The sequence below is a fragment of the Pezoporus occidentalis genome, unplaced genomic scaffold, assembly GCF_034315485.1.
Source record: "Pezoporus occidentalis ecotype Australia unplaced genomic scaffold, CSIRO_AGI_Poc_V1 ctg31, whole genome shotgun sequence".
NCBI classification, from domain to species: Eukaryota; Metazoa; Chordata; class Aves; order Psittaciformes; family Psittacidae; genus Pezoporus; species Pezoporus occidentalis.
The window spans coordinates 3,599,083-3,702,494 of record NW_026915052.1 but is presented as its reverse complement, the minus strand read 5'-3'; the positions used below and the strand labels follow the sequence as shown (position 1 = coordinate 3,702,494).

Here is a 103,412-nt window from a genome sequence, read left to right as displayed (position 1 = left end):
CCAATATAAAGGCACTTAGAACAGCATGTGGAGATGTTGTCCTAAGAAAGTTTCCTGTGTTCCCTCAAGCTCCTGCCCATAACACAGCTCTGAGGGTGGTGTGTCTGTAAGAGGGATCCAGCACTTCTGGGCTTGTTTCAGGAGCCACAGGGAGAAACGATGCACTGAAGGAGAAGAGGCAGGCTCAGTGAATCCAAGCTTTCCCTGCAGAAAATGAAGGCCTGGGGGCTCATGTGGTAAGAGGGGCACACACCTAAAGGGACTGCTCAAAAGCACATGCAGGAGGCTCCTCACATGGCAGCAGCAATAAGAAACACTGAGTGCAGATACCTCGTCCTTGAGTAACCCAACCAGGCTGCAGTAAATTGAGCAGATCTTTGGCCCTAATTACCCCCAGGAGCTGGAGAAATATGGGGTAGTGCTCCAGAAGAAAGCTGGCATCAGCCCAGCTATTTCTCTTCACAATAATACTGTTGCAAAAGTAAAATGAAGCATGATTACAAAAGCCAATAGCGTTTCTAAAAATAAAGGAAATACCAGTAAGTGCCTACATATGAAATGCAGCATTTTATCTAACATTACCAATTGAACTCAACGCTGCACTGCTCGCTGTGCCATTCCTAGCATAAGCACAGTGCATCTCCAATTGATTTACCCTTATTATTCATTTTGTACTGGGGTTTGAAAATTCCTCTTCCAGCACAGAACATAACTTTTCTCGGTTTCTGATGGACAGCAGCAGGCTGACTGAGATAAATCCCACTTGGTCAAATCAAGTGTCTCCATAGTCATTCTTCCTGAGTGGCTCAAACACTGGCGGTACTGTGTTAGTGGGAGGCAGTTTCACTAGTTGTATTTATTCTTTCTTTAGTATCTTCCACAGATCCCAGAGCTTTCCCATTATCTCAGAACACTGGAGATGCTTTCTTTAACTTAGATGCAAAGCAATCTTCTCCACGAGGAGAAGAGATTAGATTGCCATCACCGCTGAGTGGAAAATTGCCTTTAGGAAGGCTCAGCCCAGAACCATCAGCTTCCAAAGGGAAGCAAACATCCCACTTCCCTTATCCTACTTCAGCCAATGGCACTGAGCTGGAATCTAACAGACCCTATGGTCAGGGTAAGATTCATGAGCAGTTCTTTTGCAGTCAGTTACTACGGTTACTACACACTGACAAATGCCCTTAATGTGACCCTGGGCTCTCTTCTGGGGTTGGCATTTCCTGACCAGCAAGTCTACCCATGGGCTCTTATTAATCCCCAGGCATCCTCAACATTTGCTGATGGGACCCTCACCAGGGCTCTGAGCTCCCTTTTCCGATGCATGGAGAACCTCATCTCCCCCTTTTTGGTTTGATCACACTAGCAACACATGGGTACCAGAGCTGAACAGGAGAGGATGAGGAAGGTGACAAGTCAAATGCAGAAGCTGACCTGCCCAGCGTGCTAACGAGGCTCCTTGGTGCGCTGCCGCTCACCAGCAGCAAACCATTTCCCTGTCCCTCCCTGCAGCGGGGGGGGGTGTGGGGGTGGCATGGGGGAGCACTACAGGGAATGCAAACCCTTTTGTGCTGCCGCTAAGTTGAAGGATGCATCTTGAAAGCTCCTCACTGCAGGAAGGAGGCACCACCCCTGGCCCACTGTGTCCCTCTGTATCCTTGGGAAGGGACATAGGGACTGGAGACTTCTGCATGCCCTTCCCAGAGGAGCCTAAACCCAGCTCCCTGACCACAGGTCAGTTCTTACCCTGGTGCCCACCAGGCCTCTATAAGAAAACACATCTCTTTCCTCAGGGACATCTTTTAGCACCTGAGGCCTCTTGTCTGGACTCCATCAATTAGAGACAGAGTTGCAGACACTGCAGAACTGCTCTCATTTTGTATTTCATTTTTTCAGATTAGTTCAGGGATCAGCAAATGAATGAGCTTAGCTTGAGTCCCACCAGCCGGCTTTTTCCACAGGCAACCAAACACACTGCTCTGCTTGCTAGACAGTTAATCACTTTCTGCACTCAGCATCCTCCGTCATGCTGGGAGATGGGCTCTGGCCAGGTTCTTCAAACACAGAAAGCAGCCACACACATAGATTTATTTCCCATGTAAGTTGTGGCTGACACACACAGGGACAAGATATAAAAAGAGGAAACCACTATTTGTAAAAGAGAAGCCTTGTAAATAGGATCAGGTTAGACAGGCTCCCTGGTTTCAAAAGCATCTTCATTGCAACTGTAAAACTGGAACCTTGTAACATACTATCAGACAATTTATGCCAGGAAAAGATAGAGGAAGGAAGATTCACTTTCACATGTTACCAGGGCCAGATGCCATGGGTTTGAGCGGAGGGCATTTCCTGTTCTGTCAAGTCTGCATTTCCATGAGCAGAAAACACATACTCCTCAGTTTATCCAAAATAAGACTAAGACGTAGCTGCCTTTTCATCTACAAGTACCAGGCTGGGAAAAAGTGTCTGCTAACAGTCTTTAACCTAGCAGGAGGAGATGCAATGAGACATACCAAGCTGAAAAAAAAAGGAAAGGATGCTGGGCAAATTAAGGCAGCAAAGGTAACTTACAGTTGAAACAACTTGCTTATGGACCTTGTGGATTCATCTTTGCTTGAAGTCAAACCTAGGCATCTTTCCAAGAGCTATGTTACAGCTTGAGAATAAATTACAGGTGTGACAGAGCTGATGTTCTGGAAGCACGGAGATATAATAAAGGCCGTGGAAGCAGTCACATCAAGCAGAAGTCATTATGAATAAATTGGTATTCCTTACCTAGTGGGAACTGCTGAAGTGCTGAAGGGGAGAAAGGGATAATTGGGTCAAGCTCCCACAACTGCCTGCATAGACGGCTTGTCCTCTTGACACATCACCTCCCAAAGAAAACAGCATTGCTTGGCTCAGGGGGCTGGACTTGAGCTAAACACCAGCAGCGCTGGACTCAGGGGAACAGCCTTCACTCCTGTACCAAATGCCAAACACGTGCTTCACAAGCATCATCTGCCCCCACTGCTGTCCTGCTAACCTGAACAAACATAAACTTGCTTTGCAGGAGCCTCTGCACAGCTACTGCCCCAGTAGAACTGGGGAGGTCAAGCTGACATCCAACACGTAGAAACTACCACGGTACATCAGAAGGCAGCTGTAGGTTTAAACCCCATCCCTGGGGAGACAGGAGTATGGGACAGAGGCATCAAAAGACCTAGAGAAGTTGCCAAGGAGCTGCAGAAGAGCTACAAGTACAGCCAGCCTGCAGGTCTGAACAGGGTTCTCAGTGCAGAGGTCATTAGACAGGTTCTGAGATGTTTCAGGGCTATTAAGGTCTGAGAGGTGGGATAAGCCACACAAAACATAGCTGTGGACCTTTCTGGCCTTCAAAACCTACAAGATCATTTAGCCCTAGACATGTGGGTCCTTCACGCATCCCATCACAGTTCATGCCTCCCTCTCAAATTATATTTATTGAGACTTCTCTTCAGAGAAAACCCCCAAGTAAATCATTCATGATTCATAATTTTTTCAAGCAGTTCCAAATCCTTTGGACTAGGTATCACTTGGGTTGTCATCTGACAAGATTAATCACTTTTCATAGCCACTGGGAACACCTTGACTACCCTCTCTTCCACAGCTTCACCAACTCTGACACAGTACAGGCTGGAGACGCCACTTGGCATGCCTGCATTGAACACAGGCTGTCGAGAAATAGTTTGTACTCAAAGTTTAGCAGCAACAGAGGATGAGGCACATCTGTCACTCAGCTCTACTGATGATTAATTCCTTTTTCTACCTCATTTCCAGGACTTTGTCGAGAGCTCATTTCTAGCCCTGCCACACAGCCTGTTCTGAAGCAGTCACCTGTCAACATCCCTGGCCAGAATCCACCCCTGCAGAAATATAGTTTAGGGCTTCGAGTTGTTCCTTTCATCTGTGGCACAGCCTACACTCAGTTCCTCCCTTCCATCCCTCAGGGACTTGCACCACTTTCCTCCGGCCCTTTGCCATTACTGTCATTGCCCTTCTGCAACCTTGGCTTGATCTCTGGGAGGGAGGTGGATGTTTTAACAGTAGATATCAGTTTATGAGTAGATATCCAGATTACTCTGGCCTTTGAAAGGCCAGAGTAATCTGGATTTAGGTCAAGATTCTCATGTGAAAAACCTTCTTGTAAAGGGGTAGGAAGGAGTGAAGAGAAAATGTGAGGACACATCCATGCCCCTTCCTCTTGTATGATCTACAGTTTCTTCCCCCACTTCTGCTGTAGGCAATGTTAAAGACAGCAGCATACATGCATTGCCCAGCTTCCAGCCACAAACACATGGCTTCCAAAGGCTTCTGCAAGCATTAATCAAACACTTCAGGACACAATTTTCACATACTAATTTACTTAAATGACACATTACTTTGTCTTTACAGCTGAGACACCTAAATAGCTAAACAGAAATCACGAACTGCATCTCATGGGAATAATTAGTACTTGAAAAATAAACCAAGCCAAGCTACAGCCACCCAGCAAGTGGCCCTTGGGGTCTGCCTACAAAACAACTCACTTAGAATCAAAGTAGTCACACGCTGAAGAAATTTGGACAGTGTTCTCCAAAGCTCTGGCTATTCTAGGATAGCAACCTGCTGTAAAAGGCTGCTGTGAAAAACAAATCTTGTGATGTGCAGCAGACCCAGCATGGAAAACAGAACAAACTGTTCATCCTTTACTCAGGACTGATCTGAGAGGTGAGACCATGGCAGAGGTCCCAAGCCCCAACTCCCCCACAGTCTGTGATGACGCTTCCACTACTCCCAGCATAGGTTCAAGGTATGTTTTGATTTCTTGACGCCCACACTAGCCTGTAGCTGGAGTACAGCCCAGCAATCTTGTTGATGTGCATAATACCAAGACATTCTTCTGTGCTCTCCAACTTCCCTCTGTACTTTGGTTATCCCTGCTTAGGAGTTTTCAGAAAAGCCTGCTATAAAGACCATCACTGATAAGGAGCAAGACAAACACCAAGGGTAACACCCTTCTAACATCAGGGAGCTTTGCCTTCAGAAACAAGCCCACATTGACACCTCTCTCCAGAAACTGAATCCAAAGGAGAACCCATCCCTCCAACCTGTTACTCAGACACACAACCTCAGCCTCTGCAGTGTTCCTCCAACAGGGCCAAATTCACAACCATGTGTAGCTTCTCAAGTCAGCCCCCTTCCAACCAGCAGTGATTTTCAGAGGGCTTGTTTTGTACAAGTCAAAAATAACCCTTTGTTATTAGACAATGCCCACCCCAAATCTCTTGTATGACATCTTGAGTGCACTGCCTAAAATGACATTCTAGGGCCTTTGGTAGCCGTGTATCACAAGGATTAGGAACAGCCTTCTTCCTTAGGTACATAATTGCTCCTCTACAACTGTGCAACATTAAGTAAGGGGTTTACCTCCCAACACCCACAGGTTGGCAACCCAAGCTTAAACTGAGCATTATTCTAGGACTTACTTATCCATAGGGAGGACATATTCTAACACTTCCCATCTACAGACATCAGCACTTTCACACTGACATTAGAACTCTCTACCCTGAGCTCACAGGTGAGTTAACATTGACTTTGTTTCGGCAGAAATTGGCAGAAATTATAGTTTCCCTCCTCCTCCAGGAGTACATCAGTGACTCTGAGCAGTGCTACAAAGTCTCACCAGATGACCAGCAGTTGTTTGAAACCTTTAGTAGGTTCTGAATTTTTAAACAAAGATGGATTCTCCTGAGTGCTTACAGGGCATTAAGGACACATTAAACTTTTTAGTTAAATGTAAAAACATTGAAAACCATCTCAATTACTAGGCTTTCATTTAGACAGCACTGTGACCTTTCCATCCCAGGAGGCTGTAGAAACAAGACTGAGTTACTAAATGAAAAAATGCACCTTTACAAGAAAAACAGAGAGTACTCCACTGCCTCTTGGCAACCTCCAAATGCAAGAACAGCAACAAAAATTATGGAAGCCCTCTTTGCTTCATTTTGCAGGTTACATTTTCTTGTCAAAGAATTGGTTGGAAGGGACCTTAAAGATCATCCAGTTTCAATCCCCCTGCCATGGCCTTCCACTAGACCAGGTTGCTTCAACCCCCATCCAGCCTGGCCTTGAACACTTCTAGAGATAGGGCAGCCACAACTTCTTTGGACAGCTTCCATACTTAACTGCCACATTAAGGGGGAACTTTACCAAGTACGGGGTTTAACACCACCCCCTGTAAGTTTGACAGCTCTGTTACCATCCCAGGAAAGACAAGACCCTTGCGCCTGATGAGCCAGTTGAAGCCATCTGCAGGCGCTCCACCAGACAGTATCGGAGGGTGATTCTCCTATCCTGTTCAGGGTACAAGGTACCAGATTCACCCATCAAGATGAAAATTTTTAAGTGAGTCTTTAAGCCAGCTCAAAGCCAATTTATATCTCTGGAAACTCACACAAGATAGATCTTAACTGAAGATTTTTATCATATAATTTCATGACACTGAATTTCATGGCTGACAAAGATTGCCAGTGACAATGTAATGTACTGTGAGAACAAGTGAGAAAATAATATATAAAGCCAACTAAAAATCAATCATTACATGCACATGAAGTATAGCTCTTACCCAACAGGCATCCCTATGTGGGGGGAGAAGTTTCAGCTGGTCAACAGATCCCAGCAATTATGAGGAGTCTGCCCCCTCATTCCTGGCTCTCTCCCTCCAACTCCCAAATTTCACATACTTGTATGATATAATTTGATTTAGTAACTCCCCACACCCCCCCCACCTTTTACTGATTAGACAACTACTTTGCATAATGATTACATAACCAAATGCCTAATTACATATGCTCGTAATTAGGGGAGGGTCTCCCGACCTGGGGTCTTTAGACCTCAGGATGTGATTTTTAGTATTAAAATGAGATTAAAATGAGGATAGTCCACCAAAAAGATACCTAGCCACGTCTTTCCTCACTCATGAAAAAACATACTCTGACAATTGTCCAGGTGTTGTCTGGATGTAACAGACTTCAGGGATAGACTTCCTTGATTTGTTAGTCTTGTTTTTCTCAGTCTGCCTACAAGGCCAAAGCCTCTCCGGCTCTCAGTCCTCATTGTGAATCACTGTTGTTTCTCAGGTATTCTGACCCTTTAAGAGGCTCTTGTATCTGTTCAGCCTCTTTCACAGTAGTACAATTCCTTAACTTAATACCCATGGAATTTTAACTATATACAATTATGGAGCTTAAACATATAATTACAGAGTTTAAACACCTATGGAGCTTCAGTTGCCCTTGTCATACACATTTGATGTGAAATACTCACTTTACAACCCTTGTTTGTAGCTGCAAGGTGGTTCATCAGTACATGGTGCCTCCATATTCCTGCCCCTGCAGGGAGTAGAACAGACCCTGGCCATGGTGCCTTCACTCTGCTCCACCCTGGTAAGTTTATCTCAGCATACTCTAAGTTCACAGGGCTGCCTGGAGAGCTGTTGTAGGGTGGGTTCTGTGCACGTTAACCACATTCCATCCCAGAAGTAGCAGCTGCATTTTACCCTATTTATTTTAATATTGTAACACGACTTTGAGGATGTTTATGGGGTGGTGTCTCTAATTTCCCCCAGTATTCCACACAGAGTGAAGGCAAAACATGGCAGGAGGACAGAAGACAGGCTCACATCCAGGTCTGAAGGCACTGCCCTCCTGTTAACACATACTACTGGTGAAATCCTTGAGATTAACCAGGTTGGATCCAGGAAATTACCATCTCCAGGGGACAAAGTCCTGAACACAACATAATTCCCTCCTCTAAGTCCTCAAAACAGGATCACTGACCAACAAGGAAGCAATTCAGAGGTGCAAGATGCTCTCCCAAGTCAAAAAAGCATTGCTGAAACCTTGCCGCTACTCAGTGTGCTGATGCGTTCCTTTGTTAGCAAGGCACATCTTTCCTTGTCAGGTTTCTGCTTGGCCCTGGACACTAATCAGAGCCTGACAGGTAATCATTTAAAACTGCATTTGCTCTAACACTATGAAGTTATTTACTATTCACCTGCTCCAAATCTTACTGCAGACTATGTAAAACCTCCTAACAAGGCTTGGATTAGGCTCCCTGCTGTTTATTCAATGCTTATAGCAGGGGCATCTTTGTGTGGGTGACTTGCAGTTTAAAGCATTAATGCAAAAATGTCTTGGGAAATCCAGCAGGAGTTAAGGAGTCATGAGTAATTTATATATGTAAATTTACATCTATAAAAGTCAAGTGTTGTCCTGTTATGGAAAGTGATTTTTTCCACACCTTGAGAAAACAGGGTAGACAGGGTGGCAGAAGAAGACTTAGTGTATTTCACATTACAGAGGCCTTGTGCAGCACACATTTGAAGGCAGTGAAGATGCAAGCCAGTTTATAGTTATTTATTCTGGATCTTTTTTCTTGACACTGGATTCTGAGCCCCAGATCTGGAGCCCTGGGTAGATCCCAGCACTCACTGCTAACAATGCATGAAAATACAACCAGGAGGAAGAGAAGCTGCCCATCCATGTGTTGAGCTAACGACATTGTTTGTAACAAATTCCTTGACTAGTTTATCTTCCTCTTGTGCACAGCACAGTTCTCTTAAATCATTTTTCTGCTGCTAAATCCCATTGTGGTTCTGGTCACTCATTGAAAGTCAAAGCGAGAGGCTGCTTGTGATGATGGAGCACAGACATGGGTAGTGTTTGCTTCCCTCATATGGCATGGCGTTGAACACAGGGTCTCCCATGTTTAATTGTAGAAACTGGAATCTTTATGCAAATACTTTTAAAGGAGACTTTGATTAAGATTAAAATTTATCTTCTCAGAATATTTGTACCAGTGAGACTCGACCATGCAGGGAGGAGAGAATCAGCCATGCAGCAAAAGGGAATTAGCCTAAAGGAGTACATCCAATTAACTGCTTTTGGGTTTGGTTTTGTGTTTCAATAGCTGTTTTTTTTTGTTTAAGCGAGAACATTATCAGCACAACACACTGATCAGAAATGCAAAGCTACTTTGGGCATTAGAAAACTTGTTTCTAAAGTTGTACTGGAAAAGCTAAAAATGATGGAAAATATATAAGAACATTTTTACCATTAGCAAATGCTGACACTTCTTCCCTGCCTCTTCAAGAGAGGTGGGACACAGTGCCCAAAAGAATGGAAAGTGGATCCAATGACTGCCTGTGTCGCTCCCCCCTCCCCCCCCCCTTCAGGTACATTTCTAGAGTACCTGGTACCTATTAAAAGGCACCAAAGGGCAGGGTAGATAGTTCTGTCGTCAGAGGGATATTTCAACAAGCAACAAAAATTTGGGACCTTCAGGAGACATACTTGTCCTGAAGCTGCAGAAGTTTCCAGGCCTGCAACCAGATCCCCCACTACATCCTGCACCAGGAAGCAGACTTAACCCTCCTTCATAAAAAAAGAGCACAGGACCCTTCCTACAGGAAAGCAGGACAAGCAGTTCCATTATGCGATGGAGACAAGCCTCCAGGGCATACTGTGCTGCAGCTTTGGGAAACTCAACATCCAGTAGCTACTGAAATTAAAACATGCAGAGTATTTGAAGCCAATCTTTCCTATAGGGAACTTCATTCATCTTACGTAAGGAAAAAGAAAGCATAAGCCAATTCAAAATCCCCAAATCAAAACAGCAGGAATCTTTAGGAATCTGCTGGTGCTCCTATGAATGCCCTCCCAAGCCTTCACATAGAGGAGCAAGGTCCTGGGTCTGGCACAGGGAGAGCAAACAGTTACTGCATCCCAATGACAAGTGGCCCAGCTGGTGTGGGCTGCCGTCCAAGGCTTCTCCGAACCAGCTTTTTCATCCAGAACACTAAGTGCAAAATCAAGACTGGAATGCCACAACATAACTTTCATTTGGCCAAGGGCATCTTTTTTAGTATCCCCCTATCCCAAGGGCCTTTATCTCACCCTGCAGGCAGGATGCAGAGCATAGCCATGGAGCTGACAGCTCCAGGGAGCCCTGACACAGCTGTCAGACAGCAGCTTCATCCCAGTGCAAGCTTGGACATGAAATCCACAGCCAGCACACTCTTCCATGCTCATTGCACCTCTCCTCAACTTTCATACCAGAGAGCTGCTTGGCCTCTGCAATATGCTGGTCAGCTGCAGGCAGCCAGGTGTCCACAACAGGGGAAGGCTACAGATACAATCAGAGGTAGGTACGTCTCCTGGAGCACCCTTCGTCAGAAGCTGTGGCCCTACCAACAGGACAAACCACTGTGATTCAACACCATTACTGCTGCTGGAGGAAGAAAACCAGCTGGCAGCAAGGGTGGACCCAACTGACAAACCAGAGCTTGCCCAATATATTCTGTACCAAGAAGAGAGCTATGAAGAATCTTCTGCCATGTGGAGTTCAGCTCAGTAACCATGGCACCTCCTTCACATATTTTAAGAACTTAGATTTAATGGAGAGATTTGCCCCCAGACCTGGAAGAATCGCCCCACTAAGGTTCTGGCAAGACTAAAATCCAACCTGGCCTTTCTTCCATCAGTGCTGCCTTTATCTTTACCTGCAAGCCCCAGGGTGATATTTATGGAGACCAGACACAGCCCCCCAGCCTTTATTCTACCACCTAAGCAAGCCAAGCTCACTGGGTGACTTCCTTCCTTTTCCATCTGCTCAGGCAGACCTGTCTTCCAGAGTTTGAGCCAGGTTTGTACACAAAAGAAGCTTTTAAAAGCATTGATATGGCATCAACATTTCTTCATCTAGCTAGAAGCGCAATGCCCAGCACTGCAGTGAGGGGTTTAAGTCCTTGCCCCTTCTGGGGTTAAGCCCAGGCAGCCATGGCACTGGTGTGGTTAATGCCTAGCTTCCACATCTGAGACAGAGCCCCAGGCTCTACATATAATCTGTCATAAGGAGAGAAATAAGCACGTTCAGGATGTAATACATTAGATCAGTTTTCATCATCTAATTTAGGATTAAGTTAATTATACCCTTGAAAAGCTTATTTCTCTCCGAGGGATTCTGGACAGCAAGCTCAGGCAGCGATATCCATATCCATTGATGGATCCTGCACCTTGTGATTGACTAGTCAGGCACAAGTCTTTGTCTTGCAAAACCACTGCATCCATTCTTCTATTTTATTAATTCACCTAATTCTTCTTTCCAGCATGACTTACTCTAAACCTTGAATACACAAGGCAGTATCAAGAAATCTGCAGCTGCCTAGATCTACTATTCATCTTTCTCTTTCAAAAAACAGTTCAGTTTGTCAGTCACGAAGTATCATCTTAAATTTTAAAAGCTTATTCAGGTCTTGCTGAGCCACACACAGTTCCGTATGCCGGGTGTCAGGAAAATTATGCGCTGCCCCAAAGCATGCAGATGGAGGAAAGCTCCTCTCAGTTCACATGTACATGTTTTCTTTGCATCGTCACACACATCTTCTCCTTTTCCAAACTACCTTGGTGAAAGCTAAGGTTCCATCCAGAATCAGAGCATTGACCTCTCCCTCACCATTGTCTCTGGCTGGAAACACGTGGCAGTCAGAAATGACACGTGTCATGCTTACTCCCATTCCCTGATCTCCCCAGTGTAAACACCTTGCCTAATCACTGTTTGCCCCCATCTTACAAGGTCCTGCCCCGGCTAAGCTAGGCCTGCAGCCTTCTTCCACACAAGCTTCTTCCATTGAAGGAAGGGAAACTTCCAGGTGATTTCTTCATCTTAGATCAAAGTTCAGACCTCCTATATGCTCTCCTCCTCAAGAATTGCCTTCTTGATGACTTCAGGACCTAGTCCCCCTAATGTTTTGCAGTAACTCTCTCCCGGTCCCTTCCACAGTGAAAGCGAACAATTCCTCTGCCACTTTGCAGAGTTTTGAGTTTTTTGTTTGGTTGGTTTTGGTTGGTTGGTGTTTTTTGTTTGTTTCTGCATCCACACATGGACATTTTGTTTACTGCTTACTAAAAGCAAGACCTGGAATTACATTTGCTTCTCTTCGTTCAAAGAGGATTTGGGTGGATAAGCCAGAGCACAGTTTAGAGGGGAATGAGATGTTAGGTTTGACACCCAGCTCTCTCAATCGTCACACAGTATCTTTCAGATTGGAAGTCTGTTTATGAAATAAAATCCATGCTTATACTGTTATTTCATAAATCTGGTATTTGGGGATTAGATTCAGATCTCAGCACACAAACAGCACCAACACTGAACCCTTTCAGTTCAGCCCTTTCAGCCTAGCCCTTTCAGCCTGAACTCCAGCTCCTACCATGTGGTGTGAAGCAGCTCCTATCCTAAGGGAGAAGCGCTCTGTGCTGTCGTGTTGTTCTTACTCCATAGCTTGCAGAGGTAGGAAAGGCCTAGAAGTCACATACATGTGTTCTGGAAACTACAGTTTCTTTATATATACATATTCCCATTCTTAGTTAAGGTCCAAAGCTTAAATAAGTTCAGACTTTAAATCACAGAGGGCTGATGCCTTAAGACTTCAACACTGAAAGTTATCAGGTATCAATTTACGTAGGAAACAGGCTATTAGGAATACAGCACTTGAATGCCATTCAGCATAAATTCAACATTGCATTTCCATTTACAAATACATACCATCATTAGGTAGGAACATAGGCCCTCTGGTTTTAAATAGAGTAGCATTTGCACTACTCACCTTTGCATCTGGACTCCTCAGGAGATCCCTCAGGTATGTATTTGGGCAGAGGAAGTTGCGGTTTCCTCACCTGCTTATGTTTCCTGATTGAAAGGAGGGAGAAACTCCTGTGTGTTTCTCTCTGTTCCATTTTTGTGCTGGGGACGCATGGGCAGGAAGGGCTGAAAGGTATTTGAGTCAGATGACTCCACTAAAAAGGTGGATGACTACCTTACAACATTGTTTCCATATTCACTGCCACCAGAAAAATTAATTTCCAGTAAGGAAACACACCTAAAAATGCTGTCTGTGCTTCCAAAAACCCAAGCACATCTCCCTCCCAACCCCACCTGCTTTACACTGTAGAAAGGCATGACTTAATTCCGGCCCTCCATACACTATGGCACTGCAAACCACCACAGTATCTTGCGGGATTAGTTCTGCTGCATTTAACACACGTGAGCAAAGCAGAAAATACCTTGTCATCTGCCCTGTGCTAGCTCCCCGGCTTACAAAGCACCACTGGTACCCTGCCCGGTAAATGCAATAGGACACCACCAGTTTCCCCCAAACTGCCCTTTAACATCCTGTCCATGCTTCTGCATTTGGTGCGTATTGCACCCAGCATGTGAAGACAGAAGATCCCTGAAAATCCCAACGTTAACCCCTGTGCAAAATTTCCTGTTTTTCTGAGCACCTGTGATAGCAACATCTATGTACACACTGTTAAGCTTCAAGGGTAAGAATTTCCTTTTCCTGTATATTTTAAATGCTTTTTCATCATGGCTGGACAAAGATGCTGATGATGTTAACTTGTCCAGCCAAGTTCTAGCTCTTTGCAATTAGCACACAGCAGTTTATTCTTCAGGTGTCCATCCATACACTAACAAGCTGGATGCCAACTCTACCCCTCTATCGCAGTATCCCAGTCACACTTCTTCTCAAACATGAGAGCTGCCTCGTGACAGCACTGCCCATGCACTGGAGGCGATGCCCAAGCCAGCAGGACTGCAGAGCGCACAAGCTGGGGAAGGAATATGCTGTGCCATCAAGAAAGGAGCTGCAGTATCTCCAGGGCCACCAGCATGAACTGCAGGAGTTAGCTCCAGCTGAGAGCACTGCACCAGAGGCCACTCAAACTTCCCCAAAGAGCAGGACTCTGCCCATCAACACCAGAAGCAGTTCACCTGTACTCCAACAACACCTATGCACAGAACGATGAAACACAGGAACCTGGCTGGTTCTCCTGACCAACATTTGAAAGGTAGGGGACCAATTATGTACCAGAACCACATTTTACATCAGTAACATTTTACTACATATTTTATTACATCAATGGCTTGAAAAAATTTTATTTCATGTCAGCAAACATTGGAAATCATAGAAAAATGAATTATGTAGAATTTCACAAAGGAATTTACCCCACTACAATTCCTCATACAGTAAAATAATTCAAAACCAAATGTTACTTTTCAGTGGCTAAGCAATTTTATAATGCTATGAACATTCATCACAGTAAGTGTGCTGAATAATAGAAAACAGGCAAAAAAGACATTTAAAATCTTACAACAGCATTATGACAACATACTTTCTTTAAAATCCCAACGAGTATTTTATCACTTCAAAAGCTATACAGCATTTCCATTATATTTGCAAACTTAACCTTATACATCTTTTAAAATCTTGAAAAAACTTCTTTTAAGCAATCTATAAGCAGTTAACAAAATTGATAAAATCTACATAATGGAATACTATACACTCCAGTATAAATTTTATTTTAGGAGAATATGAATGTAAACACTCATTATTATACAACATGCATAGACTATACTGACCTTCCATTTTCTGAACGGTAACTTTCACTGCAATTGTGCTTTACTATCAACAGGAAAAGCTGCATTAATCCAGGGAGTGGCAGAAAGTATTTGCTTTAGGGGCATTGCACAAGATCACTAGATTTTGACTTGCTGAAGACAAGCTGGAGCTAATAAAAATATTTTTTCTTTTGCTTTCTTTCAGTTTTTGGTGAAGAGTAAATATCAGCCACTCATCGTGGAATGGGCTATGCATAATTTTATACAGACTTGAAAAAACGCATTATCAGGGGAACCTCCTATGATACTTTTGCGCTTCATTGACTTGGAGATTTATGGTCAGAAATCCAGTGGTCAAGTTAGTGTAATGCACTGTTTGGCTCATATTTGGTGTGCAAGAATACCAACAGCATGTTAGCAATTAAAACTGAAGTTTAAAGTGACAATGAGAATATTTTAATACATAATGTTTCAGATGTATTTGTGCAGGAAAGAAAAATGTCAGGACATCGCTTTAAGAGAGTAAGAGTTTCGCTCTTACATTAACTATTAAAAAAGTGTTCTAGTGGATGTTTATGGGGTCTTCCTGGTTGCAAATTTTAAAAATATATATTATGAATTCATTATCCCCATTGGTATTAAATATATCAAGACAACCATTGTGGTTGCACTACCAGTTATGGCTACTATGGTCTTACGCATCTGATTGTACATTGTTGCTATACTGTTAAGCACAACTGAGGCATGTATTTTTTTCCCTTGGTTATCAGAAATTGATCACTGTTTCAAACCAGTTAAACACGAATATTCAAGTAACAAGGTCATTTTTATGGATAAGCAAAAAGAGAAGTTACCTAGCACTTTGCACAACTACATAAAAATTAAATAGAACAAATGAAATTTGTTTATGCATATGCAATACACTTTTATATCTTTAAGATCTCTAAAACTAAAACTTAAACTATCATTTTCTTTGACGATACCATATTTTGCACAATAACTTATACTTAGGAGAAATAATTTCCCATTTTCCACAATATATATAATTATGACATTCACATTGATAGTTTAAGAAACAAAATTTAAGTGAATATTCTATCTTATGCAGTTATCTTTGTGGACCCTTCTAATCAGAATGCAACCAGTTGATGTATCTAATGCTTGACCCATTTGAAAAAAGGAGAGGGTCTTCACCAAAAAAAGACCAAACCATTTAAACTTTCAAAGCTAAAATGATTTTATTGCATTTAAAAACATAAAGAGAATTTAGAAAACTAAAGGTTTAAAATAGTGCTATTATATTGTACGTATTAACTACAATAAGATAGCAGTCAACTGAAAGGTAATTAACGACTTTTTTCTTCCTAATATCATGAATGACGCATGTTTCTCCCTACCCCTTAGGGATAAAGGCAAAACACAACTTTTCTGATTATAAAACGGACAGATTTGAGGGTAAAACTCAATGGAAAGTCCTCACGGGTGGCTTTATTCACCAGCAGAAGTTTCTCCTGAGGAATTTCATCAGCTGGGATGCAATCTCACAGAACCCTCTCACACTGGCAAGGACCTATCTCCACGCACTGGTACCAGCAGGAGGCTGAACACCACAGTATTTCTAACGAGCGGCATTGCTTTACACCAGAACTGTCAGCAGAATTCACAGTGCTATTTGCCTGGTCTTTAATTCTAATTCACACTGGCTAACAACTAGTGTCCTTTCCCACAAGAGACTCCCAACTCCAACTGACACCGGACTGAAGGAACATCTACAAAGCCACCAGAGCTGCCAGTTCACATCAACAGCTGTAGAGACACTGACAGAAGCTTGGGATTACAGGTTTCCAAAACAGAGGATAGGGAAGAGCTCCTTTCCCTCCTCCCATCACCTCACAGGATCTCTCTGGAGCTACCAGAATGAAATGGCTCAGAAAAAGCTGCAAAGTGGCTGAAACAGGCCCTTTTAGGGCTCCACACTCTAGCTTGCCCTAGCAAACGCCTATCTGCTCCTTCACCTGTGTACTGTCGCTCCATTTCTGATGCTGAATTACTTCCCTCACACAAGACCTGGGGAGGAGACCATCTCACTGGTACATGAGGCTCCCCTCTCCTGCCTTTCCTTCGGTTGCATCTGCATTACAGGAGGTACAGTCACATCTGGCTGTTAGCCAGCTGGCATTAGCATACCTCATTTAGGTACAGAGAACAGAGCCACCACAGCACACAACATGGCCCAGCCCAGCAGCTCAAACATCAGCACCAAGTTCAGGGCTAGACTCCAAGCTGCAGCATCTCAGCTGCAGGCCAGGATATGGACTAGCTCATTTCAGGTTGTGTTAAGAGAAACTGGTGCCATGCGTTACTGTGTGCCATCTTGGCTTGAACCCTCTGTAGAGGAAGGGAGGCAAAGAAGGTCCTTTTTTTCCACCTGAAAAGACAACAGGTGGTTTCTTCCAACATAATTAACCATTTTTAAATGCTTTGTGACTAGTGTTATTTTGCAGCTTTCCACTGGACAAGAAGTAATACTGCTGTTTCTAGCTTCTCTGAACACTATCTGCTCGGCAGTCAGCAACCACCTTGTTCAAGGTGTGAAGTCCTCAGGCAGGACTTCCAAGAATGGCTCCAGTTCAAGCCAGTTAGACCACAGCATAGCACAACTGAGCAGAGGGCTGGGAATTTGAAAGCTGCATGCACCAAGTATTTGGAAAAGCACCTCTTAGATTTTTAAATTGCATATTTTGGTTCAGAACATGAAAGCAATGTGTGCTTCAGAAGGGTTAAAATGGCCAATGAAATTAAGCCAGTTCTTCTCCACTAAACTTAGAGAGACCAAAAAACTATCTGAAGGTTGAATTTTGTGCTCCAACCCTTATCCAGACTTCCAGTGGGAGAAGTAGTTTGATGTCTTTGGCAAACAGCGCTCCAAAGAGGAGTGAGACACTGGGACAGGAAGTGACCTATGATAGCCAAATGGAAAAAGGCACGTATTCCAAAAGGAGAGGCACCAGAGAAAGTTGTTTTGACTTAATCCCGCAGAGGATCAGGAAAAAGAAAGTTGTGTAGCACTCATTGAACAGGTTACAATGCAAATGCTGAATGCCAGGGGTTAAATAGCGTATCAAATGTTTTCAGGTTATTTATTCCCTTTTGCACTAAATAAAAGCCATTAAAATATACAGGAATAAAATGCTCAATTAGGGAGCTTTCTATTAAGTGAGAACACACAAGTATAGTGGAAAGAATTGCACAAACCAGAAGCGTAATGATTTACATCTACAACCTTGGACTGACCAAACCTTCAAAAAGACATTTCCTATCACTTCTGCATTATTCAAAATTGCTTGCTAACATGCCTTGTCAGTTCAGAACAAACCTGACACTACTGGCATGTGCACAGGCCTCTCTCCTTTATAGAAAGCTCGCTAAGAATAGTGTCATCATAAGAATGCACAGGAAGCAGAGACCACAGGGCCATGCAGCAATACGCACTTATACCCTATGGACCAAGTGTTATAAGAACTCCTAATGTGTAGAGTTACAGTGGGGCTGCCAAGGAGTTCCTTGTTCTGCAGGTTGGTCAAGATTTACAGACAGGTGTTACTGGTTCTAGAAATCCCCATGCTTACACAGGATGTTGATGAAATGAAGAGCTGAGCTACCTGGGTGCCTTTGAAAGAAAGTGGAGGCAGTATGGAGGAACGAGGGGAGATTAAGGCAGATGTAGCACAGAACTGGAAGCATTTGCCTTTTTTTGGTAATAGCTGCTTGTCCATAGATATGATGCAGATGGCTGTCTGAGGTTTGCTAATACCTGATATCCTGGATAACACAGTAGTCAACACAAATTGTTCTAGGCTACAGCACCTTCTCACGAAGCAGATGCATATCTGACATCAAGAACAGAAGTAGCCTGGAGGGAAGGGGGAGGGGGGAGAAAAAGGACACGTTTAGTTTAAAAATGATTACACATAGGCCTTGCAGCTCCAAACTTCACCCCAGGTCCACAGTACTGAAAGCAACAAAGAGGACAACCTGGCAAAAATGGGAAGAATCTCAACAACTTCCCCTATTCTGAGCCACACTGGGATTTGTTGGGAGTGTAAATATAAAAAATGAAGACTGGAGTTGAGGCTGCTTTATAATGAGCAGTCTCGCCTCCCCCCTTCAAAAACAAACAATAAAAAGGAACTGTGACCACCTGCTATGAAAACACACTGAAGGGGAAAACCCAGAGCAGTCAGAGGGCTGACAAAGCTTTTACTAAGCTGGCAGCCAGGCAAGCAAGGCATGCCAGGGGAGAAAGCACCAGAGAGGTTTCGGTGATAGTCCAGCAAAAGTCTTCTCCTGGCTACTGCTGACTTGAGTCCACCTGACTTGACCAGCTTGAGCACCACGCAAATGCTCTCCAGAGCAGGCACCAGCCACACAGTACTGCACAGCTCAGGAGGGGCCAGGCACACCCTCCTAGACCACACAGATCACTGATGTGATAATTCCAATAGCATTTCACTTTGTCCCCAGAACAACTCAAGACAGGCACCCAGTCAGCACTGTGCTTATGTTATCTCTGAAGGCAGCAACATCACTTTTATAGCCAGCCTGAGCAGCAATATCCGACATGCTCAGAGCATCGTGGCCATTAGACATCCACTGTGCAACACCCTTGTGTCCCTTCCTTGTGCATCTTTTTAAAACCCTGCAGACCTGGTAGTTACAATCCCCTTCATGCTGCCAGCACCTTCCTTCTCCCAGCCATGACACATCAGTTCCTACTGTTCAGAATAGGCTTCATCAAAACCACAAGCCACATGGTGCTAGTCTATGTCATACATGATATGTCACAGCTGGCAGCTTACTGCCAACCCTGCCTGGCCCCTGCCTGTGTCAGCATAGTGCAAGCAGGCTCTGCCCTCATTTAGTGCACTGCAGGGCACAGAGAAGCGTCTCACTCCTGCAATAGCTGCCTTTTCTCTAGGCTTTGCAACTATTCCCAGCAGCCTATTGTTTCAGTCCCCTTTCCACCACTCAGCACTTGCTCAGCTCCAGCCTGGGCACTTTTCATTACTGGTTTGGGGAACGCAGCTGCTGCTCCACCAGTCATGTCACCAGATCTTGCTGTCTTGCCTCCACTCCCCCCTCTCCTCTGCTAACTTGCCTGGGATTCTCATTGCTCCAGTATCCAGACACTTGGCCACATCACCACGCTTCAGTTACTGCTGCAACCATTTTCTTCCTGTCTCAAGCAAGACTCCCCTTTTTTGACTGCACCTTTCAGGAGCAAGGGGGTATTTGAAGCCAGGAAGAATCTCAGAGGGCTCAGAGAAGAAAAGCTCTGCCCTGCCAATAGACACAACTCCACTGGTCACAGGAAAAGACAGTGACACAGGCCATCTGTCTTTCAAATGGATAGCTACATATTAAGACCACAGCTGCTTTGCTCCACCTCTCAATTCTGGAAGACTGTGACAATTTCACTCATACTGTTCTCAGAAGGAAAGTTTTTTGAGTTTGGTTTTGTTCAGCTATCATACCTCTGGATCTAGTCCCCAGATATAAGCATCTCTGAATAACACATTATTCAGATTTGTGAAGCAATGAAGCTCTGCTCCCTGAATGTTTGAACAGTAACATATGGGTGAGCCAACCATAATCAGGGCAAAAAAATATACAGTACACTGAGAAATCTTTAGTCCATGTGAGACCAAAATTCACCTTACGCTGTTGACTGTGCTTACAATTAGCAGATACGGCTTTTGTGCCAAGCCATCTTGTAAAATTCAGCCAAAGGGATTCCTAGATCAGACATCTTTTAACACGCAAACCGCTAGAGGGGTTTACTTTTGCAAGACTGTTGTAATGTTACATTTTTGTAAATAACTTCCATATTTAGACACTCTACAGTCCTTAGATAACTTCAAACACAAATTGTCTTTGGAGAAGCGTTAACTCCATGCAGCGCCATCAAGGAGAGGCTGTTTCTAGAATCTGTCTTCATAGAAACTTGTAAAATCAAGGAAACTTTGCCTCTACATCATTCCAGAGTGAAGTTTCACACACTCGCCTTTTTTACAGCTTTCTTCCCTTCCCCCGAGTGAAATCACTCCACGTCAAAACTGAAAGGTTGAGCTTTGTCTCAGAAGACTGTACGGTCCCACAAAGCCAAACCTAAAACAGCTTGGAGAACTGAGCGCAGGGAAAACATCCAAGTGAGATAAAGATGTATGGGGTTTCAGCAGCAAGAGGCATTAAAATGTCCATGTGCTGAAGAGACGCATACACTTTCAGAGGGCTGCAAATAAATTGTTCTCTTTCCACCTTCGTACATGTTTGGAATTCCCAATTCCAAAAATCTGTACTGAAATCTGTATATCCAGCTGAAGCAAAATATGCTCAGATTGAAGATTGTCAAAAATGGCTTTTGCAAAGAGTGTGTATATATATACACACAGCCCTATCCGAAAGGAGCTCAGACTGGGAATTTTAGGTGACTTAAATAGGATTTACCTCATCTTCCTCTTCAGACATTTTAGTGGAATTATCAGGGGATTTTACAGGCTTCTGGCTGTTGGCTCCATTTGTCTCCTCTTTGCCATGCTCTGCCTCCCATTCCTGCAGAACTTCATCTATGTTGAAACGACGTCGATAATTTACAAAAAAGTTTTTCACTTGCACCACAGATTTGTTTCCAATCACATCAGAGATTGCCTGAAAGTCTCGTCCGTATTTCCTGATTGCTAAAAACAACAAAAAGAAGCAAAAAAACCAACACGTTATTTCCACAAGGACCACAGATCAGGCTCAAGTGACACAATAAGAAACCAAAGGTGAACTTCTGTCAAGGTCTCAATCCTTTCTCATATTAATCCAGGAAAAAAAAAAATTGCACATGAGACAGTTAAGCCCTGGAGAAGAGAAGAAAATAGATGTGCAATAAAGACAGGTAGAGCCAAATCTAAAAGACCTGTGTAAATCTGCCTGTAGTACCTGAGAAGTCACACAGGCAAAGAGCATAGCAGTGACTTCCAGTACAGTTTCACTTTCTGAAGGCTTGGACAAGCAGATTATTTGTAAATATTCATATGGAGCAATTTATACTGCCCAGGGAGTGGAAGAGGGGCTATTGCTTCCTTGTTCAATTCTGTTCTTTGGGCACTAATACACAGCAATGTCAAAATGCTTTATTACCCACTGAAGTGGAACATCTCTGAAACACAGTTTTGATTATTAGCAACTGAAATAAAGAAAAAAAAAAAAGAAAATCGCCATGTAGTGCTATACCTTGCACAGCAAGAAGCTGCTCATCCGTGGTCCAGCGTGCATTAAATTTCTGAGCAACCTAGACAAAAAAAAATACAAAAACACATAGGTAACTTCATTTATATAAGCAACAACTTTCAGTTGTATCCGAGCTTATAAAAACCTCATAACAAGGAATTAATTGTTAGTCAAAACTCTATCATTCCTTTTCATATCAACGTCTTCAACAAAGAACTTCATACGGCATCCATTCATCATTTAGCTGTGACATACACTGACCAGTAAGTCATGGTAATACAAAATGATACAGAATGGTCTCAACAGATAACCAAGAGCCACACTCTTCCAAAGCAGCTACTTGTTTTTATCACAGACACTCTCTGTAATCTTGGTCAAATTATTTCCAGCATGACGTGGAAGAAACCAGCAAAAGCACCAAGTGCCAAGAAAAGATGGGCCATTAACTTCCTCTCCTATATTTTCCAGTATTTAGAGCAAAGCACTACTTGTCTCACAGGGCATACGGATACAAAACTGTTATATATATATATATATATATATATGCACACACACAAAACGTGGTATATGCAAAACGTCCATACTTCATTAGAAACCACTTTCACATATTAATCACTGCTCTTTCTTCTCATCTGTCATTTCCATTTCACAACAACAATGAATACAATAGCGGTCTTGGTTCACACTAGCAACTAATAGGACACTGGTAGTAGCTTATTAGCAACCCCAATAGCATTGATATGTAAACACATATCAGCATTTATCTTCACAATAAACAAGGGTCAGAAAATGATCCTACCTCTGAAAGTCTGTATTGTTCTATACCGCCTTCAAGTTTTTCTTTGAGTGCACTGTTTGTCTGCTTGATATTCTGTATCTGAAAAGAAAGTTTAATCCCTTTAACAAGGATTTAAAAACAAAAATCTTCAGACAAGCCTTCTTCCAGCAGCCGCAGCGGGAACCACACAAGCTCAGCATTCCTGTGCTTCTCACCACCTCTCTTTTCCAAGAAGAAAGTCTGTTATATTGGAATAAAACAATGCAGAAGCATACCAGGAGATCCCATTTATTCTATCCTGTCTGCAAGTTATTTGGAGCAAGAACTGCCCCAACTTCCAGGTCTGTATAAAGCTCAGCATAAGAAGAAAGGCCCTGATCAGAGTACATAATGAATCAAAGACTGCTAGAGAGCTCCGCTTCTCCCAGAGTGCCAAGAAAAAGGCTTCAGGCCAAAATACCAATTCTATTAAGTTTAATAAAGAGCTTGAGCCAGATCTCTGCTTTAAAAAGTAAAAATGTTCAGCTCTAGGAAACAGACTCATGTATTAAACCTGTCTTTACTAACAGGTATTTGAAAAACATATGTTTACAAGGCAGATCCATCAGGGAAGCAAAAGCTACATATGGAAGTTTGTCTTATTCTCTCAGACAGGTATCATACAAACATGCCTGTTCAAAAGTAACATATGAGAAGGCAAAGGAAAACTGCTGCAGATGGAAATCAGATACTGCTGAAATGAATGTCACAGTCCATAGTTAAAAAATAAGGGACCCTGAACTGCAAGAAAAACGAAGCACCAGCACACGTTCCTTCAAGTCAGTGCTATGGGCTTTTCCTTGCTTCACTTCACATACAAACTAGTTTTGGCCATAGAACTAAAACGTAAGAGATACAGAACACAGGGCTGCATTAGTTTATAGCACAAGGCTAGCAGTTTATGAATTAAGCCACATGAAGTGCAGCAAAACTGTCCAGCTTTTTGTGACAGCAGAACTGTCAAGCTACACAATCCTGTGAACTTTCCAGACTCTGACAGGCACTACCACCAAACCCAGCAGTTATTCTTGAACTATCCCATCCGTACCTGTCGTTTGATTGAGACTAATTCCATGTCCAGCTGTCTGAGTACAGTGGTAGCAGCTGTCGCATTGGCAGAAACAGCCTCCACATCTTCTTGGGAAAGGAACATTCCTTTGGGAGGTTTCCTCTTTGCTCTGTTCTTTGCCTGTGTACTGTGCTTCTCCTTCTTCACCTGAGGAACGGTTTCAGCGGGCGGCACCTGGCAAACAGCAGCCACTTTACAAAACTAGATCTTTAAAGATCTCTTCCAAAGCAAACCATTCTGTGACTCTTTTAGCCATTGTCACAGGTTGGAGAATTAAAAAGCTTGCAGACGTTTTTTGCTTTAGGCGGCATGTCATGAAAACACCGTCTTGTATAAATGTCTCCTTTCTTCTAGGCAGCTTTCAGTGTTAACAGAGATACTAGTTGTCTTCTCTGCACATTCTCATTTTGGGAGACAAAATGCCCAATTTTCCAGCAGTTAAATATTCTGGTTATTTTCAAACACTCCAAAACCTCTTTTCTTGCTTTTGTCACCAGGCCTGCACACACCAGTTTAACTGAACACCAGAAGGAAACAAAGTGGAGCTTGGAGACAGGGGAAGAATGCAACTGGAAGAGTTTACAGAGCCTTGTTTTTCTACATGTCAGACAGGAGAAGGAATAAGCCAGTTTATTTAAAGGCTATATATAAAGAAGAGAGATGACTACAAAGTAATTCTTAGATTGTTAGGCAGTTTCTTAGAAGCCAAGTTTTCTTCCACAGTACTGATACATCAACTGTTCCATTAAAATGATGCAGTTCTGACCACAAATAAAATTTAAGTCTCTTTTGGAAAAGGGAATATTTCACACATCACTCATTATTTTTACACTTTCTGTCTCAAGCAAAGAATTAGGCCCACACCTGTAACAGGAAGATTAGCTAGGATGTTATACTACAGATCCTTCAAGAGCACATCCAATTCTTTAATACCAAAACCATTTCTTGCAGAAGTCATTTTCAACAAGCACATCATACCCAAGATTTATTACCCAGTGGCTGGAGCCTGGCCAAGAACACTGAGAAGGGTGACAGGGAAAGAAAAAGCAGAGGAGAGGCCACACGTCTGAAATCCTCTACTTGATAACTACCAGCTTTAAACACATTGGCTTCACTTGGCACTATTGTTTCCCTGCTAATTTGCAGCTACATGTAGTTTCTACACAGCTTGCAGCATTTGCTCATCAGTGAGCATTAAAATACTCACCACTAAAATCCACATAAAGCAGAGCACAAAGCCACCACACAATCATGAGGCTCTGCCTCCTGAAGACTAGCAGGCCCCAGCACAGCTGCCATTAGATAAAAGCTTGCACCCTCTTCATGGGCTCAACAGCCAGAGCCACACAGGAACACTAATGTGGACAATTGCCTATTCTCAACTTTTTTATTCCCTCCTTTAGTGCAAAGGACTCCATGAGAGACAATGCCTAAGGAAAGCCCAGGAGCAAAAGGTAACTATTGCTGTTGCAGGACTTATACCACCCTCAAAGAGAAGGGAGTGATAAGCAGGAAAAAAACAGACTGGTTTAGCTATGAACAAGTGACGTAAGCTCTGCACTCCGCTTCAGAAACTAGCACTTCGATAACTGAGCCAGGTAAATTATTCAACATGGATAGACATTTCAGATGTATTCATATTTCATCTACATACAAAATTTCACAGGGTCTTGCAGTAATGCCTCACAACAGGTTCAGGCTGTAGGCTGACCAACACACAATGCCTGCAGTGCAGATATCCCAGAAGCCTCAACATTAAAGAAAAATGAAAGCAGTTTTAAAAGGTTGCTTTACATGGTTCAAAGAACGTGAAGCTCTTGTGTTGTGGACAAGAAGCCAGAGCTCCAGCAGAATGGGTTTTGACAGCTCCAAATGCCTCCAGGTCCCAGTGATACTGCACAGGCTCAGAAAATTTGAACATCTACCCTGTCTTGGAAACTCTTGCTTTCCTGGCCACACACATCTCTGTAGAATTAAAGCAATTCATGAAAAAACATAAAGAATTAAAATACAGGGAATTATCAGTGCTATTTATTTAGACGTTGCCACTACTAACCACTACACTTCTGTCTTACAAACCCCTTAATACAAACAAGGTCCCCTTCCTCAGATTTCACTGTGTAAAAAAGGAAGACCAATCTATCTCAAGCCATGTAAAAGCAGGGAGGTGTTTTCAGGAACAGGGAAGAGGTGGAGAAAGCAACTCCAGTTCATGACCTCAGTATTATGGAACCACTACCTGTAAGAAACCTGAACAGTTGCACTAACACTGAATGTACTAAAAAAAAAGAGAAAAAGGGAAGATTCGTCCCTCCGGTGATACCCAAAAGAAGAAACAAATGAGAGATTTCAGGTACTCTGAGAAATCCCAGTATTACTCGGCAAGTCATACAGTAACCGACATGTCTCAGAGCTGGAAAAAAACATCTCTATGGGGTTGGGACAGAGAGATTCTTTACGGTAAGAGTCCCGGGCTAATAGCACATGACCAGGCCTGCATGTCTGACCATGTCATTAAAAGAAATCTAACAATTAAGAAAGAACACATCATCCTCCTGGATACCTGCTCTCTCTCAAAGGCATTTTCAATCAGCCCCAGGTTCAGGCACTGCAAAATCAAATCACATTATCTCTGAATAGGCTATGCAGGTTCTCAGCTTCATTTTAGCACCCAGTACTATCCCCTGTCCAGAAGAGTCCCCACAAGGCTGCCTACCATCACACACTCGGCCAGACTGCACATGCTCCATGAGTTCTGGTGATCTCTTTCAGAGCACTATGGCCTGTACTGGTGTGGCAGGGAGGGCAGACAGCCTCCTCCCATGCAAGACTTTCCACAAAAATGCCTTGATGGTAGCTATCAGACATATGTGATCTGGTTTGGCCTTACAACAGAGGCAGCCAAGTTGGCAAAGAAATACCTTTATGTCTTTCTGCAGCAACTTCAGAGCATGCCAGCATTGGTAGAGAAGGAAATAATAGTAAAGGGGACTGAAGGGAGCTTTCTTACAGATGCAAGCATTCAAAGAGCCTGCAGAGAAATCTAAACTTGAAAACTTACTAAAATAATGGGAAATGAGATTATAGCCTTAATTATTTACAAGACACAATGGAGTACTGAGATTTGCAGTTTAGCTAAGTGAGGGCCCTTCAAGCTTGGGTATTGCTGAGGCTTTTGAGAACTGTCTTTTGTAAGGGTGAATATGAATGGATTCATGTCCACTCTGCTCCTAGGAAGTCATCAAGGATGCCAGCTCCATCAGAAGCAAAAGGCTTTTCCAGAAAGTCTAGAGAGCACCCTGGCATGGGTGAAGAACAGACAAGAATGCTGTGATTTTTTTCAGTTATTTCCATTCAAAATAATTAATTAGAGAAATTAATCTCACTGACAGTGACTGACAAAACAGCTACTCTAAGATTTCCATTCTGCCTGTGTGCAACCATGTTTCTAAATATTTCTAGTGTGTTCCTTTTTTCTCCACATACACCCTTTTAAAAACAACCTTAAAAAACTGAAAGAAAATGACAGTGGGAGAGAAATCATTCTATGAGAAAACAGGAAAGGGAATTACTTCAAGGAGAGAAGGCCTTAGGGTAAATGTCTTCCTATAACACTCACACATACAACCCACACTGCTGCTGAACAGCAAGGCTTTTTTTTTTTTAGTAACAACTAGTAGGCTATATGCATGAAAATGAAGTATACACTTTCCTGGTAAGCATCACAGACTAGGTTTTCAAAACTGTTACATTTGTGTGGCTATTTTCATCCAGAACTCTATGCTCACTTAAAATGAAGTATTTTAAGTGAGTTGCAAGGAGTCCATTTCAAGTAGACCAAATATTCCGTGTGTATAATAGCAGGCTAAGGCCCCCCTCCCAGACAAAATGAACTGGCCACACAAAAGATTTCTCCTTTACTGTTCATCACTGTAGTTGCAATCCTCAGAATTATTATGAAGGATTTCAGTACATCAGGATAGTCTAAAGTGTAAATAACCATGCCTTTGCTAGTCTACCTAGAACAAATTAATGGAAATAGCTCCCCTCCACCAAGCCATCTCAGCAGAGATGTAAGTGCTTCCACTCCATCTCCACATAGTTAGGTTGATTAAACCATCACTGCATGTGGTTGAAGCTAACACAGTCAAAGACAGAATCAAAAAGACCAGAAACATTCACATAGTACATTATCATGGGATGGCAAAGTCTTAAATTTTCCCAGCTCCATCTGTAACAACTTATTTGTCTATACTTGCCTTGATCTAAGAATAATTCTTAAGACAATTCTTTTCTTGTATGACAACTATACAAAGCACAAATAAAGAAAATTAGATACTGTCAGCTTCTACATGAAGTAGCTAGTAAGTAAACACTTTTCTTTGTACAGTAGTAAGAAAAGATTTATACCTCCTTTTTGCTCTCCTTGTTTTGTTCAACTTCCATATCAATAGGGTTATTTCCATTTGCTTCCTCCATTTCATCCTCACTGGAAGACAAAAGCAAACAGTATTGTATTAGTTTGTGAGGCTCTTTTTCTACAAATAGCATGCTAGAAGAAATGCATGGATGCACTAGCAAGTCCAAGAGCTTTCCTTCCTTTTAGTGCCAGTGTGGTTTTTTTAGGGGCTGGGATGTGCTTTTTCATTTGGGGTTTTATTTGGTTTTGGTTTAAATCAAGAGATTCTTAACTGTAAAGATGAGGACCATGTTTTGTAAAAGAAGACTTCTCTGTACTGTACTTGACTAAAATACACCTGCTCAGATGAAGATACACTGAATTGATTACACATGTTATCTTTTAAAGAACATGGGACACGCAGCATTTTATCTTCACACAACCTAAGACAAAGAAACAAAGATTTAGAGTTACAGCAAGTAGCTAACACAGGGATTTCATACATCTCCTTAACATTTAGCAAAATAGACATGCACAAGCTGAACTCCCTCAAGAACAAGCATAATGAAATGGTGGTGGTTTGAACTCCCTCAAGAACAAGCACAAAGAAATGTTGTTGTTTTATCATCCCCCCCAGTGACAGCCTCACATTTCATTCTCCCCAGAAAAGAAAAAGAGGTTATCAGTTACAGAATAGGAGCAAGCACAAAACTTGGGCCTTATTGAAAGAGATCTTGGCACACCTGGCCAGTTTGGCTTCATCGGAATTTCAATCAGACATTAAATCGTATCTATTTTCACAATTTAGAATTTTTGTACTGTACACAACTAAAGTTAATTGCACCATTTGGGATGATGCCCCCAAACAGAAGAAATAAGCTGATGTAATCAAAGTGGTTTATTGTTTGGGTATTTTTTTATTAATCAAAAAATAAACCTATTTTGTCATGCCAAACTTTCCAGCCTGGGACAAGGAACTTAAGCTAGTGCAGGTATGTAACATCACCATGAAAGACAGGGCTGTGCAGGAAAACCACAGCAGAAGTTGTGCTGGGGTGCTGCAGCCAGCAAGGGTGTGCTCACACTGGAGCAGGGACAGAAGGCATACCAGGTGCTAGGTGAGCACGGCTGCTGCCTCCTTGCTGCAGCGACATCCTGTGCAACTTAAGGAAGAATGTACTGCCAGGTGGCTTAAGCTGGTATTCATCCCCACAAGAGCAGTCACTTGTGCAACACATGCAAGCTCTTCGAAACTGCCTGGCTCACCAGCTCATCCACAAGAATACTTAGCTTGTGCAATCACAAGCACTCCCTCCCAGAGCTACATACACAAAGTCCCTCACACACAACTAAGTACAGCTACTGAAAACCTGGTCCCAAATGCACTGGGAGCTATTTTAGTGACAATGTGAGGGGTTGGGGAATTTCCCTGCCTAGCCACCAAAGAGATAGAGCAGTATCTGAGTGAGATACTTCAGACTGCCTCTTCTCTTAACCCCATCTTCAAAAGTGCTTCCTTGTGTTCTCACCTTGGTTGAGATTTCAGCCTTCCTGCAAAGTCCGAAACCCCCATGGCTTTACTGTGCTCTGTTCCAGCAAGTTCCCTAGACATGAGCTAGATCACCCCCCCCCCCTTTTCTGCAGTTTTAGACATTGTTATTAACTGAAGAACATTTCTGAAGTTTTGCCAACACCCAATGGCACAATGCAACCTCAAAATCTAGCAACCCCGAGCTTCTCACACAGCTTTGCTTCCACCCCCTGCATGGCTGCACTGACAAATATTTAGGGGTCTAGGGCTTTGACTATTTTACATGATGGAGGGGAAGATGGGAAAATCAAACCAAGCTGATGGCCTGGTGCTTAGCTTGCTGCAGATGTAAATCAAATTACACATCTCCAATCCAGCTGCCTTCCTGAAAGGTTACAAGATTACAGCACATGGCAGCCTATACAGTTCTTTTCCAATCACCAGATGGTCTGAGGTGCTGCTTTTCCCAGCGAACAGGCATTGGTATCAAAGAGGTGTATTTCCAAATTGCAGTAACTTCATTTATAAGCACAAAACAAAAATAGAGGTAGGATTAAAAGATCCTAAACTAGACAGTATGAGACAAACATTCCTTATAAAAGATACTTCCCCCTTCTTAAATTAGTGGGAACATTTTAAAAAGCAGAATGGGGAGAAGAAAAAAACCAAACCAAAACATGAAAACCAAAAACCATCAAGTCAGCCTTTGCAGAGAAGGGAAAACAAGAGAAGGGGAAAAGAGACCCAGGTCAGAGAAAGCCAGCCAAATACTGGACAAGTTTGCTGGTAGTATTGTCCCTGGCCCTGCCTGTTAAGCAAGTATTGTTGATCTCATGGAGAGATGAGAGAGGTTGAGTGAGTCACTGGTACAGTACAGCTCATCCCTGGAAATGTTTGTTTCCCCTTCCCAAACAGGACTCAACTCATACACACTGGAACCAGTAAACAGCTCCCTGGGAAAAGCTTTCACAGAATTTTGCCCAATTATATTAGGAAATTTCCAAAGCCAGGCACACCTCAACTTTGGTCTGCAAAGACATGAACTGCATTTTAGAGCAAGTTGAGAAGGCACCTGCATAAAGCAGATAGAGCTGGTGCTATTCAGAGGTGGAGCTCACCACTACCACCACCACCACATACGTAAGGCCACTGCATTTCTGAGGTTCTGTCAGCTCCAGAACTAGGAGAAGTCACCAAGCGGCAGCTCTAACTGTACAGATACTTCTAGCAATACACACAATGCCACTGGCTGACATACCTCCAAGGGCTTTCATAGGTATATAGGAAGACGAACTTGCAGACAAAACTGCACAAGCAGGAGCCAAGCTCATCTGCTTAAGCTCAGTGGCTAGCAGCGTGAACACCACCACCCTTCACCCAAAATCCTAATGCACCCAGCAGTCCTTAGGACACCTCTGCCAGAAATCACCCTAAATTCTCCTGTGCTACCCTCTTCTCAGTCACTAAAAACCACCATCTTAACTTCACCTTTCCCAGGAAGTAACACTTAGCCTGACAGCCTAAAGGTTTTCTAAGTGAAAGGTGGGGGAAAGGCCTGTGTGTACATATGTACAGGCTGACAGGTGCTGCACTAGAACCTGTTCCCCATGAGGTGCACGTTCTCACTCTACTAAGCATCACATGGAGGAAACAAAGGCAGATTTCTAGCTGTTTCATTACTTCCTTTTAGTGTCCTGCTTATCAGCTTTTCTGGCTCTGCTGACAACAGTGCCAATCAGCTTGTACATAGTTTCAATTTCATTTTCTCCACACTCAAGCAGTATTAGAGAAAAAGCCTCTGGAGTGATGAGACACTGACCACTGCACTAGAGGACACTCGGAAATTGCACAGTGTTGAAAAGGGAGTGCACCTATTTGCTGACAGATATCTTTTGGCTTTAAACAAAGCAAAAAGATGCATAGCAGGGAAGAGGCGGGGGGGGAAAGAAGGTGTGGTATGAGGAAACATTTTGGGGAAAATCCTACATCTAGTTTCTTACAGACCTCTGAGATAGTCTAAAGAAATCAGCGTGCGTCAATACACAGCCTTTCTGCTTGCAAACCTACCTTTCCTCACGTTCCCTTTTTTGTTTACGAGCATGACGGTCCATCACGCTAGTTTTAGTCCTTGTCTTCTTCCAGGAGTAGTAAAATTTCACCAGGCTGGCTATTGATTTGTCAGGAAGCTGTAAATTAAACATGTATCCTTTTATATGCTTATATGTAAAGCATCCCCAGGAGGTCATATACAATCGGGTCTGGTTTTGTCAAGCAACATCTGATCCCTCTACTTTGGGGTCTCTTAAAGGCTCAAGGCAAGGCAGGTCTGCAGCCTTTCAAAAAGGATCTATGGGAGAGTGTTCTAGGTTAGTGCTACTATTTAGAACATCAAAATCTCTAAAGAGCATCTCAGCAAGCCTCCACTCACCAGCCAGGTAGCTGGGTTCCCTTCAGAATAAAGGAAAGTATCAAAAGCAAATCCAAAACGGGGCCTTGAAACTGAGATAACAGTTTTAAAAGCCAACAAAGGCATGTGTAAGCAACCACAGGAACTGCTGAATTGCAGGCTATACCCCAAGCATATCTTTGATGTTTGGTTTAAAAAGACTTATTCACACAATTCAAATGATGAAGTCTATTCACAGGTCTCAACAAAAGACGTTTTCAAAAGGTGAAACTTTACTGTATGGTGAACTGAAGATACAGAAAAACACGAGTCTCCCTCTTTTTTGTTTTGTCCTCTCACAGTAATGTAATTTCCTCGTAGCTATGAAACACCTGCCTCCAAAAAGCATGAAACTGCATTAAGACTAATTCTCTCCTGAGGTACTCTGCATGAATGTACTTATACAGGACTTTTACTTTCTAGAAGTCCAGCCTTTCTTGCTGAATAAAACATGCTGCCTGATTCAGCTTGGAGGGCAGGATGGGTGGGGAGGTAAACAAAACTGTGAGCAAGAGCCAGAACTCTCATTCAGATAAAACTGCAGTTTAAGTCTTCACTTGAGATAAGCCTGGTTCTCAGACTGCAGATTGACTTCTGGTCCTAAAAGCAGATCCCACCAGAACTACCATCCTGGCCCACAGCTGTACAGTGGCATACACCCATCTACAGTAGCAAAACATAGGTGCTATGTCAATATTATGCTGCCAATAGCCATGTAGCAGGCTGGTATGCTGGAATTAAAGAGTTCCACAAAACAAACTTGGGGACAAGGCTGCTCATGACAAACATCCACTTGGCTACAAACACATGCTAAGAGTGCCAAAATATCAGAACCAGCTCCGGTAAATAACATAACCCAATTCTTACTCTCTGGCTCCAATGACTTCTCCCCTTAGTTCTAAGCTGCACTAGTGCTAATGGGGCAGCATATATAAACTAACTACTAACATGCTCCCAAGCCATTGATTCCTGTCCCCAGCTAAACACAAAGCTTCATGCCATTTAATTCCTTTCATGCAGGATGGCTTTTCTGGGAGCAACAGTAAAAAAATATCTTTACCTAGGGAACAGTGCATGAGCTTGGCCTCCCTGTATAGGAATGCACTTCACTCAGGGACAGAGTCGTGCTTCTGCACATAAAACAAATTGAGAATTTCCTGCTTTGGCATTTCACCAAGCAATAGGCCAGGCTTTATCTTCTTGGTTTTCCCAGGACATTCCCCTTTCTTCCCTTTTCCCCCTCTTCCCCCTGCTATATAAGAACAAAGGAATAAAGGAAACAGCTTCACCCTTCAGGAGTACAGAACTCTCCAGACTGTGTTAGCTGTCTATAATATGCACAAGCCCTGTCATCTGACCCAAGGGAGTGGGAGACCCTATGACTCAAGAACATTTGGAAATGAACACCAGTGAAGGAATATTCAAGGAGGACACGAGAAGAGCCCCTTCCTGCCGCCCTTTTGAAAAGGGACCTGGTAGTTTTCCTTCTTACTTGGAGGCAAGTCATCTTTCACTTTTCAGTGGCATCAGCAACACAGACCCTCACGTGTGCTTTAAAGAGGCTGAACAGACTGCAGCAGGCTAGGCTCACTTCAAAGGGTCACAACCAACATAACTGGGTCCTGCTGGAACACTCAAGAGGCACTTTACTGAAGGAGAGTAAAGAACAAAGTCTGGTTCCCACACAGGTGATGAACTACTTGAAGAAACACTCGATATATAATTAATCAGAATAATTTTTCAACCCATCCTGTCCATCTTTCAAAAGAAAATTGCACATACCCCTTTCAGACAGAAACCTACCCTTGAAGTTTTCAATCACAGTTTAAAAATAATCACTGCTAACCAAAAGCAAAGGACTGAATGCTTCCAATAAACCTCTACCACAACATCCACGGACAGTTCCAAATCATATTAAACACAGACCTCACTGTCAAATAAAATGAATTCCTAAAAAGCATGCTGTAAGAAAGGAAATCAACTTGGCACACAGATGATCTTTGTGTGTGGGTGGGCACATACGTACACACCATGCCTGAACTCCAGCTGAGACAAACACTCATAGCATGCAGGAGACTGAAAACTGTCATTTCCCACCAAAAAACATTGCACAGTCAAAGTTTATCCTGAGCCAGAAAAGCACTTCAGGAAAACACTTCCACAGAGACTCTGCAGACAAGGTTGGTTGCTTCTATTAATGGTAATGCTTTCCCTTTAACATCCCCTTTGTCTTGTTCTGCCCTGACAGGAGGTCAGTACAGTCCGCACTGAAGACAACAGTCAGACCGCCTTTTCCATTCCTGTGACTCCACTTACCATCTGCTGGATTCTGTGAAAGGTTTTCCCATGGAAACTAAAGGCCTGTTCAAACAAGACCTTGTCTTCCACTGTCCACTCATCTGGAAATGGAGTGAAGTTTGGCAGATCTGCCAAAGACTTCTCGATGTTGTGCTTGTGCCAAAACAGCATCCCGAGGGCCTAGAAATAAAGCCACCAAGAGGACAACTGTAATCACAAGGAACATTATTATATGCATGCAAAGGGAGAGCTACAGCATTTTCCTAAGGTGGCATGTTAAACTATTTTAATGCTCAGCTATATCAGACACTTTTTCATGTGCAAGAAACCTGGAGTTTGACCTCCACCCCGCTAGGACTGTGAAGACCAACTTGAAGTTTTTCCAAACCACACAGGTAGCAATGTAATATGAGAGTAGCAACAGAAAAGGGGGAGAAGAAAATTGAAGAAATTACTCCAACTTTACTGATCCTGGTATGCACATTAAGCAGACTTCGTGAGACTACCTAAGAAACAGGCTAGACTAAATGAAGCTTCTTGCCAGTGCTAAACTCCATTTCCTGTGCAATTAGGAAGTCAGTTTAGTTGATGGGAGTTTTACAGTTGTTCAGCAGTCTCTTTCTGAGGGGAAGGAAGAAAAGGAGGAGACAATGAGGGAGGAACTGGAAGAAGGAAAGGCAGAGAGCATGCACAACCTTGACTTGCTGCTAAGATGTCCCTGGCCTGAAGAAGGAACAAATCTCATTTTGGGGGCTGCTCACTTGCTCCCTTGAGAGATGCCTCATTTCACTATCACAGTCTCTGGTTCTCAGTTCCAATGACAAAGTGCACGCAGTGTGCTTCACAACCTGCAAATCGTCATCCTCCTGCCATTTCCAAGACCCTAGCTCACAGCCACTCCTCTCGCATGCAGCCACTTAGCGTTATGACGCATCACTACATCTGGCATGCCAGCGACCACCACAAGTCATTTTGGGAAGGCCTGACTCTGCAGAGCTAGAAACCAGCCCTTTTGCAATGGCAGTAAAGTGAAAACAATCCCTAATATGCTGAGTAAAACATCAGAGTAAGCTGCTCAGCATATGCAGACTCAGCTCAGGTTTCGCTGCTACAGTTACCCTCATCTATTAGTTTCACCCTGGCTGCTCAGAGCTACAAAATCCCTCCAAGTTTGGGGTTTCCCCATTACACTTCGCTATGCAAAAAGCAGTTTCTTTATGGGATCTTGATCCCCTGAGATTCAGCAGACAGCATAAATATTAGTGTTATCCAAGGTCTTGTCCTGACCCTACTGGCCTCTCAGTGCTGTCCAGGCATCCTCTACCCCCTTTTGCCACCATGCAGAACAAGAAGTAGTCTTGGCTGCACAGTCACCCACTGTGGAGATGTCACAGGGGCCACACAGCCACCAACCCCCATCCACTCTGGCAAGCATGGAGCCAACATAAAAGCCCTGTTTTGCAGTTACAAAGAATTGAGTTCTCTCCCCTGCCATTCCTTCAGCTTCAGATCTGTATCAAATATCACTGCGAGAAAGCAAGGGGAAAACAAGGAGATAGACATTTCAGGAGGACAGGGTAGCATTAAATTCTGGTAAGCTGCTAGCCATGGCTGAGAGGACAGCTGCTCACACAAAGCAAAAGGTAAACAAAAAGGTTTTCCTCATAGGTTTAACAAGAAAGCAGCATTCCTCTTCCATCCTATGCTATCCCAGAGGATAGCACTCGGGTGAGTACACAGCTTTTCCAGCCTCCTTTGTCCCAAAGTGCCTGACACGCCGGCAGGAGGGCACAGCTTAAGGCCAGACTTGCTGTAGTACTCCCAAAAGCCTGTGGCTGCTATGGCTCAGCACAACCACCTACCGCCATTTACAACACCAGCTGAAGTGGGCTTACCCTGTAGAAGCTCACTTGCCTGCCAAAGGCTGCTCTTTGCCTGCCCTGGAGCTTGTGAGGGTGCAGGGACTCCCACCAGCACAATCCTGAGCCTCCAGCCATCACCCAACAGCAGCAGAGCCAACAACCATGCACTTTGGCATAAGGCAAGGGGAGAGAAAGAACAGAGATATGGGAGCTGCACATGGCACTGATCAGCCAGATGGATGGAAAGGCACTGGGCAGGGGAGCACCAGCACATGCCCCAGTCACCCTGCCAGGCAGTTCACCATATCCCGCAACAAACTGGCACATCTTCATCTGCAAAGGCAGGTCTTGGGCAGGGCCACACAGAGAAGAATGGGAACCTCTGTGTGATGACTGTCAGCCGAGCCACCTGCACAGAGGTCCAAAGAGACCAGCTGTCAGGGGGATGCATGTGTGGGAAAGGGCTGTCTTGGCCAGCAAAGCCCAGAGGCAGTGGCCAAACTCTAAAGTGAGCTCTGACTGGCTTCCAGGGAGGCCATATCAGCTTGTCCATAACTACCCTGCCAACAGCAACTCTGATAATACCTGCTAAAGAGAGTGCCCCTTGGTGATACAACAAATCATCCTGACTGGAAAGCCTTGACACTTGTCCTTAAAATACAAAATGAACACATGGCTTCCAGAGTGATACAAGCTAGATCCTCTCCACTTATATCCTGGAAGTGCCTAGCATAGCTGTCTAGGAAATCCCAAAGGGCCTGGGAAACACGTTTAACTCCAGAGTGTTATGAGAGACTGCTAGGGAAGGAATGAGAAAATTTTTAGGAGGGACATTTTTATAAATTGATCAGTCACTTCACATCCTGGTGTGGCGAGTCCCATAACTCCTACTTCTATACACAGAAGGAGAAAAACAGGGAGAAAGACTCCAAAGAATAAGTGGGAGGCCTGCAATTCCAACATTAAAATTAATGCAAATCTCCATTAGCCAAACTGAAGTTCTAAAAACAAAAATATTCTGTGGTTGCCTAAGACCATCTCTTTTGGCAAATATTATCCACAATACCCAATACTAGGATATACCTATCTCAACTGAAATAAGCTATCTTATTTTCATTTAAGTTCACAGCCTTTTGGTGCCTTCATGTTCCTTTTATTGCTGTTTTCTGCTCTTAGAAACTATAATTACCAAGTCTCATCATTCCTGGCTTTGCTGAAAAATTTGGTGGCTTTCTCAACTTCAATGTTCCTGTTCCACAAGAAGTCTTTTTGAGCATGAGAATCAACCACTGGAAGTCTGACTCAAAGATTATAGCAGTCATTTAAATAGAAACCCTTTTCCATCCAAATCATGTACTTCTGTGCTCATGGCCTTTGCCTGAAAAATTTCATAAACTCTCATTTTCTTAGAATCCCTTTGTAGAGAAAGTACGTAATTTGCCAATACAGTAACTCACTCAGATTCCCCACCTTCCCTTTCCAGGGAAGTATTAGCGCATAAAGAAACTCCACACAGAAAAGGGGTTCTGAAAGTGTTCAAGAAGTAGCCGCCATAGGAAGGATAACACCCATGGCCAAATTCTGTTACAAATTACAATGGTTTTGGTTTTCTTCTGAGTCTGGATGTAAAACCAGGGGTGAAATCCATATTCCCCAGAGCACCATTTACTTTTAGGAACTGTCGGTTTTGGGAGAAGCAAGAGGGGAGGAAACACAGTACAGAAGGGAAGAAGCAGTGCTAGGCAGTCAGTGTAAGTCATGTTTTAATACCTGCTGAAAAACATTTTAAAATAAAGTAAGTATTCAAAAAGTTGTTACCTGTTCCATATTGTATCCATGCTTCTCTTTAGCAATGGCAATATATTCATCCACTGAAAAACAAAAAGAAGGGGTAAGAATATTTCATATAATAATCTCCTCTCCTCTTCCCCCTTCTAGTCTAAAACCCAGTTCTGTAGCTCTGACTCCAGCCACAGTCACTGCATTCTCCACAGATAACTCAGGAATAGCTGCTGTTTTCAACAATTCAGGAAAAGAAGGAAAAAAAAACACCAAACAAACAAAAAAAAACACAAAAACAAACAAACAAAAACAAAACAAAACAAAACAAAAAAAAAAACACAAAAGCAACAAACCAACAAACCAGTCAAACTACTACATTTTTTCCTTAACAAGCCTATGTGATGCATGATATCCAATACAGTTCCAATACTGCTGAAACACAGAATATAGTATTTCAAAACTATAGACATGACTGTCTCAACCACTTTTTGTTGTTTTGGTATTTTGGGGGGCAGGGGTGGTTGGCTGGTTGGGTTTTATTGTTTCACTTTTTGTTGTTGCTTGGGTTTTGTTGCTGGGGGGGGGGAGGAGGGGAGGGTTTAAATCCCCAAAACAGTTGCTTTTTCTTAAGAACAAAAATCCCCAGACACAATCCATACCTTCCAGTACTGCCAGACTCCTAGTGTTGCACAACCACTGCAGATATCTTGATGAATTTTTCAGCCCTTATGCTTCAGCAGTTTTCATCTTGGACTAAACCCCACTTCTAAGTATTATTAGGCCCTCATGAGCTTTTAACCTTTGCAACGTGAAGATGCCCTGAGGAGTTATACTTTGTATAGATGGGACTAAACCCCAAATGTCTCTTTCAGTATGAGTGACTGAGATTGTATTATATCCAACACCACACATTTGAGAAGACTGGATCAAAGTCTGTATCAGTGGTGGAGTTCTGAAGTCTGTGCCCTTGTGCTTGGTCATTATTAAATGATATTAAAGAATAGCATCACCCTTGGAGAAAAAAATTAAATGTACAAGCTAAAAGGTGGGACTCCTACTTCACCTAATGGACTGGAAGATGCTGGAAGCACTGTTTGTCTGTAGGATCATCAACATGCTATACCCTGCTACACTTACCACAACAGAACTGATACACAAAGGTAGAATTGTCCAACACTGGGATAAGAATGACTTCCAAGATAAGTCACGCAGTAATAAACTCAAATATTATTCCTGCTTCCTTCTCTGCAGATACCCAGGGCAGGATGCAAGCAAATTCCTGGGCTAAGCAACTTCAGAAGAAAATTATTCTGTGCACACTGCAGCTAAGGAAGCCACATCTCCCATGGGTTGGGCCTCACAAATAACTTCAGCTTTCAAACGTGCTTCTCCCATGTTTTCTGCCTTTATGGACCCTAGCATGGGGTCTCTGGTCTCTAATAGTATGGCATTTCTTAAAGCCTTTCCTTCAAGCTGGGACTTTCCCCAAGTTTTCCTTCACCCTTCAAATTAAGCAATAAAATCAAAAGGTATTGGGAAAACAAAGAGGACAGATCAGAAAATGCACAACAGGAGAACACCAGCCTCTTACTTTCATCTTGTTATCAGCTGAAAGAAATTAAATCTAGGTACTTGAAGTAGATGTCCCATCTTACTAGACAATATGACATGTGATACCAATATCAGCCCTTCATTTGGAAAGGAGATGTATGCGTTAATTTTTACAAAAAGGTGTTGCAAAAAAAGTGCTGTGTTAAGTGCCCTGCAAAAGTGCATGAGAATGTTCACACAGGCACACATGGCAGGAGAAAATCATGCACTAAATACAAGCACAGTTCCACTTTAGCAAGGGCACTCCATGAGGTTCTTGCTCTTCCAAGCTCCCACCTGCATATAACTGGGACTCCAAAGGGGCAGACAAGCCTGCTTGGTGTACCACATTCTGGATACATTCAATAGAAGTTTTATTAGCCCTTTGGAGAAAGATGTAATCACCACCATTCATTTGCACCCTGCAGCACAGACACATCTACCTGTAAGTAAGCAAATTGTTTCTAATGACCATGCTGAACTGGGACAAAAACCACCCCTTCTTGCAAACGACCTGTTCTTGCACAAGGCAAGCAAAATGGCTGCACAGACAGTGGAGGTGACTGCGATAGCAACAGAAACTTCTTTGGCTGAAATCACTGCATTGCTTAATAAAACATCCTAGGGTTACCGAAGCGTAGGAACCTCAGAAATCAGCTTTGCCATGGAAAAAAACAAAACAAAACCACCACACATATAAAAAAAAAAAAAACAACCAACCCCATACAACTTGCAAAACCACACTCCAAGGAAAGAACAAATTAACATGATGCAGAATGACCATATGGGGGAAATGAGACAGAGAATGGAAGTACCTTCTCCCTACACACCATACCTCCCCCCACAAAGGCCAAAGAGGGCAGGGAACATCAGTAGGATATGGGAAGAAGAGCAACTTCAGATGCTTCCAGACTTTATAACCACACCAAAACCAAAGGCTGATGTGGAACCCTAACTGCAACATTTCCCTGTACTTCAACTAAATGCTCTCAGCTTCCTTCAGACAGGTATTGCACATGCAGTGTTATCTATTTTGTCTAATAGTGAGGTGAAGGAAGGGGGAGGGAAAGGAGTTGAATTCTCCTAAGTCCAAGGCTGAATCAAGCTCCTGAATGCTAAGTACTGCTGCATTAATTACCTTGCTTTCACTGTATAAAGATCTACCGTTCCTGATTTGACTTCAGCATCTTATCCTTTAATATATACAGGGAAGAGATGAAGCTGTTCTCCTTTCCAGCATGTTTCTTATACCAGATGCTATATGAAAATGTATTTCCTTACCCTTGTTCCCCAACACCCAACCCTCCCCACCCATCAAAAAAAAGAAATCATTACAGCATTTTCTCATCTGAGCAAGAACATTAGCAAGGTCCCCACATTATCAGTACCAATAAAATTTCTCTTGACTCAAGTCAATACCCCACAAACCCAAACAGTAGACTGTAATTGATCAGACCATGAAAGGAGGCAGGATGCTTTTCTTGTCATGGTGGGGTAACACAATGGTTACAGTGGAGAAAGAGAAAAGAAAAATAAGAAAAAGGCAGTAAGGCAATAAACCGACCATGACCACACAGCAATGCTCCTTCTATATACTAAAAGAGTATTTGTAGATGAAGGACAAGGAGTACACTCTTGTACTCTACTCCTGGCTTGTTCCCTACCTGCTTACTGAATCTAGCCCATTCTGCTTGTCATTTCTTGACTAATTGCAGGTTTCCTCACTTTGATGCTTGCACCATCAGAGAGGTATGACAGTCTCTTGAGCAATCCTTCTGACTGCTCTCTTTACCATCCCCCTCCATATGAAGCAAGCAAGAAAGAGCATGGCACCAGCTGAGTCACAGAATCCCTTTAGTCTCCCATACCATTAGAGCCTGGAACTGCCATAAGCTTAATGCTTCACATACCACACCAGATAAAAGCATGCCCTCCTCCATCTCTGCCTTCCCCATGCACTTCACACAAGCCCAGCATACTGGGCATGCGAAATTCTGCTCCACTGCATTTCAGTGCCATTCAGTCACGCTCAGCATGTAACCCAGCAATCTGTTTAGACATCAGAGTTCAGAGCCAGAAGAGCCTGGGGCAGAGCCCTTCTTACACCAGAAGAGACAGGTTGCCAGCACAGCTCTTAGCTGCTTTCCACAAGAGAACAAGCAAGAGCAGCAAAGCAATCCCATACCATTTCCCTCAGCATTAACTACACCACCATTCACTTTTTCTACCAGCATAACTTTTCCCCAAACAGGGCAGACAGGAGCATCTTCTGCTTCCATCCAACTCATTCCTCTATGCTGGAAAGATACTTCTGCACAGAGCAGGCCAAAAAGACAATCAATAACACTTGAATTGAGACAGTCGTGTGACATAGGAGATGCATTGCTTCTGTGAAGGCTCTTGTTGCTACTAGAAACCAGATGGGAGGAAGGGACATGAAAGAGAATCATAAACTGATATTTCTTCACCTGTTTGGCTACATTTCTTCTCTTGCATGCATTTTAGCTACATGGAGGTGAGCAGGATCCTCTGTCTGCCCCACACCCAAAATGGAGTGAGCACTAGCCCAAAGAGCCCCTTCCTACAGCCAGTCATGCTCAGGAATGCAGAAGTAGCACAAAAGGTGGGGATGCAAAGGGAACAGAGACCCACAAACACACTATCACCAGCAAAGAGGAGTGCAGAGGGCTCAGATGCTAAAAAAACCTCTTCCTAATACAAGAAGTGAGGTCTACTATGAGATGACCAAGAGACCCCAGATGTAGCGCACACACACCAAAAGAGACAAGGGAAATGGAAAGGAATGGGAGAGGAAGCACAGAAAGATGCATCACCCTTGCCATCTAGAGAGGAGTTTCTGACCAAAATGGTGTCATCAACCCCCCTAAATTTTGTGGTATTGCTTCCAGTAATCTTTCTCATACACCCTTTTCTTCTGCTAACCATCTTCCTGCAAGAATTCCTCACCAGAAGCAAAAAAAAAAAGGGAACCCTCTCGGCTGACAGAGAGGAGGAGGGACAAGAGCAAACAACTGCATTGCTGATTTTCAGTCCCGCATCCTAGAACACCGAGTTGAGACATATAAAACAGGAACATTAATTTCAAGAGGGGGTGGGAGAACTCTGAAAAGAGAAAAATGCCTTAAAGCAATTGCTCCCCTCATCACCATTTGATTAAACGATCTCTGTAAGTGGGTCTTTTGGGAAAACTGCCCCCCCCCCCAATTGCTTATGACCCCACAAGCATTGCAACATGTTTACTGGACTCAGCGACCCCAAGGAAGGTTTGCAGCAGAAGTGTGCTAAAGTCTATAGAAAGCAACAGGAATGCAGAGGTAGAGCTGTTGCTGCAACCTCAGTTCACCCCTATTACTGGGGTACTGCAGGAGCTCTGAAGACTTTGCATATTACGTGATGCAAAAGCCTGACAGAATGGGGTGAAATGAGGACAAAAGCAGCATTCTTCACAGCCTCAGTAATGCGCTTCACAGGGTTTGATCAGTGCTGGAACCTGTGAGGAATTCTGGATGTTGCTATACATCTCCCCCTCCCCTCCCTCATCCTTGAGAACAAAAACAAAAGAAAACCAAAATAAAAGTCAAAGCACAGAAAAAAACCAACGTTGCATGAAGTAAATAAGGAGCATGGATTAGACACATACATGTGAAATTCTCCCAATTTCAAAACACAATTACGATGGTACATAAACAAGTAAGCACAGTTTTTGCCTCGGCTAGAAAACCGAGCAGCTGCATTGCTGTCCCACCGCCCTCGCAGCATCGGTGGAACAATCCTGCCACCTCGTGGTCCCAGCATGGGAGAGGAAGCTGCTAAAAGCAAAAAAGTGTGCACAAGCGTCTCACTAAAATACCTGTAACAGGAGGCAAGGGGAGCAGAGAGAGATCAAAGCAACATGGCTTGACCACTTTTTCTGGGCAAAAATCACTTAAAAGAAAATTAAACCCTCCTATTTAAAAAGAGTCTTCCACCTTGGAAAAGCTATTCCCTCTTCTTGGAAAGACACTATGTGTGTCACAGGCAGAAGAGTGGAGAACCAGAGCACAGCCACATGCAGCACCCACCTAGGCAGGCATGCAGCCTCCTTTTACACTGTTTCTAGGGACAGAGTGCTAGTTACACAGATAGAAAAGCTACGTTAAAAAAAAAATTTAAAAAAATCACTTCATGCAACTGAAGGCATGAGAGGATTTAGGCCTCAACTCCACTGCACCTGCAGCAGGTGAGGGAAAATTCTCTATGCAACTACAAGGCAAAGGAAAGCCAACCTTATGAGGAGAAGCTTACTGAATAGGAGCAAGAGAAAATACCCTGCAGCAGGGTAGGGTACCTTGAGTCACAGGACTCCACAGTGTATCTCAACCTCCCATCCACTTACCTCCCTGTACCTCAGATTTTACTTGTATATCGTCTCTTGCCCACATATCAAGGACTGTTGCGTTCCACTGCACTAGAAGTCTCCTTTGGCAGCACAGCTAGGTTAAGCACCCACAGCCACCAGACACCTCTTCCCATCTAGAAGCACAAACATTTGCCTCGACCCGCAGGGAACTGGACTGGGAAACTGTTTCACCTGAAAAACACCCCTCACCCAAGTGGCAGTGGAGCCATACAAGCACTGAGATGTGGTTGAAAGTACGGAGATGCTCTCACCTACGAGGAGGGGCAGTCCCAGACCCTCCTATCCCCAGGCCTGGCTACACAGGCTGCCCCTTCTCTTGCACTAGCTCTGGAGCCAGAGACAAGCGAGCAGGCAGGTACGAACAGGCATGGCTATGTCAACTAGCACTGGTGAGGAAAGAGCTGCTCATGGAACCACACCTGGGGCCTGGAAATTGCAGCCTCAGAGAACATAAAACAAGGAATAAAATGGAGTGACCCACTGCCTGGAGATTTATCCTTTTAAGAGCCCTAATACCTACCAAAAGCTTCCTTTCCCACTCAAAGGCAACCAGTCCCCACCCAAGCAGTACACACGAATAAGATAGAAAAGAAACACTGTATTTCTACCTCCCCCTTTTATTATCTTTAATACTGTTCTTTGCATGGCCTGTATCTGAGGGCAAGTCCAAAGTCGAAACACCAGCGATGCTTAAAGACCTGACTCATCTGCCTTTAAATTTTGCTCTGCCAGCAAGAAGGCTGTACTGCAGACACAGGTGTACTGACAAATCTAGCACAGTTTTTGCAGCTTGCCAAAACTATTTTAAAGTGTTTACCAGGAAAGGCCTTTTGCTAGTGGACACATTACTTTTAAGGCTTTTACCAACATATGCTCATTCCTAAAGTTGCACCCTCAGCTGACACTATCACATCAAGAGGTTCAACACTGCGTACATCTGTGGATGTTGCTTTCCCTTTACTATAGGGGAAACCAACCAGCTGATGCTTGCTTGCTCTCTGCCCCTGCTGTTCTTCTCCCTCAAAGGCTATGTGGATGCCCTTTGTAAAGGCATTCATGGAAGGCCTTATGGGAAGAAAGACTGTTTCTTATACGTCCATCACATTTAACCTTCAGCCAGAAATTTGCTCTGCCATATCACCAAATGCCAATTTTTTATGGAGGAGGGACACAGGCTTCTGCATCTACAGAAGTAGATACAGAACCTGGGTACCACAAGCCCAGATGTCTTTATAAGTAGCACAGAAAAGAACAAGGGAGATCTGACAGGACAGTAGCAAAGAGGAAACACTATCTCTGGGACATAGCACAGAATAGAAAGAGCCACATTTGATCACCCAGGGACCTAATCCGTGACCATACAGGATCTGAGCATGGCCATCATTCAGCAGTGAAAATCTGATCCTAAATCAGACATAGGCACTGGATTGTATTAAACATACTCAGCCAGAGCATTTGATATTGGGTTTGGAGCCCATGTAAGAACATACAACCAGTACACATTAGCTTCTGGCAGGGAAGGAATACCCATTCGAGAGTATGGCCTTCCAAGACATACGAAGCTACAGACAGGACAAATGCACAGAGTACATGCCCGAACAACAAAGTGAGTTTATAGCAGAATGGTTCTTTGCATTATTCAGCACAGTGCTCTCAATTTAGCCTGAGATGCCCTAAAGCCAGATTTATGCTGCTGTCAAACCATGGCTAGAGTTAACTCTACTGAGAGGTTACAACCTTGGGTTATATATACTTCAACTACATGTCCAAGCAATGCAAGTAGCAACATTATTGATAGTTGTGACAAGGAGAAGAATACCTATATATATATATATATATATATTTGATCTGATGGCTCAATGCAGAAGATAACTTGGATTAGAAGAAACCTGCCTCGTGCAATTTTCTTCTGGAGATTATTATTTCTTGCCATCCTTGAGAATACATGATCCAGTGCATCCTTTCCAAAAGGAAAATACACCGATTTGAAAAAAATACCATTTGACACAAACTGATGACAGAACCAGTGTGGGAGACCACAGATTCAGGCTAACAGCAGTTTGATACAAGGCTCCACTACCCTACCTAGGAACATTCTCAGTTCTTCATCCACATCATGCCATACATTGCTAAAATTCTAAGCCTGCAAAATAGCATAGACTACCATAAAGTTTGGTTAAGGAACCTGCTCTCAACCAGCTCCAGAAGCCATCAAGGAATATGCAGACTCAAAACCCTCTAAAGAGGGCAAAACCTTCACCAAGGTCAATTTTCCGCCCTCCAAAACATTTTAAAAACTCATTTCTAAATCAGAACTATTCTATTCCCTGTTGTAGTAGAAATGCAAACTAACAGAAGAACCGTATCAGAGACAGGTTTCCTAAACGGCATAGATAACTTCACTTCCCCATGACACAAAGTCTTTGTGCAGCATGAGGACAGGCACACAAGGGGTGTGTGGGAGCAGAATAGCCATCGGGTTAAATTACAGCTCATTATTATTGTTACTGATAATAAAGCCTGTGACAAAAGATCAGAAGCCATGCTGACCCCTTTTATAATGGACACAAAAGCAAAAGAAGTGATCAATTTGTCCCCAAGCTACCTCCTTGAAGGAGGTCACTTGGACCGAAAGGAAGCATCAGGCAAGCCAGCAGGCAGTGAAAGGAAGGAGACAAGTCAGAGACACGGAGGAGCTGCCCTTCACAGATGCACTGAGAGCCAGGAGCTGCTCCTGGCAGGGAATGAGCCTCCAGGTGTAACTGCCCACATCCAGCTCCTCAGCAGCTAGAACAGGAGAATGCTCTGATCCTGAACGGAGAGTGGTCAGGTCACACAAGCACCACTTACTATTTCAGTATTTTTTTGCAGCCAGCGCCTCACTTCCAAACTGAGCTATATGAATAACATAATAATAGTCTCAGCAATGCACATGACCTCTGCACTCTTTAACAAATTGCATGAAACTTGCTTCCAGCAAAATTAATAAAGAATGATACGGACTAAGTGAAGGCAGCTTGATGTTGGAGTAAAACTAATCCTTCAGTTACATTTTCTGAAGTATTACTGAGATGCTTTTGTTCCTTCCACACGCAGTTAAAAACTTATTTTCAGATGTCTGGGCCTGGCCCCTTCTGAGAAGGCAAGGGCCTTCCCACAACTCCACTTCATTGCACTACTACATCTGGGCGCCAAGAATGAAAATATTAGGTCTAGAACTTGTTTTGAAGAGACTTCCAATGCACACAGTGATGCACAACCTGAAGAACACAACCTATCTCAAGAGCAGTTGTGGCTCTGTCCCCCAGCTGTCTGTTCAGTCCCTCTCCTGCAAGTTTCTATTCCTGCTTCCTGCAAGAACAGTTTGGCTGCATGATAATCAGCTGCTTGATCACTTAATAAAGCAGGCTATGAACTAAGGCAACATAAATAAGCACCTACTACAGGTTAAGGTACAGTGGTTCATGAAATTCCTGATGCCTTACCTCACACAACATGAGAACCTGGGCAACAAGGTCTAGATGAAGAGCCTTTTCTCCACTGAAAATCAGAAGCTACTTTCAGTCAAACTCACATGGATTGCTCTGTTGTAGGCAGGCCAGCCTTTAGGAGACGTTAACACACAATACATCCATTCTTGCACTTGATTGCTTCCTAGAAACCTACTCTGGTTTGAAACCAAAGAGGTACAAAGCAATGTTTTTGATCCTTCCAAGAAGTCCATATAAAGACAACAAGCTGACACAGCCAGATCTTGGACACCATGTTCTTTAATAGCTGCTAAACCAAGTACCGGTATTATGTTAATGGATACAAATTAAATCAATTAAGGAAAAAAGAAAAATCAAGTTACAGATTCATAAAGCACATCCTGAAATATGGATTACATACAGGACTTCAGGCTTCAAGGATGATCCTGTTCTGAGACAGAAAAAAGTCACCAATACCAGTAACTAGTTCCTGGGGTATCAGTGGTAGGTGGTCACAGCTTTTAGCCAGGATTTAGAAGCCCAATCCTTACTGATAATTTATTAACTACTAATCCTTCCAGTGCTAGAAAATTTGCTACCAGCCTGCCATAACATGAATCTGCATGAGAAGCACATGATTGGGAAAGTAATTTAAAATGAAGTGCAAAAATAAGAGTACATGGAAAATAATCAGTGGGAGTGGTTCCTAATTAGAACACATAATGCCACCACAAACACATCAGGGTGAGGGAAGCTCTGACACATGTCCTTGAGAAAACCTAGCTACTCTGCCTCCTGCACTAACACCTCTGTAAAGGTCACACTCAGCAGTATGCAAACTCACCACAGTGAGCTGTTACAGCCATGACCCCCCCAAGGATTCCTCAGGGGAGGACATATCCCATAAGCGCTCCTCCCTGCCGGTACACAGCTCCCATCACATCCTTATAAACATGCACTTGTTGGTTGCATTTGCTGACTAGCCTTGCTCTACAGAAAAATAAAAATAAATAAAAAAAAAATAATAAAAAAGTTATCCTCCAGTTCCTTGATCTTTCTTATTTTCCCTCACAGCTACAGTAAGATGGAACAGGAACAACGACCTAGTCCTCTGAAATGCTCCAAGCCTGCCATTCCCACCAGGACCAGCAAGACTGGAGCACACTGTGCCCATCCCAGGCCTGGGTTCAAGCAGCAAGTAACTGCAGCCTGATAGTTCTCGTCATACTGGTCCTACAACTCACACAGCGCCTACCAGGCTGGCTAAGACTGCTCCCAGACCTATTTCAGATCAAGGCTCACTGCCAAGGTAACTCTTAACACAGCTATTATCACTCCATTACATCCACCCCATCTTGTCTCTAAACTTCTGTCAGGAAAAAAGGTTCTTCTAGCCCCAGCTCTAGTTCAATCCCTGCAGCAGCAACAGTCATGGCAGCCGACGTGTTCAAACTGGGTCATCTCGACACAGTCGGAGAAGGCCCGTTTCACACTGCAGTAAAAAGGAGGAACAAACAGGTGGCAGGAGAGAACAAGGCACATGAAGAAACTGGTGACTGCACCACCCCCACCACCCCCCCAGCACAGCAGCAAAAATTCCTTCAGGATAATGCAGCCGCCTTAGATAAGGCATTCTTTCCCTGGATACTCTTCAACACATTCTCTCCTTTGGGCTTTTTTGTTTGCGGGCTCTTTTTGAAAAGGAAAAAAACCCCAACAACAACAAAAATAAATACAAAAAAAAAACCCTACACCAAAAAAAGTACCAAAATAAAAACCCCCACCAAACCAAGAAACAAGCCACAATCCACTGAAATCCATCCCAAACACATACACCCTAGACCTTTCAACCTAATATGTTTTCTTGGCTCCAATACAAACCACTGCTGTGAAAGGGTTAAAAACCTGAATTTACATATGCATTCAGGATCCAGAAATATCAATCTGCAGCAATAATGATGAAAGAACTGCTCCAAGGTTTTCACACAGCATTGCAATAGCAACTAGCACAGCAGATGACAAACAAAGGAGAAACTGCAGCTAAGTTTGAGACTACTCAGCCATTTCTGCTCCCTCATTCCCATCCCTGACAAGGTGGCTGCATGCTCGCTGAGCGCCAACACAACCCTTTTGTGGGGTTGCCTTATAAAGCAGTTCACAGAAACAACAGGGGAAGGAAGTGAGAGGGGACCAAAAATAAAACTATAATTCCAACTGTTTCAAGTATACTGTTTGCAGGAGAATGAGGAGGAGGTACTTAAAAAGCAGCTTTGCTGAAGCTGAATACAGACAACACTACATCCTCTCCCTCACTGCTGCTGCCTGGGGAAGGGTGGCTCTCGGGTACTGCTGAAGCACTAATCCCTTCCATTTTAAATGTACCCTGTTAAATAGGGGCTTCATTTTCTAAAATGGAGATTTTAAGATCAACATTTATCCCCAGCCTACTCTCTCCCATTTGTGGTTTTCCACTCACATTTATTTATTCCTAGGGCACCCTGCACTCCAAGGAAAATGAGCACTGATGACGACAGTTAATGGAGTCATATGTCCACAGAATTCACAGGCCAAAATAAGTGAGCCAAGGGTGAAAGACTAAAACTAAGCAGAAGACCTTCTTAAAACAGTTATGACTCAGCCACATACTCGAAACAGAGACTTGCCACACAAAGCATGATCAAACACACTCAGCAACCTGAGAAGCCAAACGTTTTCCTCTCCTCTACTCTGGTAGAGATTTTAAGGTGGAAAAAAGTCAGACAAAGGAAATTTCCAAGCTGGTTTCACATCCCCTTTAAAAGGGAAACCGAAAAATAATCATAGCCTGTTCAATGTATAATTACCCCTTGAATTACAGCTGTGGAGACAGACTCCGGCCACTTAAACCTGCTCCCCAAAATTTTGGGACTTACTTCACCTTCACAACAGAGGACAGCTACCAAAACTCACTCTCACCCAAAGAAGGCTGTTGAGACACTAATGACCAGGACACACAGACTTGGTTGGGACATTGGCTTTTGAGATCCTGAATGCCAGCTTGTAGCTTCTTAGAGTGGAGCACCACTGCTATAAGCTTCCAAACCATTACCTAGCCTGCGGTACAGTTAACTAAACCCTGTCCATCCAGACATCACAGGGTTAATATCCTTAGTAACCATAGCAACCAGCACTTCTTCCTCCATAAGAGCCTCAGCTGGCACACTGCTGCCTTCCCAGCATCAGGTTTAGCAGCACATTTAGGGACCTTCTTTTTCCCCCCAGGCCATGGGGTTTGGCCAAGCACATCATGAATTTTGGCATTCCTTTATCTCTGTCCCCTGGCACTTCTACCTCCCCTTGGTACAGGGAAGGAAGCCGTCTAAATTCTAAGTGCACCAAGTCAGACATAATGTAAAGCAGGGAGCCAGCTCCAGCCTCACAGGAAGAGATGCCACAGGGTAATGGGAAGAGGGACTGATGAAAAGTTGGTATGCTGATCAACCATCAGGTCAAACAAACAGCAGTGCAAGACCAGTGGACCCAGCCCATGGTTACAAGGGACAGTACCATCAAATTCACTGGAGACACCTACCAAGACATCAGTAAGAAACCAAAACTCCTACCTAGTGGCACACAGTCTGTCAGGGAGAGAGCAGAAAAATTACTTTCAAAACAGAGCTTATCATTAGCAAAACAATACATGTTTCTCCTCTTGTAATTCACCTTTGAGCTGCAGATGCATAAAAGCAATCATCACATCCTATCCCCTCGCTTGGTTTCCATCCCTCGTTCCTGGGCAGCTGCAGCATGCCAGCACTTGCTCATTTCTAAACCAACCCAATGTCATTTTTATGGTTCCACCCATTGGCGTACTTGGCACAGAGAGAGGCACTGCTGTTTTATTAATAGCTTCATGCTGGCCCAACTCTATCCTGTGCAGGGTTTCCACAGCATCATTACAATGCATTTTTCACTATTTCCCCCCCTCCTTCCTCATGTGCCACTCAAAGAGAGCACATGCTGTCTTCTACCTAGCTGATTCTGCTTCTCAAGGTCACCTTGCTCAAGACCTCATTCTTCCTCCTCACTCCCCATTTCCTTCGTCACTCTCCATTACAGAGTCCCAGCACAGCCAGTAGAGTTGTCCTCTGTGGCATCAAGCCCTCAGAGAGCCTCTCAGGAGTCTCATTTTGTAGAGCAATCTCTTTGGAAGAGAGGTGCACCACCAGTCACAGCACACAGGGTACACGTGTGCTGGAAGAGGAGCACAGTTATTTCAAATCCAAATGTTTAGTTACTGCACAGTGACATTTACTTTTTTCTTCTTCAAAAGAGACAGGACAAGCTTCTACCTTTGGGTTAACTTTGTGAAATACTCCCTAATGGTGGCAACTGCTATGCAGGCAACCCCTCAGAGGCAGAACTCTAGCAGCTGATATGGAACATGCTGGCAGCATTCAACTTTGATATTAATATGGGCAAGGCAGTAAGTGGTTCGTACCCAGGATTAATGGTTAACAAAGCACGGGATAGAAAGTGATCAATGTGCCACACATACTTTTGTTTGTTTTTATCTTCTCTACCACATCCCTCATTTCATGGCGTCCAGGCAAAAGGTCTCTCCAACATGATTAAAGCATTGCTCCTGCATATGGGGTACACAGGACCCAAACAAGCTTTAACTAATTGTATGAGCCTGGAACATCAAGCATGCAGATACCCAACAGGTCTTGGCTGACACACTGGTCTTTCCAGGATTCATTTCAGCAGCCTACAGAGGACCCTCCCACAACCTCCACCAGTTTGGCCAGCCCTCTGCCAAACACATCAGCGTGCATTCCTCTAAGCATTGCCACAGATCTGCTCAGCGTTTTGTAGCACAGATTCACCTTTAATGGAGGTGGCTTCCAAGAGTTTCACTGACTGCACGGAACTTTTGTGCTCATGAGAGCTAGCAGTTCACTTTGAGTGGAGAGCTAACTTGTGCTACACTAATGTCCACCTTCCCATTGAGCCCCAGCCACAGGAACAGAGAGAAGTCCTGTGATTTAAGCAGTTCGCCACAAGAACAGGCACAGGATGGATTAAAGGTTTTGAAGGACAAATGGAAGCAACTAGACACAGGTAGCAACTGACTGGAAAGCTGGAAAGGATGCTGCTGATTGGAAAGATTTGATCACCTACACTTCAACCTTAACAACAATATTAAGAATGGACGTGCTAGCTAGAATTCACAATACTTACAAAACAAGGGGCTACACCAACCTTGTGCACTACAGCTCCTAGCACTTGCTATTTCACACTGCCAATTATTTCCCCCACCAAGGACAACATACACATCACAAAAAGGCATCAAGAAATAGAGAATCCATCACTTCCCTGGGTAACTTCCAACAGTCAATCACACCAAAAAAAAAAAAATAACCCACACTCAGGCATTTCATTTAAATTAATGTGGACTTAGTTTGCAGCCATCTATTTGTATTATGCATGTCTCTTACTATGTCAAAATTTCCCTTTGAGAAAATAATTGACAGTAGTACCCTTTGAGTCTTTTCAGTAAGCTAAACAGATGGAGTTTGCTTCACTTCAGTAGCTTCTATCTCCATCCTTTTCTCAGTTGTTCAACACTAAAGCCACTATCCTGAGGTTCATTTTCCTGAATGCTGCTGGGTGCAGAGGCAGCAAACAGTTCTAGTGACTACCTCACTCTTTACACAACATCATCCATTGGGTCAAGCAAGACACAGGTAACCATTCTTGAATTACTTACCCACTGTGCCTCCCAAATTGCTCTACAAGCCATTTTTTTCTTAACATCAGCCTTGATGCAGAAGGCCTGAGCCTTAAGTACTGTGATTCATAATCCTGCAGTTGGGTCATTAAAAGCCCATTGCATTGCATCAGCCCAAGTTAGGAAAAGACCCTAAGCACTCCACAAGACTACCAGTAGCATTCATTTATTTACCATCCTGTCAGTCTATGGCTCATCCTCAATTTCTCTCCACAGCAATTCCATATCAATTCCCCTATCACTGGTGGAAATGTTGACTGATCATTATCGGTCCTCTTACATAGCCCTATGGACACCCATTTAACTAGGATTCACTATCAGCAATGCCAAGACTTGTCAGTGAAGCAAAGAGTAGCTGAAGAGACCTCCTGTCCCCTGATGTTCTTTCATCATAAGCCATAAAAAAAAAAATTAGGGAACTCTGCTTGTAATATATTTAATAAGCGCTCTACACCCATTGCAGAGCACTGGTATTTTGGAGGACGTTTCCTTCTTTTGAAAGGGAGGGGGACTGAATCAGGCTCATGCAATCAATGCCTAACAGCTGGTTGAATACAGTAAAGCTATAATGTTATTTCTACAGATCATTTCTAGTCTCCAAAAGAACAAAAGCAGCTACCTTCAGCAGGATTTGTTTTTCACAGTTCGTTTTTAAGTAACACCAGAGACAGACAGGAGTAACCAGTACCTTTCGGTAGTGTCAGCTCAACCTGACACAAGACAAAGCAAGGACCAACCAGCACACTCTTACCCTGCTCTCTCATTCCCTGCACAGCTGCCCTCTCCCCATCTGCTGGAGTTTTCCTGCCACTCCAAGGTCCCCTCAACCACTTCTCCCAATGCTCCTTTTATTTTTTTCACTACTACTAGATGCCAAATTTCACAACTCCATCCTTCTGTATCAATTAGGCACCTAGGAAATATTGTGTGTCATGTATGACACAAAAGTGTATTTCTTTCTCCTAAGCACCATCTGAAGCATTTTCTTTGCATCTTTTTTGTAAGGGGAAGTCACTGAGGAGTCCACACTCTTAACTAAAATTGAGTCTTTCAAGAAATTTCTTCTTGCCCCCTCTTCCTATATTCATTTTGTTTTCCCCAATGTTTTTACTATACCAGCAACAGTCAATTTCCACCTAGTTTTTATTCATCCGTGTCATACTACATTTTTAATTACCTCTTAGGTTCATGACATCTTCTTAGCAGATCCTATATCCTTTTTATACTCTATAATATTCTTGCATATTTCTGTGCCAATTGCCACAGCACATTCAGTCACAGATTATTTTACTTAGCTCTGCATATCTTCTTTTCCTCCTCCATTCTTTCTTCCCTCTCAAAGAAATCCATTTCCTATCAAGCAGGAGTTAAATGTTCCAAACCCGAGCTGAGACTCAAAAGACTCTCGAAGACTTGAGGGGCAGCTACAGGAATCCTCTGCATCAGAAGAAACCCATGAGCAGTAGTTCCTTTTGGTGGAAGCAAAAGTTTCTTGCTCTTAAACTTTTTTATACATTTCTAGCTGTAGATAACTCCCAAATATATCCATGTCCTCATCAGTCTTATTTAGGTCAGCATCCAGTAGCCAGCAGGGAGCAGCCAAGGCACCACTGGCAAGAGAGAAGGCAGACATGATCCTTGCAAAGCCCTTTTTACCTATACATCACAGTACCATCACCCTTCTATAATTTAAGGGGCAACTTGATCAGTGGAACAAATGCACCAGGGCAGAGCCCAGACCCCTTCACAGCAGAGCCAGTTTGTGCACCATCTCTGCTGACAATTTGCCAGTACATCTTCAGAAGTGTCTTGTCACGCAGTTTAGCCCTTGGGCCTAGGGGAAAACCAGGTATCAACCTAACAGTGCCACCACAAACAATGCAAGATTCTTATAGGTCCCAGAATCACAAATGGAAAAAAAAGAAAAAAAAAAGAGTATGAGGACAAAGTCAAAAATAGCTCCTTTCAGCTCCCTCCCAAAAAAGCACTTCGGTTTAGTTACTGCATTCAAACAGCAGCCCTTTAATCAAGGAGTCCTTGATCAAGGAGTCATGAGGAAAACTGTAGCTAGACAAACCTTTCAAACACTAGTTCTGCCATCTGGCAGCAGCACTGAGGCTTGTTCCCAGACACACGCAGAGCACTGGTAATTGCCCTCACATGGAATTCCAAGGCACTACAATTGTTCTGGCATTTAAACCTCTATGGGCTCCAGATGTGGATTTTATTTGTGTCATTATGAGAAAAAGGTAGTACTAATTACCGTATATCTCTTCCCCACCTGCTCCCCCCACAAATACTTTTCATTTTGTTCTCTCCAGTTATTTCTGGCACATTCGGGGGGGGGTGATGGATGGATCAGATCATGTAGGCCTATGGGTAAGTATCTTAAAGAATTCACAGCAAAGAAGAAAGTGTGTCGTATTTTTCCAGCTTTCCGTGGATTTGATGCTTTAAGCAGCTGCCCAGTGGGGAACAAAACTCTTCTGGGGGATTGCTTTGTAGGCTTTCCTTTTTTCAAATTAATTTCATAATGTAAAGGTCACAGACATAACCCTGGTACTGAAAGTGGCAACTTTGCATTTTTGAAGCAATATATGTAAGAAAAGAGGTGAATAAAAGTATTTGAAGAGACTTACATTTTGCTTCAGACAGATTCTGGTTAGGTGACCACACCAGCATGCCCAGATTCTCCCTCTCTTGACTTCGCCTTGCAAGTTTGGCTTAAGAGAAAACAGATAAAAACCAAGTTACAGACAAAGCCTTTTCAGATGCAAAATGGATACAAAAGCAACTTATCACACATCAGCAGCTTTTAATCAAGATAAAAAACCATCCACACAGTTAAAGCCCCATCTTTTCATGCAGACCTGAGGCTTTTCCTTGTTTCTTCAATGCATCACCCCCTATATAACATGACAGATACCACACACTCACTTTCATGCAGTATACCAAGAGGCATACGTTAGAACTAAATTACAAGTTAATTAATGCTTCTCTTCCAGCATGCTTATTTTTCCTTCAGCCATCTTTAAATGAAAGAGGGAGGAGCTAGGCTGAGGCAGCAGCTCCAAGTCTTCGACATCATGTGACTGTACTGTTCAGCTAGATGGCTAACATGCTTGTGTCTACCCCAGATAAGTAACACTTCAGGGTTGACACAAGCATGAACCTCCCAGATTTCACTTCTGAACACCTCCTCTTTTGCCCCAGCAGCCCTCCTATGCCTCCATCCCCCAGACAGACAGGAATGCCCAGCCAGATGACACGGGTCCCCCAGGTCAGAATCAGGTCCTCTGTTCAACTGCTCCAGAGAAATGACATGCACACTGCATACACACGCCCACACTCAGAAAGCAAGTCCGTTTTTAACCAGCCTAACACCTGGCAGGCACAAGACCTCTGAAAATCTCAAGTGGAGAGTCCCTGCTGCATGTAGCTTGAAAAAGCAACCTCAGGGTACATTTCAACAGCAAGTTCTAGTGAATCTGCTGCTGTTTGGTTGCAAGCAAAAGAGGAGGATGACGAGAAGAGAAAGACACTCGCTCCACTGAGTCAGCACACATGCAGTCAGCTCAACTACCCACCCTGGGCGAGAGCAACTTGCAGGTCTTGTTATGAACAAATGCCTACAGTACTACGAAACATCACATAACATTGAAGTTTTATGTGATATTTCAACACAGCGCTAGTTTCTCCGCACTGTGCAATTAGACACATCACCATTTCATGATGATTTAAACAAACAGGCCAAGAAAGATAGAGTAACACAAAATTACATTACAGTGCTATGAACGCTCATGGTTTGACTACTGTTTTTAACCTGAAACCTGCTCAGCTAACAACAGTCAGGGTTTAGATGACAAAAATATTTTAACATTAAATTTAAAGCTCAAATAGCATGTATTAAAAATAACCAGTTGTCAGCAAAGCACATTAAACTAACAATTACTTTGTTTCATTACAAACCCCATGATTATCTTTCACACAGTTTGGTGTGTTGTTTCTTGTGGAGGTTTTTTGAGGTTTTCTTTATCAGGTTAGTAACTGCACATACAAGATATTCTGTGTACTGTTCATGTTCATTAGTTTCTACACTAGGCAGAAAAAGAGGGATGAGAAGAGACAGCCTCTGGTGATGAGAGACAGGTGTGAAGACCATGTCTATACACAGAACACAAAGGGTGCCTGCATTTCAAACTACAACCTCAAAACAAAAGATCCCATGACATTCCCAGTAACCCACTGCAGTTCAGGAGCCTGACACCCGAATTATGCCAGCAAGGATTAACACTAGGCAAATTGTCAGCCTGTCTTTACCACAGTCTCGCTTGCTGAACCGGCAAAACCCACCTAACCTGGGAAAAGAGAAACATTTCCTCCTAGTTTTACAGGCTGAGCCTTCTCCCCACCCCGGCTGCGCCTTCCACAAGCTCAGCTCACTTACAGCAAGATGGGTGAAGTTTCACCTCCCACGGTTAAAACCCCAAGTTACACTTTGGGGAATTGCAGAGGGAGCACCACAGCATTCCTGGCTGTGAACTGCAGCAAGCCCTGGGAGGTGACGACCAGTGCAGGGAGGTACTGTGAGAGCTCATGACACCCAAGCAGGGTGGGTGAAATGTGTTCCTTGTCCTCCATCACAGCTCCCCTCTCAGGCACCCAGGACCTCTCTTTACAAAGGGAGTATCTTGGGTTAGGAGCTACCTCCTTCCAGCCCCAAATCCCCTCCCTATGAACCAAGGCCATCCACTCTCATGGGCCTCACACTCAGAACAAGAACTACCTGCAGATAACAGGCTCTGCACACAATCCTCAGGACCGACTTCTGCCTAGCTCCCACAGCCCAGCTTCTTCCCCTCTGCCTCCCTCCACCCTCTTGGTAACAATCACAAGCCAAGTTACACTGCACTTGTAAATGGGTGTGAAGCAGCACCTCTGGTATCCCCACAACATCTCTCCTGCTCTGCCTCTCCAACCCAGCCCACCTGTCCACCCTCAACCCTTGCTGCTTAACAGAGGTAGAGGCCAGTGAAAAACATGCAGTAGGATTAAGTTAAAACTCGTGCTTCTCTGCAAAGAACAGAACCACCTATAGGCCAACACACAGAAGAGTAGGGGGTGTGGGCAGGTTTGTTCCTCAAACATCCACAGAGGCCAAGACTCGTCCCCCTAAAGCCAAGATGTAGCCTGCCACCCAGCTCCTCCACCTTCAAGCACCGCCTCCTCCCCATTGCTGCTTCTCAAGTCCACAGGCCCCACATTTACCATCTTCCACATGCAAGGCAGACACAACATGCATTCTTCAGAGTCCAGTACTGACCGCATCATAGTATCATAGAATAGTTAGGGTTGAAAAGGACCTTAAGATCATCTAGTTCCAAACCCCCTGCCATGAGCAGGGACACCTCACACTAAACCATCTCACCCAAGGCTCTGTCCAACCTGGCCTTGAACACCGCCAGGGATGGAGCATTCACAACTTCCCTGGGCAACCCATTCCAGTGCCTCACCACACTTACAGTAAAGAACTTCTTCCTTATATCCAATCTAAACTTCCCCTCTTTAAGTTTGAACCCGTTACCCCTTGTCCTATCACTACAGTCCCTAATGAAGAGTCCCTCTCCAGCATCCCTATAGGCCCCCTTCAGATACTGGAAGGCTGCTACGAGGTCTCCACGCAGCCTTCTCTTCTCCAGGCTGAACAGCCCCAACTTTCTCAGCCTATCTTAACACTGGAGGTGCTCCAGTCCCCTGATCATCCTTGTGGCCCTCCTCTGGACTTGTTCCAACAGTTCTGTGCCCTTTTTATGTTGAGGACACCAGAACTGTACACAATACTCCAAATGAGGTCTCACAAGTACATGACATAGTAAGAAAAAGCTTAAGAGCTTGCTCAGAAACTGGAAATACATGGAAATCGTTATTTCAGAGCAACAGCCACAAGAGAAGAGGGGGCTTAGAGAACAAGAGTTATTACACCCCTTTCCTGCATCTTTTCAAGCACAGCTGCCAGCCTTCCAACAGGGCGGAATCCCCTCTCCTGTCCCCTGCTTCTGGATGAAGGATACCAGGGTGAATTCACATAGTCCACACTTCAGTGACAAAGATAAAAGCTAATTAAATTTAATCCATTTTATATATCATATAAAAGAGCCATACAAACAGGGCAAAGATTACTCTTTTTCAGGGGGAGAGATGAAATTAGGATCAAGGGGGCTTGCTTGTCTAAGCAGCTGCAGTTAAATCAGTACAACCTGTGTCCTGAGAAGCTGTATATTGGCAGACAAGATGATCTGACATTTCAGTTAATCCTGCACTTTCATCTAGGCTACCCACCAGGTATTTGTAAAGTCTGTGCCATAGCCATTAGCTCCTTATCACAGCTGTTACATAAGCTTACACTGTATAATCACTTTCTCACTGCTGGCTTTCCCATTTGTCCCATGGAAGAATCCCAAAGAGGAAGATCTCCTACTACAAGCAGCACAGATGTACAACCCTAACCAGGCACAGAATTGTGCTCTTCCCTCATCCCCAGACCATACCCTTACCCCATGGACTACACACTGAACCACAGGAAGGAACTGACCCAGGTTAAAACTCACGTTATAAAGAAAACAGTACTTTTAAAACCAGTCTCATTTATGCATGTGGTTTATTTCACAATCCCAAACAGTTCAGCTGTGCAAGGCAGGAGATGAGGCAGGGCACAATACCCATGTATCCCATCAACATTATTCTAAAAAGAAGTTGTGAAGGCTTCCCCTTCTCTGCCCCCTTCCCCACCCCCAAACTGTGGGGACACGTATCACCACCAGCATGCCACTGACCACATAGTGTGCAGGAACGCGTTGATTCGCACAGGAGAGAGCAACACTGGAGTTCCTATCATTTCTGCCTGTAGGCTGAGGCTCTCCAACCCTGGGCTGCCCATACTAAGGTACAGGCCTAGCACGCGCTAAAGCAACACACTGCAAGACATGAAACTCAGCCTGGAACAGCTATGGCTCCTCCCCAACTTCTGGAAAGCTGTCACATGACTGCCCCATATTAAAACAAGACAGAGGTTTCAACCAGCAGCAGTGCTCAGCTCAGACTCCAAGATGCATTAGGCTGATTAAAAAAGAAATAAAATCTGTAGTGTGTCTTTAAGGCATGTCTTCTCCCTGCTATGAAGGTTACTATATGCAACAGCCTCACTCCAAGCCAATTGTCTGTCCCATTTTCACTTGCATACAAGATGTCAGTCCTGCTCTCCCACTACCACAAAAGCCTCAGGGGTAAATTCACCTTAGACCCCATACCCAAATGATTTCCAGCTCACACACAAGAGCAAAGAGTAAAGTGAGAGCAAAGAGATTTAACAAAAACAAAACAAAACAAACCCCCCCAAAAAACCAAAAACTCAAAGCAAAATAGAAAACCCACAAAAAAAAAAACACACCAAAAAAAACAAACCACCAAACAAAAAACTCCCACTTTTAAAAACCATTCTACTCCTCCAGAGGCACACTCCTCTACTGCACTTAGTCCAAGTTAGGGAGTGGAGGGTCAACTCTGCCAGGATACTGCAGAAACAGAGACAAAAAGTAGAACTTGCAAGGAAGTTCTTAAAAGACACCAAAGCCCTAAATACCCTTGCAAGTCCTCTGATGCATCTATTAGCTTAAACCCTGGGCCTGCACCCTCTTCCCTACACCAAGAAATAGGCATGTATCTCCTCACATCTGAGGGGTTCTTTTGCACATACTGTAACTTTGTATTTTCTCTTATGCAAAGCAAGGTTACACAGGTGCTGGAATGAGGACTGTAAAATAAGCTCAGTGTTGAACTTGCTGAAGAGTTTGTCATCATGAATACATTTGTGCTTACATGAAACCACAGATCTTTGTTCAGGCTCTGTCCAGCACATTGCAAGAGCCAGTACATAACACACGTGTCCTGCAGGCTCCTCAGCCATCATGCTCAGCAGAGTTGCTGCAAATGGACAACAAAGCCAAGCTGAAAGCAGTAAGTGTGCTTCTGCCACCATCTCTATCAGGCTGCTGTGAAGTCAGGACACCTGATAGAGAAAGTGAAATGGGCATGTCTCCAAACAGAAACTACCAATGGCCACTGTATCACATACATGAAGTACCTTCCCCATCCTTCTGAGCTCCCTCCCCAGTTTCAAGTTAGCCATGGAGCAGCTGGGATCAGTACAGAAGGTAAGCCATGCCTGGCACTCCCTTCATCCCTCCTGAATCTCCTTCTGGTGTGATGAACTAAGACCCTCTGAAGAGCTCTGTCAAAAGGCCAAAGGGTGAAGCTTGCACTTCGTAGCTTGAATCTGACCAACCCCTCACCATTTCTGAAAGGCAGGCAGGTCCTGCTCAGCCAGCAGTTTCTCTGCTCTCCTGACACATGCTCACTGCCTTTCCCTCCATCCTGTGTTGACTCTGGCATTTACCCCTCCAATCCAGGAATACTCCCCTAAAAGTAACCTGGCAAAATAGAAAGCAAACAGCATTTCCCCCAGTCATTAAATCGAATCAGTGGGCTGCAAAATGAGACAAGCAGCTGAGGGGGTGGAACAGGGAGCCGCAGGCCCATGTGAACAGAGGCTTTTCTGCCTTCACCCCAATGCAATGGTTCAGCAGCCCCACTGCAGAAGACAGAGAAGGAAGGAGGCTGTTTCCCCTTCCACCAGCACCTTGACAAATCAAAACAGGGGATCTACCCAAGCTTAAGAAAGAAAAACGTAAAAAAAAAAAGCTGTTAGCTTTAACTTGTACCAATTCTTATTCTACACATATCCTAAGGGACAAGGAAGAGGTATAAAGAAGCAGGAATAGGCAGGACACTCCTCTCATCACAGCACCAGCTTAGGCTGTCTTAAAGACTGCTGCTGGAACGACAGAGTGCATGAAGAGCAAGAAGGATGGCAATGGAGCTCACCAGTGAGCACGAGCCCAGCACTGTACAGCTCCAGATGACACATCCCATTTTATTTTTCTTCTCCAAGTTAAAGAAATGTGCCAGAACAAACTCAGTGGGAGTCGAGGCCTCTCAAAGAGTCACCAATCACTCTGTTGCCTATTTTGCTTCTGTGCAAGGCAGCAGTGCCAGCTCCCACTTGAGTTCCTGCACTTGAGAGCTGCTCTGTCTCACAGCTCTCCCTAAAGATGCTGCATATTCCAGCTGCAGCTGTAAGCCATTCAAGAGTGCTTCACGCTTTGTTTTTGGCACCTATACTGACCCCTCAGAGAGACAATCCTCACCTCCAGCTGAAGCCAAGATACACTTTGCTCCCAGCTCTATCCTGCCCAAATCACTGCGAAGCTCTGCCCAACAGCTTCCAGCATTCTTCCCTCTCGATAGTCTCTGATGTTTTTGCTGTTTGCACAAGGCATTTCAGAGCTACTGAAGCCCTCTGAATTTCAAAGCAAAACACACTAACATGACTATGCAAGAGCACAGCAACACACCATGAAGAGTGGGAACCTGCTGCTAGTCAGTACTTCTGTTATTTAGACAGCAAAAGGCAACTTGGCAAAGTATATCCACTGTCAGGTACTTGCTACTGATAGACGCTTCTGTCTACCTTCTCTGGAAGGCAAACATGCAAATCCAAGTTTAAAAAGTACTTTACATAGAAGTACACAAAATTCTTCAGGTACTAGTCTTTTGCAAGGCAACAGGCAAGAGAAGATTTCCAGTTCTAAATAACATATTTCACAAAGTTATTAAAGTTTACACAACTGAAAACCCCAAGCTACAGGATGGCAAAGATTCCCACCTACAAAGGCTAACGTTACTAACAGCACTTACCAATACCCCCATAACTGGTACTAGCTCAATTTTAAATCACATATTACAGGTTTAAAAATACTAAGAAACACCTTCCTTTTAATATGTAACCCCCAGACTATATATTAAACATGCACTGTATAATACCCGAAGTAGAACAGATACTGTTGGAAAGAGCTGGAGCTGACACACAACAATTTAGCTGCTGAATGCTGCTTAAAGCAGTTTTGGACCAAGTCTAAGTGTATTTACTTCTAATGAAGTGAGATTAAACAAGTGCTTACATTCCCCACCCTGCTTTATTATTATTATTATTTTTAATCAATGCAGACCTTGTATTTATTGCATAAAGTAAAATCCCCTGTCTACAGTACCCATGATGACTGTTAAGCAAAGTAAGACAAGGGAGGCACTGGCTCCCATTGTTTAAAAAACTTTACTCTCACTGGTCCATTGATATTACTCAGGCTCACAATATAATTGTAAATACATAACAGCGATACAACAAAATACCTATTTGGCACAAGAGGATTCAAACAAAATTAAGAGTTGGAAGAACAACTTTTTCCACCTTCTTTCTCCACTGCTGGCACTGGTATCCCAAGCAGCAACTCAAAGACCTTTGAAAAACTTCGCTGCCCATCTCCACTTCCTTCTGCATGTGACTTCACCCTGAGTCAGCAGGACTGCCTAGATATAGTAGCTGGTACCTCATACAAATGCCATCTTTGTACACACTATAGTAGCATGAAATGCAGCCGAACATTTTAAACTGGAATCTTGCATGAGGAATGTTTTTTTAATTAAGAAGTTATAAATTAAGCTGCTAACTGCTGCTCTTCCTATACATGACTACACCCGGCTGGCACTATAATCTATATGCAAAGAAAGTTCTAAGGGCATTTCTGTATCTGCCAAAGGAAACAAAGGTGACTATTTGGGTTTCTGTACAGAGCAGCAGCACTGGAAACACAGGCTGAAGGGCCTTACTGCCTCAGAATAACTGTGGGTGCTATGCCACAAAACCTCACGGTATCACACATTACAATAATGTGAAAAATACTGCTTTAAAAATTACCCAGTTAAAGATTAATCATCCAGCAATGATTACAAAGGTCACTTTGCAGTGATAAAAATTATTACCATTAGAAGAACTGGAAAAGAAAATGAGAAAAACCACAGCTAGCAATACAGTTTCATTTTCTTAAGGTAATCAAGTTCAATCCATCTTAAGTTTGAACTTCACATCTTTGCATTTTTTAATTTTAAACTTTAAGAACCTATCTGATCCAAGATGCCTTTCCAGTTTAAGAACTAGCAGAAAAGCGAAAGCAGTGTCCTTTTTGCCCACAGCCCACACCAAACAATAAAGCCAGAACAGATGTTGAGGCCTCGCCTTGGATTTTTTTTTCTGGAATAATAGGGGAGTCCACTCATTCCTTCCTGCAAGCAGGTGGCACCAATGTGCAGCCATAGATGAGGTCTGCATAACCATGCAAGCAAACAGCCTTTCAATATAAACTCAAAGTCTGTAAAATTATTTCTTCTACATGCATGCAATTCCAATCTGAGATCTGCATATAGAAGCCCCGCAACCCATACAGGAGCAGGAAACACATTAACATATCAGAAGCATGAATATACCCCTACTAACACTCAGTATTGAGAAGCACACCTCTGCTAATCACAACAGGCTTTTGTCTAGACAAGGCCAGGGTTTTGTACTGAAATGTGAAAGGGTTGGAGTTTGTTTAAAGAGAGAATTAAGTATAAAATTAAGAAGAGAAAATGCACATCTGATAAAGATTTTACCATAAATCTCTTGCATGGCTTTTTAAGAAAGTAAAAATTTGTACAGCCACCTTTTTTTTTTTCCTCTTTCTGAAGGAGGAGGACTAGTAACTCTGCTGCAGCGATCCTGAATGCACAGCCAAAAAGCAGGCAACCAGAACAAAGCAGAAGCCTGCCACACACGCATAGGGTTGGCCCTGCAAGGCCTACCTGCTCTCCCAAGCACTTCTCCCCGCTCAGCATCCCAGAGAACATCCTTGGCTGCAGTTCAGAGACACAGCAGTTCCAGTGCTCCATCAGGAGGACTGGTATTGTACTGGACCCATGTCACCCCAACAGTTAGTAGCAACAAAAAGCAAGCACCACACACAGGGTCTCATGGGTCCCACAGACCCCATGGCTACTAGCCCACAACCCATAGCTATCATGCTGGGCCCCACATCCTGCTCCAACCCTGGGAACCCCTGCACACTCACAACCTTACAGAACAACAATACAGGACCTCTGCAGAGCCACACAGTGAACCATTTTAAAAGTTTGTGAAAAACAGGTAAATGCATGCACAAAACTACTCCTGAGCACCAAGCTACAATGAGCCAACTACTGTTAGTTTCCGTTCAGTCTCCCTGAACAGTGCCCCAACAAGAAATAGTCTTCCTTCCCTCCCTCCACACGTTTAGGTGACCAAGAAGTCACACAAGTATGCCTACATGTATGCAAGTAAGACCCAGGTATAGAATTTAATATACAGAAAAGGAACAACAGTATCATAGCACAGTTCCCTCTAGTGCCAGGTCTTGCGCTGCTGACAAATATCTAGGTACTGCCAAATCTATTTGAAGCCAAACAGTCTACTGATGAGGAACCAAAGATAAGGCAAATGCATCTTCCTCTCTTTCCATCACAGATCTTGATTCTGCTGCCTCCCCTGATCCTTGACAATCACCAACTCCTACACGCACAGCTCCACTTTCATATGGTCTCCCATTTCTTTACTAAGCAGGGTTCTCTGCTGTCCACAAAAAGAGCCATTTTGGCCCAGTTCTGCCCATTATTCACAGGCAGCACTTAGAAATAACAAGACCGGGACCATCAGAGAAACTTCCTGAGCCTGGCACTATATCTGCATTATTTGATTTAATGGCCCTTCATGATGGGGAAGGGGGGTGTTGGGGGAGAAGAGGTCCATCAAATCATCTAATCCTTTTTGAACCCATCTGTAATTTTGGCATCTACAACATCCTGTGGCAGAGTGCGTCAATTTAATTTTATTTGTTGTTTGAAGGAGAACAAAGAAAGCCCATGCACACACTCCCTTCTCAGCTCTGAAACTGCTACCCAGTCATTTCATTTGGTGGCCCCATTTCCTGCCTCATGAGAAGCAGAGAATAACTGTGCCCTGTTCACCTCCTCCATGTCTCTTGCTGTTTTACAGACCTTCTACTACACTCCTGTCATTTGTTTTCCAGGCTAGACAGTCTGGGCTTTTCTGCTTCTCCCTCATACAGAGATGGGAAACAAGAACAATTCCTGTACTTCATCTAGTTAAAAGCTCCAAGAAGCATGTATGTATGGGGGAGGGATGGAAGCAGGGCACAACCAGAACTGTACACAGTGTTCAAGAAGAGGGTACACCACAGGATTTATAAAACATGCCATAATGAGGTTCTGTTTTGCTCTCAGATGCTTTCACAACAGCTTTTAACAATACACTTGCCTTTTCACTATTATCATTGAGTTGATGAAAAAAAACCACCATGACTCCCAAGATCTTTACGTGGAAAGGCAATAGCTAATTTAGAGATCACTACCATACACATACAGTTAAGGGCTGTTCCACCCTACCCTGTCCGTCTCCGTCTACCCCCCCCCGAATATTACTTAGCACGTAACAGCAAGTGTCACCTGTCATTTTTATAGCCATGCTGTCACAAGACTGAACAGGTTGTCCGTTCCCCCCATTCAGCAGATACCCGCACTCCCCTGCTGCTCTCTCTTCCTATTCACGCACTGTTACATGCTGACAAAAGGACAATCCAGCTGTTCATAGTAAAAATAAAAAGAAACAAAAATAACACAATATGTAATTTGAAATGGAGAATACACAAGTGTTGCTTTATTCGGAGAGTGAGAAGTGCTGCAAGACACCTCTGGCTTCCCAAGGCTTCTTCCCCCAGGAGAAATATCACAAGAAGCAAACAGAGGGTTTTCTCAGACCTTGTGCCCTCCCCCATTCCCTTTACCATTCAACAGCAATGCTGTTTAGATGACTGACCCAAGTAATTTCCGCTCCTCGGCTTCAGATACCCTTTCCCATTCCCATCACTCTTTAGAAAATGAGAGAAACAGAAAATGAAGGAGAGAGACCAGTGCTTTTGCCTCTACTCAGAGGACACACTCCCACCACCTTGTCTTTAGAAACCACTGAACCTTTCTGCTCATAAAGCAGACCTCTTCTCCCCTGCAAAGTTTCAAACTCACTTTCACAGGTCTGAATAAGCACCAGCAATCCAAACAAGCAGCATTCAACTCATCTTCCCCCACATCAAGGGCCAGCTATCCTGGTTCTATTGCCCAACGCAAGAAGAAGGGGGGTAAGTCAGTCTCAAGTGCTCCCAAAGCAGGGAGATTACATTTTTTATTTTTAGCAACACCTCTTCCCTTACCACCCATCCAAAGTTCACATGACAGCATCTTTTTGAGATAGCTTACACTGGCCAGTGGAAGTGATGAGTGCCTAGAAACCACTCTATAAAATAAAATGTAGATATAAAATGTAGATTCTTGGTTAAAGTAACTGGTTTATTTTTTCCACCACACTTCAAAAGCCCTTGCCAAGAGATAGCCAAGAACAGATCTGATTAACTGGAACCCAGTCTCCAAAGAGTGTGGGGATGTGGGCACTTCTCCTTCTCACCCTACATCTCAGGAGTTCAGGAAATAAAAAAATAAATAAAACAACCCACAACCAGCTATGCTTATGCACTAAGGCTGCTGGACAAATGTGTTAACCCTTGGCAGGACAATATTGTGAAGGGCATGTAGACAGGACACAGTGGTGTCTCCATCCACACAGGAGTCCACTCAAAAGGTTAAGTGAGAGAGAAATTCCATGTTACTATACTCTTAAGTACCAAATCATTTTACAGTCAAATGACTCAATCAGCAACATCTGAGCACAGCCATCTCTCAAAGACAGTAAAGATTTCTCACATTATTATTCTTCTTTAAAACCTGGCTTAAACACCAACACTTACCAAGGCCATAAGCAGACAAGCCCATCATATACAGTAGCAAACCCAGCTGGGTGCTGTGGAGAGGCTGGACACCCAGGAGGGTACCACCACAGCACCTCCTTGCTGGAAGTAGTGCTCTCCAAAAACAGCAGAATCAGGCCCTGCCAGCACACCCAGGAGAGGCCTAACCTCTATGCTGAGGTCACCCAAACCCAGCCACTTCTACCTGAAACTGGTTGTATAGCAGTTACACAAGTGGCCTGGCTGGCAGAGCAGCAGAGATGGCAACCTCTGAAAAGGGTGCATCACCTCCTCTCCTGACGCAGCCATCTCCAGACACAGACACCTGTCCTCAGGCCAACATGAGTGTACAAGAAGCTTATACATCAAAACCCACCAGGCACTGAGTCATGCACCGATATGGTATGCAACTGCAATCAACAGGCAGCAAGCATGCCCAGTTTAACCCACACAAATCTGACTTCTAAACATCTGTGACTGTTGCATATCCTCCTCCCACCCCCAATCCATGAGTCTTCCAGGTCTTTATCCTCAGGGCACCCCTACCAGAGGATAACCTTTTAGCAACACACACACAAACGCACAAAGCACAGAATGCCAGGCTGGCACAAGTTGAGCCAGGTTTCCCTTGCCCCGTGTTAGAACCCCAACTGTGGGTCATTCTTCCTCATCATCCCACTTTCAGAAATGCTGAAATCAAACAGAAGCCCATAAATAACACATTTGTAATATTTCAAATTGGATCTTGAAAACTCAGTCTGCTTCCAGCTCTCCTTGGAGATGACTGGTGTATTCATTAGCTCACAAGCTCCCCAAGGTACAGACAGTCCCTCTCCTTCTGCTTGTGTGGGGCCTGGCTCAACAGGGTGCTGCAAGAAAAATATTCATACCCAAAAAACAAATTCAGATTTAACATGCCCTTGAAATGCAGGCAGCTCCTGGATCACATTTTTCCGACAGATTTCACAAGTCAGTTTGTTTTTTCCCATTTTTGCCAAACTTGGAGGCACAGTAAGGACTATATTTAAAATGTAGCTAACAATCATTGCAAATCTTAAAGTTTTAACATTGAGCTTTCAGTAAAAGACTATCCATAACAAGTTATCTGGTCTTTCTCCTTCTTCTGCTTTCAAAAGAGTCTTAGAACTAGTTTGTCTTGCATCTACATTAATGATTTCAGTGCAAGAAAGCCATATGATAGCTATAAGAGACTAAACAATTCATCACTGCTTCACACCAAGCAGTGTGTATGAAGTATTCATTCTGCACTGTAATACTGAAGTATTCATTCTGCACTACTGTTCTGCCCATACTCTCACTTGACACCAAACATAACTGATCCTAAAAGACGCCAAGTAACACTGAACCAAACCCAGGAGAGGCTCTCTCTCCACAATAAGAAGCAGCACTTGCAAACCAGAGCAACAAATCAGGGACACAGCTCTGCAAAGATGCTGGATTTTCCTGAGCTGCCTCTGCTTTGGGATTACAAATGCTTCTGCAGTGCTGGCATTTGCATACCACAGCATATTTACAAAGAAATCCATCGGGACACAAGCTTAAAGATGAACATTGAGAAGAGGCCCGTAGTGTTTGGACCACTTGGCTTTCTGCTCTGCTTACATGCTTCGGGGGAAAAGCAACCAGTTACAACCTATCCACGTCTAAAGCACGATCCCCTTCCCCACCCCACTGAACAAAGAGAACTGAAGTTTGCAGGCACAAGGCCTAACAAGCTCTCTAAAATGCAACCACCACGTGGCAAGCATCAGGAGCAGAGCTCACACAAAGAGCCCAGAAGCAGCAGGAGAGAGTAGAGAGGGCTGGGAAAGCCCCAGCATCAAGGAGACAGGGGAAGGGGAGACTAAGCCTTATTCTCCAGCCATCACCACAAGAAAGCAAGCACAAAAGGGACAGTGAAGCTAAGCAGATAAAGGAGAAGACAGACAAATGTCAGCCAGGCAGCATAGATAAATGGAGGAGCCAAGATCTTGCTGTAGGGAGAGAATAGTGGGGTTTGGTAGAGAGCTGAAGGAGGAACCTGGCTTGGCACTGCCCCGGGAGGGGAAGGAGGAGACACTTCCCAGCAAGGCAGAGGAAGGCAGTTTGCGCAGCACTTACCTGCCCTGTAGCATGTCCCTCATACTGTGCACACCGAGGCACAGTCCTCACACACACAAATACACAGCTACAAGATTAACTTAATTTTACTGTGTTCAGGGCCATTAGTCTTTCCAATCTGAGGACTGAGATCCTATTCAGCACATAAATGCCTCTTTACTGAGGCTGAAATTTCTTGTGTTTTCTCCAATTTACAAAGGGTAAAAAAAAAAAAACAAACCCACAAAAAACAAAACAAACTCCAAACAAACCTTTTAGACATAATTTATGCTCATGGCAAAACATCCCCTCTCTCCATTTCTTCCAAAAACCATCATTGTAGTGAGAGCAGTCAGAGCATCCCTGCCTGTGCTAAAGAGCCCAGAGGTCTCACTTTCCCTTCCCACAAATGGTATAATGGAAAAGAACACAGTGGCCAGCCCCCAGCAGCTGTTTAATCTGAATACAGCTGTGCCTCCTCACACATCAATTATACTGCTCCACAGTGCACTGGACTAATTCAAAACGTGGCTGCCAAGCTTGTTTTCTTTACCCAATGGCCACTGGGTAACTCCATGAAAGCAACCAGCAACTCTCCACAGGATACTGCATTGAGTTCCAGCCACATAAGGAAGCATTAAAGCAATCATCTATCCTCCTACATCCAGTGCTACCACCCTGGCCACTCTGGAGTACTGTCTCCACTCTATCACCTTGAGTGTCTGAGCTAGCATCAGTGACTCAATGCAGCCTCTTGTTCTACCACAGGGTTGCATTCAAGTCCAAACCTCAGCTTCCCAGCTTTCAGAAAAGTGCTTAATGGGGCTTATACATATCCCTACAGAAAGGGAAAAAATAAAACAAGGGAGGGGAAAAAAAAACCAAAACCCCAACAAAACAGCACAGCAATGACAAGGCAGCAACGGAAACAAAACACACAGGAACAAAAAGAGGACAGAGAGCCTAAGAGGAGCAACAGTATTTAGACGAGCACAGCTATTAGAGACTGAAAATTAAACCATGCTAAAGTTGCTGGGGCTTCAAATGGGGGGGGGGGGGGGGGCTCTGCCGCGGAACAGTCTGCGTAGACCACCTTGGAGAACACAACAGCCTTACAGGTGCATAGGTGGGCTGGAGCACAGAAAAGCTGAGACACTCTGACACCAGCGAGGAAAGCAGACTGTCAAAGAAAACTGCAAGGCAAGGCAGGCAGGGAATCTGCACCATTTATCTGTAACAAGGGGCTCCGCCAAGCATTTCAAGACACTTGAATCTTCCTCAGCAGAAAAGCTGCATGTTTTTAGGGCAGAGGGAAAGAAGGGGGGGAGTCAGTGAACGAGTTACCTGACTGGGTTTAAACCACGACACCTCTTCATTTCTATCCTGGCCTGCACTTTCTCCACAACATTCCAGCACAATTTATTGCATTTACTGAAAGAAGATCATTTTCCCTATGTCCGGTTTTTCACAGGCTGCTATTTCAATAAAAGTTCTCTACCTTAAAGAATAGACTACAAGACAGGTACCATGAAACAAGGACTAACAACCACCATTCTCAATGCAACTGAGTTCCGATTTGCAACTGGGAGCTGTAGGTACTGCTGCAACGCCGATTTCATCCTGAACATTTGAAAGTCTTCTGTCTTTTGCTCTGTGCCATCACTCTAATACAAGTTTCTGTAAGTCCAGTTATATTTGTGTTGAAATGAAAGAATGAGCGTAAAAATAATTCAGGGTAAACTGACTCCAGAGACATCTCTCTCCTACTCTTCCTCCTATCCCATAAAAATCCTTCAGCCTCCCTACACTACCCCCTTCCCCCCCACCTTGCACCCTCACAGGCCCTTGGCAAAAGCTTTGTACACATTAAACCAATATTTGTTATCACATCCAGGGCCACTGCTGAGAGCCTTAGCTTCCTTTAAGGCATGCTCTGATTAGTCCAACTTTTTAACGATAAAGCTATTTGTAGTTGGATAGTCATGATGCTGGCAGCAATTTCTGGTATAACTCTGTTCACTAACACCTAGTCTGAATGTACAACAGCAGAGGAAGAATCCACAGCCTGTAAAAGATTCCAAGCTCCAGTTAAAGACTACTGAAGAGTAAACCAGCTTCACCAAACAAGATGACTAAAGCCCTTTTCCTACAGCAGATTTCTGCAGCATGCATTTACTGTGCAAAGCAACAAGAACATCTTACTCATTCCCAAGATCCCACCTGAACAATGTCCATAGCAGGCGCTGCCTGTACTGGGCTCAAATGGAAGCAAGACTCTAAACTCACTCTTGCCAACACTTCCAACACACTTCCAAGTGTTCTCCACTTGTCAGGGCACCCAGCTGCAGCAGTGCTACATGCTTGCCCTCCCAACCCTCCACAGATGGCCCTCCACTATCATGCAGCAGCTGTGGGAGCTTCCTTCACGAGTGGTCACGGCATGTGCCACTGCACAAGATACAGAAGCAGCAGGGAAATGGGACTCCCCGAAGCCCCAGACAAACCCCATTTCCAGACACTGCCATTCAGGAGGAGTATGGCCCAGGCTTTCTCAAGAGCTTGATGCTAGATATTTGCACCCAGGTATTTTTACTGGTATATCCAGCATAAGTTACAAACACCAGCATTTCTGCTCAAGCAAGGTCTGAACACCAGCAGCAATGCTTGCAAGAACTTGGCAAAAGGGAGGGAGATAAACACTCCTGATGACCCCAAGAGATCTGGAATACTCTTTTCCTCAAGGTCATGATTATCACAGATACCAGCATTGTGTCCAGTCTGGTAATGCACATGCTAGATCAACTCACATGGCCTCCAGCAACACAGTCCTAACACCACCGGTCTCAGACCAGCAGTCACCCTTGCACAGTACTGCCAAGCAGCTGATCGCATGGCCTTATTTGCTTCTGTGCCCCCACAGAGAAAGGAAAAAGGAAGTTAAGTTTACAAAACACCTTAAAAGACCACTTTCTTGTAGCAGTGTTCCAGATCCATTGCCGGCTGGTTCCAGGCTTGCAGAACAAGACAATCCCGTTGCATCTAGTGCTGTCCTGAAGCAGAGCCATCAATTCGTATGCAGAAGAATTCAGACGTCTGTTGCTGCAGAGTTCAGTCTAAACTTGCAAAAGTTTAGTCCCCTCCAAGAGCCTCCATTCCCCTTCACCCCCATCTCACAGAACACAAGGTCAGCCACAAGTATGAACAAGTTCATTAAAAGACATTATCAGGTCAAAAGCAGCAGTTCAAGGAGTTCCAGAGCCCTGGCACATCCCCCTATCACCTCAGCACCTTCTTATGCAACTACCAGTTAGTATGTAGAAGAGTCACATGAGACTAGCACAGATGCTGGGAGAGCAGGTTTTAAGTTATTCCTGCACAAGGAAAAGGAGTGATAATTAAGCAATGCCTAATAAGATGCCTGGGCTCTATCTGTTTGAGAATCCTTGTTCTCCTAACTACAACAGTACACCAAGAAAACAGGTCTCCCACTTAAGTACAATCTGCTTAAGTATCTGTGCTATCTCCAGTAGAGAACTGCAGCAATTTCTAGGAAAGATGACACCAGAGCACCACAGTTTCCACATCTCTGGCTTACTGCCCTTGGACCGTTCTTTTTGTGCAATCAGTAAGGCTGGAAAACTTGTTTCCATCTGACACTGGCTGGTGATGCAACCTTTCTCCCTCACATCCTGACAGAAAAGACCTTCTGAAGATCCCACCCACTGGTCTACAGGAACAGAATTAACTAGACCTTTCTCTTCCAAGCCCTGCTTCAGCAGGGTGATGCTACTAAAAACCTAAAACTTTCACAACAAGCTTCTAGGTTGATTCTCAATTCCTGAATGTCATACACCAGCAGGCTCAGCTAGTGCCCTGTGGCAGTACTTCAGTAAGGCAAGGGCACCATGCCTTTGCCCTGCTGCACCACCTGCAAGAAAGAATCTCCCCTGCAGGAACAGTGGAGAGGCAAAAGGGACAGGGAGCACACCAGGCTATGGTATGCAGAAATCAAAATGCAAGGCATTTGTCTTTTACAGACACCTCCTGACAGAAGAATACTGCAAGTAGACCCCCTCCACTCTGTATGCACACTTTAGATGGTCACTCCCTCAACAAGTTTAGGATTGGTCATGTGCAACTTTACTGTGTGATGCTGGCACCTTCCTGAGGATCCAATTTAAATATGTAGGCCAAGGAGATGCTACCAAAACCACGAGGAAAGCGGATTCAGAAGCTCTTCTCTGCTGTTCCTAAAGAACCATCAATTTTGGCCAGTAGAAACTCTGCCACAAGTTTGGGGGGAGCACCACTTATAAATATATATATATATATATATATAAAGTAGCAATCACCATCCCTAGGTTTGTCATTTAGCTATACTAGCAATCTCCTTCAGGGCTCTCTTGGCTCTTCCACAGTAAACTCACTTGAAACCACCACACATCTCCACCACTTCTGCCATTGTTCAAAAACCATGGTGAATTTCCCTTATACCTCCTGGTTTCTTTTGTTCAGGTGATTTCAAAGTGATCTACAATAGCATCATTCTCCGGACTGCCACTAAGAACAGCACTTGTGAATTAGAAATGGAACATCCCCAGGCACCAAAAACCTGGTAGAACAAGTCACACATGAAGAGGACAGGGGAAGGTCTGCGCCATGCTCCGTGTTCTCACATATTAGATACCATCCTGTCTCATTACTTCCTAATGTAAAGATGATCAGTCTTGTTCACCTCACGTATAACCCAGAGGTGTAATGTTTCCTGAAGTTCCAAAACATGGAGAGTGAAAATCATTTGTCTTTTCTTTCTACCTGCCCTTTCCTAGAAGTTTTCAAAGAAGTCAGCTGTAGAAACTTGGAAACTCATCTGCTCATCTAGGAATGACAAACATATCATGCCTAATTGAGTTAGCCTATAAATTTCCATCAGGTATGCTTTCAAATAAAGCTCTTTAATATATGGTACATCTATCACTATTCAGAAGTGAGACCAGAACGTCACAACACACTATGGTAGTAAGTATATTTGCTGCCAGTTGGTGTGCCTCTAAAATGAGACAAAAGGAAGGAGGGAAAGTGTCAGAAATAGAAAGTATCAGTATTGTTAACCCAAACAGAAGGTTATGCATCCTGGGGGCTCTGAAATGATACATAAATAAAGACCTTAGTGTCATAATGGCAACATAAAGAAACAAGTGTAACATCCTGGCCTACATAAAAGTGCCCTTCATTGTAACATGGGAACAGCAAGGACAAAAGCTGAATCTGATCCCACGTTATCAGTACATATATGTATGTACTGATTTTCTTTTTTTTTTTTTTTAAAATGAAGCAAACACATTGAAATTCATTAGAAACAGAAAATATGTTGAATAACTTACATGCAGCAGTCATCTCCATTTAAAGCTTTTCAACCTGTATTTCTCTCAATAATATCCCTTCTGATCTTTCCATGCTGAACTTGGGGAAGGAGAAGTAGATTCTGAGAGCTAATGACTTATTTTTTTCCTGTCAAGCCCTCACATCTAGTACATCACATCATGACCTTTCCATAGATTAAGTGGTGCTTCATGTACTGAATCTTGCCCTAGAGGACTACCTAGCCTTCATGAAACACAATGCTATCATCCATGAAACAGTCCCAGGTATCATTTACTTCTGCTTATGAAGATCTGTGTTAGTCTGTCCTTCTGACTTTGAGCCCAGAGTTCACAAAACACCCATAAAAACCACTTTATTAATGTATTAAAACAAACACACACAGAGGGAATTATTTTCTACTCATAGACCTAAAAGATCTGATCCTTGGAATGGGACTACCCACATTTCATTACTGATTCATGAAGACTTTACCCTCCTAAGCTGCTTTTCAGCCAGAAGCCCCATGTTTTCTCCTCTCAAGCACTGTTACAAGAAAAGCTTAGATCGTCTGCTAGAATGCCTATGCACTGCAGTTCTGAAGAAAAAGCCGTATGAAAATTGATTTATTTCCAACTAGCACAGAAAGTGACTGAACATTGGACAGGGGTGCTACTGGGAAACTACGTTTTGTTCCCGGGAGCAGAGCAAATCACTTTACCTCAGTACTTCGATTTCCTCCTTCCTTAAACTTGTGGCAATACTCAGCACTTTGCAGACGTACAGGGTCTGCAAAGGACAGGAAAGGATAGAAGGGATAGGAAGTTTAAGGGCCATTATCAGGACAGTGTTCCATGTTCCACAGCAGAAAGAACTGCTACACATGCACGAGCCAGGCAAAGACAGACCTTGGGAAAAATTTTACCATGGTGCACTTCAAAACAAGAAGTCAATTCAAGTTACCACCTGGAGGTAATGGTGGCCATAGGAGGCTTCCATCCATCACAACCAAAGAATGAACCTCCCAGTATTAACATCTTGTAACACATGCAGATCACAATGCCTACTGAAGAACAACTTCCATAGCAGACTGAACTACAAAAACTACTCCTCTGAGAAGGAAAAAAAAAAAGTGGAGTTCTGCAGGAGAACAGCACAGACACCAATGCACATCTGGTTCTAGCTGTAACAGTAGCAGACATCAGTGTCAGGCTAGTTACCTGGGCAAGCGTGTTGGTAGCTGTGTTCCTTTTCGCTTTGAACACCAGCCTTTTCAAGGATCTAAATATCACAGATCTCCATAAAATAGTTCCTGTCCTGAGGGGAGGAGAGGGAGAAGTAAGAGTAGAAAGCATTCACCAGCAGGACAAACGAAAGTGTCCATAGGCTCACAGCCTCAGAATGGTATCCACCAGGATATAAGATGCCTTGCCTACTTAGGAAAGTCTGCCTCTTTCCAAATATTATTTAAGGTTTCATAAAACCCCTTTTTAAAAAGGAGACTCCATTGGGAAGGGGAAAGCAAGCTACTCACAACTGACTGGAGTTCTTCTGTAAGAGTTATACAGCTGATTAAATTCACACCCTAGCTCAGCTCATACAGGAAAGGCTTTTTAGTATAGACAAAGAGCAAGTCAGAACCCTGTGTCTCTGCAGATCTGTACCCAGAGGCATGCTATACAGCTTAAGCTTTACTTAAAACAAACTACTAAAAGAATATAGCAGGAGGATGAGACTCATATACCAAAGCTATCTAAAGGAGCTCCTGAAGTTCTTCTATCCAGGAATCTCACTACAGAGTACAGTAAACATACCGATATAGCTGCTACCCCAAGCAGGGACAGTCACAACATAAATCTCTGTGCAGATATAGAAGATGAGAGCAGGTTAAGCTGAGCAGCTATTATCAGTGAAAAAGTAGTCACAATATACTATGTCCAGTCTGGCAGTGAAAGAGGCTGTTCCACAGTTAGACTGGTATGACTGTGTCAATTCAGCAGCAGAAATTCACCAGGAAACTGAAATCCTGTGTGTCCATCTGGTATGCTCCTCCTCAGAGGCTGCTGTACTGAGCCTTTGTTCCCTACAGTCAGGTTAAGATAAACAGCAATCTTCAGGATGAGTCCAAGGATGCTCTGACATTCCTCAGTGTCTTCACATACAGTACCTTCATAGGGAATACTGCCAAAATACAGCAGAAGGACAAGGCAGGACCAAAACAATCTCCCTCAAATCCCACATGTTACTCCATAATGAAACTTGGTAGATTATTATGTGCTGAGAGAAAGTCTAACCCTAGCTCAGGATGACTATGCCAATGAAAAGGAATTTTAACTCTGGTTGGTAAAATGTTGGTTGGAAAAAAAAAAAAAAAAAAAAAAAAATCAGACTGAGCCACCCAGTTATTTACAGCACTGCAGACTTCCTGTTTTGATGCAAGTCAGCAAGATCTTCTGGAAAACCCAGAAACAAAAAGCAGTAGTTAAGGAGGATAAGTTAGTTACTGAGAGAAGCTAATGATTTATCTCTGTTAGACTTCCGAACAGAGGAAACTGCATCTATGCCTATTCTCTTCCAGCAGTATTTCAAAGACTAATGCACAGGAAAATGAAGGAATAAATCAGTGAACTAGAAAGAAAAGCAAACTACTAGCCATCAGAAAGGAGGCTATGTCTTTGCAGTTTCAGATACAAGTCTTCTCTCCTACTTTCCTAGTTCATTCCTCCTCACATGTCACATCAGTTTATTCTAACTAGGCACTGCAATTCTGTGGGTACCAAGTGCAGAGCCTTTAGGGGGCAGGTGGGCAGAAGGGATTCTGGAAAGTTCAGAATAACAAGCCTTACCACCACACCAGGTGAACTGCCTGAAAAAGACAGCTATTAAAACAAAAAACCTAAGTAAGTAAGGACAAGACCTTTTAAGTTCTAGAAATCTTGTTCTTATAAAAGGTCCCAGAGTACTTAAAAAGATCTTAGCATATCACTAAGCTTTAATCAAGTTTCTTGCCAATTTACAATTGTGGAGAATCACAGGTGATAGGACAAGGACAACACTGTGGATTAAAACCAGCTACATAAAAATAAATGGAGAGGAGCAGGGGGAAACCCACAATTCTTTCACATAATAAACTGGGAAGGAGAAGAGAAATGGCAATACTAGGCCCAACCTACCCCTCTGACCCAAAGGGACTTGTTACACTGACCTAGCTGGGCTCCGGTTCATGGCATTTATGCTCTGAAATTCATAGATTTACTCCATAGCAGATAAGTATAAAAGCATGCCCAGAGTATTCCCAGTATGTATCCTGCTATATTGGCAGAGCTGTGCTTTGTACAGCTATGGCGAACTTTCTGCTGGTAGAAGGGTGAGGTTTGCTGGCCACACCACACCTACCTTAGGGGTTTCTGCCTGCCCACAGTTGACCCATGCACCTATCTCAAAGATGAGCTAACAGCATATCCCGACATCACAAGCCTGCACAGAGCCAGCAATTCAAAGTTTCTTTTTAAATCTGTAATTGATAAAGCCACAAGACCTTTGCAAACTAGTGACAGAGCCACGCTAGAAACCCTTGATCAAAACCAGTCACTGCACTTAAGAACAATGGGCCTCAAGGACTGTTCTCAAAATACCCACCACATTACTCTCTGCTCTATAGCAGAACACGGTGCTGCACACCTCTTTTCCTCCAAGCCCATGGACCAGCTACTCAGAAAGATCACTTGCTGAGAAGCATAAAACTTTACAGAATTGAAGACACCAGCAGCAGGCAGCCAGGAAACTGCTCCTGAACCCAGGTGCTCCATCCAGCATACTACACCAAGGAGGGACCAAGCCAGCATGATGCACTTCAGGCTTATTGCTTAGCCCACCAGTGTTCACACTCTGATAATCCAGAAGCAAGTTTCTGGGAATAAATAGAAGAGATTTTGGTACTAGATGGACAGGTGATTTATATTATTGGGATAGATATAACCTTCAAAGTCTTATCATAACCAAGGTACAGCTACAGACCACTCTGTCAAACACAAAATGCTCTGCATAGCTAGTAACATACCTCAAACACACATTTTCAAGACACTGGGTGCATACCAGCAAGCAGGCTACTGAGCGAGTGTTTGTTTCATTTTCTCTGCAAGCCATTCCCACAAGGTACTGGTTAGAACAATGGCCATTTGGTTGCTGAATCCAGGAAAAGTTCTCCTTGCTACTCCGACCTCTTGCCCTCTTCTCAGCTCACCTGCGTACCCATCTATCATAACACACGTCAAACTGCAACCAGGCATACTTGGTCACAGCCTTGGACCAGCTTCTGCTTGCCCATTTCATGGTAACATCTCATGGTAAAGCAGGTCACCAGGAAGCATTGAACCCTGAGACAGGCCTCCTTAAATTGTGTCTTTACAGGAGAGTTAAGAACAGCCTATTTCCCTCAGGGTGCTCTAAGGCACCGTTATAGCTGAGCCTCAGAAGATAATTTCACCATCCAATAGACTGTGGTTTTCACAGACCACAGCAGATACATCAAGGACCTGCCTTTAATCTCTCCCTTCCAAGAGCTGACAGAACACTAGTTCTGTTATTTCCAAACAACTGGCATTCACATGTTGGATAAATGCACCTTGCACTGAGCAGGCTGGAACAAACCTGAGCTCTGCTACCAAGGACTTCCAATGGATGCAGCAGGCATTTGGCACCCTCTGGCTACATGGCACGTGGCTGAGTGACAAATGCGGTGTCTCTGTCGACCAGGTGTCTTCTCATTGCTCAGCAGCGGATAGTGCTAGAGTTGTCATTTAATAAAGACTTAGAATTCACTTCCTGTTTTACACCATCATGGGGAAAATTAGGTGAGCTCAGAGGCATGAGACAATGGTGTGACTGATACACTTAGGCAGGCAGCTACAGAGGAGTCTGGGAGAAGTAAACATGCTTCTATTAGCATCACTTGGCATTCACTTCTCCAGATTTCACAGTAGATGAGGCCTTTGACTGTGAGAAACTCTGGGCTTCAGGCACCTGCTTGAATCCAGTATGCCACAACACACTGCCCCCAGTAGTTTCCCTACCTTCTCCAGTATCCTGTATTCCCTTCCCAGATTTTCAGGGACAGGCCTCCAGATTCTCAGAAACCCTCTGGTGAAACAGTCACCAAAAACAAACAAACAAACAAACAAACAACCACAAACAAAAAAAAACATGGAAGGAAACTGCCAAGAAACACCCTCCAAACTGTTTGTTTAAGGGGGAAGAAGGTTTCTCCTGAGCAAGCAAAATATCCCTGCTCCAGGGCTGTGGCTGCTATACCCTGTCAGGCTTCACTCACAGACATGACATTCCAACAACAGGGACAACACCAAAGTAGTCAGAGCAGAGGACACTCCAATTCCACAGGTCCCCAGGAACAGGTTTTCTTGCATAAGCAAGGAAGAGAGGAACCAGCATGAACTAAAAATTAAGGTAATACAGAAAAATATGCCCTTACATGAGCAGAACTGGGCAGTCCTGGAAACCTTCCAGTCCCTCATCACTCTGTTACAGACAGAGGGAAGGAATTACAACCCTGAGACACATCAAGGCTGCTCATAATGCACAGCACTGATCTGACACAAGAATCTAACCCCAACACACATTTAATACATATTTCTATTCCTTCCAAGCAGCCTCAAAGGGAAATGTGTAAACTTAGCTTCTGCCTTCCCTGCTGGAGTCTTCCCCCCTCCCAGCACACAAATGTAGACTCCTCCCCAAGATGATCAGGCAAGCCAAGGACTGGCTGCACCTGCTTTACTTCACAGTAAAGCTAGAGCAAGCACACTGTCTCCACAAGGAATTCACAGTAGAATAGTTAATGCACCGCAGTAACCCTGCAGCCAGAAACACTTTTGGCCTCTAGAAGACAGATTATAAAGGAATAGTTCTTCCTGTTTTACCTTCAGAACATGAATTAGTTTGCTGGGGTCAGACCAGACTTTAGATGCATCAATTCTGTTAACAAGACACACCACACTCACGTCTCCTCTCTCCATCTTCGCACCAAATCAGACAGGGGATTCCAGCCCTGCCTCATAAAAGACTGGCTCTGCTCAGGCTACTGGTTTCTTCTCCAATGTCTCTAGGTACACACACACTTGCTCAATACACTCTCCTTCCCATACTGAGCAACACAGGTAGCTTTAAGGTAAAACAGAGAAAGCTGAAAGGTTCAGCTTTCTGCCCAAGGTCATATTGAAGTGTCAAGCAATGAGTTTCCTATGGTGAAACACCTGTCACAGTCTATGCCAAGTGGAAATTATTCTCACATGTCAAGATTTTAGGTGACTTTGCTTGATGAAGCCAAGCTCTTTCTAGAGTCTTCTTCCAGCCACTTCTTACCTTCAGAGGTCAGTGTTGTTTGCTGCAGGGCAAACCTAAACCAAGCTTACCTCCCTTCATTAGAAGAAGCCTTGCCTGTTTTCTCATTTGTGAAAAAAAAAAAAAAAAAAAAAAAAAAAAAAAAAAAAACAGCTCGAGGATGATTTTTAGAACAGGGTTTTAAGCCACTGGATGAAAATGGGGAGTACAGGGAAGAAATATAGCCACATTTTCTGCACACCAAGCTGGCTCACCTCCCAACTGGTTTCTCATTCAGTTCAAGTCCAGACTCCACTGTGCAAAGAGAGGTGACCCAGCTGGGGGCTAACAAGTAGGAAACTTAAGAACTTGAAGAAGGCTTAGCTATGGAGAACACACATGCAGAGCAGAGGTGTTAATTACTCATCTTTCTACTCAGATCAACTGTGCACTGAAAGTCCTGCCTTAAACAGAAACAGTGGCTACTTTCCCTGTACCACACAAATGCCCCAAGCTCCTCAGTGTGGAGGCTCCTACATGCTGAGAGCCATGAACACTGCAGGTGACAGCAGTCATTTCCCAAACCCCAGTACAAGCTTGTACTCTTACAGTCCAAATGTCTGCAAAAGGGGAATGAGTTCTTTTTCTTCCACTGCCACTGCCCACCTTCAGTTGCCTTCTGTTATTGTTACATATCTAAACCCTGGAAGGAACTTATCAGCCAGCTCCACAAGCCACCTCCAGTGGTCAGATACGTTCCAAAGAGCCCTTCAGAGGCTAGTGTCAAATCCCAGCATCCTACCTACATGCTGTTTCCCCCATCACTGCCAGTTAGTCAGATATCTAGACAGTAGGGCCATTTCTGGTGTGTTGACAGCTTTCCCCATCCAATTCATTCCGGGATCTGTTCACAATCGTTACTTCATTCCCTTGCTCACTTCATTCATGCTCTAACTGCGCTTGGCTGCAACCAAAGACTATTTATTTATGGCTGTTTAGAGGCAGTATTCCCACTATCTCCCTCAGTGCTGCCCCATACTCCTACTCCACTCAACTATAGCTGCATGGAGATAGTTCACTCACTACAATGCAAGTTAAACATCTGCTTTGACAGTATCATCTTTGTCACCCTACAGTTGTGACACAGACATCCGTGAAACAACAGGGTGTAGCTGTACTCTGATCCAAGTGCCTAACAACAGCACTAGCACAAGCTGCCTGCTCTTACTGAATAGGGTCCTGTGCACACCTGGCCAAACTCAGCACCAGAGTAATTACCTGCTGCAGCAAGGACACCCCAACAGCAGAGGGTCCTGCTCTGAAAGCACGGCATGGGAATAGCACACAAGCAACTGCAGTACTGCTCGTTTTTCAGACGGGTGAAGCTGAGCTGTTGGATGGTACAAGGAACAGGAATTGCCACGACCCAGGAGATCCCAATTAGGCAAGCCCTGTCTCAGCCTCAGAGAGGTCTAGGAATGCAGGTAGTGTAGTAACAGCATTTCCACCACTGAGATACAGTGCTTTGTGCAGCTCAGAAATGAAACACAGAGTCCAGAAAGAAGGGAGGTTAAAGGTGGAAAGAGAGAAAGCCATAAGGACCCCCTACCCCATGAGTATTTAGCCAACAACTTATATGGAGTAAAACAGAAGTGGAGGAAAGAACCTGTACTCTAAAACTCAAGCCTGGACATAAATAACAAGACTTTAGGAGAGCCGCCCAGAGGTGAATTCAGACCCTGCAAAGCACATGCCTTGCAGCTTTACTCAGCTGAATACTGTGCCAACAGCCAGACCGCACAGTGACTTACAGTGTATGGCTCTTCCTGCTCAGGCACACTCCCGTGAGCCAGCACTTCATGTGGCTTGCTCACACTTGCTGTGGCCTGTATAGACCAGCAGAAGGTAGCTATACGCAAGGCCTCCATTCCCTGGATAAATGAAATGCTCACCTGCAACCCCCACACACATTCATCTTTAACTCGGGTTATGGCAAGCAAGGTACTGGATCCATGGTGACCAAGCTTCACCAAGCCCAGTACAGTAGGGCCAAGTAATCAGTATGCTGTGGGGACTTCACACTTTGCTGATGGTCACAGGAAATTACAAGCAACAGGGGAAGAACAGCAGGTACTGTGAACACTACTTGCATCCCACTATGCAAGCCCTCAACTTTTGAGGAAACTGGTTTGGGGTAAGGTAGAACAAAAGCCACAGCAAAGAAGGGTTTCAGCTGAATGGCCTGAACAACTGCAGGGCTGGTAGAGGGCATGTGAGCAGAGAAAGCCACAGCTCTCTTTCCCTGGGAGGAAAGACAGGAAGAACAGGCCTGCTTTTGGCTTCTCCCACCACCAGGCAAGTTGCCATGACCAGGTTGCCAGAGCAGTAACCAGCCATACATGCGAGCCCCTAACACAGACAACAACAGCTGCTATGGGCAGCAGCAGTAGCTCAACATGGATGTTTCAGGCCTTCAGATACTAGCCAAAGGCTGCTGTAAGATAGTCCTCAATGTAGCATCCTTTCCATCATCACTTCACCAGTCTGGCTGTTCACTGATTTCAGGAATTCATCTTCTACAAAGCATAAGAAGGGTAGATTTGTGTTCACCTGCACTGGCAACTATATGCTTAATCTATCACATGCTAAAACAACAGAAAGAACAGCCAAGTGTCTTTAGAAGAGGGCATTAACAGCACAATGTTATTTTCCAAATAAGATTTTCCCCACTGAGACTTTTCAGCCCTTCTTGGTTGGTTGTCTTCCTAATCCCCCTCCCCTCTATGACACTTAGCTTCCAGCTCTGCTGACCTCACAAGTCCTTCTCGCATCATTTTCACATCTTCACCAATTCCTCTCTCCTTACAGTCACCCTCCAAGACTACCGTCTTGCCAAAATGCAGAACAAAAACACATTCTTGTTGTCAAGTCAGCTTGCCCTTTTCACATACAGCACACAGTTTTGTGAAACTCAAACCAAAAAAGTCTAGCAGCCAACTCTCCTAGTATTACAGAAGTTGAAATTTTAGGCTCATTAGGAAACAGCGTATTTAAAATTCTATATAGATTCAAGAACACTGGAAGCTACTTTAAAAAAAAAATATCAAAGGCAACACAAAGACATGAGTTTCATACAGCCTGGAAGCAATTCTGTCATTTGTTTTAAGGTTTCTAGTAACGTAACACAGCCTTTAAGTTAACATTTCATTTCAAAACACTAAAAACATATGATTGCCCAAAACAAAGGGCAAAAATCCCAAGGGCATTAAAAGATGTTTCTAATTACACTACTAATAAGAAGCAGATATTTACTCCCCACTGCACAATCCCTATGTGTCAGGTACTGCAAAACTCACCAGGACATTCTCTTCCAAACTTGCTTTGGAAGAACTTTTGCATTTTGACCATGCTCTCTACCAAGCTTGTACAATAGTTATTAAACAAACAAGGAGAAAATGACACATAATGGAATGGTTCTGTTGCAATTCATTGCAACTCTCATTCCTAAAACTTCCAGGTACTTTCCAAAAACATCCCCCCCTCTCCATTTCCATCAGAGGCAGGGAGATTGACAAGATTTACCTCTGCTAAGGAAACTCCACAGGTAAGCATTACTCAGGTCTTAACTAAGCTTCACTTAGTCAGGAAAGAGAATTTTGGTTAGAATGATTATGCCCAGAAAGATATGGAAAGATATGTTTCTTTTGAAGGCAGTATCCCATATCGAATCCATTTCCACCTAGAGAACAGCTACTTAGAACATTTTGTTCAAACTGAAAAATTTCCAGCCCTTTGATTACAAAGGCAACCTGCCAAGTGAGAGTATAAAATTAGCACGTTAGTGCAGTAGTGTCTTCCTTAGTCTGAAGACAGCTTCAGTGCCTCAATGGCACACCATAGTTTTATGGGGGTATAAGTGAGCTAAGACTGACTAGATTCATTCTTTCCTACTCCAGAGGCTCAGAACCACTTCAACAGCAGTGAAATACAGATACCAAGCCAAATTATGTCTACTGATGAAAGAGTAAGAACAGAGTAGCAATAAGAGTGTGAAGGCAACCCTAGCACACAAGGAGGACCCCGCTGCAGCGCACCACAACAAGCAAGCACCACAGTGAGCAAGCAGCACACAGCCATTCTATCCCTTCCTGCTGCAGGGCATATTGCAGCACAGGTGTTTCCCACTGCAGCTCACAAGCACCAAGGCAGTATTTCAAACCCTGGCTGTAGCTGCTGCTCACTTTAGAAATGCAAGTTATTTTTAAAACACATCATCAAAAAAAGGTTGAATACACCCTTTTTTCTGTATTTCTCATGTTTGATAAGCATTTCAGCAGGCATCTATCCAACTTAAGCACACTCTGGGTGAGCACCTGCTCCAAGCTTTGTCCCTGCTCTGGCAGCATGCATTCAATCCGCTGCTTTTATTTATATAGGCACTATAGTCACTGGAAATGTTTCTCCTACCCATCTCTTTCAGAGACCCTACCGCTTGTCCTCCTACCCCCTCCCTCAGCAGCCACAGAAATCATTTTGTGAGCAGAACTACTGCACCCAGTAGTTTCCTTCTCTTGAGTTGAAATAAAACAACAGACTGCTGCTCTGGGCAACAACAGCAGTGGCAGCGGAGTGAGTGATAACCAGGCAGGACAGCATTCCACCAAACTGAGCTGGAGATGGTTGGCTTCAAAAGGAGCCCAACATCTGCTCCCAGAGCCTCTTCTCAATGGTTCAGGTAAGAAGACATGTAACAGTCCCCTTCCCAGCAAGTTTCACAGCAATAACAACTGCTTCCAAGCCTAATTCCCCTGACTCCTCATTTATTTGATTTTATGATCTCTAAAAATATTCTAATTAGGGGGTTTAAAGTTCCAACTTTATTTCTCCTCCATCCTTCAAAATAACTTCAGCAAGATGGGTACAATGAGACATCAAGTTGCCTAATGTAACTACTTGCACAGATGCTTTAAACAGCTTAAGAATTTATAAAGGTCCTCTCAATATACCTCCATCCTTTGGAACCAGTAGCAGCCAGGCCCAGATTGTCATGCAAAACAAGTGCTGAACATCTCTGCTCTGGACCAGCACACGGGTATTCCTCAGCCACTAGCTACACCAGAGCAAACCGCAAGACCTCCCAGCTCACATCACCTTTGCTTCTGCTCCAATAAAAAGTCATTTTTTTCACCCAAATCTACAAATATACCCTTGACCCTTGCCAGTTTTCAGACTGCTGGCAAGGTGGCTGAATTCGTGCCTGCCATGTTTGCACCACAAGGACAGCATCTGACCTGCATGTGAAAGACCCTTTGCTGTTTCACCTGAAACCACCCAAGAAACAAAAGAAACTAATCCCATGCACTCATACTCCCAAGCAAATCGCGGGCGTGGGGGGGTGCATTTTAGGAACCAAACCAAGGACTAAAACCCCACCCAAGATACAGAAAGAGCTGGAGCGCAATGCAGCAGTTTCCCAGAGAGCAAACCCACTTCGCAAAGCCAGTACGCACAGGAGGAAACAATTTGCCAAGCAGCTCAGATCTTGGGCTGAAATCCAGAGGACAGCTCTGAGAAATCTCCCCTCTGCCATCAAGTTCCCACCAGCAAGCCTCTCCCCCAAGTTACTCAATACTCATATAAAGCCTAACAGCAGAAGAGAGGTGATGAGAACTTCAGATGAGATCCAGCTGTACCCTCCCAGCTCCCCTCAGCACCACCCAGCAATGAGCCTAAGGCTGAGTCTGCAACAAAAAGAGGAAAAGCTCTTTGTGGCACTTGCCTGTCCTCATTGCATCAAAACTTGCTGCCTGCAGATTTGAGTCAGCCAGCAGCCCTGAGGTTTGCTTTATTCGCAAAAGGGGTGAGGAGACCTCCCCTCCCTCCTCTCCAAATTCATAGGACAGGTTTCAGAGCTACCCCCAGCAGCTCGGGCTCAGTGCCCAGCAGGCAGGGGCCAGCCCAGGCTCAGCCTGTCCCCACTGCGGGCCCGGCTGCAGCAGAGATCAACTTTCTCACACACCTATTTGCTCACAACAGCAACAGCACAGGATAAGAGTGACACTACTAGCCAGAGACAGACGCTCTAGCAGGCTAAAGGTGGGAGAAGCATTTGCTTCTATAAGGGCAAGTAGCACCTTGAGGCTTCAACAGCAGAAGCTGAGGCAGAAATTCTTCAGTGAGGAAAAAAAGCCTTGAAGAAGGAGCCTGAAAAGGCAAAACCATCACTGCTATTTAAATGCTTGAAAAGCAAGCAGGTACCATATCCAGAGAGGCATGCAAGACGTAAAATAGGTTAAGGGGCAGAGTTCTGCTATGTTTTCCCCGTTTCAGAGCAAAATTAGAACAAAGCAAAAGTCACAACCACTTTCTTCCAGCCTGAGAAGGAACCTGGGAGAACAACTGCAGTGTAGCTCAGGCACAGAGAAGGTGGTTCCCCTGGAAGGACCAGGTACAGGAAAAAAGGGCCCACAGCATGAGGAAGAGCACAGAAATCGGAACAGGGCTGTGTTAGTAAAAGGGTGGACAGATAGGATCTAGCAGCTGTACACAAATTATAATGAAAGTGGAAGAACCACAAATAGCAACTTAGGAAAAGGGAAAAAAAAAATCTGAGGCATATTAAAGGAAAACAATCTTTGAGCCAACTACAAAAAGAGCTGACTGCAGAAACATTTGGGGCAAACCAAGCAAGCAGCTCTTCCTCCAGAAGTAGGCAACTTCTGGAAGGACGTGCAAGGACAACTGCAGCTTCTTAAGACAGTCAGAGGGGAAAGGGATAACAGTGAGCCAAGGTGCGAAATAAAAACTACTTCAAACTAGTTGCTGTGGGAGGTTAAATTAGGTAAGAGTGTACTTTGCTAAGAAAGAAAAAGAGCAGGTGGTAATTGGGAGCATCTCTATAAATGGCCTTATTCCAACAGGAATGATAGTTATTGCACATCAAATGCTTATAAAATAAAAAAGATCCATTTAAACCAGTGGGCAGAGCATAACAAATTACTGCTGTGATACAGGAAGCCAACAGCTGCAGGGGAAAAGCATGCTAGAGCTCAGCCTCCAAGACACACTTGAGGCCCATCCTTCCCTTAAAGTTTGGGTCTCCATTCGCCTTCAAGCCCCTACAATTTGCCACACATCCTTTCTCAGGCATTACCAACAAAAACAACACTAGGGAACGGGCTGCCCTTATTTCTTGTACGAGAAGTGCCAAAACATGAGCTTGGGACACAGTAACTTACCAACAAAAGATTGCCCAAGTTAAAAGGTCTCCAGCTCATCCAACACATACCAGCATCTATGCTAACAGTCTGCAAAGCAGTGCAAGTTTTGAAGGTGTTTACCTTCTCTTAGTCATAATTTTAAGTTTTTACAGCCAGAGTTTAGAAGTGACCTTGTGGTATTTTAAGCCTGTGACCTTTGTTTAGAGTGTGTGTCATTTTCAGCAGTATCTATTTTAATGCAGGCTAAAATTTTTAGACTATATGAGCAGTGCAACAGTTTTGCACTGGATATCACACCACTTTACTTCACAGCACTTTAAGTAAAGGCTGCGTCAAAACCTACCTGCTGAAACTCCTGCTCACGCAGCCACCATGTACTCATTATTCACGTGTACAAGAGGGCTTTCCCCCAGAATTGGCTGGTAAATGGGGATCCACTGAGGGCTGGTTTTATTCTACCAGCTTAAAGACAAATACCCAGAATTTGGGGTGAGCAGAGTTGTCTTTCCCTAGGGAAGTTGTAGAATATCAGAACAGGAGGTTTCATTGTTGTTAAGACTAGTTAATCCACACACTGTGAGCTGGGTCTGCCTAGCAACAAGTTGGGAGTTTAAAACTTGTACCATCCTACTTGTGTTCCCATGGCTACTGTCATGAACAGTGTGGTGGCAGCTGCACAAATCAGCACAAGGGTCCCAGGAGGGACATCTTAAAGACTCCCAGACAGAAAACAATACTAAGAAAGTACAAATGGTACACCTGGTACGCCTGCCTGCCTTTACAGCCCTTTACTCCCCACTGAAAGCACCCAGAGCAGCCCCCTCCTAAGGATTGAGGGATGCCAGCCAGGGGAACAGACATGCAGACTGGTATCCAGAGATTATTTACACTGTTAAGAACAAAAAAAAAATGCTTGAATTACAGATGTGGCACTTTTAGATTCTCACACAGCTGTCAGCAACCTAAGTGCAGAACTATATACACAACTCCAGCCAACAGTGCCTGCTACATGGGGCAGCAAGCTCTCAACATCGGGTGGGGTGGAGGCAAAAAAATCCTCCACTATCCTCACTCACACATGGCCAAAACTCAAACCAGCGCTACAGATAGTAACAGACAGATGTGCTTAGATCCCCAAAGAAGGTAGGAAGTCAGAGGAAAGAGAAAAAACTCTGCATTTCAATGCAAGCTGCAAGTAAAGAGTTGCTTCAAAAGCAATGCTGTTATGTAAACCAGGCTTCCCTAGTCCTGTAGCTTCAGTTCTTTAAGAGGGGAGGCCATTTCCTGCTCAGGAGAGGTTTTTCTTCGCCTTTATCCAGCCCCATTCTCCCCTGTGAAACTAACTCTGTGCCCTCTCCAAGGACTAGTTAAGAGGGGAGGGCAGGCATTGTGCCCCTGCATGCAAGTCTTCTTTACATGTATTCCCTAGGGATTTCTGAATCCCGAAGCCACAACTATGATTACACATTTGTTATATTATACTTTCATACTACAACTGTAAAGTCTAGAATGACACCAATTCAAGGTCATGTACACTAATAATTGTTTTCAATACCCACCTTTCAAACGTAAGTCTCTATATAAACTAATCCCCAACTTGATAAGACATCTAGTCATCTAAAAGTACGCACACATGCTATCGTAACAGGTTATCACAGATACCTACAAAAAGCAGAACTGCCATATGGACAACCACGTGGTTAGACTCCTCTCATTAGAAAACTGCACTGCAAAAGCAAGCCATTGGCACACTCAGATTATTATTTGCAGATGTCCCCTAGAGGTACCTGCATGACAGAGCAGGGCTGAAGGGGGAAGCATAGACTAGAATTTCCTCCCAAGAGGGGATTTTTGCAATTCTATCACATTGCTGCAGCCTCCTCCCCTCAAAGAGGCAACATTTACCAATACTTCCTTTATGATGTTCAAAGTTGCTGCATAGAGATGAAATTTTGAAGATACTTGGAAAGGTAGGTTAACCTCACTTGGTCCATCTCAAAATCTTACATGAGAAGTGAAGCAAATTCACTGAGTTTGACCTACAATACTTAAAGGCAGTCCCATCACAACCTGTTGTGTTTAAATACAGTCAGGGAAGGACAAAAGCAGCCAGACTCTAGAATATGCTGAAGAAACTTTCACTGTCTTCACTAAGACTGAGCACTTTCAAAAGCACAAAGTCATCAAAATTTCATATGAGACTACTAATTAAAAGCTTGTAAAGTTAAAAAAAAAAAAGACACGTCTAATCCAACATTCCCTACAAAAGCATTTAAGACCACATTTAGTTTCAAATCAACTTTGTCTTTTCAAGAACTGAATTTCAAACTGCTCTCTCAAGTTTAAACACTTAAAAACATGGGACTGCTCATTTTGTTCTACCATCAAATCAAAGCCTCAAAAGACAAGGTCACCTAGGGCAGAAAGAAGTACAGACAGGGAGCATGCTCTAACTACCCCAGGGTTTTCTTTTTGGTTTTGTCTCTAGTCTCAATCAGCCACCAGTCACCATGTACCTACCCTACCTAACACGTGGAATGAGTAAGGCAAGCCTTGGCCACAGACAGTTGTTATATCTGAGGGAAGCAGGGACTAGCACTAACCATAAGTTTCTGAGGAGCCAGTTACTTCAGATTTATATGTCTGGCACATTATTAAAAAAGTATATTAAAAGTTACACCACAGTTAAAAAATACATACATATGTCCAACAAAGCACTGTCATTTACACTACTCTGAAGGTATGTGACAGGACTAGAGCCCACTATAAGCCGCATTATACAGTGTGCCTTGATCACAGAGGCAAAGATTTCTGAACTAATTATAATGACCGATCACAGGAAGCTCTAAGCCTTCACTTGGCCAAGTCACAGACCTAACTAGGGCTGAAAACAAGAGTTTTAAGAGCAACTCATTAAGCAGCAGGAACCAGCTATGAAGAACAGTCACTCTACCTAGTATTAATTCCAAGCCAGCCATTAATACATTTGTCAGTACATGAGACAACTATTACCTCCACATACAAACACTGCATGTGCCAGGCAGGGAAGGAAGCCACAGGCTTTGGCTGCACTGAGACTTGTTTGTTTACTACAGCATTAAGGTTTTAGAAGGATGTTCTTGGTACTGTTTGAGTAACAAGAAAGCTCCGGAGCCATGCTTTGGCATAAGGTGGAGTGAGAGCTCTACTCACCACTAGCAGTTTCTGCACCTCTTCACAGAGTAAGTGAACAGACCAGATGAAAGGTAACTATTGAGCCACACAGACTTAAAAAGTTTCCCTCAGGCGAGCAGCCCAGCAGCAAGAAAGGTATGGCACAAAAATCAACAGCTGTACTGCTGCTGAGGTGCCGAAGATATGAATAATACATTCCCCAACTTGAGCACTACTCCTTTTTCTCCATAGTGGATTTAAAAAGCAAAAGGATAAGCTAAAGTGTCAGCATCTACAAGTCAGCTTCATTCGCCTCATGTAGCAGTGGGACCACAGCCTCTCCGGCCCTGGTGACTGGACCAGGCAGTATGTAGTAGTGACGGGACAAGATGATACAGACACTCATGCAGCAGAGTTGCCGACACAACACAAGTGAGGAGGTTGCAGGAGTCATCTCCCCCTTCCCCAGGACTACTGGGAAGCAGCTTGACCTTTAGAACCCCCTTTGACTGTATCAAAAAGCCCATGGGGTCAAGACAGCCCAAAAAAAAAATTAAAAAAAAAAAAAAAAATCAAGGTTTCAACAACAGCTTTTGGTGGAGCACCTGTTGAGCACCTTCTCATCAGCTCTGCAGCACACCACATACAGAGAAAACACTTGTGGAAGAACAGGGGCAAGACAAATATAGCCCACGAGGGAGAAAGGGGCTGAGCAGACTCAACTAGAGAGAAAAGCTCCTCTTTTCCCCACCAGAAAGTTTAAGAGAAAGCCCACAGGACCTAAATTCTCTACCACCTAATAGGGAAAACACACTCTTGTTAGAATGATGCACATCTCTTCAGACCACAGTAAAAGGACCGAGGCATGCCTGGTTTATCAAGATACTAGGCAGCCTCTGTCAGCCCAAACAGATTGGGCACTAGCAGATTATGGTTTGGTATTTCTGATTAGATCAAACATCCTCGTAACTCTCCAGTAACTTTTCCAGAGACTGTTGCACTAAGGGCATTTAAGGCAAAGTCATGTGAGGAGATGTACCAGCATTTCCAGTTTCAGGAGTTCAGTTGACTTCTACACTTGCTTAGATGGAGATCCCAAAGTTCCACCTGAAGAACACATTTTCCCCCCATCCACTTTCTGTTGAGTCCGTTCATCTAAACACCATTTTCTCTTACAGCCATTGGGTACTTTTTGAAAACTATATGGACTGTTAGGAGCAGCACTAGTTGCAAACAAAGAAACAGAACAAGCTGGCTTGGAGCTGGACTTGCCAAGTGTAAGTCATAAGGCAACTTTTAGCAATCTCAGTCCCTACTGTGTAGGCCAATAGGCGCTTCTGCAGAGAACCCTGCAAACTAGATGAAGATACAACCTAATGAAATATGGCCTTTATAACCACCTACAGATATAGCTACATTTCCTTTTGAAATATAGCTATTCCAGGGGAATCAGCCATCATGGGGCTGGCCTATTATTACACTTTCACCTTTGATCCTAAAAAGCCAGACAGCAGGCAAATTTTAACAGCCAGAAGTGATGGATGGATACACCAGCTCCCTCCCCTAGGACCTGACCATGCCACACATTGTTTGGGTGGGTTTTACTGTTCTTTTATTTGGGAGGTGAGAGGGGGGTGATTGGCGTCTTTTGGTTGCTTGCTTTTTTTTTACCCTTCTTACGACACTACTACACTGACAAGAGTTTCTGACTACATTAAAAAGGTTTGGGGTTTTTTGTTTGCTTGTTTTCACTTTAATTTTTGATAACACTGAAACAACACAGCCTTGACCATGAAAGGAGGCCAGGAAATACACAAAGTGTTTGGGCAGAAGCACAGGGGGGCACAGAAATGTGGACCAGAGAAAGAGCTCCTCAAGGATTAGGGACTTTCTGGCAGTGAGCATCATCCAGTAAGTTTTTCTGCACCTAGAGGTGAAAGCACTAGAGTATTTCTTTCCACCATTTTTACTTTACCTGTTACAGTACAGCAACAACAAACTTAAGAGAGCAGCACAGCCAGCAAGGGCTTGACACACACATCCCAACTTCAGACCTCTGCAATAAGACACTGTTGAGTCAAACCAGCTTTTGCTCATCTGTTTCCACTGGAAATAGCACCAGAAGCTGCTTTCCAAAGATGACCAACGCAGCTGATGTCCAAAGGTACAAGATGCAGCTTGTATTTTTACTACCATAACAAATAAGGGAAAACTGAAGTTGTAGTGCTGCAAGTAGAAAGAAAAGTTCATCTGCCTTCAATACCTGTCAAAATTAGGAGAGACTGATCTCTTCAGGGAGTCACTCAAACATACAGAAGCTTTAATCTTTACTTAAATTCACTGGCTGTGTTAAAGTGCTCACTAATGCCTTCTTTCAGTGTTCCAGTAGCATAAATTAATAAGCAACAAGTAAAATGGTCAAGTACAATATCAGTGCTTCCCCATATTAAAGATTTGTATTTAGTTTTAGGATACGCAATGTTTCCTTCCACTGAGTTTTTCCATTATCAGGACACATGGATTTGTATGGATTAAAAGAACCATAATAGTTCTCCCTCTTTAAAACATCTCAGACCAAGAACTCACAAGAAATGCTGACCTACTGATATCAGCCTTTGTTTAATGCACAGAATTTTAAGCTGGCAAATATTTGACTCTTGAGCTCTAACAAGAGAAGATATAGGAGAGACAAGAGCAATTTTCCACATCACATCTGTGAAGTCATGGCCAAGCAGTGAAACACAGCTGAAGCTCAAGTTTTACCAACTCTAGCATGCTTTGACATGAGATTTTCAGCTCCAAAAGTTTTGCCTGTTCTCCTTCCTAGTTGAATCAGCTTGTTTAATAAACAAAAAAAGCAAAAGCCTTGCCTTTACTGTACAACTGTTCTTATTATACAAATAACAGAGGTGTAAGTTACTGAGAATAAAAAAGTGGGATCAATGCAGCAAGAACTTACTCTCCCAGAGTAAAGGGAGATCGGGATAAGTGAGAAAGATACCAGCACTAACTTTGGCAAAGAACCTATAGGCTCTGCCAGGACACAGAACAGGCCTTGACATCATAGAGATTTACTAAGGGACCACCTCCCACAGAAGGTTCCAGCCATGAGTATTTTTACAAAGAATCACATCAGACCCTTCCTTGGCCACTGCCACAAAAAGTTTTAGCCATAAGTATTAAAAACTTGCATTAAGATATTTTAATCCAGAATGAGAACTTGTTATTTTCTGGTTTTAAGGATGAAGCAAAACCCTGAATCATTTTCCTCATACTCAGCTCAAAAAGGGAGAGACAAGCACTCTCTATCCTCCTCCATGTTAACTAAAAAGTCCTAAGGTCTCTTCCCTCACAAAACCTAGGCAATCACTGAGGAGACACTCTCTTCACTTTCAGGCCATACAATATGCTACTTTTTCACTCTTCTCTGGCTACTTAATTCACGAAACCCAGACCAACACCCCACCACGGCCTTGTTCTATCACTCTTCTCTCCCATAGTCTCACAGAATAAGATTTCAGAAAAAGCTTTCCTGATTTTATTGCTCTTTGCTACAGTTCACGTGGCTGAGAAGTGAAACAAAATTAAATGCTTTCTCTGCCCCTCTGCATGGGAACAGAGGAACATGCACATCAGAATCAGTCAAACCCAAGGTATAATTGAACAGTAAGTCAAAAGCAAAAAAACAAAAACAATACACACAAGGCCTAGTTTGTGCCATTTTTCCCCTCAGACTCAGCTAAAGCATTATGAGCAGTCTGCATTTTACCAGCCAGCTAATCTGAAGGTGAAAGCCTCCACAACTTGACACCAAAGAACCTCCAAGCTTTAGGACCCTTCGGTCAAACGGTCCCCAAAATCTCTACTGAGAAACAGGTACTGCATGCTCTGATAACACTATTCCATTGATTTAACTTTGAAACTCTACCAGTGAGACAAGACAACAGTTTCAGTCAAAAGGTCCTACTGCAGCTTATTTAAGGTTTTCTTTCTTATACAGGGAAACAAAACAGGCATACCAAATAAACATAACATGGTTATTTAGCCTTCAGGACCCAGAAGAGATCACAAAATTCAGAGAATAATGTTGCACTGCAAAATTATTCCTGGGTAATCCCACAGGCCAGGAAACCAACTCTTCAATGGACAAGCAGACAAAAATTCACCTCAAACTTGTGAAATCAAAAGCGGGGGAGGGAAGGAGAGTATAGAGTAAAGGAGGACCCGCTGCCCGCTCAGGTCATCAGAAGATTGGTCACTTACATAGTGTGCATCTACTAAAAGCTCACTATATTACACTGTGTACTCAGATAAGAGTGCTTGCTAGGCTGTTACTCAGAAAAAAATTTGCTTCTCCACATCACACACTTCCCCTCCCTTCCACACAGCACAGAAAGCAATCACCTTTGTATAGGTCATGTCTCTAAGTATGAGCCAGAATGTCTCTTAAGTTAGAGCCAGAACTGTGAGGAAGGGGCACACAGTATTTCCAAACCCCCTCCATCTATTATGTTAGAGAAACAAATTGCACAAAAGAGCATAATTCACAGGGGTGATTGAAAAGCCCAAGTATTGTTGTGATACCTGGCTAATAGCCAATGTGATCCACATCGTGTGTTACAGAAATGTTGTGTTTGACCTACAGATTGAAAAACAGAGTCAACTGCTGCCTAACTAACAGCTCCCCCTCTCTCCCCCCCCCCCCTTTCTTTTTCTCCTCTTCCCCCTCCCCCCTTCCTCCTGGTCAACCAAGAAATGGAGTTCTCATGTGCCAAGACCTTGGATCTGATTTTGTCAAGAAAATGAAGGGGGGGAGGAATGGGGAAAAATGATTCCAAAAATAAATATAAATAATATTGAACTTAGAAAAAAAAAACACCTCTTCACTCTCCCCGACCAAACATATACATTTAATAATACAAAAAGGCATTCAACATATTAGCGCAGAGCCTGAGGATGATCCACAAGAAACGTTTTTCCTGAATCCGCACAATAGTAACTCTCAGGATCATTCGATAAGGAGACACTGTGGCGTTCCACACCATTCTTCTTGTTTTAAGGCAAGAGGTGCAGATGATTCAATTAAGTTTGGGCTGGGCAAAGGGATAACTCCAAATGTCAGGATCTCCAGACAGGAGGAGGGTTTCATCTAGCTTCAACCTCCACTTACAAAGGAACAATACGGCGGGGGGGGGGGGAATTGCTTAGATTTCAAACTAAGGAGGTCAACAGCCTGTCTTTCTATACACCGAGATACATCAGTACTAACATGCTTCCAGCACCTGCCTTTCAGCACAGCCCCAATTCCTTTGTTTGCTCAAAATTTGCTTCCATACCACTTTAAATTAGCTTACAAAGAACCGCAGCAGAATAGCTGGAATGTGAAACATTATTTTTTTTTTTTTTTGGAGGGGGAAGGAGAGCAGCTTCTTAGGAAGAGAAAAAAATTAAATACAGACCCAAGTCGCTTCTAAACACCTCCGAAAATAAAATACATTTACAACTTATTGTCTTCTAGCTCCAGCCCTGCCACCGAGCCCACGGACACACGAGTCCAAGAGAGGGTAAAATCAAAAAAGAAAAAAATCCACCCAACTGCCATCTCCTGCCTCCCCTAGCCCTGCCAGCTTCCCTGTTCCTCCCTGCCTGCAAAGCGCCCTCTGGAAAGCATCGAGACTTCTTTTATCTACCGTGTGTGCCGGGGGTGGGGGGGAGGGAGGAGAAGGGGGTTCCTTGTTCTTGCTCTGGGTGTTTGGGACCGCAACTGGGGAGGATTATTTTTGGACACACACCCCCTCCCCAATAAGCGGAGCAACACACACACACACACACACACACACATCGGGGCTCCGCTCATTGGAGGGAGAGGGTCCAAAGCAACGGATGGGGGGGAGTCGCCCCCCCACCTTAAAAAATTAACGAAGACTTACCGGGGTCGAAATCAGGGACCACCGCCTGGTACTGCGGCCCGACCCTCATACCGCCGCCGGCTGGGGGAAGCAGAGGGAGAAGCGTTACCCGCGTGGGCCCGCCCGGCCCCTGCCTTCCCCCCCCCCCCCCCCCCGGTTACTGTACACCGCCACCCCCCCGCTCCTCACCGTGCTCCTCATCGCTGGAAGACCCCGAGCTGCCCTCCTCCCAGGAGTTGCCGCTGCTGTTGCCGTTGGGGGCGGCGGATAAACTTTTGCTACCACCGTTGTTGTTATTATTCGCGCCGGCGGCGTTGTGGTTCCTGCCCCGCCGTTTCCCCGAGACCTCCGGGCCCTTCTCGATCATGGCTGGCATTTAGGGGAGGAAAAGGGAGGGAGGGGGTGTGTTGGGGTGTGGAGAAGAAGGGAGAGGGGGAGATCAGAGTTTAAAAACTGCGGGGGGGGGGGGGAGGGGGGAGAGGGAGGGGGGCTGTGGGAGGCGCCGAGGGCGGGCGGGAACCGGGGCGGGCCGGGCCGGTGTGCGGCGGCAGCAGCGCGGTTACATCCCCCACTGCGATCGCCCCGAACTTTAAGACTCATCCCAGCCCTGCGCTGGGACTCCGTTCAACCTGCGCTGCTGCCTGCCACCAGCCCCACCTTCCCCCGCTCCTGCCCCTGCCCATTGGCTAAACCTACATTTTGGGAGGCGAGCCCGTCTGCCCATTGGACAGCGCCTCCTGCCCATCGTGGCGGCCTGGCGCTTCCGTTTGCTGGGTTAGGTGGAGGCGTATCGCTGGGCCGTACGTGTGAGGGCTCCAGGATCTCTCCGCCCAGCGATACCTCTTCTCAGAGAGCTGCCGCTGAGCGGAGGGGGATGGAGGCGAGCTGCTGTGCCGCCACCGCAGCGGTGCTCCGCGGCTTAGCCCGGTCCGGCTCGGCTCGGCTCGGCTCGGCTCGCGGGGTGGGCGACAGCGGGGTTCGCCGCCCCAGCGTGAAGTCAGCCCCGGGAGGGTATTGAGGGACTACTTTTGCCTCTTACCTCCCCCCTCCCCCCAGGCGGAAGGTTACGGCGTGGTTTGAATGGGTTCCATACAAAGCCCTTGTTGCCATGGGGGCTGTTGCTAGGGGCGTCGGTCCGGTCGGGGCGCGGCCGGGGGCGGTTGGTGCCTATGGCTCTGCTCGTGGTCCGGTCGGGACGGCTCGTGTTGCCGGCAGCAGAGGCTGCTCCGCGAGGGGGAAGGGTCTTCCGAGGTGTTGGGAAGCCTAGCGGCCAGGAATGGCCTGAGGAGGGGGGGTGGACCGGTTGGGAGCAGCACCGATGGCACGGGACATCGTCGTTGGCGATTCCCTGTGGCCGGGAGCAGATCTCTGAGGGGATGCGGGCAGCCAGCTGGAAAACGGGCACACTGGGACGGCCCTTCCTGGCCGCAGCCCAGAGCAGGGTCGGGTCCCGACAGGAGGGCGCTCCCGACTTCCCTCCAGAGGGAGAGCCGACGGCCAAAGCCCTTGCCTCGGGCAGCGGCAGTGGTCGTCCCGAGGTCCCCTCGAGCAGTTCTTTAGTCACCCTCCCTTCCGTTCCCCCTGAGGCGTTCTGTTGCGAAGTCAGAATCTCTCTTTGGGCCCGGCCTGAACAACAGACCCCACACCCAGATTTCCATATCCCGTGCCTTGCCGGCTGGGCACCTTTCCCCCCAGGCGACCTGTGCGGCCTGGTGGGAGTTCGGGCCTCAGCGCTGCCCCTTCAGCCTGCGAAGGCCCGGCCCGGCACGGAAACCCTCTCCACGTGGCTGCCAGCGTTAAGATCGGGCTTCAGGAGTCGGGGACGGCGTAGTCTGGCGTGTTTGTGCCTTCCCCCAGCCAAATCCGGGAGTGGGCTACTGCCCTACCTGCAGCACAGCCTCCCAAAACCTGGGAAGGAGCCTGGGCGAGGAGCGAGGGGCGAGGGACGGAAACAAAAGGGGAAGTGAAGCCACTTTTCCTTTCCTTGTGACACGAGGCTCCTACCAGCAAACCCTTTAGGCTTCAGAGGGAAAATTGTTTGGGGGGGAGGACAGGAATGGGGTCTCCAGACCCGTCGTAACAGAAATGAGCAACAAAAGTGTACAAACTGCTCGCTTTTATTTGCGACTTGAACTGTACAGCAGGGCGAGGGAAAACAATACATAACCGTGGAAAGCAGCTTGTGGGGTGTGTCTTGTATTTTCATTCAAATTAACTTCCTTAGCAAGTTTTTTTATTTATTGGTCCGTGCAATTAAAAGTGCGATTTGACTTGCAGCGGTTATCTCGTATCAGACAAACTGTCCCCAGCCGCTCCCCTCCTCCCTCTGCCATTTTAATCCAAGAGAATTTGCACAGGGGGAGGGGGAAAGTGCTGCTGAGGCAGAGCTACGGGCTCTAGGGCTGGGTTTACCGTTCCTCTTCTATAATGTGTTTAAGATTATCAAAATTATTTTACTGCTAGGTTATAGTTTGGAAGGGGTCCTCCCCAGTTTTCATGCACTATTTGCTCCATTAAAACAGAAAAGTAATACCTTTTGAAATCCATGTTAGTTTCTTTCAGTGTACTGACCTCTTTACAGTATTTAGTTTCCTCAGATGCTGGAATATGTGTTGTGTGTAGACACTGACAGATGCATAATCAGTTTCCTTCATGTACACATGCATGTACCTGTGAATTCACCACATTTATTTACAGCGCAAAAATAATATTTACACCACATAAAAATAACTTTTTCTAGCTCACAAAACTGAAGTTCATGACAGTGACTCTTGATCACACACTCTTTAAAAATATCAGTTCTAAATCAGGGGAATAATTAGCTATGCTCTTAAACCCCAGCACTGACGGCCACAAATATTTCCCAGTGCAAAGTGTATTAGTTCTTCAGTGAAGAATACATTTTCCATGATAGACAGGAACACAAACATGGCAGTGTTCCTTATTCTTCTCTGTACTCCAGTATTTCTGCTCCAGAAATGCAAGGGCAGAATGCGAACACCCAATTTTTCATTTAAGAATGAGCTTGAGTGGAATTGGAAATGTTTTTCCATCTGCTTTGAAGGTCCCACCCCTGAAAAAAAGAAAAAGCACACCTGAGTACTCAACTTGAATTTGAACCTGAACCTGGGACCACAGACATACACGAAGACATGTGTATGGCTTTGCAAATCAAGACCTAATTTTGGTCTTCACTCATTTCCTCTCCCTCCCTCCTCCCTTGTTCATAGCCATTACCCACTTAGGCCCCAGGATTAAATTCTTAAATCCGTAATCTAAAATATTTATAACACCATTTCACTATTTTCAACTGTTGAAACCGTTTCTGCTGGCACTTCACAACTGCTTGCCTCTCCTGAAGGGCCCTGGCCCTGGCCCTCCTGAGCAGCACTGTCCCATAGGAGCAAGCTGGAGGAGCACCGTATCACCTGTGGATGCCACCCGTGCAGAAGCCATCCCCTGGGATGGCGGGGCACACCCTTTCCCTCCCGCCTGCTCACCAGCCTGCCCTTGCCCCTGGCAGAAGATGAGATGCCCGGAAAGAGCAGCGAATCAGTGTCTTCTGGTGCCAGTGGGTACAAATGTGTGCACTGTGTGTGTCCTTAGTAGCAGGAGATCTCGAGGTTGTCACTATCGCAGCCAGTTTACACCTGTCACAGCTGTTGTCCCAAGCCAACACCCCCCTCTTCATCCCCAGCTTTGCTTTTTTAGACCTTTCTGCACAAACTCAGGAGCCCTGAATTTAACATTTCTGATGCTGATGGAGCTTTTCATCTGTAACCATTGAGAAAAATTTTCATGTTTGTTTTTGCTTCCTTAACAGTGGTGTTGGATTTCCTTCTGCTTAGGCTAAAAGCCTGAAGTTTCAAGAGTGTCCCAACACAGCGCTACAGATTTTGGTGGTGTTCTTGAAGGAAACTGAAAAATTCTTTTCTGGCCATAAAGAAAACTCTTCACGTTGTGTAGGCGAGAGTGTACATAGAGACTGTACACAAAATACAGAATTCTATTTTATTTTTCAGCAGCAACAGTGAATGCACTTTTTGCAGCCTTTGACTACTACAAATGCCAAAAGAGCAACATTTCTACTCCTCCGTCTCACACCACTTGCTCTAGAGAATCCCAGTATTAAGACTTCATTATTTTGAAGTTCTGCAAGGTGGAACAGACAAGGAGGAAACCCCATGAGCACTAGGAGAGACTGAGGGGTACAGGGTCTTGTTTACCTGGATCAGTACTTCATTTAGACACATTAGCTCCTGATCCTACACATTAGTGTGTACACCGCTATGTTCTGCTGAAGCTCATCAAGCCATGTGTAGGATCAGGAGGAGTTTTGTATATGATCTGTAGAAGACCGAGTCACAAAAGGCAAGGATGGCATTCTTCCTAGGCCCTGAGCTTGGCTGCAACTTCTGCACATTACTGTAACATGATGGTTAACCTGTTCAGCTGTTTATACATCAGAGCAAAAGGTTGGGGGGGGGAAGGGGGGAAGTCTTATCCTTATAAAGATGTCACTGCTGTGTTTTTGCTGTAGCATAACAGGTTAGACCAGGCAGGACTGTCTTTTTAAATAATTTATTGAAATTTGGTTATCTTTGTCAAGGGAAAAACACCTCTCCTTGCCAATTTTTAAATTAAAACCTTTTATTGTCATTAACTCTGTCAGTCCCACAAGTAAAATACTTAGGAAGTAGAAACACAGCCAGGATGTCCATCAACTGAGCAGCCTTTGTTCCCCAAATTAAACGCAAAGAATCTTCTGCCTCATTCTTCATCTCCTCCCTGTCCAGGTAATTGTTTTGTGCCTTTCACCAAGGCAGTGATGCTTGCCACACATCCCTCAGGCTGCCAGTTCTTGCAACAAAGGGTTACAGGAGCTAAAACCCTTCCCATTTGCCAGAGTTGTAAAAAACAGCTCTCACCTCATGCATATTATATTTTCCTTGAAAACGGACACTCTGAAAATGCTTATCCTAGTGAGAATGTGCCTGGGTGTTTACACACGTATATATATATATGTATCTGTGTATATACATACACATATATTTGGTCACTAGTAGTAGAAGGGACAATTAATCATGCTCTAGACTGAATGTTTTTAATACTGAAAGGCTATTAATCAGGAAAACGTTACCCTTTGAACAAGATGCTTATACAGTTAACACTGTGGGTTGTTTTTTTCCTCTGAAGCTAAACTGCCTGCTAAAGCAGATTGGAAATTAGGGTTATAATCTCTTACATTAGAATTTTGTGCTCCAAGTTTGACAACAACTTTAGCTGGAATTTGGAAGGCAT

At 44.1% G+C, this 103,412-nt stretch overlaps 1 protein-coding gene across 2 annotated transcripts; it reads right to left on the bottom strand.

Moving 5' to 3' along the window:
* Positions 1-13,948: 13,948 nt before the first annotated feature.
* Positions 13,949-98,946, bottom strand: RCOR1 (REST corepressor 1). 2 transcript variants are annotated; one of them, XM_062627979.1, is made up of 13 exons: positions 98,808-98,946; positions 98,301-98,480; positions 98,133-98,192; positions 55,832-55,915; positions 37,976-38,028; positions 34,314-34,475; positions 31,619-31,737; positions 28,032-28,110; positions 23,601-23,795; positions 22,535-22,612; positions 21,739-21,796; positions 20,965-21,194; positions 13,949-18,370 (listed from the first exon to the last, which is right to left on the bottom strand). In XM_062627979.1, exons 1-13 carry the CDS (start codon positions 98,854-98,856, stop codon positions 18,329-18,331), a joined length of 1,389 nt encoding a protein of 462 aa, XP_062483963.1. In that variant the 5' UTR covers positions 98,857-98,946; the 3' UTR covers positions 13,949-18,328. The 2 variants fall into 2 exon arrangements, with proteins under 2 accessions (XP_062483963.1, XP_062483965.1); XM_062627981.1 differs by lacking the exon at positions 98,808-98,946 and having other exon boundaries at positions 98,301-98,575.
* Positions 98,947-103,412: the final 4,466 nt, after the last annotated feature.

Excerpts from the sequence above, each read along its gene's own strand:
- RCOR1 (XM_062627979.1), bottom strand. The coding sequence starts at position 98,856 with ATGGGCAGGAGGCGCTGTCCAATGGGCAGACGGGCTCGCCTCCCAAAA. Across the intron at positions 34,476-37,975 it reads ATGGATACAATATGGAACAG|GCCCTCGGGATGCTGTTTTG; the intron begins GTAACAACTTTT and ends CTTTATTTCTAG. Across the intron at positions 18,371-20,964 it reads TGTCTGAAGAGGAAGATGAG|GCTACTTCTGTTCTTGATGT; the intron begins GTAAATCCTATT and ends CCTTCCCTCCAG.